At 37.1% G+C, this 106,730-nt stretch overlaps 1 protein-coding gene across 1 annotated transcript; it reads left to right on the forward strand.

The window, feature by feature from the left end:
• The first annotated feature begins 45,875 nt into the window (after positions 1-45,875).
• cfap46 (cilia and flagella associated protein 46) lies at positions 45,876-106,391 on the forward strand. Its single transcript, XM_086160507.1, has 63 exons — positions 45,876-45,924; positions 45,996-46,105; positions 48,443-48,574; positions 48,895-48,959; positions 50,440-50,604; positions 51,235-51,358; positions 52,239-52,301; positions 52,572-52,646; positions 52,847-52,915; positions 53,058-53,129; positions 53,385-53,456; positions 54,094-54,185; positions 54,854-54,997; positions 55,185-55,284; positions 55,502-55,600; positions 56,041-56,231; positions 58,270-58,495; positions 60,117-60,234; positions 61,467-61,596; positions 61,920-62,044; positions 62,197-62,303; positions 63,473-63,585; positions 63,949-64,161; positions 64,788-64,989; positions 66,479-66,628; positions 68,050-68,157; positions 70,241-70,422; positions 70,621-70,752; positions 70,843-71,008; positions 72,831-72,903; positions 73,062-73,197; positions 73,290-73,473; positions 74,113-74,266; positions 75,092-75,297; positions 75,413-75,520; positions 75,956-76,117; positions 77,161-77,309; positions 77,564-77,662; positions 77,965-78,016; positions 78,951-79,103; positions 79,314-79,514; positions 79,620-79,726; positions 80,383-80,565; positions 81,449-81,587; positions 84,154-84,351; positions 87,060-87,248; positions 88,388-88,495; positions 90,443-90,625; positions 90,843-91,010; positions 91,937-92,034; positions 93,220-93,278; positions 94,249-94,427; positions 95,198-95,301; positions 96,770-97,044; positions 99,534-99,616; positions 99,945-100,005; positions 100,930-100,962; positions 101,463-101,553; positions 101,685-101,797; positions 104,795-104,876; positions 104,959-105,095; positions 105,227-105,331; positions 105,599-106,391. The coding sequence occupies exons 1-63, from the start codon at positions 45,876-45,878 to the stop codon at positions 105,709-105,711; spliced, it is 8,079 nt and encodes a 2,692-aa protein (XP_086016633.1). The 3' UTR covers positions 105,712-106,391.
• The last annotated feature ends 339 nt before the right edge of the window (positions 106,392-106,730 follow it).

The raw sequence follows: 106,730 nt of genomic DNA on the forward strand, positions 1-106,730 counted from the left end.
TGGTTGTGACTCAAAATATATTTGCGAGGCGAGAACCGACGAGCATCTGACTCCCTTCGACCCACGGTCACGCCGGGAGAACGCATTTGAACGCAATTGTGCCACGTTTAAACGATAAAAGTGGATATGAGCACCGTGCGTTAACGACGCGGGCGTTGTGACATCGCTGTTTCTTTGCAGAAATACACCGAGGAGACAGTTATCGGTATTTGCGTCGGCGCGGATTTTAACGCCTGGATCTCGCAGTTCAAGCCGTTTAGAATTCCAATTGAACACCGGAGGGGGAAGAGAAGGGGTGGAAAAGTAGTTTACGTGTCAGGATGAAGGTGTTTGTGCCTCAGATGGATCGAGCTGGACAACCTTCCCTCTGGCCGCGCCGCTTTTTCGCCTCTGCGTGGGTGTATCGCGACCACTTCCCTCCCAATTGCCCAAAGGGGGAGTGAGCGGCGGCAGATGACCCAATCTTGGCTTTAACACATCGTCAGCCACCGCTCGGTAGGTCGGGGAACGGGAAACCATTTACAAGGAGGCCGACGGTCCCTTTTTTGTTGGTAAACCGCCACTCAGCTGGACGCTCGATTCCGGAGCTTCGCCCTCCGGGGGGGGGAAACGCTCCGTAGGCGACCCCCGGCGTTGACCGAACCTCCAGGCGGGGGAAGAAAAGGGGGGATCGTTAAAACGCAATCGAAATTGACATCTTACACGACGCGCTTCATCGTAGCTCAAAGAGGAACAGCCTTTTCTGCGGTTGTCAAGCAAAAGAAAGCACATCAAACTCACAAAAGGTCCTTAGTTGTAGATACGGTTTATACATGTAAATGTAAATATATGATTGTGTGAATTCATGAGATCCCATGCGGGGGGGCGGGGGGAGGGGGGGATTTACTCTAAAGGTCGAATTGGTGTCAAATGCGTTAATGTGACATTTCGCATTTAAATTAAGCGCAACATTTTACATGCCTGCGCTTTGTTTTGAAGAAAATTTCATATTTCCTATTATAAAAAATGAATCTGCCGCCATATAGAGGGGGTTGTAATTTTAACTCTTTTATCTCGTCAATATCTCGGGCTTATGATGACTTGTATGCTCGGTTGGATACTAAGGAGGGTGAGAATGATCTATGCGGGTTGGCAAAACAGAGATAAAGATGGAAAGGATGTACAACAGGTCCGGGTGATTAAGGACAGAGAGGGAAATGTATTGACAGATGCTAGAAGAGTGATGGGAAGATGGAGAGAGTACTTTGAAGAGCTGATGAATGTGGAAAATGAAAGAGAGGCAAGGGTAGAAGAGGTGACTATTGTAGACCGCAAAGTAGCACAAATTAGTAAAAGTGAAGTGAGGAAGGCATTGAAGAGGATGAAGAGTGGAAAAGCAGTTGGTCCTGATGATATACCTGTGGAGGTGTGGAAGTGTCTAGGAGAGGCAGCGGTAGATTTTCTGACTAGATTATTCAACAGGATCTTAGAGAGTGAGAAGATGCCTGAAGAATGGAGACAAAGTGTGATGGTGCCTATTTTTAAGAATAAAGGGGATGTGCAGAATTGTGGCAACTATAGAGGGATAAAGTTGATGAGCCATACAATGAAGTTATGGGAAAGAGTCGTGGAAACTAGACTGAGAGCAGAAGTTAGCATTTGTGAACAGCAGTATGGCTTCATGCCTAGGAAGAGTACTACAGCTGCAGTATTTGCATTGAGAATGCTAATAGAAAAGTATAGAGAAGGCCAGAGGGAGCTGCATTGTGTTTTTGTAGACCTAGAAAAGGCATATGACAGGGTGCCAAAAGAGGAGCTCTGGTATTGCATGAGGAAGTCTGGAGTGGCAGAGAAGTATGTTAGACTGGTGCAGGACATGTATGTTAGCTGTGAGACACTGGTACGGTGTGCTGTAGGGGTAACCGAGAAGTTCAAGGTGGAGGTGGGACTCCATCAGGGATCAGCTCTGAGCCCCTTCTTGTTCGCAATGGCGATGGACAGGCTGACAGATGAGGTTAGACGGGAATCCCCATGGACCATGATGTTTGCGGATGACATTGTGATCTGTAGTGAGAGCAGAAAACAGGTAGAGGAAAATCTAGAGAGGTGGAGGTATGCTCTGGAAAGGAGAGGAATGAAAGTTAGTCGCAGCAAGACAGAATATATGTGTGTGAACGAGAGGAACTCGGGTGGAGCGGTGAGGCTACAGGGAGTGGAGATCAAGAAGCTGGAGGATTTCAGGTACTTAGGGTCAACAGTCCAGAGCAACGGAGAGTGCGGAAAAGAGGTGAAGAGACGGGTCCAAGCAGGTTGGAGTGGGTGGAGAAAAGTGTCAAGGGTACTATGTGATAGAAGACTTTCAGCCAGAATAAAAAGGAAAGGTGTACAAGACAGTGGTGAGACCAGCGATGATGTTTGGACTAGAAACTGTTACAATGACCAAAAGACAGCAGGCAGAACTAGAGGTTGCAGAGATGAAGATGTTGAGGTTCTCTTTGGGAGTGACCAGGATGGATAGGATCAGGAATGAGTCTATCAGAGGAACGGCACATGTTAGATGTTTTGGAGAGAAGGTCAGAGAAGCCAGACAGAGATGGTTCGGTCATGTACAGAGGAGGGATAGTGAATATATTGGTAGACGGATGCTGGAATTGGAGCTGCCAGGCAAGAGGTCTGGAAGGCCAAAGAGAAGATTTATGGACGTAGTGAGAGAGGATATGAAGGTAGCTGGTGTGAGAGAGGAAGATACAGAGAATAGGGTTAGATTGAGTAAGTTGACTCACTGTGGCGACCCCTAACGGGAAAAGCCGAATGAAGAAGAAGAAGAAGAAGATCTCGTCAATAAAAGTCTTTTATTTCTTCCTCGTGTAACAATACATGAATTATGAATTGTTATCTCGCAAATATCACGCATTTAGAACTTACTGATAGAGAAGTCACCCCTCCTCGGTGGATACATTTAATCATTACGTATTAGCGCAAAAATGAGAGCAGCAGCAAATCGCTAAGCATTTGCACAAATCTCATATTTCTTTTCTTTTTAAGTGGCTTTTTTTATCGGGTAAAACATTTAATTAAAAGGATATTAATTAGAATCGATGCAGCCGTAAGCGCTGGAGGCGCATTTGTACATTGATAAAACCCACATAAATAACATTTAATGCATGTATCTTGTTAAATTTTATCAGGGGCTTGTTGTTCATTAAGTTTATCTATTTGCAAATGATAAATTACAATAAACTGGTGTTTTATTCAGATGCCACTTTACAATCAGGGTCGCGATATTACGCGTTTTATTTTTTATCTTTTTAAGATATACAAATTGAGTGTAAGTCTGGGAAACACACATCTTCACACTGAGAAGGAATAATATGCAGTTTGTTGTGCTGAAAATAAATTACAAGTGGAGGAACGCGTTATTATGCTTGATTTAACATGAATCAAAAAACAATGTTTCCTCTTTGAAATGATGTCGGCTGAAAAATATATTCAATATGTTCAAAAGTTCTTTAATCGTAATTAACCGCCATTAATCGTTTTAATCGCTATTTAATCGCATTAATCGAAACCTTATTTAATCGTTAATTCGATATCATTTTATTATCCTCACTGAGCTTGTTACACAAATTATTCTGTCTGACAGTTTTGAACTTTCTATGAGATTTCATTTGCGTTTTGGCTTTTTCGTTTTTTAGGTTTAAGAGCACGATCCCCCAAAGACACTGGGCAAACTCACAAGTTAAAAGAGTGTGTCATCAAGAACGCTGATTTATTCATGCACACTTACATTAGTAACTCTAAATTACACGATGTCATGAAACCCCTTTTTTTTTTTTTTTTTTTTTCCTACAAAAACCAAAGAGGTGAGCATCTGATAGCGGGTGAGAAAATACATCCTCACGCTCCATGTCAGAAGGAAAATCGGACGATCGGCATCTCTTGGCTTAAAAGCCGTCATAACATCACAAATGCATGATATGTATAAATTCACATCCGACCTGCAGGATGGGCGGATCCGCTCCATACTGCATTTATTCATTTTTCTCAGATATTATCTGCCAGCTCTTGCTGTCCTTGTTGTTTGTTACAAGCGTAATAACTACTGAATATCCTTGAGGTTCCAACAGGGACCCTCCTACTGTCCTATGAGTCCCATAACATGAAGGCCACCCAGCTCTCAAGCTCTTCCTCCCGCAACACCACACACACACACACACACACACATTTCCGATCCTGTCACATTTGGATTCAGCTCTGGCTTTTCACCGCATCCACTTGAGCCTTCATTCATCTGCCGCCGCTCTGTTTTCCCGAACAGTTTTTACCCCTCGATGACGGGCGCTTGTTTTATGCATGCCTCAGGTACGTTCTCTTGAGTCCCATCATCCGGGTTGCCGCGGTTACCAAAAAAAAAGCCCGATTAAAAACAAATCCTACAAGCCAAACTTTCAATCAATCTTTCAAAATATTTCTCGCACTCTCAGCGAATCGTCTGCGTTACGATATCCCGAGTTGCAAGCTGTCAGATCCGGTGAGGTGATTCATATATTTTTTTTTTTACAAGAGTGTCAGTGGCCTGATCTGCCAACGTTTTTCATGCAATCGCGAGGTTTGCCAGGATCTTATCCATTTTTTTTTTTGCAAACTATTAAGTACAACAATCGTTCTGTCGAAACAATTCCTCTAATATTAGAAACGGTACGATACGGCCGAAGGGTCACCTTGGCCTCCTCATCTGGGTGATGGATTTCCGCGGAAAGACTCTGGAAATCACTTATTCTGCATTTATTGTACGAGCACAAAGAGTGCCACTCCACAAAGCTAGTTTAATCTTCCTCCTGTGGCTTGGAAAAAAAAAAAAAAAAAAAAAAGCGGCGATCTATTTCTATACAATTTCTTTGCTGTGAATAACTTGGTTTTTCTAAAATGACTACTTTTTTTTTTCTTTCCCCACCCCCCGTTTATGTGGAATCACTTTGGAAAATAGATGCTTTTCTGCTCCGCCTTGAAGAAGGGGCGGCTACATCTTCCGTCCTGTTTGGAATAATACCATTTGATTAAAAAAAAAAAAAAATGCAATTCAGTCTCAATGTACGACACATCTCGTATTGAGGTGCAGTATTGATTCTTTTTAATGGACCGAGAAGACGATTTTTTTCTTGTTTACCTGTCATTCACACCTTTGTGGGGTTGAAGCATCGACGAGAGCGAGCGTAAAACACACACGCACGCCATTAAACTTTAACTACATGTCTGTTTCATTACACGCCCTTTACATGTACTGCGCTAAAGTAGAAATGGGTGTGAGGGTGGGGATACTATTCACTTAATACAGGGGTCGGGAACCTTTTTGACTGGGAGAGCCACAGAAGCCAAATATTTCTTGATATATTTCATTGAGAGCCACATAGTATTTTTAATGCACAAAAAATGAAATATGTCATACTTTTAATGCGACCTCTGGTGCTGCGTGGATTTGTGCCGCTTTATATTTGACCGTTTCATCGATGCAATTTTATCATTGCATATTAAACATACCGCAGATCCAAATGTAAATTCCTTTGTGGACGCAGCCTGGGATGCACGGTAATCATCGTCTTTTTTTTTTCTTTGTCGCCATTTTTTCCGTTACGAGGGTTGATGCGGATATAAACTAGTTGGCTATTTGATAAAATTAATTTCTTCACCTTTACAATGACCCGGTGACCCGGATGTGCTCGGAAGCCAACGTTTCCCGACCCGACCAACAGGTGACCCGTGAAATTTATCCACAAAACTAATTTCTGTTTACTTTAAAATGACACAGTATTATGAAGAGATCTTCTTCTTTTGGCTTTTCCCTTCAGGAGTCGCCACGGCGAATCAACTCCCTCCATTTAACCCTAAAATTGTGATGAAGAAATATCACAAGTATTTTTAAAATCAGTTCCAAACTGATTTTTTTTTCTTTTTCAACTCAAAATTGTCTGGGAGCCATCACCAGAAGAGCCATCGGTTCCTGACCCCTGAGTTAATACAACGAAAGAGAATTTTCTTTTTTTTTTTTTTTTTTAACCATGTTGTATATTTTTGAAGGTTTTCGGAAACGTCATGATATCAATACTGCATTATGTCTGGCTTCACGGGAGCTTGCTGTGCACTCTCATTAGACAGATGCTGTTGCTAGAGGGGCACCGTGGTATCTGGGGTAAACCGTTCACGGCATCCTCGCTCCCATTTTCATAGGAACAGATGTCAGAGGGAGCCAAACTATCTTGTCATTCCACCTGAGGTTTCTTCTTTTTCATTTTTCTGGTGTGTTCATATTAAATTGTTTTGTGTTGAGTGTTTCCTGACGCCGGTGCTCAGATGTCTGGATAACCCTAAGCAAATAGCGGGCGTATTGTTGCAACAGGGTGTCATCAGCTGAGGAAGTGATTATGGAGCTGAAAAAATTTTAAAAAGTCCAAAAGAGTTCGGCTTAATACCGTTCGCCGATGAATGACGTTCATTTTTTGGAACAAACAGTCGATCGGGGGACGTGAGGAGACGGATCGCTTCTGCACATTTTGTACAAATCATATTACGTCGGCAGCACAGGTAGAAGCACACTATGTACAGTTGGTCGCAATAACCGTCGCCCCCGCCCTCGATTCCTGTCACATCCTTCACTCTTCTAAGTAAATATTTTTCCAATCCCTTTTCTCATACAGCGCTGCTCTCTACCTGTTTTGCTGTTATTGTGTTTTTACTCACATGCCCACACATACCCAGTTAAAGCCTGGCATCCATTATTAGACGGAAGGAGCATTTGCAGACTGGCAGATGAAAATGAGGATTTTGATATGAATAGAATAATTTACATGTAGGACAGAAAAAAAAAAAAAAAAAAAGTTTTCCAAAAAAAAAAATAGCATACTTAATCAGGTTTCCTGTCAATGAAAGCTGGAGGTTACATGAGCTGTCAGAATCACCGCTCGCTCATTTGATAGACTGGATCTCATATGCAAACCAAAACGGGCACGGAAGAAATATCCATCAGGGAGCGAGCGGGGACCGGGGATAAACAGGTACTATAAAAAGACAAGAACATTACACCCACAATGAAATTTTCATAATGATATTTTATTAACATTTCCTTTTGTGAGTCATAGGAGGTGACTGTCCCGTATTGCCCGGACTGTAAACAAACCGATCGTGTGGGTGATGAGCTAAAGGTAAGCTAAAGACGAAAAAGCCACAAGAAGTCGAGGGCCGTGACTGGAAAGCGGTCTCCGTGTTAGAGATGTTGTCACTTTGGATAAATCAGAGTAGATGTAATTCCAATCCGCACAATTCCAGTCAAGTATAGAGGTGTTTTACCAGGCTCTCCTTCTCGTGCTTGGGTTACAAGTGACCTGAGAGCGGCCGATGCAGGCTTTTTTGCGAACCCGTATCTTATTTCGGTACGTTCAATAACATCTTCATACTCGAGACGAAAACTACTTTTGACCGCGAGCGTGTTTGTTTGCGCGCGATGAAATTAAAATGTAAATGATGATGATGATGACGGAGTGCAGTTGCATCCATTGAGAAAATGCTCGGGGTTCATGCAAGGAAAACAAGCTGTTTGATTTGTTTGGATAAAGATGGTAACCGGCGAAGGAGAATCTTTATAGCTTGTTATTAAAGTGGTAAATAATGCTGATGAGGTGTCAACTGTCATGAAATGATGGATGCCACAGAACCGTGTTTCATCCCTCTGTCCAGCTATGTCAATTGTATCACAAATCAACATTAAGATTTATCTTTAAATGACACGCATCGGAAGCCATTGAAAAAGGTTGGACCTGATATGTGTAGAGCAGGGGTCGGGAAGCTTTTTTAACAGGGAGAGCCATAAAAGCCAAATATTTCTAAATATATTTCATCGAGAGCCATGTAGTATTTTTTACTGTAGTATTTTTAATAATAAATTAAATATGTCTTATTTTTAATGCAACTTCTGGTGCTGCATGGGTTAGTTTGAAGTGACGCTTTACAGGACTGTCTCAGAAAATTAGAATATTGTGATAAAGTTCTTTATCTTCTGTAATGTAATTGCAAAAACAAATATGTCATACATTCTGGATTCATTACAATTCAACTGAAATATTGCAAGCCTTTTATTATTTTAATATTGCTGATTATGGCTTACATCTTAAGAAAACTCAAAAATCCTATCTCAAAATATTAGAATATCATGAAAAATTAATTTTTGTTTTTTTTTAACTGCATTACAGAAGATAAAGAACTTTATCACTATATTCAAATTTTCTGAGACAGTCCTGTACATTTGACTGTTTCATCGATGCAATATTATTGGCATATAGCATGTTAGCATATTAGCATATTAGCATATTAGCATATTAGCATATTAGCATATTAGATAGCATATTAGACATACCGCAGATCCAAATGCAAATTCCTCTGTCCACGCAGCCTGGCATGAACCGTAATCATCATCTTTTTTTCTTTTCGCCATCTTTTCCGTTACGAGGGTTGACGCAGATAAACTAGTCAACTATCTAATAAAATTAATTTCTTCACCTTTACAATGAGCCAACGGTTCCCGACCTGACCGACGGGTGACCCGTAAAATTTATCTTCAAAACTAATTTCTGTTTACTTTAAAATGACACAAGTATTTTAAAATCAGTTCCCAACTGATTTTTTCTTTTTCAACTCAAAATTGTCTGGGAGCCATATGCCGTCACCGGAAGAGCCATATATAGCTCGCGAGCTATAGGTTCCCAACTGCTGGTATAAAGACCTTCAAATTTTAGTGGTTTTGGATGTTTTCATGTCAGAAAGCAGGCAAGTTTAAAAAAAACAATACTATATTTATGCTCCTACAGGGCAGGAATCTGCATGAAATATCCATTTGTGAAGCGATACGGCTGTTAATCCGTTGTTTCAGACCTCGTGCTGAAAACAAATCGTAAGGCCAATCGACCCGCGAATCACCGGGAACCGACTGTGTAAATTGATGCAAATTTGAGCAGATTCTGCCGCTACGAAAGGGCCGCCCTGCTCAACATGGTTAGTCCGACGTGTTTCCGGTGCTGAATTAGCAAAGCAGTTTATTTTAAGAGCCTCACAAGCCGACAGAAAGGGACGGGTTGGTGAATTTGTTCGACCTGCAGCGTTAGCTCAGAGACGCTAGCGAATACTGAAGGACAGAATGACATTGTTATTTTGGATTTGAATTGTGGCTTGGTTATTATGTTTTTATTTCTCACTTTGAATACAGGGGCATTGATCTTACGCAGTGATGCGACCGAAACTTCCTAGTCGGTGTCTGAATCTCGGTGGGAATGAATGGGCGACAAGGTTAAAACAGATGCAACTTGATCTAATATATCATAAAGAAACAATGTGTAACAAAAGAGAATGACAGATCGTGGTATCCAGCGCAGAATTCAACGTTGGTACTAAAGTCAGCACTTTTATGATCACTTTTAGTGACAAAATTTAAGATTATCTTCTCGGAGCATGAAAGAAACTGTTGCGAATGAATTTGCGTTTGAACTTCCACATAGCATATTCTAACTTTCATGCAATGCTCCGAGGAATAAATGAAACAAACCAAACATTTGCATACAGACCACATTAATACTAAAATAAAACAAGGCAAATGTACATTTTAGTTTGGCCAGCTGCACGTTCGTGTTGAGAGTGTTTCGTTTCCATAGAAACGCTCTGAATATTTGTACACTGATGTCTGCGGGGATTGTGATTAATAGGATATGAGGACTCTTTATAAAGAGACAGCAGCTTGCATGGGAATGCTGTGAACATCTTCATCACTGAACAAAGCCTACTTGGACTGTTCTGGGGAAAGAAGATGAATTGCGGTCCTTTTTTTTTTTTCGCAAATTTTGGTGGCACTTTTGACGCAAAACACAGCAAAATCTTCCTTTTTTGTCATCAAGGATCAGCCGTCAATTCGGCATTAACTAACTGCAATAGCCCGACGTATCTGTGATGCAAATAAGATACCCGAGTGGGCCAAAATGTTTTGACCCCCTGCCCGGCAAATTGTCGTTATGGAGGAAAAAAAAAAAAAAAAAATACAGCTGCACAGTTGGACTTCTCTTGTGTGAGAAATAAGCTAAACACAGCAAGGCACGGCAATTGATAGCGACAGCGAGGGTTGGACAAAAGGATTAAATCACACATTTACCAGTTTAAGCATCTTAAACGGCGACTCCGATAATGGGAAAGGAATCAATTGCTCGTCTTTACCCACTGGATGTACGAAACCTGCATTGTATGCAAATGTTGGTGTAAAACAGGTATTAGATATGCATGCTCCACTCTATCCTCCCGAATGTCTTTTGAATATGAAACCTGTCGGTAAGTAAATAATAAGCTGCGAGCAACAAATAAAATATGGAAACCCAAGAAGGTAAATATTTCAAATCCCCAAAAGTAAATATCTCGGCACATACAATAAAAAGCCGAAGCATACCTCCGGGTCCTAAGTGGAAATAAGTCTATTCTTGGTGCCGGGAAACTGGAAGCACGGATTGAAAGCGCGAATATAACTTTTCTTTCGTGGCTAGTTTGCACCAAAAAGTTTGCTGTGTCAGTTATCTCTGGGGAAAGCGATAACTTTTTAATAGGTATGCGATGCAGGCTCTGTCACCGTGATGAATAATTGAAACTTTATTTGGTGAAATAAAGAGTAAATTGGTCGCAGTCTGTGTGGCACTATTTTGGCGAACTGACGTGATGCGGCACATTTGATGAAACATGTATTTATAATAGTGTGCGCAAAGTGCACGAGGCGTTTTTCACATCAAGATGTAAAAATAAAATGAAAAAAAAAAAAAAAAAATCTCTATCGGTTGTAATTTTTGCTTACGTCGCTGTTTTTTTCGATGTCCAACATCCAAATGTTTCAACCGCAATTTGACATCCAGAAGGCAACCTTCAGGCATCGCGCCTGTTCGGAAAACTCCGATTAATCTCCCCGTTTATCGGGATCGGAAATCATACCAGCTTTGGTAATCCATCATAACGCCGAACAGACGGAAAAGCCATCGGCCAACAGTGCACGACAGTACACGCCATAATTATATTTTGACATATACTGAATAAAATTTGAAGACGGTTAAAGAATGACATCGGTGATCCCTTGACATTACATTTCCAAAGGCTGACAAGCGTAAATTTTATACACTTTAATAATAGTAATAATAATAATAATACAAAGGATTTGTATAGCGCTTTTCATGGTACCCAAAGGCGCTTTACAAGTGAAAGACAGAAGACACAGGACATACACACAATTATTGGGAATAATTTATAATAACAGCTTATGTTACAAAGTGACATTTACATTCAGATCCGAATGTTTCGTAAGAAATGTCTTGACACTGAATGTCTTCCATGTTCTAAGCATACTGGGTGTTTTTTTATGGGAATGAAGCTTGATATAAAAAAATAAAGCTAAAAATTTGCATTTAGGTCTGATTACTTCTTTTAACCGATGATGTGATTATTTCTATTCGTAATTCTTTTCACTCGTACCTGTTCTCCTTTATTTATCGAACATTGATATGCACAGTCGTGACTAATTCATAACTCGTGCGATATTTGAATCCATGCTACGGTCCACATCTGAAACATAAACACCAGCTTTATTGTTTTTGTTACATCTTCAGCGTCGTCTTGACATCCGACAAGGCAAACTAAACGTCCTCTCCCTCGTGTTTTCGTCCGATCCGGGCCAGCCAGGCTTTCTGCATCCCCACCTTCATTACGGATGTCCTATTTAACAGCGAAACTTTGAGTACTTCTAAAGGGCCGTGAATGGGATGTTACATCACAGCAGCAGATTTTGAGAGGACTAATCCCAACAATAAAAAAAAAAAAAAAAAAACGCTGTAGGCAGGACCATTTATTTTCATGAGCCACATATATTCCTACATTCAATTCTCCATTCCTCATAGAACCAGAGGCAGGACAACCGCAATGATTCACTAAACAAGCGAGTATGGTTCAAGACACGAACCATCCATGATTACGGGAATGCATCTTTGCACGACTGTCGAATCCGATGAAAAACCAAACGACCTCCGCTGTTGTTGTTGTTGTTATTTGGATATGCACATGAGAGCATGCAGGAAGCAGCCAAAGGAGTAGAAAGAGACGGTCAAACAAAAAGGACAAACTAGTTCTCATCAGAAGCACAGATGGGCCGTGACGCCACGCGTCCAGCAGCCGCTGTCGCCGGGCCACAAAACACACCTGCTCCAAAACCCTCCGCATTCAATCCGTAAATAAAAGCGGGGTTAAAAACACACTGTTTTCAAGTTTTACACGACAAGGTCTTTTTTTTTTTTCTTCCGAGTTCTTTTTGTTTTGTGAACGTGATATCGCCGTGAAACGTGTATGATTGACGTGGTGAAGGGATGGTAAAGTATTGTTTTTGTGTTTGCCAACAAGCTGCTGGCAGAGATTTTGACAGAAATGATTCAATCAGGCAAAACAAAATTGCATTATGAAACTGTACAACAACCCCTACTTTGACATAAAATTATTACATGAAATCATTTACATGTACTTGTAAATACACTTTTATATGTTAGATGTGTATTTACAAGTTAAAAAACATATTAAAAAATATATGTATATATGTTACATATATTTTTAAACATTTTTTCAAGCTTGTATGTTATTTTTATTTATGCATTTGTGGGCTTGACGGTTCTTTTTATTCTTCTTTTTAATTATTCATTTTATTCTACTTTTTAAATAAAGTTCTATTTCGATTCTCCCCAGCTTGAAACTGTACAACACCCCTAACTTTGACCCAAAATTATTACATGTAATCACATACATGTACCTGTAAATACACATGTATATGTTACATGTGTACTTACAAGTAAAAAAATAATAAAAATATATGTTACATATATTTTTCTATTTATTTTTACATTCCTTTAATGTTATTTTTCTTTATTTATTTGTGAGCTTTACGGTTCTTTTTATCCTCTTTTTTTTAAGTATAAAAATATATCATATATAAAGTTCTAATCCAATCCTCCCCTTTTGAAACTGTACAACAGCCCCAACTTTCAAACAAAATTATTACATGTAATCACGTAACATACATGTGTATTTACAAGTAAAAAAATAATAAAAATATATTTTTATATATTTTCATATATATTTTTACATACCATTAATGTTATTTATTTATTTGTGAACTTTACGGTTCTTTTATTCCTTTTTTTTTTATTATTCGTTAATGTCAATTTACTTTTTTTTATAAAGTTCTACTCTAATTCTCCCCCTCTTGAAACTCTACAACAGCCCCAACTTTGAAACAAAATTATTACATGTAATCACATACATTTACTCGTGAGCTTTCCTGTACTTTTTATTCCTTTTTTTTTTTATTATTTGTTAATTTTATTCTACTTTTTATATTAAGGTCTATTCTGTTTCTTCCCCCTCTTGACTCTGTAGCAGGAGCCGATTTCAACAAAAAGTAATTTCTCCTTGGGGGATCAATAAAGTAGTCTGATTCTGATTTTGAAGAATTCAAGGGTAGGTGTTTTGGTCATGAAAGATAGATGATGGATGATAATTGCGGCTAAATTAGAATTATTTATAAATCTCAACAGTCAGATCTGTTCAAGTTGAAGGAAGATCAGTTAAACATGATTTTGTGGCCACTCATTTGGTCCCAATTTCTGTTGTGTTTCATTCATGCTGCTGCCGTCAGCGTTTTGTCAACACAATCGCGTCCAAAAAAACAACGAGAAACCAGAAGCGCATACATATACGCCATTCTATCGGGAAATATTGAAAATATAGCTATTAAAATGTATTTGTGTGTGTGTGTTTGCAGGGGTGGGGTGTGACAAAGTCAATTCCAGCATCTGACATGCCGTACGCTTCTTTGTTTTCGTGAAAAGCATTAAGGATATTCACATTTGTGAATAATGACTTGCCGGGTTTTTCGCTAATGCACTGCCGGAAAATAGCCGACGACCTCGAGTCTTCGCATGGTGAATTTCTCCCGGCGCGCGTACATTTGAAGTTTCACTTCAAAGTGACTAAAAATGTTCAAAGTTTCCGGAAATAGTTTCTGGGAAAAAAAAAGAAAAAAAAAAAAAAAAGAAATAATAATGATAATAATAATAATAATAATAATGCAACAAAGAAAATGAGAATAATCCGAGACTCATCACAGAGTCCGGCATTTATGATCTTAAAATATACGCCTTTATACGTGCGTGTCTTTTACTGCATGTTTTTTAATCTCAAGGAAAAGGATGATGAACATGCAGGAACACGTTTCTTGAAAATCCATTGTCCTTATGTCAGGGAAGTATGATTAATAATCCCCACATTTGTGGAATATGGTTGAGTCCTAAGGGTATCTGTGGCCCACTAGTTAATTACAGAGCATGTACTGCAAACATCAATACTTTCCAACAGCTACTCATGTACTGTAAAAGTGATTTTTTTTTTTCTTTTCTTTATTAGTAAATGAGAATGCCACACTTTAGCGACCAATTTTTAAAGGACCGAACTGACTGGAAACATTTGGGTGTATTCGGTCGCTTCTGGGCTTCTGGGGCTTATATCCGCAGATTTGGGTTATGTAAGCTTTATACGCGTGTTTAAGTAATTAAAAAAAAAAAAAAAAAAACTTGAACAATGCCACAAAAAGTGCTGGTGAAGATGAACGACCAGGGCGCAGTCTTATCTCGCAGCTTTCTCAATAAGTCCTCCACCTTCTGCCCCGAATGTGTGACAGAGCCAATTACTGAGATAATTAATTTAACTCTGTGATAATGTAAGTTTCTATAATATATGATGACACTTAATTAAGCTTTAATTTATGCATTAAATCCAAATTTTGGCCAAAATACAAAAACCTTTTCCACTGCAGCTTACTTAATGTTTTGATGTCACAGCATAAAAGAAGGAGAGGGTACTGGAAGTTAAGATTTGTGAGAAAAATTTAGCTTATCCAGCCGACGATAAATTTTGTATTATTATGATGTACCTTGTATTCACTCATATTGAACTTCTGGTTAAAGTAAGGAGCAACATAAAACACACACTTAACATCATGAAACAATCTCCAGATAGCGCTAAAACTTGCAGAGGTTGATCTGAAAATGGATGAATATATCGATTAATTAAATTAAAAAAAAATCATTTTTAATTTAATAAATAAAAATAAAATTTGATTATTGTAATATTAATTAAAATAATTAAAAACGCAGTGATAGTTTAAAATGTGTATTAAAGCTTGATGATATGAATGTAATTTACTAAATATAGAAACATTTTTGTCTGCCTTTTAGCAACATAACCATGCATGAGTATCATGGAATTAAAAATAGCTTGCTCAAAATATTTTAAATGTTCATTGGCTGTTTAGTTTATGTACTTAGTTAAACCAAGATCTTGGTGTGAAACTGATATTTGGCATTTTGTTATACAAGCGTCCTTTGATTTCAAATGTGAATTTAACTATATGACCTAGCACTTTATATGTATGTACTCTTTGAATTCATCAAGCAGTTGTCCAAGCATAAAACATTCATTATGAATTGGAGCAACCTCAAATATGTTTGAATTGGTTGCAACGTTTGCATGTGTCGGGCTAAAATGGATAAACAGCTCATCGGATAAATGACAGAAGGAAATATCTAAAACTCTGGTGATAGCCTGATATTGTTGTTTCATAAAACATGTTATTAAGCCTTGTTTCCAACTAATTCTTTTTAATTAAGTTAATTCAATCACCTTCAATTCAATCAAAAAGATCTCCAGTTATTTGTTATTGTCCTACTTAATCAATATTTTGGACCAGCCAGATAAAAAAAATAACATTTTTCAAGATATGTTTGTTAGTTATCCACGCGCAGGCCGCCATTGTTGTTTACATCCCAAAAACATGCAAAAAAACGCGACTTTCGGACTGCCGTGCTGACCGACACGGGGCGACTCGTGGTCGGCATCCTTCGCGATCGTGCTCGTACCCCGTCTTTCGTCGTCAGAAGCTAAATCTGCAGGAACGGGTTGTTGACGTTTTTTTTTTCAAGCGAGCTTCGGTCGTTTCCCGACGACCTTTTGCCTGCTTGTGAAAGAAAACTATTACTTTGGCACGGCATTCGTTTTTAGTTTCGGTTGAAAACTAGCAGCGGTTTAGGTCGACTTAAAGCATAACATGTTTTCCTTTGGGCTTTAAATTGCAACTAAAAGCAGCACGAGGTGCCAGTATTATCACATTCTACGTGGTGAAAAGCGAAAGTTAATATAATGCAACCAACTTGCGTCATCAACCCAGTATGCGTTCCCCCGGTAAAACAACGGCTGCGTCCGAACGGTAAAATATGCATTATAAATTGCAATGTTTGGTGATATAATTATACGTCATGCTTGATTTTTTTAACCAACACTTTTTAACATGAGACAAATAAAAGCACATTTATGCCACTTAGTTGTCCCGGGGGTCCCTTTAACACCGCAAATAGAGTATTTCCTGACATTTTAACTGATTACTGTGAAAACAGCAGTAATAACAATACTTTTGGGAATAACTGTCAGGGAAATATGACTATTTAATGTCTTGATAGACATACTATCAAAGGGTGGGATATTCGGCAGAGGTATCAGCCCTGACTGTGTTTTTTTGCCGGTTTGTGTTTGTGATCCCTGAGAGTGTCGCTAAAAGGACTGAATCAAAGCGGCAGAATCCTCTTTTGGGTGTTTGGGAGGATAAACACATTTTTCATTTCATTCCTCTTTGAGTTGTCAATTTTCACTGTTGACTTAGCATTTACCGAGCGTTTACATGCCTTTTTAGACATACAGGCTGCAACCTGCAGAGGAAACCAGCAACACCTTCACGCTATTTTAGCTTTTAATTCACAGAATTAGGGATGTATGAAATACTATTAGGTAAATTCTCACATTTAGCCTGCAAAATATTTTTGACTATAAATTCAGAAGGGGAATGAAGCCTTTGTCTGACCTTTTAAAAACACTTGCTCAAGTCATAACATCATTATCTGGGAATAAAAACAAAAGTACAAACATTCCCATAACCCTTAATTGTAGCAGCGTAATGTCCCGGTAAGGAACTCAATTTTTTTTTTTTTTGTCTTTTTCGTTGTTTTGTCATGAATAAGTCTTTCGTTTTCAAAGACTTGCTTTCGGTGTTTCAATAAGCAGGCTGAGAATAAGTGGGCGTTCTGGCAGTGATCGTGAAAGGCTTCGGCGGTACGTCTGTTTCCGTTGCTGTAATTACTGAGCACTGCGGTTGCTGGAATTATAGTTATGAAATGATCCACAGTTATTAAAGTCTACCTCCAGTCAAGGATATATACATATATATTTGTTTTTCTTACTAAGCTGACTGCTCCAGCTTCAAGCGTGACTTTCCCCTGAACCTTTATTTACAATAGAATTTGAACAACGGACTTATGAAGAAATACGTTTGCATATTCAAATATTCTAAATGTCTTAATTTCGGGGGGGAAGAATACAGAGTTTAGAGACAATTTATTCAGTAGTGATGGAATAATCACCAATAATGCTCCTAAGCAATACAAACATTCATCATTGTATCTTTTTTTTTTTTATTATTTCCTAATACAAGCATGGCAGAAATCCTGGTTTCTGCAACACAAAGTTGCTGTGTAATTGAGTCTCAGCAGACTATTTTCTTCCTTTTTTTTTTTTTTTTTTAGATTGTTCATTTTTGTAAAGAGGCCAATTGCCTGTCTCGCGCTCTGGTCGACTCTGGAGAGGATAATTTTGACAGCGAACATCCTGGATCAACTTAACGGCCTGTTCTTTACAGGTTTGGAGATCAGGAGGTTGTAGTGGGATGCAGTTATACTTGATCATTATTTTAGGAGTTATTTCCTGATTTCTGTCCGATGATGGCCCATTGTTTTCCCACACAAATATATTACATTTGATCGAAACACTACGATTATACCATTAAATTTATACAATATGATTATACCATATTTTTCAAATATCGTACACAAATGATATCCTGGAAAGCATATTTACATTCTTATTATGATGGATTAAGAGCAGATGAGGCACGTAGATACACAAAATTGTGAGATATATTGTGTGAGACCTACAATATTGCAAGAAAAAAATCAAATATATAGATATATTCTTATATGTTTTTATAGATCGTAAAATACAGACTGTAGTAGCAACATTTTTTTTTTTTTTCTACAGAGCAGACTTTCTTAAAACACTCTGTTGTGTCCATGAAAAATAGAATTTCACCTTTACTGTCCAGCATATTATATTATAGAAAGCGTGAGCAAAATTGATTGGAGTTTGTAACTGGAGTTAAACATATGGCTTATCACTTCAACACAATGGCCAACTTTTAAATCTGCTTAAACCAGAGCAGAGTGTAAAATTTATCACCGTGCATCGCTCATCTATCATGCACGCGCCATCTGTGCAGGGTTTCATTCCAGTTTTCTCTCTCTCTCCTCATACATTTTGTCTCTTTCACCGTCTGTTTTCTGTGACACTCGGATGCAGTCATTTCAAATACGGGGATCCTGCCAGCGATCGGGTGACAGGGATGTAAACCATGTCAAATTAACAAGTCTCACATCTTCCTCAGAAATACGGAAAGTGTACGTAAAAATACGTAAAGCGTCAGGCAGGGATGAGCACGAATGTCTAAACCCTGCTGCAGGACACCTGTTTTGGTTTTGTTGTTTTTTTTTTTTTTCATTGGGGGTTCTTTATTTGGAAAACAACACAATAAGGACATCAGAAAAAAAAAAAAGAGTAAATATCATTCTTCAATCTGGGATGAAGATGCTTTTTTTTTTTTTCAGGGCGATAGGAAAAGATCAGCAGATGTGATCAGAGGGATTGTTCATTCAAATGAAAAAGGGGACACTGTGAGGAGATGACTAATGAAACACACTCAAATGTCTTTCAGCCTCATCTAGTCGGTGCAGCTGATAGAAGATGAATCCCTCCTCTGGGAGAGGAAAACAGATCTGATTTAAATGGCTGCAGCGTGCTGTAATATTTTTTTTATAACTTCTATCAGTTAGACAGCTCTGCAAATTAGAGACAATAATAGGATACTCTGCACCAAAGGCTTTTTTTTTTTTTTTTCCCCACAGTCATTTTCTAAAAGAATGCATCTTTCTGGCTGGATGTCCACTTTAAAGAAGATATCTGCGAAGATATGTTTTCAGAACCGGCAAAACTCATGAGATAGCAATACATAAGAGAGATAAAAACAACAAGTCTCCTGTAAGTCATGTTGCAAATTTACCCTGCTTGCGGTATATGCAACATCGCTAACAACACTTTACCAGTAGACAAATCTTTGAGTGCAAGCCTGAGCTGAATATAAAGTATTATGTTGTGGCTTAATCAAAGTATAGCTGAAAACCAAAATAAAAATCATTGAAAAATGAATTTTTGGTGTAATGAGCAACAACTACTTTTTTCCCCAACAAGGCAGAATCAAAGCTTCTGCAGGCGCAGGAGAACATGGAGAAAGTTCACAATGAATAGAAGCTAGTTTTCATGGCGTCAAAACACCATAAATTGAGTCTTCAAAGCTCAGTGGGTGACCTACTTTTGTGCAGCCAATTATATCATGTCTCCCCTTTGCATCTTTTTAAAGTGGGTCAAGAAATATGAAAAAATGACTGGAGGCGTTTATACTGGGTTGTATACAGAAGGTGGCATTTTGTTATTTTCTGACTGATGATAAATGTTTGTGAAAATTGATTAAATATTGACTACCAGACAAACCCAGGGCTGCAAAACATAAGTGCGAAAGATATGAGTACCGAGATTATATTGTGTTTGAGAGTTTTATAGATTTTATTTAGTCTTAGTACTTGGTTGACTGCGTGACTTTTCTTTTTTTTTTGCTGTATTTGAGATTAGCATCACAAACACAGCAGAGATAATGACTATGACGGATTGCCTATCGGTGTACTTTGTAGGAGGAAAACCTGGCAAACCCTGAAACAAACAAACGTTACTTAACTGTTGCCTCGAAATGATGAATGACGCCGGTCGACAACAACTATCACACCGGCTTGGAATGAAAACAACACATCTAGTCATCTTCTGATAATGTGCAAAAGTGTTGTTGTCGTTGTCTTTTTTTTTTTTTTTTTTTTGACAATGCACAGAATTTTTGGATAAAGCGAATAAATCACCCGTTTCGTACTGGGTGTGATAATAAATCACTGTCACCATTGGAACGGCTGCTAATTCAACCTTGCAAAATGTACTTCTCCCCCGTCCGACAATTAAAACAGAGACAAAAATATTATCGATGTTGTAGACCTGCAGAAGAAGAAGATGATGCTCCAACCCCGACCCCTGTGTATGCATAGACACACACACACACACACACTCAAACACACATACAAACGTACACACAGGAGTGTGTTCTTCTAATCTTCCTTTGGAGGTGAGGGTAAGGTGACAAACAGTCACTGAATGGAGTCATCCAATGTGATAATGATCTATTTGTATCCGATTTTCTGTCAAAGTAAGGAACGTCTGCCCCGAATCCTTCAAATGAGGCAAAGCTTCGGCAATTATTTTCCCCGTTCGTGTTCGCTGTCAATCGTTTTCATGTTTTGACAGTAATCCTCCTGATGAATGCGGACATGCCTTTTCATCTAAAACAGTAATTCCAGAAATGTTTGTGGAACATTGTAGGTTTTACCATCGTACGTAGCAGCCACAGCTTACTCTCATCCTCAGTCGTGCGGCATATTTAGAAACATTGTGCCGTAAAATATAAAGATATCCATCTGGCTTAACAAGTTGTGTATGATTTCACATAGTACGAGTATTATTGTAGTTGACATCAATGTGTGTGAAAAAGGCACATACTTGTGATTAAATATAAACAGAACGACATATATAGACGACAATACATAGATATTGAAATTGAAAAACAGCCATTAAATTGTATGACTGAATTCAATCAATTTGAGAACTTGATTCAGTGGGTTGACAATGATATGATAATAATAATAAAAATAATAATAATAATCAGTGTTTATTATTATTATTATTATCGTCATTATTATTATATTTAATATAATAATATATTTCATGATATAACAGAACACAATATAACATATCTCAGCACCAAATTTCATAGGAAAAAAACAATAATAATAAAAATAACAATAATAATAATTATTATTATTATTATAATTTTAATAATGATAATACAGTTTATAATAATAATAAAACAGTACATAATCACAATAATAATGATAATAATACAGTATATAATAATTATAATAATAATGATAATAATAATAATGTAAATTATAATGAGTTATTATTATTGTTATCGTTATTGTTATTATTATTATATTTAATATAATGGCATATTTTCATGATATAACAGAACACAATATAACAAATCTCAGCACCAAATTTTATAGGAAAAAAAACAGTAATAATAATAATTATTGTTATTGGTGAGTCATTCATGACCCATATTGCTTATGCTGCACTCATGGTTGCAGGGGGTCTATCCCAGCTGTCATTGGGCGAGAGGCGGGGGGTCGCCAAGCAATCACAGGGCCGTGTTGAGGCACACCACCATTCCATCTTTTCATTCACACTTCTGAGCAATTTTAGTCTCCAATGAACCCAACCCATGTTTTCGGGCTGCCGTGGGAAACTGAAGACCCCAAAGGAAATACACGCACCCGGGAGAAAATGAAAACTCCCGACAGAAAAGTCCCCCGTCGCAAATAAACCGGAAACATTTTTGCCGCGAGGCAGAAGCGCTAACCACTTTGCCACCTCGCTGCCCCCTTTTATCATATTATTGTAACCTGACTTGGAGGAAGCTGTCCTTAACTCAACCTCTCAAAGTCAAAGTCAGCTTTACTGTCAATTTCTCCACAAGTACTCGACATACAAAGGAGTCAGCAAAACCTTTTTTGTCACTTTTCAAGCCCATTTGTCGTGAAATTAAAAACAACAAGTCCACAATAAACATCAGACAATAAACATTAACAGCATAAAGCCTTGAATTTATGTATATGTGTATGTAATATGCAATATATGTATATGTAATTTGAATATAGAGAGAAGTAGCATCATTTTCTGTACAGTTTAGTGCAAAAAACTGTTTGTATACACCAATATAGAGCAATAATTTAGAAGGCTGTGCTGAGATCTGTCCTAAGATGGATCAACACACACCTGCAAATCAGCTTGAACTTTGCAACTCATCCGGAGAGGTAAGCAAACCAACCAAGGACTGAAGTCCAGTATCCACAATAAGATTTTATAACGATTGACCATGACATTGGATAGTGGAGAGCCCTGAATGATAGATTGTGCTTTATATAACAAATCAATGTTTCATTATCTTGTATTAAAGATAATATTGATAATAAGAATGCTGACTTTCCTGGTTAATATCCTCCAACATCTCCTGAGCTATCATAGCTGGAAGCGGATGACAAAGTGACAGCCGGGCGGGTTAAAGAAGATGCACTGCTTCGTGAAAGTCCCACAACCTTTGTATTTGCTGACTGAATGATACTCGAAAGCTACAATTTAGTCAGTTGAGAATAATTTTTTATGGGTTCGTGAGAGATCGACTTGGAAACAAACAAGGTCTCAATTGTTGTGGTTAAAGAAAAAGATGCTAAAATGGTTCCCGGCAAAGGTGCACTTTGGATTAAGATTGAAAAAAAAGGTTTATTTTATTAGCTTTATTTGTACAATGTTTCTACTTTGTACAATCAATTGGATTAATAGCGGCCAGTAGATATATACACTTTCATTTCAGATTTCTGCACATATTTCCTTCCAGGGTTCAATACAGATGGTAATATCGTCCAGCTTTGTAACGCGGCAGTGAACAAAAATAACCTTTACAAAATTGAGCCTCTTTATAATGGCTTTTCTTTTTTCCTCACCTCCTTGCAGCACAGACCCAGTAAGTTTCTTGTAAACACAATGACAAAAGGGCTTCCAATCACCGGGCAAGTGATTTTTTTTTTTTTTACTTTACAGCTGTTGAGCTATTCAGCTATTAAGATTCTCTTAAAAACTGCTCCATGATGGTGTTCGTAAATGCCTCGCATTTAAGTAACTACACAACAGTGTGGAATGCTGTTGGGAAGTCATCCATTGAAAAAAGAAAACAAAAAGAAAATGACTTGGCTGCGCCAGAGCAAACTCCATTACTGTCCAAAGCCCTTTACAAGACTCGAAAAACAAGGACAGACGTCCAAGTGGAACTGTACATTCATAGGGGAGGTGCGGAGGGCATAAAGCCCTTTAACTCATACAAGTTTGTATTTTTAGAAAAAAATAGTATATATAAATTCATATCCATCCAGCAATCTTGTGGCGCTTATCCAAAGTCAGGTCAGCAGAGAGGCCCAGACTTCCCTTTTCCCGGCCACATGGTCCAACTCTTTTGGGGGGACCCCAAGGTGTTCCCAGGCCAGACTAGAGACATACCCTCTCCAGTGTGTCCTGGGTCTCCCTTGTGGTCTCCTCCCAGATGGACATGCCTGGAATACCTCCCCCGTGAGGCGTCCAGGAGGCATCCTGACCAGATGGCCGAGCCACCTCATCCGAGTCCAAAACTCATTTTGTATCCGTAGTCTCGTTCTTTCGGCTACTACCCACAGCTTGTGACTATAGGTGAGAGTAGGAACGTAGATCGATCGGTAGATTGAGAGCTTCGCCTTCTGGTTCTGCTTCTTCTTCGCCATGACAGAGTGGTACAGAGTCCGCATGGCTGAAGACGCTGCATCGATCCGCCTGTCGATCTCCCGCGCCATCCTTCCCTCACTCGTGAACAAGACCCCAAGATACTTGAAGTCCTCCACTTGGGGCAGGACCTCTTCCCCAACCCGGAGTGGGCACTCCAGCTGTTACCCGTTGAACGTCGTGGTCTGGGATTTGGAGGTGGTGATCCTCATCCCGGTCGCTTCGCACTCGGCTGCGAACCGTTTCAGTGGGAGCTGGATATCATGGACCGATGAAGCCAACAGAACCACATCATCTGCAAAAAGCAGAGACTGGATCCTGCAGCTACCAAAGCTGATCCTCTTGATGCACCGATTGTGCCTTGAGATTGCCTGCTGGATACAGTCAAATGCCTTCTCAAGAACTACAAAACACATGTAGACTAGTTGGGGAAACTCCCATGCCCCCTCGAGGACCCTGCCGAGGGTATAGAGCCGGTCCCTTGCCAACAGAATCCCATCATCTGCAAAAAGCAGACTTGATCCTGTGGCCACCAAACCGGATCCCTCAAGGCCCTGGCTGCGCCTACAAATTCTGACCATAAAAGTTATGAGTCCAACTCCCACCGGAAACAAGTCCGACTTACAATGCGGACCGAGCTCCGACAGCAGTCATACTGGGACAGAACAACCAGGGGTTCGATACCCCGTATTTCCGGACTCCCTCCACAGGATTGCCTGTGGGATACAGTCAAATGCCTTCTCAAGAACTACAAAACACATGTAGACTAGTTGGGGAAACTCCCATCCCCCCTCGAGGACCCTGCCGAGGGTATAGAGCCGGTCCACTGCCAACAGAATCCCATCATCTGCAAATAGCAAAGACTTGAACCGGATCCCCTTTACTCCCTAGCTATGCCTACACATTCTGACCATAAAAGTTGTGAACAGAATCGGTGGCAAAGGGCAGCCCTGGCGGAGTCCAACTCCCACCAGAAACGAGTCCGACTTACAATGCGAACCAAGCTCCGACAGCGGTCATACTGCCTCTTCCAGAACTACAAAACACATGTAGACTAGTTGGGGAAACTCCCATGCCCCCTAGAGGACCCTGCCTGGGGTATAGAGCCGGTCCACTGATCCACGGCCAGGACGAAAACCATACTGCTCCTCCTGGATCCGAGGTTCAACAACCCTTGCGGATCCTATTCTCCAGCACCGCCGAACAGACCTTACCAGGGAGGCTGGGGAGCGCGATCCCCTTGTTGTTGGAGCACAACGTCCGATCCCCCAGTTTCAAGAACTGATGATCTTAAAGCAATATTTGGATGAAACTATTTGAAGCTGTTGAATCAACAGTTTCAGGGCAACTTGTAAAACAATATCATATTTATTGTGTCATTTATTTTCTTATTTAAAGTAAAAATATGCATGTTTCACACGTAAACTGTGGGCTATGTAAGAGCAGTGTCACATAGCATTGCCTTTTCACACATCTAAGTTCCTGGGGGTAGAAAATACTGCTGAAGGTGATATAATAATAAGCAGTTAAGATGATGGGGTTTGGAACAGCAACAAGACCGGAGGTTAACAAATCTTACTCTGTCTCTTGTTAGATGTGATTTTCTTAACAATGTTTCTTCTTCGAGTTACACGTTGATTTAAATAAACCATTTTGTTGTGAATCTACCGGAGAAAATGTTGTGTTACAAAAGGGCTCGACCTGAAATAACCGCGTGCCCTTTGGAACAGCCGAAACAGCCTCTTATGGCGAAATCCGACTTATTCTGACTTTTATTGGACCCGAAAGAGCTCCCCTGGATAAAGCCTGAAAACGTGAGGATTACAAACCGTGCGCAAAAAAAAATCGTCTATGGACAATCAAACAAGGCATTTTTGTGCAAGATTTTCCCCAGCTCTACTCTATTGTCCGAGTATAGCCGTTTCAGTTTGAAATTTATATATCGAATAAGTAAATAATACAAACCTACTAGCAGTACCTTTTACTCGCTCTAAGCGATCTCAGGCAAAACTGCTCTCAGTTCTACTACCTCAGTGGTGGAACAAACTTCCGGAAGCAACAAGACTAGCATCATCTATTTCAACCTTCAAGAAACAGGTAAAAACTGTTCTCTTTCAGGACTTTTTACTGCGCTGATGCCCCAGATCAGGTTAGGCAGCAAGTTAGGCTATGCAGTGTGTGTGTACAATTGTGTATGTCTTTGTCAAAAAAAAAAAAAAAAAAACCTCACTAACCCAAGCTTACTGTTCTGTATATTTCCTATGCATCGTGTATTTGCAGTCCCTATGTCCTCTATTGTAAGTCGCTTTGGATAAAAGCGTCTGCCAAATGCAATGTAATGTAATGTAAAATAATAGCGATCGTAAACAGCATTTTCAATAAAAAAAAAAAAAAAAAAAAAAAAAAAAAAAAAAAAAACGGGAGCAATTACGCACCAGCAGCGGTCTTAAACTGTGACATATTCCAGAGCCACTGTAGTCGAGAATAATTGAGAGTGGGTGTGTGTTTCGCATAGGCGAGCCCAGGGGCTCGGTTTGCCTTCAGCATTACACGGGAGGTCCGGGGCATTTGGCAAGCAGGACTACGGTCTGTGTCACCGGGAGAATTGCACATTCAAACCTGAGGTGAGAAAGACATGGAGGAAGGCAAAATGCCAGAGGACACTCAAAAAATTATAACTCTCTCTCCATCACCCACACACTGAGTTCTGTCAGCACAAGCGCTGCCACCCACTCTCTGTGTCCTAGGTCTTAAAAACACTGCAGGGCCTCAGCAACACGGTTCATCGGGTTCTTGTGAAAAGAAAATAAAAAAATAAAAAAACGTGCCTTGTAACGAAATCTCGGATCGTACGGCGCTCAACCACACGAAATATGACAGCGAACGCCACTTACTTTTAAATCTTTAATGAGAACACCTGAGCTACAGCTCAGAGATATTGCCGCTTTTGTTGCCGTAGATGGTGTCATCCATCGGCTTATTTGTTCGATAATCCGACATGATTTTTTGGGGGGTGAACCAAAGGTCATTATTTGTCGGATACAAATTTTGTCAAAAAAAGACGTGACTTTTTAGGATGGAAGGGGGAAGTTAAAGCAGATAAATTAAAGCTACTCCCTTTTATTCCAAAAGCCGGATGATAAAAGATAAAGCAATATATTTGAGGCTTTTGAGTCTATCACAAAATCATAAGTGCTTTGATGCAACAAGATCAACCGAATGACGGGGGGGGAGTAAAAAAAAAATTTGCATCTCAAACCTACCTTGAAATTGAACCCCCCCCCCAACATAAGAGAGATGTTTCAATTAAAACGACGACAAGGTTATAAGTTTTCTTGTTTTTTTTTTTTTTCAAAGACTTGTTCCTTTCCATTTTTCCCTTTTGCAAGGGTGATAAAGCATAAAGTGCAAAAGCTTTGCAGATGTAAAACGAAAACACTCAACTGTGAGTTGTGAAATGACATTTTGCATAAATCAAATTAAAAGTAGATGCTCTTATTGCAGAAGCAAAGGCTAAAAATAGTTCAAGTGTTGAAGAAGAGTCAATTGCCGCAAATGTCATATAGTTAATATCTCGCAAATCTATGAGAGTATTGTTATCTTTTAATAATAATGAACATATTGATTTTTGAAGCAAAAAAAAAAAAAAGGAAAGCGCCGTTGCCTTGCAACTGCTCAATACCAGAATATATCACTTTCATCCAGCCCACGTTTTCTTTATTTGTGAAGGAGACCGTTATACACCAGTGGCCATTGTGTTTGAGAGAGGAAATGTGTGTGTGTGTGTGTGTGTGACCAAAGGTTAGAACTGGCACTGGCAGGAGCTGATATTCACTCATCATTTTAGAATGCTTATGGTAGGAGGACAGAGAGGGTGGGTGGAGAGGATGAAAGCGAAACATTGAAATTTGCACACGGCTGCATGGCAAATATTATGTTTCTGACAGATAGACAGGCTGGTGGTAGACTTGTTGCTCTTTCCAGAGTATTCTCTCCTGCACTCAAAATATAGATTGTGCCGTAATACTGTCCAATATCCCACGACTTTTCCATAACGCACATATATTTTCAACTGATGGCACATTTTCCCGCAGCTCAGAATCGGAAAGGAGGGTGAATTCCTTTCTCATCCGAGGCGGACGCTCGACAAAAATCTTGTGTTACACGTTCAATTCCGTCGTATGACAAATGACCCCATGAAGTGCAGCTCTTAAAGAACAATACATAGTAATGGTGCTATTAGGATTTTACGGCAGAGCCATAAAAGGATGTCCCGAGTACATTTCACCTGAAAGGCCATATCTTTTGCAATGTTACAGTGAATATAAAATAAATGCATACTTTGTTTGTTCTTGTGGGTGTTGTGGCTTATATGAATATGATGTCGTTGCTGTATGGTTACGAATAAGAATAAGAACAGCTTTATTTATCCCTAAGGAAATTGCTGTGCCAGAGTTGCAAGAAAAATATAACAATAATAAATAATAGTAGAAAATTGTATAAACAGTAAAAAAAAGAAATGAAATAAAATAAAAAAAGGGAGAATAAGATATACAAATAAACTATAAAGTGTCTTAAGTAACAAGTAAAAAATATTGTATATGTAGCTGTTATGAAATATTGCACAGTTATGAACATATATACAGATAAATTATTACAATTTACAGCAAGTGGATGAGATTTTTATTTTTTTTATATAAGGTACTGTACACAAAGGAACAATGGACAAAAGAGGGAAGTGGGGTGGCTTTTTTTTTTTTTTTTTTTTAATTCTTTAAAACTCAAGTGACCCAAAATTGAAATTGAAAGAGGGGATTGTTCTACCGCTCATCCAGTCATTCTTTCTCCCTCCGCTGTGTCTGCAGACAGCATAGCGACACCCAGATGCTCTTATCAGCTACACACTCCACCTCCTCCTGCGGGACCTCAAGGCATTCCCAGGCTTGATTAAATATATAATCCCTCCAGTGTATTCCGTGCAGAACCTGTTGTTTCTAGAAACCTCCGACGGGAGACACTCGAGAAGCATCCTGATCAGATTCTAGAACCACAACTAATTCCACTCGCTGGGAAGACATAACTATTCTGCGCCAAACTCCCAAACGTCTGAGCTTCTCAAACCACCTCTGCGCTAAAATCCATCCGCCCCGGCGGTGGGATTTCAGCGGATTCTACCTGCAAAAATTTCTGTTTTGGTCACAGGAAAAAGCCCTGTAAGCACGGATTTTATAAAATAAGAGATCTCGCTTTATTTTGGCCAGACTTTTCAACCGAAGGGTAGACGTCGTCGGAGGTTAATAAACTCACCCCAGTTAGTTACACTAGACAAACTAGTAATCATTTCGAATTGCAAACAGCCTGAGGACGGCAGTGCAACAAAGCAGATGTGCAAGTTTTGATAAACGTCAATGTTTGAAACCAGATGGTATGAAACAGGTCGCTTCCGTTCCAGCTCCTCCGCTGAATTCTCTACAGAGCAGATCGTATTTTTTTTTGTTGATAATTTTCAACATTGTTGTCATTTTTTTCTCTCTTCTTATACAGACGCTTGGAATTAAAGTATTTGTATCATGCACTAATCAGACCATGTTGATTTCCAATATGGCATCTAAGCATGGACTCCAATTACTGAAATAATGCTGATTTATCCGGCATCTAAATGTGACCTGCAGATCCTTTGAACCCTGGAATTTGTATCCGTCCATGTGGGTTATTTTGAGCGAGTCAATTTTTGTTTTGTGTTGGTCAAACTATTTCCCGAACCATGTTTTCAAATGAGCGGAAATGCAAAAAACAAGCCACCTTTCATTGCACCGGTCTGCTCCGTTATGTTAGCGGTAAAAATCGGCGGACAGGAAAATCTCACAGCAGCTGCAGCATCGGAGCTGTTTTGACCCAGTTGTCTACCCACCACTGTCTGGTCGACGTCGTTCACATCCGTGCACGTGCACGTTTATCCTACGCTCAAAACGTCACCTCTGAGGATAAAATGTTCATTCACTGTCTGAAATATCGGATGATCTGTTACTCACCTTACCTATAAGGTTACGACCAATGATTTGTTTTTAAACCAAATTAGGTTTATAGGGTCGTGCAATGCAAATATATATTTTATGTATGAAGGTTTTATTTTTTTTTTTACAGAAGCAGATATGTAGCGGTTGTCCAGCGTGCTAATACACTTCTCAAAAAAAATAAAGGGAAAACTTAAACTTCCACTTAGGACGCAACGCTGATTGATTTTGATTTGTTTAAAGGATATTATATCAATGTCGGAGTGTGTTTTTTACATTTTCATTTTGAGCGTGACTCCGAATCCAGACCTCCATGGGTCGATACATTTAATTTCCATTGATCATTTTTGCATGATTTTGTTGTCAGCACATTCAACTGCGTAAAGAACAAAATATTTAATAAGAATATTTCATTCATTCAGATCAAGCATGTGTTATTTTAGCGTTCCCCTTATTTTTTGGAGCGATGCATATATTTTATGTATAAAGATTTTAATTTTTGACAGAAGTCCAGCATGCTAATTTCATCATGAAGATAACCTGCACCATAAATTATAGAATTTAAGCAGAATTACCTGAAGTGTCACAGTCTGCTCTCCCTCTCCCCTGCTCTGTTGCTCAGCCACACCCTTCATCAGCTTCTCTGCTTTCACCTGCTGTTGTCACCTGCTCACCATCTCCAATCAAGCCTGCTTATATGCAACCTCACTCTTTGCCAGATTGTCTTCATGCCTGACTCTCCAGCGTTTATTTCCGGATTGCTTCCCTGGTATCGAGGGACCTGATCCACCACCACTCCTCTTCGACGGCACCCCTGTCCACTTTGTCGCTACCTTCAAGTACCTGGGTTCAACCCTGTCAAACACCGGAGATCTCAAAGTTGAGATTGACCGGCACCGTGCCCTGGCGGCGTCAGTCATGCTGTCCCTGTGGAGACCATTGTGGCGCCACCGGCACATATCCCAGGTGACAAAGCTCCGGGTCTACAATGCCTTAGTCATCTCTGTCCTACTCTATGGCTCCGAAACCTGGCCGCTGAACAACATGCTGGCAGCCAGGCTTGATGGATTTGACCCCAGGGCCCTGAGGACATTAGAAGGCATCAGCTGGACCCAGCATGTCACCAACAAGACCCTAAGTGATCGAACCCAGCAGCGTCTCGCCTCGCGGCAATGCGGCGAGTTCGATGGTATGGCCACATCATCCGCTTGCCTGCCGAACATCCCACAAGCTCCATCTTGGCCTTTAATCCCCAGCTAGCCGGATGGAGAAGACCCAGAGGTGCCCCCCGCACCCGCTGGCTTGATGTCGTGGCCCAAGACCTCAGGGCCTGCGGTGTGAGCCTGGCACAGGCACGGCAACTTACCAACGACAGACTCCGATGGAGAAACCTGGTAGCCAAGGTTGGCTCTACGCATCTTGTGCAAGAGGACTAACTAATTCCCTGGTATCGACCCGACTCGCCTCCAACCTCTGCATCTCATCCCCGACCTACTGCGTCAGCTTCACCCCGTCGGCTCCTCACCGCTGGTACCGTCGGCCGACCCGGTCCGACTGCGGTCTTGTGGTACCGTTCCTGCCTGCCACACGGGAGACCTGGGTTCAAATCCAGCCGTGCCCACTGACGCTTCTGTGTGCCCGCTGAAATAAAACTGCTTCACTGCAGACCTGATTCATTTGTGTTGCAATTGGGTCCATCCTACACCCGTTACATGAAGTAAAAATTCAATTTTAGACATTGGGGTTGCTCATGAATGATTTCATATTAAAGGTGTGATTTTTTTTTTTTTTTTGGATAAATTATGCAAAAAATGATGTCAACAACTACGCAGTGAATAATAGATGGATATAATGCGAAATTACTGAGCTGACTTCCCTGTAGGCAGCCGAGTGATGGAGATGGACACGGAGAGATAATGATTTAATGTCGGTTTCCCAGAATCCAGCCTTTTTTTAATGATGTTAAATAACAGTTTATGCAGAGAAAAATCTGGGTTACTTTTTAAATCACATCTTTTATCTTTGTCTTGTTGAGTTAAATGTAAAATATAGTTCAGAGGGGACTCACAGAATTATGAAAGAGAGATATTTTATTCAATATTTCAAGTTGTCACAGACTTCTTAGCAGGTAGGTCCTGCAATGAGACAAAGTGATTTTACACATTTCGCATTCTAGTTTCGACAACCTCGCTGCAGATAGAATTACTTCTCCTCTCTTTGATATCCGGACATTTCCTTCGAGAACCAGACCCAAGTGGAGGATCTGTGAGCTAAATTTTGTCTCTGGCATAAGAAAAGTGCAGCAAACAAGAACTAAAACATCCAAGGAACAGAAGTACAGATAATTTGACGGATCTGCTGTTAATTTAATAACTGGAGGAATGTAGTTAAACGTGTATCATACCAGTTCTTTTGGGGAAAAAAAGCTGTCACATCCAAATGTAATGTTATCTTTTGAAAAAGTTAGAATAGAAAAACACACACACACACAACCGCTGCCCAGTTAGGTTTAAAGTTTGACTTAATGTAGTTTTTAAAAAATCCACACGCCAAAAAAGAGAAGATGATTTATTGAACACATAACGCAAAACACGTATTCTTGCATGCATGACGTTTCGAGCAAAAAATAAGCTCTTCCTCAGATGCTTCCTCAACGCGCATCTCTGGTAAGCATGTGTTAACGTAAAATCTTTTCTTTTCGGATAATCTTTTTTTTTCGGTGTGCGTATTTTTTCAAAACTTTTGAAAAAGTCAAATCAGAATTGTTGCAAAAAACAACCTTTTTTTTTGTCCCTGTAGCAATTTAAAGCATCCATGAGGGCACGTAACAGAACCACAGCAAAACTACACAAAGGCTAATACGCTATAGCCAGAAGTGTATTTTTAGTTTGATATCTTTATTTTTTTAGTAAGCAGCAAAGACGCTGTCTGTCAATTGGATGCTTTTCCCTCAACTTATACATAAGTTATGTTGAGTTAAGTTAAGTTCCCATGCAAATCATTTTTGCATGGGAAATGGTATCATGGTGTAATTGTTTTTATTTTCCCTGGCATATTCGATCAAAACTCTTCCTTTCCTTTGGAAATATAAGCCACCTGATAAAATACATTGATACTGAAATATAAAATAGTTTAAATTTGCATTTAGGGAAATTGGATATGAAAGCATCCATCTTTCATTGACTGAATTGAATAATTTGGTTATATTTCTTCAAATAAAATGCCAATCTTAAGTGTGGATTTCATTTTTTGTATCATCCACGGACCACAAGTAGTAGTAAAAAAATGTTTGCAAAAATCTTATAAATCTGGTTATATTTTTTAAATGAAATGCCAATCTTAAGTGTGGATTTCATTTTTTGTATCATCCACAGACCACAAGTAGTAGTAAAAAAAATGTCTGCAAAAATCTTATGTAGCACCCAACCCAAGTAGCTAGGTATTAATCTCTTAGTTAATGCAGTGATAGTACAATGGGTGGGGCCCTGGGGACGTTACTTAGGTGAAATTTTTAGTGGTAAACAGGAGAAACAATAATACTTTTTTTTTTTTTTTTTTTTTTTTTTAACTTAAACTTATTTATGCTTTTTAATTACGGCAGTGCCTCCATCTCCTAAGGAGAAAATATGAATTAAGACAAAACACAGATCTCTTTAAGTACAAAGGTAAAGTTTAGTTTCACAAAATTAAAAGAAAGAAAAATGAAATAAAATTGGTAGTGCGTTCATTTGAGATTTTATGGCTTTGCAACTACATAAACATATTCAAAGACCATGTAAATCCCTTCAAGTTCAGTTCAGTTCAAAAACCATAACCTTAAAGTCCTTTTTGGTTTTCTCAGAAAGTTCAATGGTGGCCTGATTCGATGCTCGGGTTCGTTGGACCAGAAAAACAGAAAATGGCCGTTTCACTTGTTCACAAGCCCCAAAATAAAATGCATCTGCTTTAATGTACTCACAAAGCCTTTTAGTTTCGAAGCAATGGATAGTAAAACGTTGTCCATCACCATGCGATTCCCTCTCGGCAAACGGGTTGGCAATGACTTGGCATCATGGCATTATGAAGTATACTCGATGAAACTTGTTGTGTTTTGCGTAAAAAGGCGACCGGAGATATTAGAGTAGCACTTGGTTATTTTACTGAAGAGCAGAGCACAGGTGATGATAGCAATTCGTACCAACAGACATGAGCCCGCCAACAGAGAGTCTGCGCATGTGCAGATTGCAAGTAATCATATATGGTTAATTGTTCAATATTACGGTGTCCACAGTCAATATTCTACAAAACTCATCGGTTAAGCCTCAGCAGAAGCGTCCAGAGAATCCCTCTCGGTCCACTCAGCATTAAAAGTCTCCAATTCCAAGCTCATATACTTTATATACAGAGTATGAAATTAACTCGCGGTAAAATGCTAACAATGCTAACGCTCGATTAGCATCGCATATGTGCACTTGAACATATCGTCTAAGCATAAAAATCATATACATCGAGAACTCACTCATTACAGGGTTAAATAGTCGAAAACAGCAACGTAGACTCTGCATCCACAATGTTTTATGACCATTCTCCTTTCAGCTTAGCTTCGCAAACTTCCCACGGGCAAACGCAGCAGTCGAAAATGCCTCGCGCCTAGATGTACTATTGCACTTCCTCATTCCGATCCCGCCCTCACGCACGGGATTGGACACTAAGTTTACATCAACCAATACAATTAAAGAAAATCCCATATTGACACTTAACAAGTTCGGATGTAAACAAAAGCACATGTTGAGCTGTACGTGTCACACAAGCTTGCAGCGATTAAAAGCACGATTCTGTTTTTAACCATTTATGAACACATTTTAAACATGAAATATGAAATGTTTTACTGCCATTTCAGTCTTATTTAATTTTACTTAAATGTTAAAACATATTTACATTTTAGCCTATATGGTCTGTAATGAAATTTTTGACCGGGCTACATCTATAATTTGGTTATATTTTTTAAATAAAATGCCAATCTCAAGTGTGGATTTCATTTTTTGTATCATCCACAGCCAACAAGAAGTAGCCAAAAAAAAAAAAAATGTTTGCAAAAATCAACTAAAACCCACAGTTTGTAAGACAACATCTGGAAAATACCTGCAAACATTTATCAAATGAGACAGCTTTACTGCGAGTCCCTAAAATCTGCCAAAACCTAGATGTCGTGTCTGTGTACAACCAGAAAACAGATTGCCGGACGCCCGCACAGTGACTGGCTATCTCGTACGATTCGACAGGATTCTGTCAACTCGGTCAGCGTGAGAGTCTGAATGAAGACCGATGGATGGAACCGGCAATAAAACACATGGTTACCGAGGTCGGTGTGTCTTTAGAAGGGAGAGCATGAATGAGAACATATTCATCCAAAGGGCTCTTCATAGAGCCAATTGAGCAGATTTTGGAGAATGTACACATGAGTAAGACAGATAAAGCAAAAAAGGGGGAGGATGGTGAAAGGGCGCGGGGAAAGTCTGGGTTGAACTTGATGTCTTAGCTCACAGGGGATAGACTTTCAGAAGCATCACGGGCCATCTGTGCCCTTACATAAAGTGTTTCCCTCAAGTGGGATTGTGAATTGAGTGGGAAATGCCCTAATCTGTAGCATTCAGCCTTGTGAAAGTAAAGCCCTGTGAACTGTAAAAAAGCTCCAACCGTCCTTCAGGGTATGTGACGACGGAAAGGTATCGCACCCCTCCTCCCTCGCGCCGCTCCGTGATAGCGAATAGATTATTTTCTTTTTTAAAAAAAATCAGAACACTTCCACGTGACTGCGTTATCCTCCCTATTAGAAATACCGTGTTAAATATCCATTCATACATACTGCTAAGTCATGTGTTTTCATTTATCAATGAGTGTCAGTGGGATCATTTTTAATGTGTAAAAATACACCGCCAACTTCTTTCAGGACACACTTGAAATGTTTCCTACGATCCGATAACGACGAGATGGGGCATCATTATTTTTTCAAATATGTTACTTTTTAATGTAGCTTCTCCCATAAGATGAACTCTGTTTGTCGGCGTAGCTTGTCGAGAGCCCTATTATTCATCCTTATACAGAAAAATTATCAGCGAAACACAGACCGGTAACCAGTTATTTGGTATAACAAGTGTGTCAGGAGCACAGTCTGTCTTGATGTTGAAAAGGGAAAAAAAAAAAAAGAGATAAAATGAGTGTGTCAGAAGCACGACGGGAGGTAGGAGGGAGGTTCTGCTTGGTTACCATGGCACCTGAGCTCAGCGATGTTGCAGAAGTATTAAATATCACCGAGGGTCCTTTTGCTTTTGATCCAACTCTTCCAGACGCAGGCTGCTCCTCCTCCACATCCTGGCAGGACCGGCGCCCCGGCTGGAGAGATGAGACGCAGATTCTCTCGTGCACAGCGGTTGACAATCTGTATGTTTTTCTTTATATCTCTAAGACATTTGATTTTCGAGAGGTAGGTCGATGACTTTGGACCTCATCTGTTGTTTGGATGCAAGTCGTGTTTATTTCATATGTAAGAAATAGAGGATAATTGTAACATCTCATGGGATCCTCAATTTTACCTGTGCAATATCACAATGTAATTTTATTCGTTTATCGTTACGCTTTATGCGGTTGTTTTTTTTTTGTTTTTTTTTTAAGCCACGCTGTGCATTCTGTCAATATTTTTAATGCTATTTTTGTATTTGCGTGACCACCCTCCAAAAGTCTTAACCTTCAAAGTCCGAGTCCGAGGCCAAATCGAATATGTTAATGTTTATGCAAAGGTTAGTGTAGTTAATCTCCAAAGCACAATGCGATATGCGCATTATTGTGCTTTTTTGTTGACAGTATGCCGGACACTTTTCTGCAGCTCGAGCTCCAGTTGCATTAAATTCAAGCTCAGAATCATCAGCATGTCTCTCACAGGGAGGGGAGATTTACTCACTCCGCAGCACTTAAGCCACCGGTTACCATTACACTCAACAAACCCGCCAAATCTTGCTCCAAATCCAGGTCACGGCACCAACGTGACCTGCATTATGTAATAAGCATAGTACTGTTTGCAATACAAAGTCATGTAGAGCTCAGTAACCACTAGCAACAGTGGTACATCTTTGGCAAAAAACCTGCGAAAGATATGGTACAACTTTGCCCAGATGATACGGTTCAGTTTCGTTTAGGGGAACGGGAATGTCAAAACCCTAATGCTACAAAATTTAGCCAACAGTTGAACGATTTCCCCTGTTGCGTCATGCCCGGGTGAAAATCGGCAACAGTCCGGCCTCACAGCCGGTGTAACATGATTGGACACGGCTGATAGATTTAACCGATGTGCAGAAAGATCACCTCGATAGCTGCCCGTCAGTCGCAAAACCACCACGTTTTGAACGTCCTCCGATTTTTCACCTTCTTTACTCAGATTGAGATCATCGCTTTCACCATTTTGAGGAAGGTTTTACGGAAATGGCATGGATAGAGAAATGTTGACAACCTGAAGCAGATTGATCACAGTGTTTGACTTCAGTTGATCCAAAGGTGATTATTTTGGACGCTCTCGGCAAGACGCGTGAATTAAGCACCCGATTTAAGCATATTAATGAGGAACGCATTAAGCTTTCTCAAATGCACTTTTCAATGCATTTGAGAAAGATAAACTTCAATTTGAGGGAAGTATCATCAAGCAGCTACATTTTTATGTTTATGTATATATCGTCTAGCTTATGTTCTTTCATATCTGAATAGAAATTAAAAGATGTCAGTTTTTCTCAAATGTGTCAAACTCAAGACACGCGAGAACGTCTTAAAAGGTTTGATCGTGAAGTCAAACGCGTGCATTGACTATAAACTACATTTCCCACAATAAAAAGTATTAGATTGCAATGTATCCAAATTAATGCTATTTTCAACGTGTGGAATTGAGAAATAAAAAATGATCCCTAAATAGCTGTTTCAAGAAAGATGGGCATGCATATGTGACATTTTGGATTTGAATGAGTAATGAATTCAGTTATTTAACATGAGGTAGTAGTTACATTTATTTACATTTATACTGTTACATGTGGCCCTTTGGGTTAGGATACGATTTTGACACCCCTGCACTAATGAATACAAATATTTCGGCTGCTTCTATTTGTATTTGATATCCGTGTGATCTGGATTCTGCATGTATGCATGGGTTCCCTCCAGTTTCCCCTATAAAAACATGCAGTAGGTTCATCAGGGACCCAAAATTGCTCATATGCATGGATGAAAGAGTGAATGGGCGTATTTCACCATTTTATTTGCCTCTGGGATTGACTGTGGTGAAGCTAGCCTCTTCTTCGATGACAGCTGGGAGAAGCTGCAGCCGCTCTGCAACCCTGACTGTAGGATAAGCAGGATGGATTATGAATGAATGAATGAATGAATTAATCAATGAATGAATACCTTTAAACTGTATTCTTCCTCAGTTTGATGGGATTGGATTCTACGAGGACGGCCCCCCGTGTAATCCCTTCCCTGAATGTTGTTGTGATTAACTTTTATCTATTTTTATTTTGATAAAAACTACCATCTCCGGCTACTAAAATGACAGCTGCCATGCCGTATGCAGAGGAATTCGATTAATCGAATTAATCAACCGATTAATCGGTGCCATCAACCTTACGGTCCTTAACATTTTTTTTTTTATTATTTTTTTTATTCAGGCGCAATGAATTAGCTTTTCGTTCTTGACATTTCATCTGTAAAAGCTTCATGTACTTTGAGTTTTTACACCAGTTGGTTTTGTTTAACATCATGCAGCGTGTAGGATTAGCTTTGCACCAGGAATGTATCCAAACACACCTTGTTTCAAGACAAATACACCAAAACACTAGAGTGAGGCGCAGCTGGCGTTTTGTATTTTCGCTCAGGGCTGAAAGATGACGACTTGCATTCCACCAGCGCACATTTGAACTTGACAAATATTGCTAATTTTCTCATAAAGACCTGCATTTTATGAATGATGACCTACTCTTTTGTACACTCTTTGTACCCTCTGGACTGTACTTTTGCAAATTGACGAATTTCATTGTCACCGCTGGACAGGTAGACAGTGATCTAAACCACCCACTTTAAAAAAAATATGAAATTATGATGAGGAGCAATTTGTTTCTATCACCAGTAAACACCGTGTGCATTCATATTAGCGTGCACGACTTATAATTCCCAGGAGGACACGACTCGAGGTACGCTCACGTCTATGAATAGCAGATACAGTTTATGCAGGTCAGACTGTTATGAATCATAGTAAGGGTGTGGAAGAGGGCGGTTAAAAGTGCAACCACCAGAGTGTGTGTGTCTTTAAGTGGCTTATTGACGGCTGTCAAAAGGGAACCGGAGAGCGGCTAATCACATCTGACACCCGGCATCCGCGCCGTCGGCACGACTTGGAGGTGGAGTGGAAGGAATCTCTAAATGTGGTCAATCAGACCGGCTTGTCGTCCCCGAGATCTGAATGAAAACATGCCTTCGAGTCCTTCGGCACGCGTGTTCGTCAGAAAATCTGGTTGGCTGAAAAACGATGAGAGAGGCAGAGAATATTGCTATTTTAAGACTGTAATCGTGGGGCAGATATTTACAGTGTAAAAGGCTTATTTTGCATCCCTTGAGATATAACTTCAAATGTAAACCCGGCCCACATTGAAGGCTCGTAAAAGCATAACAGCTTTTATCGTATTAGCACTTCTGCATTGTCAAATCTCATACTGCTTTAGAAAAAAAAAAAAAGTGCACAGAAAAGCATGGTGCAACTTTGACTGAGGCTTTTGCCACATTCTATATCCATTAACTAATCCGTGAGATAAAAAAAACAATATTGTTGTTTCCGGGCAGCCTCTGTCATGTGATTGGCCAAGGGGTGGGGTATGCAAATGAGGCAAGGATTGTTAGATGTGGATAGAGGCAAAGGGAGCTTGGGTTATGTTGTATTTTTCTTTTTTTTTTTTTTCTAAATATGAGAGTGTCAGAGCCATAAAAGAAGCACACAGACAGTAAAATGGGCTTCAGCCGATGTGTTCAGTCTTCAAAATACAAGGATGACTAAGGAATACTCCTGCCTTGTCGTATCTAAGGAGCAGAAACCCAGAGTTATTTGAATAAATACTCAAAATGTTCTGTTTTTTAATGAAACTGTAATGGAATATTACATTTATGTATTATTTTATGGGTGTGATTTTTTTTTTTCAGTTGTGATTATCATGAAATCATGTCATTTCAGAAAATATACATGAACTGAAATGTGTTAAGAATAGAATTGTCATTTTTCACTGTTCTTAAATAACATGCAAATATAATATATTTTCTGATATAATTTTTCTGATGCATCAAACCCTTGTTTGGCATCGACTTCACACCTGATGTTGTTCTGAAGCGTCTGTATAAACGGAAAAACAAGTTAAAATCCGAATGTAAAATTACTCAAATGATACCCTTAAATGTAATCATATATTATACAATGGTTTTTCCAACCTGAAAGTGAAAATATTCCAAATACATGTACAAAATGTTGCATTCTGGGTGCTAATGTATGTTTACATATAAATACATTATATCCATAGGTGTTATTTGTTAGTTTGTTTAATATATATTAAAGACTTGAAGATTGCATGTTGACCCTGGCTTGGAACCCCTTTCCAATCATACAAATCGAATATATAGAAATGTTTAGGCTCGATCAAGTTTGACGACAAGGCCACCACAACAATGTTCTTCTCCGGCCAAGTCGGTTTTACACAAGCCAAGCTTGCCAACTGCGTGTTGGAAGGTAAAAGAAGGTAAAAATGAGTTTAAGAATGCTCTTGTCCACCGTCGTTCTCTGGAGTCCTAAAACGAACTAGAAACTGCATCAATATTTTTTTTCCTTTTTTTTTTTCTTTTTTTTTTTTTAATACCCGAAACCAAAACCAGCCCAACATTTTTCTTAACAAGTCCACCTAAAAGACCATGGCAGCAGCCCAATTACTCCCTATTAAATCTTACCACGGTGAAAGCGGAAGCTATTTAGCAAAGGCATGAGTCTATTTTCTTTTTCTTTCTTTATGAAAACAGCTTGAAAAATATAAATGGATAAAAGAATATTACCAAAATAGAAAAATGAAACAATTCCAACATTTCAGAGTGAAGAGTTTCTGTCAATCAAACAGCGGTGTACTCCAAAGTAAAAATGTCGAGGCTATAAATACAGTATAAGGGGTGTCTGCTGTTGCCTGTGACAGATCTAACATTTGCTTTGAACATGCTATGAACGAAAAAAAAAAAAAAAATCAACACATAAATAATAAATTAATTAATACAGCCTCAACTCCTAATGATATTGTGAAACATGTAAGAATAAATACATATTAAAAAGTCAACTGGACCATCATGCCTAACTTTAAATTGCACAGCTTGTGCGGGTATTCACACAAAGCACGTACTGAGAATCCTGCAGAAATTGTGTTTTCATTCCCGTCTTTGAGGCTTCGGTTGGACGGGCCTTCAGGAGATATTTTGCATTTTTTTCCTCTCTTTTTGTTCCATGATTTATTATATCCACATTTTATGTTTTTTTTTTTTTTTTTTTTTTTTTTTTTAAAGACCCATAAAATACTTCAACCTACAGGGTTTATATTTTCAACTTCCATCTGGCTCTACAGTTTGTAGAATCACCAAAGTTGGTTTAGTTAATGGCAAGCCATGCATTATTTTGATAACCCAAGATGCACGATGTGGCCAAAAGTACTCGCTCGCCGATCCAAATCATCACAATCAGGTGTTCCGATCACTTCCATGGCCACGGGTGTATAAAATCAAGCACCTGGGCATGCAGACTGTTGGCTACAGACCTCCCAAACTCCACGTGGCCTTCAGATGAGCTCAAGAACAGTGCGCGGAGAGCTTCACGGGACGGGCTTCCGTGTCTGAGCAGCTACATCCAAGCTACGCATCAACAAGTGCAATGCAAAGCGTGGGATGCAGTGGTGGAAAGCACGGCTAGTGGACGCCTTCTCTGGAGGGACGAATCGCGCTTCTCTGATGGACAAGTCTGGGTTGCCCGTTGCCAAGAGAACCGTACTTGTATGACTGCGTTGTGCCAAGTGTGATGTTTGGTGGAGGGGGGGGATTATCGGTGGTTTTCAGGAGCTGGGCTTGGACCCTTAGTTCCAGTGAAAGGAACTCTGAAAGCTTTAGCGTACCAAAACATTCTGGACAATTCCAATTGCCCAACTTTGTGGGAAGAGTTTGTAGCTGGCCCCTTCCTTTTCCAACATGACTGTGCGCAAGGTAAGGGGTTGAGTCTGGAGTGGATAAAACCGCAGAGTCCTGACCCCAACACCTTACGGATGAATCCGAGCGGCGACTAAGAGCCAGGCTTTCTCGTCCAATGTCGGTATGACCTCAAAAATCCCCATGAACACACTCCTGAACCTTGTGGACAGCCTTCCCGAGAAGAGCTGAAGGTGCTCTAGCTGCAAAGGGTGGACTAACATCATATTAAACCCATGGTTTAGGATTAAGATGTCCCTTAAGTTCATATGCGACTCAGGGCAGGTGAGCGAATACTTTTGGCCGCATAGTGTACGTGTCGGTCTGGAGGAATAAAATGACATTACCAATGGGCAGAATGTTTTACTTCCACGCATTGTAAGCCTGGAAGTAAAGGATTGAGTACTCCCTTGAGAGTGCTGCAGAAATAGCAAATACGCACTATGTAGGATTGAGCACCGTGTCAATTATTGCTAAGTAGAGATCCAGGGTGCCATCAAAACCAATCCCCATGCTTATGATTTTCAAACAAATCACTGGCATCCATCATCTCCAATGGTAGTGAGAGCAATGAGTCACTCCCCTCATTAGCTATTTGAACACATGCTTGCAAAGATAAGAAACTGTACGGTCCAGATTATTTCTAAATGTCACATAGTTGAAGATAACGGATTAAAAAGCTAAATAATCCTTAAAGTGTGTATTGTGCATTTGAGATGGACACTTGAGGATTACATTTCACCTAGCCTGATCTGCAGGATTATCAAAGATTAGACATTTCTACCCGAACGCTGCCTTCATTCCAAGCAATAAGTAAGAGGGATTTTGTTTTTAAACCATGAACATACCTGACTGAATCCAATATTTTTAAAGCGCAGCATTCGCGGGACACGCCCGATGTTTAGGGTCTTATAGGTGCAGTGCAAAGGAGTGTAAAATTAGGGAAAAATAGCACAAAACACCACTTATGTCCTGCTCCTGCTGTCATTTAGCAAACTGGTTAAATGATTAAATAAACCGTGCATGGCATTTACCGGATCTTTTTTTTTTTTTCTTTTTTCTGTTGCAAAAACAACATTCAACTCCAATGCCGGATCGATCCGTCGAAACGTGGTAGATTTGCAGGTCTGTACCGAGGCGGCGCACATTAATTTCGGGGTATAAATATATAAAATGCGATATAAACACGCACGAGTTTTGAAAATGATGTCCAGGCAAACCGTGCAATTGATTTTCTTGTATTTTTGGGAACGCGTGCATATCTACATGTGTGCGTGAATAGAAATAAAATGAGTTTTAAATGTGTAAAAATCCTCGCCTGCGTGATTCACACCACTATTTACCCCCATTTAATTGAAAATATCGCTCCGCTGATGTATAAATGAAAAGAGACGCTTTCATGTTAATAACAAATTGATTTATTGCCTGAAAGGATTTGATTTGGCCACTTAGGAAGGAAAGGGTTTAGAATTCTGCCTGAGGAGAATTATTCAATCAATCGCTGTTTTTTCGTGTAAGTCCTTTTCTTTCTTTCCTTGCTTTTATGAAAGAGGGATTTGGTTGATGAGGAAATTATCAACTCATCCAGTTTAATGTGGGCTTTCTCAGCAAATACGATGTGGTTATTGGAACTGCATTAATTAATTGAACACCTACATATTTCTAAATTTAGACCATGATTCAGTTGCATTGGAAATATAGGTCGTGCTGCAGATGTCGGGCAAAAGAAGTGAGTTTGCAATGTTTACTTTTAGGTTTTTAGCGAAGATGCCGGTTCATAGTTTTGAGATATTTAGATGTCTTGGCAAGATGTTGGAGTTTCTTAATGCAGCCGTCTCAAAAGACTCAACACTTTGCACCATCATAAATATTTAACTACCACTTTGATGAGCTTCATTAGGATCTGCTAATAAACTAAAACACTTTATGATTGACATACAATCCTCTCAACTGCATTTTTCCGTTCATCATAAAATATTGCGTTTCTGAATCGCATCAATCCAAAAGCTCCAAGAGCAAAACATATCGCACCTCCCTTAAATTAGTAAAAGTGAACAGAGCTCATATGCAGAAAGACCACTTGTACCATATGTTCAAAAATTAATGACAGTTTGTGAGTTGATTAATAATGTATTTGATCACACTCGATTAACATCTCAAGGTTGTGCGTCATATGTTTAGTTAAAAACTCATCAGGGCCTTGATAATGAAGAAAGTACTTTGCAGAATGACAATGATCCGCGATGAATGAAGGGTGAATTGTGCATACGTATTTTGACAAATTTTAAAAACTAAATGAGTCAAACCCTTGATTATTTAATTTTTTTTACAAATGCCATTCAAATGAATTGAGCAATTAAAGCTGACTGTTGCAAATGTCATCTTGCTTATATTCTATATTTCACGTAACTATCTTAAGTCCCCTTTCAGTGGACAAAGCTTTAACACTACAAGTTGATGACAAAGGCCATGTTCATAGATTTCTGATCAAGGCTGTGCAACCAATGAGAGTATATTATGAGAGTGTATATCACAGAAGGAGCAGTGTATTCCTGCAACATTTATTGTCTTAATCGCCTATTTATCATATAGCTGCACCTGTGTTGCAGATTGCTAGGCTAATTCGCTTAAGATGGAATAAACAACTCCCGTTTATTCTGTTTTCTATCCTTGTTGTCGTTTTGCTTGTCAATTCCCACCCTTTTATATATATATATATATATATATATATATATATATATGTATATACTTACACGTTTTTTTTTCTTTAATTATTTTATTCTGTTATCTATCCTTGTTGTCATTTTGGTTGTCCTTTCCCAACCTTTTTTTTAATATATATTTTTTTTAATTTTAGTCTGTTGTCTATCCTTGTTTTTGTTGTTCTCCTGTCTTTCTATTTATGGATGACTTTTGGTATCTTTTCATTGTCTCTCTATTTAAACTCATATTTATTGATACTGAAATAACACTAAAATAACACATCCTAGATTTGAATGTATAAAATATGCTTATTAATTGCTTAATTCTTTACAAAGTTGAATCTGCTGGCAACAAATTCACGCAAAATGATCAATGGAAATAAAATGTATGAACCCATGGAGGTATGGATCGGGGCTCATATTCAAAACAAAAGTGGAAAAACACACGACAGGATGATACAATTTTGATTTAGTATCATTAAACAGTTCGATTTGACAAAATTGATTTGGAGATACATTGTGTTTCAGTGTTCCTTTTATTTCTTTTTTAGCAGTATAAATAAATCGTTAAAAAAATAAATGAATAAAAACAATAAAATAAAAAATAAACTGGAAGGTAGCGTATGATTTTTCAATTTAAATTAAATTTTTTTGGGTGTGACTAGATAAATAAATCGCTCAGAGAGATGCCTTGAATTTGAAGTTGACACTTTGCGTGTTGGTGAGAGAAAGCGAAATGCGGCGTTAAATCTTTATGAGCCTTTTCGATTGCCGTACATCGATCGCCGTTGCCTAGCAACACTGTCACAACTGAACGCAGGACATCAAGCGGCTGCAGCAACTTTCACGATTTTCCTCGAACACAAACCTTAATTGTAGTTTATTTTGACCGGTTTGCAAGAGAGAAGACACCCTCCCCTGTTGTTGTTTTTTTTTTTTAATTTTTGTCATGATATTGCGACCCATGTTATTTTTTATGAAGTTAATTTATTTGTGACATCACCGCTTCCCCTTTGTGACACCAAAACGTCCCCTTCACAGCGCAAGGTTAAGTCTAAACTGCAACACAAACCTGAAATTAAGAGATAATTTTTATTTTTCCAATGCTTGCATAGCGAGGGGGGGGGGGGATTTGGTGCGATTGGAAATGGACCGGGACGTTCGAAAGTATCTAAAGAAGGCCCAAGAGCAGCAAGGTTTGTTGGTAAACAGTCAGTTACATCAGGAAATGTCAAGATTAGTTGAAATTTTACTTAATTTTGTGCAGATTCTGGAGCGTTGCAGTCAGCGTACAATATAATCAATGAGACAACAGCTGGAAGCAGCGGTCGATTGGACCCGGAGTTGTATGTTCTTTGTGCGGAAACAGCTCTGCAGGTAATTTCACCGATTATTTCAAAAGCGGGTAACAGTTATAGTAGAATTTTAGGATTTGCAGCCTTTTTTGGGCTATTTAAAGTGTCATGTCCTTCCCTTCATCAGTATTAAGATAAAATAAACTTTATTAATCCCCATTGGGGCAATTCCCTAGTCACAGCAGTGTAACAGTTATAATGTCAAGAAATAAAATAGAATAAGAAATAAGATGAATATAAGTAGATAGAAGATAGCGAGGTCTCCGTGAATAAATTACAACAGCAACAACATCAGAAATAATGAGTGGACAACAGAATGGAACAGTAGAAAAAAAAATAATACAATACACAAAAATACACCAAAAAAAAAAAAAACCACAGCAGAAATAAACAAAATAAATATTGACAATTGCAATGACAAGAATAAAATAAATAGAAATAGTTATTGACAATACCTCCGCTCATTTGTTTTCCCTCGATTTGAATCCGAATCAGAAAAAAACAATTTTTCCGCGAAGGGCAATTGGGGGACACATGGGGTAGCAGCATTATTATGAAAATGAAGAATACAATTTTAAATAAAATTTAAAAAAAAAGAGAGGTCAAAAAAAAAGAAAAGGGCCAAACCAACGAACGGCAAAGTTGCGGCTCATGTTGTTATGACACAATTATAAGTGTCAGTCAATTGTGACAAAGAATATTAGATAAAATTCACATTCACAATTTACATGAAAAACAATGTAAATTCCACGCAAAAAAAGACCCCCAGTTAGAATCAAACTTCTGATTGCTGGATGATCGATTTCCTTATCAGAATTTTTCCATGATTTCAAAAACCAAAGGGAAGTGAAGAGAGAGCGCACCGATAAAAAAAAAAGCAAAAACAAAGCTTACAACTCTTTTCCATAATTTTCAAAAAGAAAAATCCTATCAGAAAATAACCAGTGCCTGGAGGAAGACAGTTAGATTATGTATAACAACATTTTGTGCTGAAAAGAATTCACAATACAGTTTAAATATTTATATAGCCAAGCTGTTTCTGGTTTCATTGAAAAATGAAATACTCACTATTTATTCTTTGCATAATGCCAAAGTGGGGCAAAGTTGCATAGGTAGCAAAGTTGCATTCCTCTTAGAACTAAAAGCCCCCAGTTGAAAACATATTATAATTAAAAAAGACAAAAAAAAAAGTCACAAAGTACATTTTGGAAATCCACATTATATATGGTCGAGTTTGATGATTAGTCATTATTGAACCTGCTTTCGGTGCTGAGAGGAGTGTATTTAGATTTTGCAGAATTGATTTTCTGACTGCTGAGATGATGTATAAAACATGCAGCTTCGGGCAGACACTAAAATCAAATAGTTCAGTCTGATTGAGGTAAATTTACATTTCACTCTCTGAAGATATGAAAACATTATATTCCATGGAGGAGAGAAAAGCTGACCTTACTTACATGTATACTAGCAGCAGAAAGAAAGCCTTTACATCCTTTTTTTTTAATTATTTTTTTTTTATATATAGCAACTTAAGTTGGCTTAATCTAACTTTTCTGCTTGGGAATAAATATTCACTAATTCAGACCTTGTTGTCCAAGAGTGAGGGAAATATGTTTGAATAATAAAACACAGTCCTGCCCCGTGTGGTTTGTTCTTTCCTCTCTATATTATAGTGTTTTTGAATAAGTGAGATTTTAGGGAAGGCTCTAACTTCCCTTAAGTCTCATGCCGAATGCTTTTATTAGAACTCTTGCGCTATATTCTTCATTTTCTTGCGATACATGAATATTCCCATTGCATAAAATATTATGCAAAAATATAAAATATCATAATTTCTATTTTTTTTTCTTCAGCCGCAGGGAATCTCCAAATTTTTGCACTTAAGACCTTAAAACACTTTATAGCCTTGACTTTGACACTTTATAGTTTTATTTGTATTTCTTGTCCCCCCCCCCCACCCCCTTTTTTTTTTACTGTTTATACAATTTCCTACTATTATATATTATTGTTATGTTTTACTTCAAACTCTGGCACAACAATTTCCTTCGGGATAAACAAAGTTGTTCTTATTCTTATTCTTCATAACAGACTAATTCACATTTGGTTACAATAACACTTTTTTTTTTTTTGTATATCTCTGTATTGCATCACAATGAAAAATAGTTTGTACAAATTAAAATGTTTGTATATTAGCAGTATATAACACAGTATTTGTTAAGTCTTTAGTGTTACAACACTTTTGTCATTTATAAAATGACTGACTTTCATTCCTATCTGTTTGTCCATTAATACACCAAAACATGGGAAAATAACTAATCGGACGATGTATTTATTATCCGTCTCCGTCTCTGTGTTGCAGCTGGGTTGCTCGGATATAGGCACATTATGTCTGAAGATGTTCTTCGAGCATATTCCGCCAGCTAATCAATTCTTGTGCCGAGCGTTCGTCTGCCAAGGACAGTTGAAGTCTCCCCCAGTCACAGGGAAAGCTGTGAGTGCAGTAAATTGGACAAAAAAATCCTCAAGGGATTGTTTTCCTTTTGTGCCAGTTTAGTAAACACAATGATTGCAGAATATCCAGTGCTTATTTGCACCAAAAAAATGTAGCATTGGCTCATCTTTGTAAACAAGCACGTGTGTTTTACCATTTCAGATTTAGTTTTTAAGGTACATATTTATCCTCTTTTTCACAGAAGTGTAGAATTTCAATATTATTCAGCCAATTTTGGGGGGATTTTTAAATATGATCTTTGTATGTGTGCGCGACGTGACGACATCTTGCGACTCCTTTTGCTTTATTTTCTATTTCAGGAAGACTTTGAAGATGCTGTGCTGTGTTTTCTCAGAGCAATTGACATTTCAAAGCAGGAACCAAGGTATTTTAGCTTCTAGAACTCAGTTAATTGAGTTTTTGCCACTTACTTCATCATCTCTGATATTGTTTGGCAGGAAACACTACAATTGTGACATGTGACCGTATAAGGGGAATGTCATTTAACCGTAATTGGGTTGGAGGTTTCAGTCATCCTCATTTAAATGATTGTGTTGAAAAAACAATGAACTATTTTAAGTATTATTTTACAATATCTGTCCCTCTAGATCAGACCTGGGCATTTTCTGGCTTGTGCGCCACATCTGGTCCGTTTTACCGTTTTATCCGGTCCATCAAACTTTTTTCATTGAATATTTTAATAAGTGTTTTCAATCAATATCAAATTTAGAGACTTCTTATTTTGTCCTTTTGTTTAATTTTGCATGGATGATTACATACAAAATAATGTCGGTACATTTATATGATCATGAACGATTTTAAAATTGAAATAAAATGTCAAAAAATCTGATTGTTAATTTGCAATTTTCATTTTGTTCAATTTGCATATCTAGTTTTGTTTAATTTTTTATGGATGATTACATACATAATAATGTCGGTACATTCATATGATCATGAACGATTTTAAAATTGAAATAAAATGCCAAAAAATGTAAATAGTTATATTGCAATTTTCATTTTCTTCTATTTAAATATTTAGTTTTGTTTAATTTTGTACAGATGATTGCATAAAAAATAATGCGGGTACATTTACATGATCATGAATGATTTTAAAATTGAAATAAAATGCCAAAAAATGTAAATAGTTAATTTGCAATTTTCATTGTGTTCAATTTACATATCTAGTTGTTCTGCGCATAAAAATGTAATAATAAATATGGCCCACCAGCTAGAATAATTGCCCATCCCTGCTCTAGATGTTAATATCCGTTTATATAGACAAATGAAATAGGTATGAATGTGTGGGACATAGGTCAAATACAATTGTGTGTGTGTGTGTGTGTGTGTGTATCCCATTGTTTCTTCAGTTGAAAAGAACAGCTGTTTTTTTATGCATATGCCAAGTCCTTGCAAGCAATCAGTACTAAATCAATTTGCTAATGAATACATAACCTGCCAATAAAAGGGCTGGATGCATAATCTCAATGTACAAGAAAGGGAGTAAATTATGCATTTCTAGCCTTGACTTGCCCACAATATGCTCTCTGGTGAATAAATTAGCAGCACTCACTGCGGCCTTTTCATACGATTTCTCCCGTAAAAAGTCGATTGAGATAATGAATATGTTATTTAGTTATACCACAGTGAAAGGTCTATGCAGGGGTCTCTCCAGTGGCCCGTTGGATACTAGCTTAACCGTTCTATATAATTCCCAAGAATTGTTATTTATTTTATTTTTTTTCGCATGTTGAGAGTTGACGTTCGGTCTGAATTGAGTCGTACTAAGAGATGAAATAGCTTGAATCTGCATAGCATGAATAATGCAATGTTTACATTCTACATGTGGGATTTTTTTTTCCTTATAGGAACCACTTCATGGTGTTCAATGCATCAGTGCTGTATTTCCAGACGGTTCGTCCCCTCATGCAGCCGGGGCGGCGCCGCCATCTGATCTCCTCACTCAAGCAGGTGGTCCAAAGTCTGGAAGAGGTGGCGGACCAGGACCACATCTGGAGGGCTGAACTTATGATGTAAGTGACCCCGTTGTGACTTCTTCAGGATCATATTATATTCATGGGGCTGCCAGGGAGAGCCAATCGAGCAGCAGTTCACGAGTTCAAAAACAATTCATTGACGTACGGCGCTAACTTTCGTAAGAGGGAAGGGGAATCCGTGATGTAAGCTGTGATTGTATTCCACAAAAAAAAAGAAAAAGTTAAGTTTAACCCTCATATTATGTTAAGGGTCAATTTTGATCCATTTCACCCATTGACCCAATGGGTCAAATTGACCCTTAACATAATATGAGGGTTAAAAAGGTTGCAAGGATGTGGATCGAATGCTGGCATGTTCCACTATAATGGTATTTTTTTATAATAACCAGACAGGCATACAACATTTAAAGTACCTTGTCAAATTTAGTCTGCTGATCTAACAGGTGGGAGGCGAATTTGTGCATGTTTCAGATTGAATGTAATAATACTTTCAAATTTCAGTCGTGTTTTTTGATTTTTCTTTTGATTCCAACGCTCAATATCTTTAAAATTGCTGCAGGAAAAAGATGAATTCACAATGGAATAATGATTCGAGTCAGATGAACTCTTGTCCAAGATATTTTAGTAAAATGTTTTTAATCATATTTGCTGTCTATCTATGCTCAGGCACCTGATTGAGTGTCTGGTGGACTCGGGGGAAATGGAGGAAGCGCGAAGTTTTGCAAAACGTACCGAGGAATTCGTCAAGACTCATGTTCCACACCTTTATCCCAAAGTCTTTGCTTTAATGGTAAATACAATGGCAATTCTTATTTGTGTATTAATATTAACGTTAGAGATTAAATAAAAATGTGTTTTGAGAAAATAGAAACGTACGCAATATGAAGGGAATGAGTTTATCATACTGCGGGGAAAAAAAGATAATAGAGGCGTGTCATTTTCAACATAGAGACAGAATGCGAAAAAAAATAAAATAAAAAAAAAAAAAAATCCAGAAAATCACATGATTTTTAAAGAATTTATTTGCAAATTATGGTGGAAAAGAATGATTTGGTCAAGAACAAAAGTAAATTTCAATACTTTGTTATGTACCCTTTGTTGCCAATGACAGATCAGTTCAAACAAGTGTCATTAACAGGTAACAGGTATTTTCCACCAGAATTTGCAAATAAATTCTTTAAAAATCAGATAATGTGATTTTCGGGATTTTTTTTTTTATTTTTTTACCCGCATTCTGTCTCATAGTTTAAGTTTACCTATGATGAAAATAACAGACCTCTATCATCTTTTTAAGTGGGAGAATTTGCACAATTGTTAGCCGACTAAATCCTTTTTTGCCCAACTGTATAGATACTTGAGAAACGTCCCAACCTGTGCTTTGTTTGAAAAAAAAAAAAATCACAATTTACGTCTGCTATCTAGAACAGCCTTCACTGAGATTTATTGGGTATATTATAAATGAATTATGTATGCTGTGTTTGGACGTACTATATTTTGAGCGAACAAACAACAGCTGTGTTTTGACACAGGATAATAATCGCTATATGAGGATGCGAGCGGGTTAAAAAAAAAAAGCTGCTCAATTAAACCTCAGCACGTTCCCCGCACTGAAAAGTACATATTTTTTCTTATGCATGTAAACATGCGTTGTTTTTTTTTTTATATTGTAGATGTCGTGCTGCAAGATGCCACCTAAAGGAAGAGGAAACAGGAGCTCTTTCAGAACCCTCCGAGTAAGTATTCAAATTCTAATTTGCCAGTAATAATGTTGTTTTAATATGAACACTTGCTGGCTGACTAATATTAATATGGAATTTTAAGTTTGTTAGTAAAACAGCATGGGAATGGGGAGTAGTACCAGCGTAGAACCCCTGGATTTTATGAACTTTAATCCACCTGTCAGGTTGCTTGCAGGTTTTAACCTAAAATGTGCGGATAAATCAAAATCCGGTTCGGTTGTAATTCCCGTACGCGATTATTGAGCTTTTAGTCTGTATTTTCAGGTGCAGGAAACGCAGCAGCAGCAGGCTGCAGAAGGTAATCAGGCGGACGAAGCACGCGCATCTTCGGAAATTCAAGTAAGGCATTATTTATGAATTATGTGCTGGAAATATCAAAAGATATCAGCGTGTGATTTTATCTTCTGCTGTTCAGCAAATGTAACATTTAAAAGTGAAACTATAGGCTCGGGCTTTTATATTGAAGGGGGAAAAAAAAAAAAAGTTAAAGGAGCTCTGTTAGGAGCTGCATCAACTTTTAAACTATTTATTCTTTGGAGGAAACGCCACAGCAGGCCAGAGAAGAAGAGGAAACTGGCGAGGAGACGTTTGAATCCTCAAACAATCAGGTAAAAGAAATTTATATTGATGTATTTTAGTTTGAAATGATGGGACACGCATGCATGTCGAGGACACTATTGGTCAGTCGGCTTGTATAGTGGATATTCTGGTCTATCTTATTTATTTGTGCAAAAATTGTATAATTTACAGGAAGTCTCTGAACCAGAAGAAGCCGTATCACAGCCTGAGGGAGAAGAAAATGAGCTTTTGAAGCTTCAGGTGGTAATCCAATTACGAACTGATATTTGTAATCATGGGGAGGAATCGGGACTGAAGTTAATCTAAAAATGCAGAATAAATTTATCATTTAAATATCAGCAATTTTTTTTTTATTTTTATTTTTTTTTTTATTTAGCATTTTAAAAATCACAGGTTTATTGACCCTTCGAATTGCTTCTTAAAAATGAATGGGACCTCATGTTTTATCGCATTATCGGTTATATCTTATTCATTAATACGTGATTTTATTGCAAACAGGAAGTTCAGGAATCTCAACAAGATGGTCAAGGGCATGTTGAGGGAGAAGATGCTGAACCTTCAGAGTTTCAGGTTAGAGCCTTATCATGAAATATTTGATGCAGTAAGGAGAGACAGTGTTCCTCAGTATAGTCCCCCAAATAATTGCACAGATTTTTTTAATATTTAGATTTTTCTTAAACATGCCTGGGGAGAAATTATTGTCAAAATCTTCTTCTCATAGCAACTGGACTTGATTTTCTTCAGACAGCGTTTCTTAAATCTCTTCAATCTGTACCACTTTTGTTATAAATAACACTGCTGGTTTCCAAAAATGCAAAATTTTGTTGTTAAGTATGGAGCGTACCCCATTTATTAAGTTCATTACAAGAAGAATTCCATTTGAATATGTGAGTGAATCTTGGGAATTCAAAGTCATGATGAAAATATTAATTTTGATGACAAGTAGGACTTGAAACCTCAATCATTTGGAGATATAGTTGAATATTTTGATTTTGGATGATCGCTTGCAACACTTACTTTGCACGCCTTTAGTAAATGATAACATACGCACAACAAAGAAGACCACACAAGGATAAGCTAATAGATAATAACAGTTTTTGTTTGTTTTTTTTCAGTACAATGTTTTGAAATATTAATTGAAAACGAATGCAGAAAAACTGTTTACATTTCAGGCAAAAAATGTTGAACTTTTCCCTCATCTTAATAGGAACAAGTGCGGTCAGAAAGTGACATCCTCCTTGAACAGAGTAGGCAGAGCACAACATTAATGGTCATCTACAAGATACAGTTATTTAAGAGGTAAGAACATTTTTGTTGCGTTTTTTTGGGCCACAGGTTCTATTAAACCAATATTTCGATCAATCGGAAGATGCGCTTCTTTCCTCGGTGCGCGTGATGTTGAAAAATTAAAAACAAGTTGTTTCGATCTTGTGATTTTCAGTATATTTGCGGTTAAGTCAACACAATTCAATCATTTATATGATTTAGAAAAAAACAAAAAAAAACTCACTTTGAAATACAGTTCTGCTTTCTGCTAAAAATACACAAGTTGGGCCATTTTTAGTGATATCCACTTCAAGATTGGTAATTCTGAATGCACATGTATGGAATTGCAAACTCGCTATTTTGCATGTTTTTAATATTAAGTCAACTTGAAATGACTGCAAATATGATTCTTTTCTCACATGGCGACTGATCCGCCGCTACCAAGTGCGCCACAATCTAAGTTGTGCATGTATATTGCGCTTACCAGGTGTTAAAGTATCTACCATAGCCGCTCTTTTAGCACTCAAAATAAATCATTTTCTGCCTGCTTGTAGTCTCAACATGTCACGGCTCAATATATCACTTCAACGTTCCTATACGGCACCACAAAACTAGACTGTTTGGTGTGATTACATCTAAAGGGAGCATATAGATAATATATCCGTGTGTAACATATATATGCATTTTTTCCACTGTTTTAGAAGGTTGAGAAAATCAAATCCGGAGGCCCCGGTAAAAGAAGATTTAAGTGAGCTGGAAGAGATTTTCCATCTGCTGGCGGACGGTACCGAAGCGTCCACCACGACCTCTCCTCAGATTACGACGCCCCTCCAACCAGCTAACAGGTGACCGTAAATATCCCGATATTTATGTTAACGTCAATTTCCTATCCAACAAGCTTACCTTTGTTGCTCCTTGTTTTTTTTTCCCATATTGATATCCCTGGGGCAGTTCATGGATCGCACGTGGCACAGATTTCTACCCTCCACTGTTTGTGAATTGTATGATTTATATTTTATCTCGGATTTGCAGAATTGCCTTCCTTCTGGAGCTGGCTTTGTTGGCCTTGCAAGTGAAGCATCAGAAAGTAGCTGTCAACTGTTTAAAAGCGCTGAAGTCGGTGGAAGAGGCTGTGAGTGTCCGATACTCTTCTAAAACCTCAGGCGGTGTCAAAACTCCAGACTAACTTTACATATTCTTATGAATTACCTTTTTAAAAAGGCACTCGAGACGAAGTGAGATTATCTCCCGTTTTGTGACGTCCCATTTAGACAGTCTTTGTTTGAAATTTATCCTCTCTTTGTAACGATGACTTTTGAAAATGACATTTTTCCCATCTGTTTGTGCAGAGTATTGGTCAACGCATATTAATGGAGTGCATCAACTGTGAAATCAATGTCCTGAAGAAAGAGAAGAAGATGAATGACTATTCTAAAGCCAGTGTCGAGGTGCTCCATCAAATGCTGGATGTGTCAACCATGTGTCAAAACATATTACAGTACACAAAAAACAAAAAAAAAAATTCTTTTATCGACTATTTTTTTTTTTTTTTTTTGTAAGGCTTCAGTTTCACTTAATTTCTCCTGCTTTAAGCAACTATTAAACACCCTTTTTTTTATCAGTCGGTAATCATTCCATTTAATTTGTGAATTTTGATTATCATAAACTTATAATTTCACCCAAGAATAAAATTCCTGGGGGAAACAACTTTCAAGATCATATAATCTCATTTCATACCGCATTATTTTTGCTATGAAAACTATCAAATTTCATGTCTGGCATCCATATTCACCCTATTTCAGTCGAAAGATGCCTGCCAAGTGATAGAACGGCCGCCTCTTGTAATTGGTACTGTAGAGAATCTCCATCAGTAACCGCTATCCCGCAGGCCTGGCTGACGGAGATAGGAAAGCTGGATCGCTGGCTGCAGACGGCGGTGAAAGAAGGAGATCCGGCGGCGGTGCAGGCGGTTTGCGCTGCCCAGTGGAGCCTCTGCCTTCCCTTCTTGCAGCGCAACCTCAGGAGACGCATCAAAAGTCCTCTCTTCAGGGTGGCCCAAGCACTAGAAGACATGCAAAGGTGTTTACTTAGAATCATCAGTAGCAAGGGCTTTGCAAGCATCTGTGAGTGTTTTTACTTTTGGACACATATTGCCTTTTTTTTTACCTGATTTAACATTTTTGGCTTCATAACGTTTTTTTGTTTTTTTTTTTCCTCTAATTTTCTAACAACACTTTGCTGTTTAACACTCAAAAATATGCAATGGAAAAAAATATATAACTTTTCAAGATGTGGTCCAAACATTAGTATGAGATAAGGGAGTAAGAGGAAGAGAACTATGCAAAATGTAAACTAAAAATTTTAATATATCCTTTACTTCTATATATTTAGAATAAGATCAGAGATACATTTTACTGAATTCTCAAACAATATTTAAGAGCTCATTGACAAGCATTTAATGCAAACTTGAATTAGAGTACAACCTTTTTTAGGGTTTTGTTATTCAGAATTTTACAAACCTGTTATGTCAATTCAGTTTTTACATGATTGCATCACTTTCTTTTTTTTCCCCTCTAATGTTCTAACTCTTTGATGTTTAACACTCAGTAATATGCAATGGAAAAAAATATATAACTTTTCAAGATGTTGTCCAAACATTAGTAGGAGATAAGGGAGTAAGAGGAAGAGAACTATGCAAAATGTAAACAAAAAATCTAAATATGTCCTTTAGTTCTATATTTTTAGAATAAGTTCTCAAACAATATTTAAGAGATCATTGACAAGCATTTAATGCAAAGTTGAATTAGACCATAACTTTTTTGGGGTTTTGTTATTCAGAATTTTACAAGGCTGTTATGTCAATTCACGATTTTTATATGATTGCAACACTTTCTTTTTTTTTTTTTGTTTTTTTTTTCCCCTAATTTTCAACAACACTTTGCTGTTTAACACTCAAAAATATGCAATGGAAAAAAATACATAACTTTTCAAGATGTGGTCCAAAAATTAGTTAGAGATAAGGGAGTAAGAGGAAGAGAACTATGCAAAATGTAAACTAAAAATTTTAATATATCCTTTACTTCTATATATTTAGAATAAGATCAGAGATACATTTTACTGAATTCTCAAACAATATTTAAGAGCTCATTGACAAGCATTCAATGCAAAGTTGAATTAGACCATAACCTTTTTCAGGGTTTTGTTATTCAGAATTTTACAAGGCTGTTATGTCAATTCACAATTTTTACATGATTGCATCACTTTCTTTTTTTTTTTTTTCCTCTAATTTTCAACAACACTTTGCTGTTTAACACTCAATAATATGCAATGGAAAAAATATATAACTTTTCAAGATGTGGTCCAAAAATTAATAAGAGATAAGGGAGTAAGAGGAAGAGAACTGTGCAAAATGTAAACAAAAAATCTAAATATATCATTTAGTTCTATATTTTTAGAATAAGTTCAGAGATACACTTTACTGAATTCTCAAACAATATTTAAGAGCTCATTGACAAGCATTTAATGCAAAGTTGAATGGGACCATAACCTTTTTTGGGGTTTTGTTATTCAGAATTTACAAGGCTGTTATGTCAATTCACAATTTTTATATGACTGCATCACTTTCTTTTTTTTCCCTCTAATTTTCTAACTCTTTGTTGTTTAACACTCAATAATATGTGATGGAAAAAAAAAATATTACTTTTCAAGATGTGGTCCAAAAATTAGTAAGAGATAAGGGAGTAAGAGGAAGAGAACTATGCAAAATGTAAACTAAAATTTTTAATATATCCTTTAGTTCTATATATTTAGAATAAGTTCAGAGGTACATTTTACTGAATTCTCAATCAATATTTAAGAGCTCATTGACAACCATTTAATGCAAATTTGAATTAGACCATAACCTTTTTTGGGGTTTTGTTATTCAGAATTTTACAAGGCTGTTATGTCAATTCACAGTTTTTACAGGATTTTTTTTTTTTTTTTTTTCACAGCTTTGCACACAACAACAGCAGCTCACAACTGCTCAAGCTTGTGCGTTTCAAGGTTGTCGAAAAACACAAATTACACTTTAAATTGTTTCCGCTAAGACCATTTTGTTTCTGTGTTCTTGGCACAGCCCGTTGCTGGAGATGCGCTGTCAGGTCCACTCGGAGCTGGCAGTGACCGAAGAGGAAGATGGGCATATTGAAACCTCTCTGACTCACCTTCAGAAAGCCATGCTGCTGGATAATGGGACTCTAAGAGAAAGTCTATCATCGGCTTTCCATCTGCTGCAACTGAGAGGGACACTCCACCATATTCCCACCCAGGCAGAGGATAGAGCGGCGATGCTGATGCAGCAGGTTTTTAAACCTTTTTGTATCTCAGAGCAGTGACGTGCGGCTAGTGAGGCACCGAATTCATCACAAGACATCACAGACGCAAGAAGAATCTCTTGAATCACCAGCGCCCCCTATCATGAGGCAGGAGAACTGCGTGCCTCACCTAGTGGCCCTTTGCAGCCGTTTTATGAACACTCAGCACATAAAAGCTGGTAACACACACACACAGCTGTTAACAAAAAAAATATCGTACATTGGAAATGCAGTTAATATAGCAAAATATCTTTGAATCCTCAAATCTTTGTAGTTAACAGTTAACAGTTAAGACAATTTATATTTCATTGTATTTCTTATTCTTCCTCCTTCCTACTATTATCTATTACTGTTATGTTTTTGCTTGAAACTCTGGCACAACAATTTCCTTCAGGATAAATAAAGTTGTTCTCTCATTCTCAAAAGGGTTTAAAGATTTTAATAGCAACATATAGAGAGACAGTTGTCATTGCACAATCTACAGGACTTTCTCAGAAAATTAGAATATTGTGATAAAGTTCTTTATCTTCTGTAATGCAATTAAAAAAACAAAAATGACTTTTTCAGGATATTCTAATATTTTGAGATAGGATTTTTGAGTTTTCTTAAGATGTAAGCCATAATATGCAATATTAAAATAATAAAAGGCTTGCAATATTTCAGCTGATTTGTAATGAATCCAGAATGTATGACCATTTTGTTTTTGTAATTGCATTATAGAAGATAAAGAACTTTATCACTATATTCTAATTTTCTGGGACCGTCCTGTATGTTGTAGCTCAACAGTTCGCAGCCTCACTGCAGGTCTCTTCTTAGTATTAAACAGTAAATGTGAAAATAAAGCGATTTTGAATAAAAAGCAATCTAAAACTAGTAAAGTTAAATGAAATATACCTTTATAGCCCCAATCACTGATAAATACAACCATTTCATTTTTTCTATCATTTTACATTTATTTAATTATTTTATCTTATTTACATATTTTATTTTACTTACTTATTTTTATTCCCAAGATTGGCAAGTGAGGCACGGCCTCTCCTGCCTCCCCTGACTGCACATCACTGTCTCAGAGCCTAACACTTCAAATCAGTCTGCAGTTGATACTTGAAGCAAGATATTTATATTTATATTTATATTTATATTTATATTTATATTTATATTTATATTTATATTTATATTTATATTTACTAATCCGCCGCAAGGAGTAGTGAATATTGATTTCTGGGTGTTAAAACTTAATACTGGAATGAGTTCAACCATTGCTCTCAAATAGCATTTTTTTTTTTTTTTTTTAAGGATAATGATTTTTTTTTTGTTGTTTTCTTTTTCCTTCTAATTTTCTCAAGTAAATGCACTTTGCTGTTTAACAAAAAAAAATATCAACCATGTGTGCAAGATATTTTATAAGCGCAAGAGAAACCACCGCAACGAGTTGTGAATTTTTCTGGGTATTAAAACTTAATACAGCAATGAGTGCAACCATTGTCCTCAAATATCTTTTTTTTTTTTTTCTGATAATGATAGCTATAATTTTATTTCTATAAATGCATGCAATTCAGCCTTTTAATTTATAACGCTGTGGCTTGAAATCCTAAATTCTGTCCGTCAGGCTAGGGACATGCCACATCAACAGAACCGGGATATTCGTCCTGCGCTGGTGGCTGTGGGCTTGCTTTTGGCCCCGAGTGATTTCCAGATTGTGCTGGATGCAGACAACACCTCCAAAAGTACAGTTTATTCTCCCTTATATTCAGTTTACATTTTACACATAATGAACCCACTTGTAAGTAGATGTTCTTTGTCTTACCTATGGAAAGACATGCATGTTGAGCAATTCAATTACTTACGCTATTATCTAATATTTCAAAGCGGAAGACCGTTAAGGGTGGAAGTAAGTAAATATTTGGAAATCGCAAACAGAATTGCATGTTAGAAAACTGAAGATTTGGTAAACTTATAAAACAGGACTATATTATGAACAAAATCTAGTTTTTGCACAAAAGGGATGAGCCACAACCCATCATCATCACTAAATGTCTTTATCAAATGCTTGTAGGCTCTCGGCCGTTAAAATCTGAATTGTGCAAATGATTTCCCCATTTATCTGATACAAATAATCTTTCATATTCGACCATTCTAAAGAGTTATCAATGTTGAAAATATAATCTTTTTTTTTTCTTACAATGGCATCCCTATTAATGAAATGAATGCATGTTCAATCCTTTATGTAAGTAATGGGAAATCACATCAAATAGGATTTGCAACTATATTATAATGCTGTTTTCCTTGCAAAATAAGAAGGATGTGTAATTTATCAGAATCGGTTATTTGTTACTGAGGGGGAATTAGAAGGCACAAAACATTGCATTGCATTGCAACCTAAAAAAGCAGATCTATAAATATATAAAATAAAAATAAATATATAGAATGAAGATAAAATAAAGATGAAAAAGGATTAACTGTATAAAATTAGAATAAATATATAGAATGAAGGTAAAATAAAATAAAAACAGATAACTTGTATTAGATAGAAATAAATGTATGGAATGAAGGTAAAATGAAATTAAAAAGATAAACTGTATAAAATAAAAATAAGTATATAGAATGAAGGTAAAATAAAATAAAAAAGATAAACTGTACAAAATAAAAATAAGTATATAGAATGAAGGTAAAATAAAGACGGATTATTGGTATAAAATGAAAATGAATATATAGAATGAAGGTAAACTAAAATAAAAAACGATAAACTGTATAAAATCAAAATAAACGGATAGAATGAAGGTAAAATTTAAAAAAAAAGATAATCGCTATAAAAAAATATAGAATGAAGGTAAAATAAAATAACAAAAAAATGCTAAAAATGAAAAATGAAGTGACGAAATTTCCAAGAATGCACAGGAAAAAAAAAAAAAAAACCCCGTGTAACAGTTGTGTTAAAGTTGATTTTTTGTTTGTCCAGTGTCTGTAGACACTGATGGATGTGGACCAATGAGTCAGCTCTGTGCTGAGGCTCAGCATCACTCTGCATCTGTGCAGAGACTGGACGGACACTTGGCTCAACAAGGACAAAACACAGATAACACAGAGAGGTCTGTGTTTACATATATAAACCTAAAGTCCCCGTGCTTTCTAAAACATCAGTAGAAGAATTGTGCCTTAAATGTCTACCTGCTCTGCACCTTTTATCAAACGTTAGTTACTAATAAAGATATATTTGATCTAGTTGTCCTCCATTACATCTCATACTTGTTGAAGAGCTTCTCAGACATTTCCCGAAGGTTTTATTATTCATAGCCTTGCAAATAAACAACCCCTAGATCCTATACAGTGTGTTTTTTAAGCCTTCGCTGTGCTCGACACCCTATTAAAAGCAATCATTTGACGGTTTTCCTTTTATTTATGGTTTATGCAGGATGAAGTTGTGGGCAACTCTAGTAAAGACAGCCAGGAAACAGGAGATCTGGGATGTTTGCCGAGCTGCTTGCCGATTCTGTTTGCTCTATGATGACGGGAGATGGAAGATTTCAAAGTCTGGCAGTAAGTTACTGATTAACCCGGAAAATATTAATTTGAAACAATTCAATTATGGGTATAACAGAATGTCTTTTAACACAATGCTGAATACAAGAAAGAGAGAACCGGTTTCAGTAATTATAACTAAAATGTCAAATGTTGTCACATGTATCCAGAATGTAGATGCGCGGAGGACGAGAGTTGTGTTGCATGTCTTCAGGAAAAACAAGTTACTGTGAAAAATCTGCGCCTTTTAGCAGAAGTTCATTTTATCACTGCGGAGGTATGTAACTTTTCAAATATTCCTAGAATAGTACTTTCATAACAAGCATTATGATGTAGATAAAATTATAAAAGAGATTATCCTAGATAACTTGATTTTTTTACACTTGCATAGTTTGGATGTTAAGGTTGGGATTTAAATAAATATGTCAAGAAAACAATAAAGAAATTAAAACGTTTTACTTTTATTTTTTTTCACTGTCATGTGAAATATGCATAGTCTGAGGATATTTACAATCATTTAAATATAATTTAAGTAGTCTGTTTTCAAAATACTAGAATGTATTATTATTATCTATTAATAGTTCATACATATTTTCTTTCTTTTTAGTAAAGTATGTTGTAGATGATTTATGAATATTTCTGTGAAAATGTAGGCTGATGTTTGGTATAGTACATAACTGAAGATGAATGTGGCTATAACAAATTTTTACCATTTTTTTACCAAAAAAATTACTACCTTCTAAATGCACGAATGTAAGTTTTTTTTCCTAATTTTTTATTTTTTATTTCAAGCTTCCTTAGATGACGAAGTTTTCTTGGCCCTTGTTACATTTACTAATATCTTTGACCCACTCTTGTCGCCTTATTTTCAAATAATGTGAGAATAACATTTATATGGCTGGGGTTGTCAGCTGGGACTCTGCATCCAGGTGTTATTTGCATAATATAAGTTTGTGTCATGGTAATTTTAGTTCATGTTTTATTATATTTTTGATATTGAAATACATGCCTTAATTGTTTGGGGTTTTTGTGCAATGTTTGTTATTTGTGTTTTTTCTTCAACAAAATATGAAGCTAACTTATACCAAAGACACTCATGTTTTTGGAGTCACACATCATCATAGGTTTTTATTGGAAAACATAAACTGCAACTGCCATTTTTTTTCAATTTCTTTTCTTCAACAATGATGTCAGGTGAATTTTGAAAGGTCAAAATAAAAAGTTTGATTAACTCTGTAAAATATCCTTATCCCTTAAAGTTCAGCTCCAACTCTTCAGTAAGCCCTATTAAGAAATATTAAATTGAAACTTCTGTCTTTAGACAAGCTGCCAATCCCGTAGAGGACGATCTCGTCTTCACTCTTTATCACGGAGTTGTCAATATTTAAATTTTCTCTTCCAATAATCTTCTGCTATTGATGTTTACTTGCTCCATTTCTTGCCTAGGCTTATATCCAAAAGTTGCACACGCGTGGACTTCAGTTCAATAAACCTGTTGCTCCCATAAAAAATCGAGGAGTTTACGTGTCCGACGACGATCCGCAGTGGGTCATATACAGGTAAAATATTTACATACGTGTGTCCTTTCTTTTTACATTTGTTTTTTTAAATTGAATTACCGAATAAAAAAAGTTGTGTTCGGAACCGAACATTCCCGGTTTGATTCCCGGCTCCCCGACGATGGATTGATCGCAGAGCACGAATTTCCCCACGGGGGATTAATAAAGAATAAATTATTTTTAAATCATCATCGAGTCGGGGTACAAAGTCTTCCTGCAAATACGATACTATCATTATAGTTGTAACCAATTTTTCACTATATCAGGATAAAGTACCATTCGTCTCAAACGTATGTGTTTTTCTTTCCATCTTACTTTCCATCCCATGCATCCTTGCGCTCCCCCTCTAACGCTTTACTCCAGAGACTGGATCCAGGGTCTGTCTGCTTCTGCAACGTCCAATTTTTTACGTGCAGCAGAGCTTGGAACAGAGATAAAGGAGCCATGGTTGATTGCAAATGCAGCCATTTACCTGTGGAACTACAGTAGGCACTTGCTGGTTGTCGAGGAGTACCAACACCTCCTTCCAACTTTCCTGTTCCTGGTAGGGTTAATAAGAAAGACGGACTACACAAGGTTGGTACAATATAAATTACAGCTGAATTGCACAGTCAGTAGTAGTTGTTTTCACAGTTGCTAAAGCGGACGGTTTGGCCTGAAGGCTTTTTTTTTTTTTCCCCTGTAAGTCTACTGCGAAACAAACATTGCTTAAATAGGGTAGCATTTGAATTTACTGTGAAGAGCTGCATCGTCATTTGTTGGCGCGAAGAGGTGAATCTGTAAAGAATATGTCTATGGATCCTTCAATTTCAGTTAATATTAAACTTCTTTCAAATGCAAGATTTAAGTATTTGCAACTGAGCCACAAGAGAATATTCCACTCTGCCATATTTAATGTCAAGAAACTGTTAACCAACTCAACATATACAGCACAGAATCTCTCTCGCTCTCAGTAAAAGATGTCCCCAGTGTGAAAGTCTTATTTTGGAAGCCCGTGTCCTTGGGCAAAGCAATAATTATACAAATTTTCAGATTCGGGGGGAGAAGATGTCCAAAACTGCAGTCAGGGCTTATACTTTCAGAGAAAAAATATATCAAACCTCGAAGCCCAACTTTTCGTCCTTTTTTTTTTTTTTTTTTTTTTTCCAGATCATGTCAGTTTGTAACATTTTCTGTTTTTTTTCTCTCTTCATATTTATTAGCAATCATACTCTGTTAGTGCTGCTGTGTGACGTTGTGGCTCGAGGCTTGATACAACCTCTGTGTAGACAAGACTGCAGTGAACAAGCGCCGCCAGGAAACAAAGTCAAAAACAAGGCAGAAAGAGGGACGGAGAAATCTACCAGTGTCCAAGGGTGTCCCATTGACCCTGCAGCCGTGCAGGATGTTCGCAAAGCATTAGAGGTACATCAATCTGTGCACGAGGGACGAAAAAAAAAATGAGAAAGCGGTAATCCCGTGTAAATCCTGTTTGAAAAAGTGTGTGTGTGTGTGTTCAGGGAAATAGTATGCTAACTTGACAGGTGTTCAGTCATGTCACCCAACTGTGGAAATCATTTCACTCCAATAATATTGACTTTGCTTAATGCTTTCTGTTGAATTATTGTGTTATAAAAATAAAAAATTGGATGATGTAATATGACATTATTTGCATGAGGATTATAATATATAGCAGGGGTCTCTGTGACCCCTTGCCTGAAATCAAATGTTAGTGCGGCCCGCGCGTTTTTTTCTCACGTGCATCCGGGGGTTTTATGCATTGGGTTTAAAAAAAAAAAAAAAAAAAAAAGAAACGGCAATGGAAGTATAAAAAATAACTTTGCAATGTATTTTTTGCTTCAAAATTTGAAAACAAAATAATTTTTTGACGGAAAAAAAACTCGAGTTACGCTGTTAAAACAATCTTTTCTTATTTCTGTAAAAAACACAAAAACGATAGCAGAAAAAAAAAACAGGCAAAATTAAAAAGATTAGATTAAGAGATTTAATAACCAGAATAGCCACCTTTGGCCTTCTAAACTTTATACCTCCTCTTATACATGCTAATACATGCTACCAATCCATTTTCTAATAAATTCTAGTGGCTAATTTTCCCACAGTCACAAGATTTTCTCTTTTAACTTAACAATATTTTTAGGGTGTAATTTCATTAATTCTTTTTTAATATTCATTTTTTTATATGAATTTGTCATGAACTTTTTAGAGGAACAGTTTATTACATATAAAGATTTTTCTAATTTACCTGTTTATCTCCTTTACACTAAAACAAAGGAAAAATTTGGACTTAGTCTTACTAAGAGAAAGCAAACTAAAAATTCACGCTCATCAATCCTGCCCAAAGCTATTCCAGAATGTGAAAGAATCCTGCATAAAGGTTGATGGGGTTAAAGATAAAAAGTGTTGTCACATTTAATTATAGATGTGAACAGTATAAGTATTGCAATTGCTTATTGTGATGAGTTTATGCGGAATTTTAGCACACTCATCTCAATACATCTGTTGCGTCATCATTTTATACATCATAATGCTTGTGTGGAAAAAAACTCAAGCTGGCACGTTCATATCTGTCCACTTGGTGTAAAATCGTGACATTTAAAAGACCGGGAACGGTAAAAGAAGCCCAATTTTGTTGACGGTTTAAGGCTAAGGTGTGTATTTTTATCCTTGAATGGACCTGGACAGGTTATATGAATTTTTTTTTTTTTTTCATTCAACGTGCGACCTGAATAATCTCACTAGTGCAATGCTCAAGATCTGCAGGGTCACAGATGATTTTACATACGCAGCCATTTACTGACATTTTTATCCTTAAGCTTGATGTATAGGGTTAAAACTACCTCACAATCCTTACTTACCTTTGTTTTTTTTTTTGTTTTTTTTCTATTCGTCTTAGCTGTGTGACTTAGCCCTTCGCATATCTAACGGCAACCAGTCAGGTGAGACGGTACCGATAGCCGCAAGAAAGCAAGTTGTGGCCACGTGGGTCCAGATCAAGAGGCTCCTTCAGCAGCAGATTGGACCAAAGATGGACATGGACTATGAGGTAAATGAGATTTCACATTGTTTCATTACAAATAATGAAACCGATGTGCTATACAGCGAGTTTATAGCCATCGCTTATGTTAAACTCTTGTCCCTATTTGGACATTTATGCAATTTGACATTTGGTATTCATGGCTTTTTTGCCTTGATCTGCTCTATAAAGGTTTGAAGGTTTTTCTTGGTGTAACTGCAATATATGAAATAATGCAAAAAAAAAAAAAAATAGCTGCCCCCAGAATGTTTCCTGTTGTTAAATCCGCACACAGTGTAATTACAGTTACCTAAAAAAAATAGTGCAATCACAGCAGTGTAAGAGCTCACAAAGATAGAAAGAAAATCAGCGTTGCCTTCAAAAATAGGGCTTAAGAAATGCGGTTCTCAACCATAAAATGGTAAGTTGAATGTCTACCACAACGCATCTTGGTTTTTATTTTCATCCAGCCCAAAGGCAATTATAATAGTAGTTCTCACTCTGGAAACAGTTGATTTTTCACATAAACAGTAGAAATGCTGCAACCTCTGTTGTTGAAACAAACATGTATCTACATCCTGCATGATCATGTCATAAAAAAATAACAAACAAACAAAATCAGGTGGTGCATATTTGATCATTTTAGGATTATAGATTGTATTTACTTTTTGAAATCTTGGAACTATTTTATGTATTTGTGGCACATAAAAAAAAAAAAAAAAAAAAAAATTCAGACTTCTTACTAACTATAGTGCAAAATCTGTATCAAAGCAGAAGCAAGTCATATTTATAATGTTTCCTTCAATACATTCACCCTCTTGTACTCCTTAATGCGCTTATAATATTGTTGCTTTCAGTGGCTGACACTCTTCATAATCCGTCTAATGTTGTTGGGTTTACTTCCGCACTCTCCATATTTTAACAGCATATCCGCCTGTATGTAATTATGTCCAGATATCATATTTTACTAAAAGACCCATTTACGTTGGACCAAAAATGTGAAGCAAGTACTTGGACAACTTGTCAGTTAAATGTACTGTTTGATTAGTTGCCATAATCCTAGCCCTATTTGTCAGCCAACAATTCCCCGCTCTTCATTACGCCCTTCAGCCTTATGGGCTTTGACTCACAGCATTATGAGGTTTGTTTTTTGACATACAAATTAGGAAATATAGGGTTAATATATATCGGGTTTATCACTAATTGCAATCAATAAATCATTCATCAACTCCCTTTTTCTCTACAATGGCAAGTCATACATTATCAATGATGCCATCTGCAGTATTTGGGACACGTACAATATGATAATCATGCTGCAGGCCCATGAATAATTTATAAGAAAACAGTAAAACATGTAAGTGTCTTTTCTATAATTAAAGCGACTGGTGTATATTAAGCCTGCTTTGAGAACTACATTGTACTTAAGGGTTTTTCTCTGTCGCTACTTGCAGTGCCATAATAAGTTGTCGGCGGTGACGCGTGTGTTGGTTGGAGTGGAGATGCTCCAGTGCAACAGGAATCCCAAGCACATGGAGTTCTCAGTTCCCAATCTTTCCACAGTATGTATTCCTCACTTCTTGGTGATTATTTGGATCAGGGGTGTCAAATTTGATGTCAAGGGGGCCAGACCGGTAAAATAATTACCTAGAAGTAACATTAAGTCCAAATGTTTCATTTGTTTTAGTGTAAAGGAGGTAAATTAGAAAAATATTTATATGTGCTGAACTGTTCCTCTAAAAAAAAGAAAAAAACATGACGAATTAATGTTAAAAATTAATTTTTTAAAAAGAATTACATCCTAAAAATATTGTTGAGTTAAAAGAGAAAATCTTGTCACTGTAGGAAAATTTATTAGATGACTGATTGGTAGCATGTATAAGAGGAGGTATAATGTTTACAAGGCTATTCTGGTTATTAAATCTTTTTAAATTTGCAGTTGTTTTTTTCTGCTACCGTTTTTGTGGTTTTTATAGAAATAAGAAAAAGAAAAGGATTGATTGAAAAATGCCACTAGACGTTTTTTCATCAAAAAATCATTTTCTTTTCAAATTTTGAAGCAAAAAAATACATTGCAAAGTTACTTTTTCATCTATTCCTTGCTTGTTTTTTGTAGCCCACCGTATAAAACCCCCTGATGCATATGAGAAAAAACGCGTGGGCCGCACCAACACAAAGATTTGATTTCAGAAAGGGGGCCACAAAATATTGTTCTGTAGTCTGGTAACAATAAATGCTAAATGCAATAAATGCTTAGATACACAGTGTCGCTTCAGATGATGCTATCTGCTTAGCTTATCAGGGTTTTATCTATTAGATCTGAAAGGAGCGACGTTCTGCATGCCGTCTGTTACAAGTTGCTCCCTCAAAAATATGGACACTTGAGGCTTCGTTCTCTTGCCCCCATTTCTTTCATCCAAAGGAAATACACAGCTAGCTTTAAAAATTTAGGTTGTGTCACCGCACGATAAACAGTATTCTGGTTATCATCTATTTGAACACTTTTCTGCACTGTAACTTACATTTGCTTTTTCCTCTTTTTCTTTTTCCATGTTATGTGGTTTTAAGGCTAATAGGAAATATCCCACTTCAGTCGTCAAGATATTTAACAACAGGTTAAAATACAAAATGTTGACATTGCAATACCAACAAGGATAAGGAGAGACAACTAAACTAGTACTAAACATGTATGTCTGTAGCAGGCACTCACTGGACAAATAGCAAATAATGCTGTTAAATTCCAAACCTAGCGTATCTTTTCCATATTTTGATTATATTCTTCAATCCCTTGAGTCCATTCCTGCACAAACCAATTGTGCTTCTATGCTCGTCTCAGAAAAGTTATTTCTTTTCTTTTAAAAGTAATTTCCTTTCTCTTCATTTTGTCTCCTTCATCTGCATTTCCATCGTTATTTATCAGTCATTGATATCTTAACCTCCACTTTTTTTTTCTCTTTATGCCACGTATAATTTATTGAATTTTTTTTTTTTTTTTTTTTACAAAATAAAACCGTGAAGAGGAAAAAAAATATAAAGCTGATCAAAGTGATTACAAATACCCAAATGGTTTATTTAATTCATTTAATTATTTTGTTTATTTTATTGTTTCTTGTCTTGAGAATATCTCAAACACAACATTAGTTAAGATTTTGTTTTCACACTTTAACGAAACAACATCAATCTGTTTAGAATGCAACCTTAAACTAGCTGATGAATTTAAATATATGCAATAACTTCACCCCAATTTAAAATTGAAAAACATAAGTCATTATCTGTTTTATATTGTTTAGTTTTGAAAACTACGATTGAAAAAGTAAGTCCTTTTGAATAACAACAGAATGAATTAATAGCCCACATTCACCTAGCAGCTCTCTCCTTATTTTTCTTGTTTTTGCCCTTTTTAACAACACTATTTGCACATATGCACTTGTATATACAAACATATATATATATATGTTGATTTCCCATTCTGTTCAACATGTCCCTGCTTTGCATTCTATACTCCCACGCTCTTATATACTGTATTTCACTCCTTCCGACCTCCATTTCCTTCCTTCCTTTCTTTTCTTAATTACATTACCTTCTCAATTTCCCACCCTTCCCCTCTGTCTTATTTTGTTCTTTGTCTTCCTGTTTGATATGAAGCTGGTGAGCACGGCTTTTGAATGCATCTGGACCGATGCCGTGGTGGAGCTGCAGGTGTGGTGCCAGCTGGCTTCTTCCTGTCACCATGTAGAAGACCACAGCTTAGTGCTCAGCTGCACCAAGAGAGCTTTGCAGTTGGAAGAAGCGGCTACAAAGTGCCTCAACACCACACCTTGTGTTTTGTAAGTATTGTTTTCAATCCCGGGGCAAAGACATTCAGGAATGTGTTGCCATTTAACCGCTGAACTCGGAGGGACAGACGATAAACATGAAATGAACTTTTAGCGCAGGAAATTACAAAACAATTTTTTTTTTTTTTTTGTGGATTGTTATTTAAACTGAACTGAATTCATAGCTGATGCTATCTTTCCTATCCGTAGGTATGGTTTGCCTGCAATAAATGAGATGCTGAGCAGCGCCGCCTGTTTGAGAGGTTTGAGTTTAGCCAATGAGGCTTTTGGAAATCTACAACATTACATGGAAGCGATGGGCATGCTTCTCTCTGCTGTCAGGTTCTGACTACTGCATTGGACTGCAATAAATTAATATTCTTCATTTTTAGAAAGTCTGTCTGTCTACTTACTATTTTCTCTCAATCATAGCTATGCAAAGGAAGCTGAAAACCCAGTGTTGTGTCTAACAGCTGCCAGACATTACTGGAACGCTTGTCTACATCTAACACACACTCCCGAAGAAAGACGCCGACTCAAAGAACCTTTGGAAATTATTATGAAGGCCCTCGTCCACTTTGACATCAAACATACAAATGTATGGCTTTTTCTTCATCCAACTTTTCGTCGTATATAATGTTCAAAACGGACATGTCATAGCATTTTATGTGTCGATATCGTTTTAACAGGGACACTTTATGAAGACACACAGTAACCGAGGTGTGTTATTTAAACACATCGGGTGGGCAAGCTTTTTGGCGCAGGGGCCAAATTGACTTTTAAGATTTGACAGACGGGCCAGGTCAGCACAGGATACGATACATATAATGCATACATAAAATAAAATTAAAATTGTAATTTTACATATCAGACTCATCTGACGTTTGCTTTGAGAATAAAACCAGGAAAAAACTTTTTTTTTTCCTTGTACCTTCACATCCAGCACATTCATGTGAGACAGTGTGTTCACAGTAAAGGCTATTTTCAACCTTTTTTTTAGCAGGGACACATTTTTTACATTTACAAACCACCCACCAAAATGACACTAACACAGTACACATAATACATATAGTTAATAATATAGTTTTCAATATATTAATACTCACTTAGTGTGATACCTGGGGCTATTTAGCTACCCTTAGCTGCGAGTTCAACAATAAGGTAGCTAGCTTCTCGTTTAACTTTATGGTTTTTCTTGTGGTTTTTCTCCGAAAATTTCTCTTTTTTTTTTTGTACGTAAGCGTACAAAATAGTCCATCGGCTTGCTTTGATCAGAGGGTTGTTTCGTTTGGAATTGCCGTTTAAGCTCGCTTGGCACCGTGGCGCTATTGGATAGCTTCTCAACACACGCCAAGCGCATCCCCGGCACTGTTCCCTCTAAGACACACACAGCAAATCTATGCTGCGCACAAAATAAAATTAGAGCGGGATTGTAAATAAGATGAAATGTAGTTTAATTTATTTACAGTTCAGCTTTGTTGTGCGCGGAGAACGCTACAGCAGTGCGCGATTCCGCAAACGCGAGGTTTAGAGGGAACAGTGATCCCCGCTAAAAGTGAATCCAAATCAAAGATAGCTTTCGCCGTTTTCCCTCGAGCTCACAGCTTTTCTTTTTTCTTTCCTCCATCTCCATCACCGTCACTCACTCGTCTTGCCATGATCCCAAACTGCCACTCTCGCGCAGAGCTAACGCTAACATTGACCTCTACGTCATCGCGTTACAGACGTGACACTCGACGACCTCTCGCGGCACACCGGTTGAAAATCACCAATCATCATTCCCATCAAGTATGAATTCTGTACCGATCTTTGGCGGGCCGGATCAAAAAAAAAAACAGCGGGCCGGATGTGGCCCGCGGGCCGTAGTTTTTCCCGCCCCTGGCGTAGACAAAACGTACCGTCATCCGAGCAGTTATATCCAGTTGCCATCAAAAACGTTATTAAAATTGACATTTCATTGCAAAACCAGCTGCTTACAGTGTCGGGCTGTAAAGTGAAAGGATTCAAGCCAGTATGGCAATAAGAATTTGAGTTTTTCAGCATTAATATGAATTTTCATTGATTTATTGTTGTGCTAAAGTTACACTGATGTTTTTGCTTGAAAACAGCAGCATTGTTCAACACTTTGTTGTGTTGCATTTAATTATTGATCCATTGATGAAAGGGCGTCTTAACATCAAAAACGGGTTTGAGAAGTTGGAAAAAAAAAAAAAAAATCTCTCCCTACAAACACCGATCCGGCCGAGAGCGTAATGCAACTTGTTTTTCTTTTGGACCCTAAAACCCATTCTTCAGAAACTGAGGCAAAGCTCTCACAGTTTGATGAAAGGTGTTTTCAGTATATATTCAGTATGTGAGTTATGGTGAACAAATCATTCGCGATGTGACAAAAATACGGAATCGTATCTTCTCTTTTCTAGATACAGGGCAAAATGAAAAATGTGCTGCCCGTAGCGCCACAGCCTCTCGAGAACTCAAGACCTGAAGTGTCAAGTGAGTGCTAAGAATTACTCAGAAAATATGTTTTTTTTCTCAAAACTCTCAAATGCATTGTCTCACTTGGACAATACTCGCCGTGTATTTCAATATATAACTGAGCTCTTCTTTCTCAAATGGCTTGACGGACACGTACTTTTTGTACCTCTGCATAGATGAAGAGGTCCAGTCCCTCAGAACAGCCATTTACACTTTACTTATTCAGATCTACTCTGATACAAAAGACTGGAAAGGTGCTCGGCGCCTTCTGGAAAACGCCATTCGAGATATGCCCCGAAGCAGACACAGACTGTGAGTAAAAATAAACCGTACCGAAGGGAACGTACGAGGTAGATCTTCGGAAAGATTAAAAGATACCCTCTCCGTCTCGGATGCTTTACCAGAACTTTGCTCAGATATTATATTCAGATGAAAGCAAGGCTCGGGGAAAGCATAGCGATGGACATGAAGAAGTTGGAAGACGAAGGAGAGCATCACTGTTCCTTCATGTGGCACCAAGCGGCAACGTGTTCTTGCAGTATAACACAACAACTCACCTACTACCAGAAATCTATCACATCATTTTTGGTAATTACCTATTCAATTCAAACGGACGTATGATTGGTCTGAGTGAGTGTTTTAGAGAACGTCGTCATAGAAATGTTGTATATTGCCTTTTGGTTCGAGCTGAATGCCAAAGATTTGGGTTGTAGCACCATCTTATGGAGGTATAATCTCATTACAAATAACATTATACTGTCAATATAAGAGAATAAGAATGAGAACAACTTCATTAATCCTGAAGGAAATTGCTGTGCCAGAGTTACAGAAAATATAACAGTAATAAATAATAAAAGAAAAGGCAGAATTAAAAATAAAAATAAACTATAAACTATAAAGTGTCCCAGTGAAACTATAAAGTGTCTTAGTAAACAGTGATAAAAACTATAAGTGTCTTAGTAACAAGTGAGGTAAGGAGTGCACAATAGTATGATAGAAGGGAAAATTGTCGTGTAGCTGTTATGAGATGAAATATTGCACAGTTCTGAATATTGCACAGTGAAATGAAATATTGCACAGTTTTTTTTGTTTTTTTTTTAGGTTAAAGATAGTCATGAACCCACGATACGCCACCTCAAAACAAGACCAAAGCGTTTTCTTCCGTAGTTCCAACTGAGTAATTCTTTTTTTTTTAAAGCTGCTACATTTTGGTTTGGTTTTTGACAGAACGGAGAGAATACGGAGCAAAAAGTCAGCCTCCTACTTGAATTTGGAGAGTGGCTGTACTGTCACAATTTTCCCAAAGATGATGCACAGCTGCAAGTTCAGTGTGCGATAGACGTCCTTCTGCACCTGGAAACACAAGAGGACGACGGATCAGGTAGAAGTCATTTCTCATTTTGGGCCTAAATGAATGGACTTACAGATACATGCATTTGTTTATTTGCATTTGTTTATTTGCGGGGGGACGCACCAAAGAGACCAGAAATTCAACCGTGTCGATGCAGACGCGATAAATTTTGAATTGGAGCTTGAATGATCTCAGAATAGAAAAAAAAAAAGCCTATAGATATCAGGCACATTTGATCAAATATCCATCTAAGAGAATAACATCCAGCTAACAGATATAGTATGATGTAAAAAGTTGTAAAAAAGTACAGCAGCTAAACAATTACAAACTGAGATTTTTTTTCTTTTTGTTTGTTTTTATTTGGAGGAGAACAAACAACAATTTGATGCACATTTTGCATTTCTTTTCATCTCCCTATGTTTGTTGTGGGATATTTAGTCATATAAGTGGTTAAAAGGATTAAGACACAGACAAATTTGGTGACAACAACAACAACTAATCTGAAATATGTCAAAATGTTTTGAAATAGAGGATAAAATATCACCTCATTCTATTGCACTTTCTTTCTTTGTGCTGCTCCCAGAGAATCATCTTCTTGCATCAAACTCTATTTTCTGTATCCTCTTTTCACACACCAACTAACTCCATCTCCTCTTTCACCGCATCCATAAATCTAAGCATCTTTCACTATCTATCTTTTGCACATATCCAAATCATCTGACTGAAACTAAAAGTTTACATTATATGTTAAATCACGTTTAGCTTCCACTGTGTTGTGTTGTGTTGTTATTTAATTACCGCTGTCATTTTTTTTTCATCAATGTAAATTGGAAAACTGTGCATTTCCCCCCGTAGAGGATGCAAACTCGGTTAAATGCGAGCCATTGGCTGGAATGCGGGGATCATCATTTATTCAAAGTTTATCTGCTCTGAGGGACGTGCAGCGCCTCGACAACTTGGTCAGAGCACACACTCTTCTTGCTGTCATGGCTGGCAGGACGTCACCTGAGCACCAGCAGAATCTGCTAAGAGCATACACCTTTGTGCTCCAAATATGGCAGGTATTTGACCTGAAATTTTTTTTGGTGATATTCGGTTTTTGGGGGGTTAAAACTTCTGCTTGTTTTTTTTTTTTTTTTTTTTCATAAACACGCATTAATGTGTTTCGCTCTGCAGGTGTCAATGGCAGTGGTTGTCGAGTGTTTTAAGGAAATGACAGGAAGTCAACCACCGCAGGTTTCTGTTTCTGCAGACCCGAAAAAAGATAAGGGCAAAAACAAGAAGGTGAAAAATGGGTTTAATTAAATTTACACAGGGGCAATTAAAATGGTTGTTAAAAAGTACAGTTAAAGGTCTGTTCTTTTAAAGATACATGGGAAAAATATTTTCAACTGAAAGATTTTGTGACTACAAAGTAAAATTAATATCCAGCTGTAATAAAAAAAAAAAAAAAAAAATTGAATCCAGAAAAATAGATTTACTCACTAAAAACATATTTACCTGAGTCACTACTTAAATAATATCAGTGATTTGCGAGCGATTAGTGAATATACAACATTTAAAAAAGTTGCATTGCTGCATAAGTGACATCACTGAAAACCGACTTACAAATTTATTCGGGAATAATATAAAGTTGTGCCATTTAATAATCTTTCTATTTTGACCGTTCATTACTTTCAACTAGAAAACATTAATATCCTGTCTTATATATTCTTACAGCCTCCCCCTGCTGAAGAGAAACCTAAGCCAAATACCTCGGATCTGGTTTTTCCTTCCACCCTGGAGGATTGGACTCGATATTCCCTTCCTGATCAGATCAGGGAGATAATTAGAACCAACAGTGACTCACAATGCATCAACATACACAGCATTGCAAAGCAGGCAAGTGCCTTTGTAAGACCGACTGATTTTATTTATCCCAGATGGAAATTAATTAGATTTGTTTTCTTAAGTCCAGTTGCACTCAGCAGTTACTTAGTTGACGTTATATACCGTAGATACTTCAAAATCTGTCATCTCAATGTTTCTTTTTTTGTGTGTGTGCTGGTTTGTTTATGTTAGCTGTTTTACAGAATATGAGCGTCAAGGCATATAATCCCATTTATCTAGATATAAAAAAAAACAAAAACATTGACGTACATATTAAGTTGACTGTCACTCACGCTCCTTTTAAGTTTTATACTGTGTCGGTCTCATGTATTTGTTGTTAAAGTATCGTTTGATGCGTCTTCAGATTCCAAAGCTCAACCTAATTTTCATTTTCAGTATAACTTCTCAAAATATACTGCTCAAAAAAATAAAGGGAACACTTGAACAAGACAATGTAACTCCAAGTCAATCACACTTGTGTGAAATCATAGTGTCCACTCAGGAAGCAACACACATTCATTTTGACTTGTTTTAAGGACATTACATCAAAGTTGGATCAGCCTGGAGTTTGTTTTTACACTTTAATTTTGAGTGTGATTCCTAATCCAGACCTCCATGGGTTGATACAATTGATTTCCATTGATCATTTCTGTGTGATTTTGTTGTCAGCACATTCAACTGTGTAAAGAGCAAAGTATTTCATAAGAATATTTCATTCATTTAGATTTAGGATGTGTTTTTTAAGTGTTCCCTTTATTTTTTTGAGCAGTGTATATCTACATAGCTGCTCTATTGTTGAAATCATACCCTCCCATTTAACATATTTTCATATATCAGTGGATCAAACATTCCTCTGCTATGATTATTTACCCCACATCAATATTAAATGTATCATTAAATTAAATCAAAATGCCACATTGTCAGTGTTTCTGACAATGTTTTCACTGTATACACTTGGCTGACATACTGACCCTGTCTCTATGGTTGTGGGGTTGAATTTGTTTTTAATTTGGTATTTCTAATGTTATTAATTATTCCACTCTTCTTTTCCGTAGACTCAGAGCTTGTTTTATCTAAATCTTCTGGAAGCTGAGCTCCACTCGCTCTCTCTTAGCCATCTGACGTTGCCCGTGTTGCATCTTGCTGAGACCATCGCTCATGACCTTTTGGATGGAGGGACCCTCTCTGACCTCTACAGACTCAGGTGAAAAAAAAATAAAAAATTCAGTGTATTAGATTTTGCAATTTTGTAAAAGATATATCCAAATCTAAGCTCATGAGACTGAAATGTCATTTGAGGTTTTTTTTTTTTTCTTTAATATTTGTAGGACCAGAATAACAAAAAACAACATGGTTTTGATAGCTGCTTATATTCTAGGAATTCTTGTAATACTCAATAATTCAAAGGTATTTAACGCATGATGGCTGTATGTCTGACTGCTCTTCTTGCCCCATTAGAATAGTGAGAACATGTTGTCATCTGGGAATGGAGGCTCATTCACCATATCACGAGATGCTCTTGAGTCTGAGTGCAAAGCAAGAAAAAGAACAACTGGCGTAAGCATCTGCTGCTGTTAATTCAAAGTAATATTTATAATAACAAAAAAAAAAAAACAATATTAATATTATCATTATGGTCCCATTTCTATCTGCTTAGGCCATAGTAATATTTATAATAACAATAAAAATAACAATATTAATATTATCATCATGGTCCCATTTCCATTTGCTTTGGCCGGGTCTGTGGTATGGAATGGGTGTGATAATTAATACAATGTGACAAATAATGAAAAATATGTATTTTGAAGTTGCATCATTACTGACTTAAAGAAACTAACAAAATAAATTCTTACCTGCAGGTTCTACAAAGCCATCACTCTATCACGAGAGAGGAGAAACCTTCACATTCAGGTCTTTAATTCGATGTTTAAGATAAATGTGTATATCATATTTGGCAAAACGACACTTTAAATGTTGACAAATTGGAACACCGGCCATAAAAAGAAAAAAATGCTGATTGATATATTCATTTCTTTCTAGTTAAAATTCAGGGTAAATGTTGCCCGGCAAATGAATATGGAGAGAAATTTAATTCTAATGTGTAATTCTGGTTGGCCTCAATAAGGCTCCCGCTAGGATTCTGACCTTTGACCTTTCTTAGCGTGTGCTCCCTGTACCCGTGTGGGTTGCTCACACAATCCAAACACATGCAAGATGTTGAAGACTTAATTGTGCAATGGTTTGTTGGATATACACACCTTTGATAACCTGGTTCATTATCCCTATTTCATCAAAGTATGTTTGTACAGACCCGTTATATTTACTTTAGTTCATTTGGTATGTTTTCTTTTTTTTTTTGAATATATTGAGCGGATACTACTATACACATTACATCAAAACTTGGATCAGCCGATAGTATGTTTTCTTACTTTCACTTTGAGTGTGACTCAAAATGAATTTGATTGCCATTGATCACTTTTGTGTGATTTTGTTGTCAGCACATTCATTCATACAGATCTAGGATGTCTTATTTTAGTGTTCCCTTTATTTTTTACGGCATATATATATATATATATTTATATTTATGAATAAAATAAAATAAAATGTAAATAAATAATATATACATTTAATATACAATTATAAATAATTATACATATATATATATTATCTCAATTTACCTCAATTTACCTCAATTTCCCAGAGAGTCTTGGTAGTGGAGGTGGCAGACTATATGTAGTTGTCTGTAGCTACATTCTTTCTTTGTGGTCACAAAAGCGGAATCCTACAACCCTAATTTTTTTTAAATTTCACATGTTTTGTTTTTTTTTGTTTTGTTTTTTTTCAGAAACGTAAAAGCCATACGGAGGCACAGTCATGGCAATGGGGTATGGATTTGTGTAGTCCAGACATTTGGATAGACAAAGCTGAAGTTTGCCTTAGCCTAGGTTTATATATACCAGCCAGGCAGCTGCTGACAGAGGCCCACCAAATGGCATCGGTGAGTTGAAAGAGACCGATTCAAACAGCAGTCGGAAAAATAACCAAAGAAATTGATTGTTAGTATCTTTTACAAAGACTTCACCTTACCCTTAACAATAATAAGGCTTAATGAATCCTTCAAGTATGACATATTTTTCACATAAACTCCAATGGCTTTCCAGATTCAGATAATCTACACATTTTGTTAAAATCAAATTTGTTTACTTAGGAGCTTGGAAATGAGGCTACCATCACAAGAAGTTTGCTCAGTTTGGCTATTTTGGCTTGCAAAGAGCAAAACCATGCCCAGGCTCTGTGCCTTTTGGATGAGGCTCAAGCCCTGGAGGGAGACGAGGACTTTTGGTATAAGTTTACACTCACGAAGGTCAGGGCAACATCCAAACCAAAAGAGCTCGTTACACAAACCAAGGTAATTAGTTGATGGATAGTTGTGTATCTTCTTCAATGAGTTAAACTCGAGTAAAACTGGTTTGTGCTTCCTAACACGTTTTTTTTTTTTTTTTTTTTTTTCCAGATTAATCAAATTGTAAATCAAGGCTGTGCAGCTCTGAAGCTGCTTTTGGAGCAGCATGTAAACAAAGTTCCAAAGATCACATACTTGATGACATCATTAGAGATGAGGTAATGTTTTCATGTTTCAAGAGCAATATTGTCCTAAAGGACAGCCCATTCTCTGTGTTTCCAGTTCTAAATACACCATGAAAATAGTTTTACATGGCTCAGAGTTTGAAATAATCTGCACGCTCTGCGACTTCTCTGACTTTTGGGACAATTTTTGGGTGCCATTTATATGTAACACAGTAAAGCCTTTGCAATACAGTAGAAAAAACACATTTGCATTCATTGCAATCTGTCTCCTCATTTTTTTAGCCCTTATACAGCTGCAAGAAAGAAAATAATAGGAAGAAGAGAAGGATAGAAAACAGCATGTTTAACATGTGAATCTTATCATCATGTCTGAATATGCCCAGATTTCACGTGTCCTGGAAAAAACACTGCAAACCTACAAATCTCATTAAATCACTTGAAATAGAAAAAATGTCATCAAAAATCATCTCTATTCTTCCAACAATTAACTTTGTCTTTAGTTCTTGATTATTAAGCAAAAACATTCGCTCGCATAAATCAGGGTGTTAATGTAGAACTGCAATTGGTGATGAATAAGGTCTTGTTATTAGATCTGATTTCCAATAACTGGCAACTATGATGAGATGTGTATGATTGTGATTCCTCATCGCCTCCACATGTTTAAGTTCATAATTTGCTGTGTGTTACAGGGGTGCTATTGAGTGTATACATGAGTTTAATGAACGTGACCCCACAGACACACTCTGCCCCGAGGACGTACAGATGCTAATAGCAGCCTGTGAGACGCTCAAACTCTGTGCAAATGTTTTCACTAAACTCAACTACAGGGAAGAGGCTGCAAAGAGTTTTGAACAGTGTACACATGCTCTGAGGTCAGTCAGAAAAAAAGTTAGCTATGATTTAGCTATGATTATGTCAACAAAGCAGTGTACAAATGTTTAGAAACTGTAATACTTCCTTTAGCTGGGTGCTTATACTGTTAACAACATATAGTAATATGTCATTCAAATGAAACCACTGAACAGTTTGGAGATCCAATTTTTAAAACGTGTAACTTGTCCCCAAAAAGTAGAAGCAATAATTTTTTCCCCTTTTGCAAAGTAAAAGTTTGGCACAGTTATTTATGTATTTTCTGACGACACACATCACACCCAGTTCTTTTAAGTTGATTGCAGATTGTAAAACCAAAATCAAATCACTCTGTTATAATCACATTAAGTGTCAAACGTTGGGATTTAAACTTTTTTTTTTTTTTTTTTTTTTAGCATTCACACAACCAAGCATTATTGGTAATTATACAATTCAAAAAGAAAAATACATACCTTTCCATCCATTCTCTCATGTATTTCAGTTTCATTCATGAAAATCATGCTAAAGTTTTATGAGGAGTGTAAAACAAATATGCAATTATTCTACTTAATATTCTTCGCAAGGGTCAGGTTTACTGCTTAAAAATGATGCAGTAATAAAGATTTCTGCTTAATGCTAGATTACAAACTGTATATTGAAGTAGAATATTGCATGTAAATTGTATTTGATGTTATGGATTTTACAGTTTATATATTCCTATTGAAATGATAATTGTCAGTTGGTAGCGCACAATCTAAAAAAAATGTTTATACTACGTTGTCATTAATTACTGACCTGCGGTATTTTCATATTGGATACGTGTTAATCGTTGGTCTTGTCACTGACATGACTCCTCTTTGTATGATTTGTCCTGGTCAACTGTTATCCCATTTAATCCTGCTGAAGAATCCTCGCCAACTGTACAACTGATGCTCTAGAAAAGCAGCGTTTTCTGCTCAAGAGGTTCTCCGACATGCAGTCAGCAATCATGGAGCAAGAACACGTGGTGCTGAACGCTCAGAACCTGCTTCCTCCTCAAGAAGAGGTAAATAGAATGCAGAAAAATATCCCTCTGATGTGTTTTATTGAGATATTGCATAGTTTGGGCCGGTCAGAGCAATGCTGTGTACCCTGCTTTTATTATTCACTATATTTAGCTTAATGTGGACATATCATTTCCTCGGTTGTTACTCCTTAACTCTGAAGCTGAGTTCTGGATGAAATTGTTTGCTCATTAAGGAAATGAGCAGGGGATGCCAAAAGTCTTATCCTGTTTAGTGGAGAAGATGTGTGCCCAGAATTCAGATTTTGGAGAGAAGGGAGCTTTTTTTGTGTTGAAAAATCATATCTGATTACTTTTGGTTTCCACATGTAATGTCCAAAAGTAATACCTAAAAGACTCGTGTATATATTTTTGCTCAGGTAATAGAGGCAAGGTAGAGAGTTGGTTGACATGATGCTGAGAAGGAGGGTGGATACTTAATAGCCTTAACCATGACAATTTATATTTTGTTGTATTTCTTATTCTCCCTCCTTCCTACTATTATCTATTATTGTTATGTTTTTGCTTGAAACTGTGGCATACCAATTTCCTTCGGGATAAATAAAGTTGTTCTTATCTTATCTTATCTTATCTTGTGTACTGTGGAAAGAGTAGTGGAAATTAGACTGAGAGCAGAAGTCAGCATTTGTAAACAGCAGTATGGCCTCATGCCTAGAAAGAGTTCTGCAGATGCAGTAATTGCTTTGAGAATGCTAATAGAGAAGTAGGCCAGAGGGAGCTTCATTGCATTTTTGTAGACCTAGAAAAAACAAATGACAGGGTGCCAAGAGAGGAGTAATATACGAGGAAGTGTGGAATAGCAGAGAAGTATGTTAGACTGGTGCAGGACATGTATGCTAGCTGTGAGACACTGGTACGGTGTGCTGTAGGTGTAGCAGAGAAGTTCAAGATGGAGCTGGGACTCCATCAGGGATCAGCTCTGGACAGGCTGACAGATGGGGTTAGACAGGAATCTCCATGGACCATGATGTTTGTGGATGACATTGTGATCTGTAGTGAGAGCAGACAACAGGTAGAGGAAAATCTAGAGAGGTGAAGGTATGCTCTGGAAAGGAGAGGAATGAAAGTTAGTCGCAGCAAGACAGAATATATGTGTGTGAACGAGAGGAACTCGGGTGGAGCGGTGAGGCTACAGGGAGTGGAGATCAAGAAGTTGGAGGATTTCAGGTACTTGGGGTCCACAGTCCAGAGCAGTGGAGAGTGGGGAAAGGAGACGGGTCCAAGCGGGTTGGAATGGGTGGAGAAAAGTTTCAGGGGTACGAAGAGATAGAAGACTATCACCCAGAAGGGAAGAAAGGTGTACAAGACAGTGGTGAGACCAGCGATGCTGTATGGCCTAGAAACTGTTCCAATAACCAAGACAGGAGGCAGAGCTAGAGGTTGCAGAGATGAAGATGCTAAGGTTCTCTTTAGGAGTGACCAGGATGGATAAGATCGGGAATGAGTCTTATCAGAGGGACGGCTCATGTTAGATGTCATGTTAGAAGGTCAGAGAAGCCAGACTGAGATGTTTGGGTCATGGACAGAGGAGGATTGCCAAGCAGGAAGCCTCGAGGAAGACCAAAGAGAGGATTTATGGATGTAGTGAGAGGATATGAAGGTAGTTGATCTGAGAGAGGAGGATGCAGAGAATAGGGTTAAATGGAGAAGGTTGATTCGCTGTGGCGACCCCTGAAGGGAAAAGCCAAAAAGAATAGAGACAACAGTTCTTTAACAATATTCTGCCACAAAACAGACAAAATCATCATGATTTTACTTGTAAACCCAAGAGAGGCGTCGAAATGGCATTTTATCCAAACGCTTCTCAAGCTGTACGAGTTTATCGGAGCGCTTCAGAGTCAGAGATGGCGTGGCGTCACACTGGCAGGGTCCTTAATTTACATGTTGAATCATGTGGAATCATGAAAGACAGATTAAATGAACAAATGTTACACCAGCTGCCGATCCCCGTCTCTTTTTTTTTTTTTTTTTTTATTAAATCTTCTACTAATTTTGAGTCAGGCGTCAGAGACAGTGTGTGGTGGCGGTGTGTGTTCAGCAGATGGTGCTGCTGCCCTGTTAAGCCTTGACATCTATCTTCAGGGGAAACTGCGGACGTAACGTTTACGTCAAACTCAAATATTAAATCAACGATATACAGCGTAGTTTCTAACCGGGTATTATTTGGATTCGCATCCCATGCTGTCGTCATCTGATGGGATCCGTTTTAAATCTCACCGTTTTTGCTTAAAAACTGAGCGCATACAAATATTGCTTGTGTTGCAATTTTTCTGCAAACTTTAACTGAACCTTTTCATAGTTACACAATACAACACATAGTAAACACAGTACAAAATGCAAAAAATGCAAATCTGGTTACTTCATACTATCTTAGATCGCTGTTTGAACCGTAACCAGCCCCAAACAGGAAAACAGATTATTTCAACCTATTTCTGGTCCAACTCATATAATCAGCTGATCATTAAACTTGTCTCATGTCTCGCAAAGGCTGCCTTGTATTTAGTTTATGGTTTCATTTATGATTTTGTGCAAATGTTATTACTTCTAGAGCAGCGGAATGATACTTTCAGCCACGCATAAGTTGATTCACCTGAGAGTGGCTTTGGCAGAATTTTGCCTAACATTGCTGGAAGAACGTTGTGAAGAGGAGAAATGCCAAGCTCTGGCTCGAGAGTCCAAGAACCCGGCCAAGATCGCACTGGAGGAGTTTACACGTGCCACACCTGAGCTCGACTCTACAGAAGAGGTAGGACAATGCAACCGCATGTCGTAAATTAAAAAATAGTAAATAATTTTTTGATCTGAGTTCTCACGAAAAACACATTATTTTTGTTGAACTTTCAAGCTAGCAATAATATGTAGATATACAGAACACGAGCCCGACGCTACAGAAGGGGTAAGACAATGGAACCGCATGTTGTAAATTAAAACATAGTAAATCATTTTTTGATCTGAGTTCTCACGAAAAACACATTATTTTTGGTGAACTTTCAAGCTCAATTTGAATATTAAAAGTAATATGTAGATATTCATAATATGAGCCCGACTCTACAGAAGAGGCAAGACAATGCAACGACACGTCGTAAATTAAAAAATTGTAAATCATTTTTTGGATCGGGTTCTCATGAAATTTTGATTTTGGTGAACTGTCAAGCTCAATTTGAATATTAAAAATAATATCTAGATATACAAAATATGAGCCCGACTCTACAGAAGAGGCAAGACAATGCAACAACACATCGTAAATTAAAAAATTGTAAATAATTTTTTTGATCGGGTTCTCATGAAATACACATTATTTTTGGTGAACTGTCAAGCTCGATTTGAATATTAAAAAAATATCTAGATATACAGAATATGAGCCCGACTCTACAGAAGAGGTAAGACAATGCAACGGCATGTCGTAAATTAAAAAATTGTAAATTATTTTTTGATTTGAGTTCTCATGAAATACACATTATTTTTTGGTGAACTTTCAAGCTCGATTTGAATATTAAAAATAATATCTAGATATACAGAATATGAGCCCGACTATACAGAAGAGGTAAGACAATGCAACGGCATGTCGTAAATTAAAAAATATTAAATCAGTTTGTTGTTATCTGAGTTCTCGTGAAATACACATTATTTTTTGGTGAACTTTCAAGCTTAATTTGAATATTAAAAATAATATCTAGATATACAGAATATGATTTTTAAAGTGACGTACAACCATTTTACCCTTTTTCTTAAAATATCTTCCTGGACCTCAATTATATGTTTATTTGACTTTTGCAAAAACACTTCCTGTTAAACACTTCCTGCTCTCTGTTTCAAATGATACATTAGTGAAACTTTTAAAAAACACAGAATTTGATCGTAATACTTTTCCCCACCACGTTTTAGTTTTTTTAGAAACTATCTTCACTGACAGACAGACACACACAAACCGAATGTGTGTGTTATGGTGACGCTCCCATGTTAGATATGTGATAATTGGTGGTGTTAACAGATACAGTCTAAAACCTTTGCCCAGCGTCTGTAAATTCAAAAGTCTTATATTCATGAGATAAAATTATCTTTCCTTTTGGCGATTGCAATAGGCCATGATAGAGAGAAAGAATAGTTTGTGGCTGACATTAGTAAATGAGCATCCCAGACCAGACGGCATTAACTTTCATTCTGCCGACAGTTATCAAAACTGACAGTTCGAATCTCATTTCAACTTTGTGCTGAAGATAAGTCCTCCTGCGATGGTGGCATCTCCCAGACTATCTCTTCATACGCTCGTTCAGCTTTTTTTCCTTTCTTTTTTTCTTCTCGCTGCAAGAAAGCGCACAGTGTGGACTCTATTTCTGTTTTTTTTTTTTAAATCACCCTTTTTTTTTTTAATCTCCCTGTGTGCACTTTGAGAGTGGGGAAAGAATTTTTTGTTAATTTTTTGGAATATTTTCTAAATGTGTGGGCTGCCACCCAATGTTGAAAATAGGTTTTGAATAGAATATCATCAGGATATTAGATTACATTTTAAGCTAACCAACAAATAGGCCAATCTCTCAGATCCTGTGATTAGTAAAAACTTATGTTTTTGTGTTATATTTTCCTGGTGGCAACCAAATGTCAATATAAAAGTGTTTTTGTCTTTTTTCTGTCAAGTAGTTGAACATGATAACAAATCAAAAGCGACTCTAGCATCACCTAAACATCTGCGATTTTAATATCAAGCAAATTATTTGTTTGAAAAATTTCAGTTTCGACCGACGATTCCTTTGTCCATGAACAGCTTAAGCTTTCATCGCAGCCTAAATGAAAATTACCCAAAAATATTTTTTAACATTTTGATTTTATAAATTACATTGTCATGTAAGTTGATAATGAAAATCAGCTTTTTAAATATTGTGATTTTTCTTTTTTTTTTTTTTTCCCCTCGCATCACTCAGCCTAATCTGCTCTGATGTATGTAAACTATCAGCTCCAAGACCCTCTCGGATATATATATATATGTTTACCTCAATTTCCAATTGTATATATATGTTACATATATAATTATATATATTTTTATAATAAATTTCATAGATTATGTATTTATTTATAATATACATATATATACATATATATGCCATAGAAAATAAAGGGAACACTAAAATAACACATCCTAGATCTGTATGAATGAAACATTCTTATTAAGTACTTTGTTCTTTACATAGCTGAATGTGCTGACAACAAAATTGCACAAAAATTATCAATGGGAATCAATTTTTTTTTTGTTTTGTCTCGCATCACTCAGCCTGATCTTCTCCGATGAATTTAATGAAAATTATTTATTGTTGAGTGCTGGTTTCTCACTGTCACCAATATCTTTTTCATCCAAAAATAAGTGCCTCTCTTGTTATATTCTTTGTAAGCTGATTACAAACATAAAGAAATGCTTATGATCCTTAACCTTATTTAACCTACTTTGATTTTCCTCTGCAGAAGTGGATACTTTTGGGCGGTATCTTGGGTCAGGTGGCTCTAGCCCAGCTGGTCGCCGTCAGCTCCCTCTCCTCCGACAACGTGGAGACCAGAGCACGTTGCCTGTCATTGATGGGGAAGGGTTTTCGATTGGAGGCGGCTCAAACAGATCCGCTTTATCTGTCTTCTCTCTGGAATAGAAACCTCCAGGTAAAAAAAAAAAGAAAAAAACTCAATGACATACAAACAAAAAAAAGTTATCCTAAAAAAAAAAAAAAAATGCTATTTGAGAAAAATGGTTGAACTCATTCCAGCATTAAGTTTTAACACCCAGAAATAAATATTCACTACTTGTTGCGCTGGTTTGGTAAATATAAATATAAACATCTTGCTTCAAGTATCAACTGCAGACTGATTCGAAGTGTTAGGCTCTGAGACAGTGATGTGCTGTCAGGGGAGGCAGGAGAGGTCGTGCCTCACTTGCCAATCTTGGGAAGAAAAATAAATAAGAAAAAATAAAATAGATAAAATAATCAAATAAATGTAAAATGAAAGAAAAGATTAATTTGTTTTATTTATCTGTGATTGGCACCATAAAGGTATTTTTCATTTAACTTTACCAATTTAAGATTTCTTTTTATTCAAAATCGCTTTATTTTCACATTTATTGTTTAAATACTAAGAAGAGACCTGCAGTGAGGCTGCGGACTGTTGAGCCTCAACATACAGGACTGTCTCAGAAAATTAGAATATTGTGATAAAGTTCTTTATCTTCTGTAATGCAATGACAAAAACAAAAATATCATGTGTTCTGGATTCATTACAAATCAATCAATATTATTTTAATATTGCTGATTATGGCTTAAATCTTAAGAAAACTCAAAAATCCTATCTCAAAATATTAGAATATCTTGAAAAAGTAATTTTTGTTTTTGGAATCCCATGACAGAAGATAAAGGACTTAATCACAATATTCTAATTTTACTGAGACAGTCCTGTATACATCACAAATTGCAAAGTAAACAAATTGAAGAAATTTGTTTCAATTCTTGTGTCTGTTGGTTTGTGTTGGTTTACAATTTGTGTTCCCAAGTGTATTTCACTACAGCGATGGTTCCAAGAAAGGCTTATTTGTATATCACTGAAAATAACCTGATTAAGTGTGATTCTAAAATTTCTTAATAGACGAAAAATCGCAAGCTTGGTTACGTTCGCTTGTGCTGGGAGAAGCTACTGATGTTTGCCTTCATCATTTCAGATGAAAAACCTTTGGTCTTCATGCTACAATACTATGTAGAATTTTATTTTTTTTTTTACATTTTAGTGATCTTGAAATACCTTTCTTCCAGAGCGGGGCCGGGTCTGACTCAGACACTGTGGAAGAGAGTTCACAAAAAGACAAAGATTCGGTCAGAAAAGAGCCAATGATGATATCTAGCAAAATTGCTGAACAGCAGGTACATGCCCTCTGACAACTGACCCACATGAACGATAACATAATTTCATCATCACATTTTAAACCATTAGAAATGACTAATTTGTTTAATAATTTAATGTTGAAATTTACAGACTCCTCTGGTTTCCATATCGGATCTCAGGTCGATTAATTTCGTGTCACGAGGCGCTGGGGCGGACTCGAGCAGGGAACCACACTTCAGAGCAGGGATGGGTTGAAAGCGCTTTTATTGCGTTGAAATGGCGGGACGGGTTGCAGACGGGACCGCGGAGGCTGGGTCTCACCAGGGCGGGTTGCAGACGGGACGGGATGCAGGCAGGACGGGTTGCAGACGGGGTCAGAGGTTACGCCTGGGGTCCGGTCATGGCAGGGATGGGGTCCGGTCGTGGCAGGGCTCTGCAGTGATCTGAGAGCCACAATCCCCCGGCGCCAGGCAGAGGGTGCCGCTGCCCTTTATAGGGATCTTGATTAGCGCCATCTGCTGCAGCTGGCACCGATTACAATTGGGATCAGGTGTGAACCCTGACAGTACCCCCCCCCCCCCCAATGGGCACCTCCTGGCACCCCACGGAGCCAGCCTGGGTGGGTGTGGTTCTGAGTCCATGTTGGCCGGGGGGATTCTGTCACGAGGCGCTGGCTCGAGCAGGGAACCACACTTCAGAGCAGGGATGGGTTGAAAGCGCTTTTATTGCGTTGAAATGGCGGGACGGGATGCAGGCGGGGTCAGAGGTTACACCAGCCGACTGGGTCCGGTCGTAACGAGGGAGGGGACAGAGGTTACACCCGGGGTCCGGTCGTGACAGGGCTCTGCAGTGATCTGAGAGCCACAATCCCCCGGCGCCAGGCAGAGCGGGCCGCTGCCCTTTATAGGGATCTTGATTAGCGGCATCTGCTGCAGCTGGCGCCGATTACAATTGGGATCAGGTGTGAATCCTGACGTTTCGGAACAATTTAAAATTTATATCCAATTATTTGGGAGTAATGGATACAATTATTTTGGTGATCCTTTCAGATTTACCTTGAGATTTAAGTTTTTAAATTCATTGCACAATAACAAATAACAATAAGGGTCACAATTGCACTTCCTTTCGGAATGATTTTAAATAAACCGGAAAGATTAAACAGGGCTGTTAGTGCGAAACATACCATCCGGATTGAATAAATACATTTTTATTAGCTATGCAGAATTAAACAGACATGATCATCGCAGTGCAAGCCTTGAAGCCAACGTTTGTGTCAAACCAAATCAATGAATGCATCGAGAAGACAAGTTTTGGTGTTGATTTTTCTGGACGTAATGTTGAAATCTGAACGGATTTTTAACGCTCCAAGCAAACATTGTTGTAATAGATCCAGTTTAGTTTAATTTTAGTTTAAAAATCTTATTAGGACAGTGTACAATTACATTAAACACAGAGGCGGAGATGTTTGTACCAGATGGTAGCTCATAGCTAATTTCCATCTGTAGTCCTGGGAAGACGATACAAATATAAAATATACAAATAGACAATAAATATAAAATATAAAAATAAGCAATAAAATATATATAAAATATGTATAAAATATACAAATAGGCAATAAAATATATATAAAATATATATAAAATATACAAATAGGCAATAAAATATATATAAAATATACAAATAGGCAATAAATTATATATAAAATATACAAATAGGCAATAAAATATATATAAAATATGTATAAAATATACAAATAGGCAATAAAATATATATAAAATATATATGAAATATACAAATAGGCAGTAAAATAACTATACAATTGTTGTGATATTGTTGTGATATTATTAGTTTGTGAGTATAATTACGGTCCAGCAGAACAAACTACGCCACCTATTCAAACTGAAACTCTTAAGTTTTGTTTATTCTCCACAGTTTGGTCTTTCTTATTGTTCATATTTAAATGTTTATGTCTCTCAACCACGCAGCAAAAGAGGCTAAAAGCCGAGCAGCTTCTGTCCAAGGCTAAGAAAGTACTGGCCGAGTCCGTCCGTCTGTGTCTGCAACATAAGCTGCCTTCTCCCATCACAACTGAAGCCGCTCTTAATTTGCTGGAGTGTCTTGGCCAGTCGGAACCCGACCTGGCCGGACAATATCTCGCTTTGTTTCAGGTAACCTGCTTTGTTTACAGAAAAAAAAATAAACATAAAATAAAATACGTAAAAATCTCTGCATGTACCGTAGGAAGCACCACCATAAAAACACTAAATTTTTCTTTACGTCATTAGCTGCACGCCACCATCCAATCTGTCTTCATGTATATTTTACAGATTTATTAACTACTTTAATTCCTACTATAGCCTTCCTCCTCTTTTCTTTTCTCTCCAGAGTGGCTGTGCTGCAGCTATGATGGCCGAGCTCCTTAGTTCTGCATGTTCTGACGTCGGCGCGTCCCAGCTTTCGGCTCTGCTCTCCCTCCAGAGGAATCTCTCTCAGGACGAGCGGCCCTGCAGCATGCTGAAGAAAGTTGAGGACTCCCTCATCAGGATCTCTAAGGTACCGGGTCTCCGGGCACCTGACCCCCGACCTCCTGTGATTAATGGTTACTGTCGTAGACTGCTCGATAAATTCCCTTGATGGGGATGTAATATTAGGACTGTTCTGACCTTTACCTTGACTTCCCGATAGGATATTAAAGTTTAGCTTGCAGTTTTGTGAATAAGTTTTTATATCACACATGAAATCATAGTGGATGGTACGTGGAACACTGGGCTTTCCCCTAATTGTAAAGTAGAAAAAAAAAAAAAAACAAACACAAAAAAAATTTGGGATGAGATAAGATAAGATAAGATAAGATAAGATAAGATAAGATAAGATAAGATAAGAATAAGAATAACTTTATTTATCCCGAAGGAAATTGTTGTGCCGGTTACAAGAAAAATATAACACTAATAAATAATAGTAGAAAAATTGTATAAACAGTAAAAAATAAGAGAAAAAGGGAGAATAAGAGATACGAATAAACTGTAAAGTGTCTTAAGTAACAACTGAAAACTATAAAGTTTCTTAAGTGTGAAAGATAAGGAGTGCACAAGAGTATGAAAAAATATTGTACACGTAGCTGTTGTGAAATATTGCACAGTTATGAACATATATACAGATAAATTATTAAGATAAGATAAAAAAATGTTTATTGATCCCCATAGGGGAAATTCCTTGGTCACAGTAGTGTACCAGTTATAATGTCAAAAAAAAGGATGTAAATATGAATATAGATATATTTAGAAAGGCAGAAGACAGAAGATAGCGAGACAAAAAAAAAAATCCACAATTTCTTAGATTTGAAATGAATCATATTGATATATTTTAGTTTACAGAACCCCAACTTTCAATAGTAACTTCTAAGATATTATATTTTCTTTTCCTTTCTTTCCTAAGAATTACTGTAATCCTGACCCTTGAAATGACTCCCTGTTCTGTAGGCCTTCAGCCATCTGTCCATCAGTCCCAAACATCTAAATATCCTGGCAGAACTTCCACTCAACATGAAGATCCTGCTACTACAGCACTCTAAAGATGGGTAAATTCTCTTTATCACTGTTTTAAGTAATTGTTCCCTATTTTTCGGTTAACCAGATTTTTATTTGCCAGTTTTTTTTTTTCAGTTTTTTGTACACTGTGTGCACAATTATTTGGCAAGTGATTATTTTGACCATATCATCATCAAGTTGTATAACCTTGAATGCTAATTGGATTTATTGCATATCAGGTGATGTGTATCAGAGTAATGAGGGAGGGTGTGGCCTAAGGAGATTAACACCCTATATCAAGGTGTGCATAATTACCAAGCAGATTTTTCTCAGGAAACATTGACCAAAATAAAGGGATTTAACTGACTCTGAACAGTCAAAAATTGTAAAAAGTCTTTCAGAGGGATGGAGCACTCTTGAAATATCTACGATATTGGTGCGTGATCACAGAACCATCAAATGTTTTGGTGCAAATAGTCAACAGGGTTGCAAGAAATGTGTCGAAAATTAACCGTCAAAGATTTGCGAGGAATCAAACATGAAGCAACCAGGAAGCCATTATATGCCTGTGCTGCCATTTTCCACAACTGGAAAGTGTTTTATTTTATTTTTTTTCATAATTCTGCACACTAATTGTTGCCTAATAATGGTGTGCATCTAGATATTCTCTTAAGAAAGCCAAAACTTCACTTTTACTACTTAAATGTTAAGGTTCGAGGGTTTGTTGACATTTTGGATTTGACCAAGAGCTCTGTAGTTGTAAAACAACAAAATGAATCCTTAAAACTACTTTCCTAATAATTGTGCACGCAATGTATGACTTCCTCACATTAGTAAGATTGAAACACACAAAAAACCGCCTGAATGTTAAGATGTGATTAGGGACCTTTGCCCTCATCCATGGACTATTAAAATAACTACAACTGGTTATTAACTAGTTTTCTGCCTGGTTTTGTACAGATAAAGGGAGTTTGTGCTCCGTGCAAAGTCTACTTTGTATCAGTGGCTGATTAGCAATATTGCAGCTACCTGCGTTTTATATGGAATTCCATGATAATGCACTTTTTCAATAATAATAGCGTTTTTCATTGCTTAAGTTTGTCTTTAAATCAATATCATAACTGTAAATGGTAAAATATCTGCGGGATAAATACACCTTTTGAATATAACATGTCATTTGCCGATTAATATTTTGAAATCTATTCAAAAAGTATGTCTTTTTTTGGTGTTTATAGGTCAGAACTGTATGGGGCTCTCTATAAGCTGACCAGTTCAAAAGGAAAGATGTTACAAGGTAAGAGTGAACAGCCTTTAGAGTTTCCTTTTTTTTTTTTTATTCGTTTTTACAGTACAAATTCACTCAGTGCGTGTGTCGGGTTCACATATTTAATAATTTTTTTATAATTCTTTTAAAAACATAGCTGATTTTATATATTCTCATTTGCTCAAGTAGGAAATCTACATTCCAGTGTTTGAAACATTAATTCAATATGCACAAAACAACTTGACCAAACCTATATTTAAGTATAGATTTGGTCAAGTTGTTTTAGACTTCAAATATGGTGTGTGTTTATGAAGAGTCACAGTTTTATCCGTCTTTCTGACTTATGTAACCTTTTGCATTCCTTTATTTTGTGTCACTTCTAAGGGTTTGTATGATTCACGCAAGTCCTTTTTATACGTTTATTGAGGCATTTGCTTCCGCTAATCTCACATTTCCTGGAAAGATCATTCACTTTAAGATCAAACATTCATCGGCAGGTGGAACTGGTTTAACGGTTACGGAAAAGTCCATAAATACTCCATGTTTTCTTATATATTTTAACTTCTATGATCAGGAACTAATATAAAGGGAAAGCAATGAGCGACTCATGAACTGATATCATTATCACAATTAGAAATTGCACATTATTTTATAAAGAAAGATGAAATAACAAATTCGATTGTTTTAATATTTGCTTGGAAAAACTAATTCACAAGTCATCACAGGGTATAAACAATACTGTATTACCTATTGGGGAAACTAGTCTGACATTAGATCTTCTAACAATAGCAGGGTCGGGAGGAAAGGCTCGTATTTTGAATTTCTTCTTTGAGTCCGTGTGAAACGTAAGGAACCGAAACCATGGTGAGGAAAAACACGAGATGAAGGCAAAAAAAAATCTTAGATGAGGAGTTTGCGGGAGTCCTCGCAGGGACCAATTACAAGGCCTGTATGTGTCTGTGTATGCATTTCTGATTGGGTGTCAATTCTGTGGCTGCAGGTAGCGTGATGTGCACGAGGGTGGCCAAGGCTTCGGTCTGCCCGAGGGCTCTGCTGGCACTCCGGGAGCGAACCCGGGCCTTTGGGCGGGAAAAAAGACGAGCCCTCCTCAAGGAATCTCGTTGGCAACACAGCGAGGGCAGAGTGGAAACCCCTCAAGAGAATCGAGTTTCACGCCTTGTATGTCTTTTTTTTTTTTTTTTTTTTTAAGGCCTTTTGTTTTTTTTCTCCACAAGTAGTATCAGCTATGAGTCTAAATTACCGTAAATTCTGGACTAAAAGCAGCCAAAACGTTTAGTCATCTCTTCGGACCAATGACATTACCCTAAAAATCCGAGGCTGTTCAATTCCAGCATTGAAGAAAACTATACTGCTCAAAAAAATAAAGGGAACACTTGAACAACACAATGTAACTCCAAGTCAATCATTCTTGTGTGAAATCATAGTGTCCACTCAGGAAGCAACACAGATTCATTTTGACTTGTTTTAAGGACATTACATCAAAGTTGGATCAGCCTGGAGTTTGTTTTTACACTTTAATTTTGAGTGGGATTCCTAATCCAGACCTCCATGGGTTGATACAATTGATTTCCATTGATCATTTTTGTGTGATTTTGTTGTCAGCACATTCAACTGTGTAAAGAGCAAACTATTTCAGAAGAATATTTCATTCATTTAGATCTAGGATGTGTTTTTAAGTGTTCCCTTTATTTTTTTGAGCAGTGTACTTTAATGGTTTTAGTGCGCAGGAGGAAGACTAAGATAGCGATCCGCTAGGTGATGCGGCTTGTTTTCGTCCAGAAATTACAGTAATTTATTCCTCCGTAATAATTTGTAAGGGCAGTTCATATACATTTGTGTAGCTGAAATGAAGTGAGATTAAAAAAGATCTAACATATCCTGGACCTGCCCTTTCTTTCGTTTTCTCTTCTACTTTGTCCACGATACAGGCGTCTCCAGGTGAAATTAAATTAAACTGCTTCAAAGAAATAGTGCAACACATGGAACAATACTTGAATCCTCTCCTGAAACAGTTTGACTTTTCACTCTTGAGGTAACGTATATGTCACTTTTTTTTTAAATTTTTTTTTTTATAGCTGTTAAATGTTGTTCCCTGCAGGAAATAAAGACTTTTGAAGTCGTAAAAGATACAATTTTATATAAAAAGCACTGGGATGCCTGGACTTTGATACTTAAGATGTTTAATATATATATATATATATATATATATATAATTTTTTTTTTTTTCAAGAAGCATTTACAACTGTCTAATGGTATCAATGTTTGTGAATTTGAGTTTGTAAATTTCACTTTTATTCAAATGAGTGTTTATAAGGTCTGACACAAATACTCGTAATCTCCATTCAATTTCATACCAAAGGTATTGATATGGTTGAGGTCATGACCCCGTCCTGGCCGGTTAAATTCTTCCATATCAAACTCATCTGACCTTATCTTGCATCAAACGATAACAAAAATTAGTTTAGAAACTCCCATCGCTTGAGCAAAGGTGGCTTGTCCCGATTATCGTGTAAAAATAAAAGAATCCCTCCCATTCAATACAGTAGGATAATGTCGTCTTGGCATCTGCCGAAAATGACTCATCCGTCGGACTGTCAGGGCGAGAAGTTACGTTCAGATCATGTTTCCGCTTCTCCGGATTCCGATGGCACTTTGCTTTACGACGCTGAATTTATTGCTATGATTGATCATTTGTGATGTAATACTTTTATGCAGCTACTTAGACTTATTCTATGAATAGCTCTGCATGGTTTGAACACTGATGTTGAAGTCAGAGGACATCACCTCAACAGTTAATGTCTTAAATTTGCGCAGACAACTGTCCTCCAAGCTTAAAGCGACCGGTTTATTCTGCCACTTTGTGGTTAAGTTTGTTTGATTTTTTTCGTAAATCTTGTTCTGATGCAAACCCAATCATCATTATTCAATATTTTCCGCGGCAGGCTGGCTCACTTCGGGCGACGTCGCTAGCAATGGCAAAATATGTCATGCTTGAAATCTTATGGAGGCTTAAATAACAAAGAAGTCAAAATAAAATAGGATTTTGTTTTTAATGGTCATCTCCTTATGCAGAAGTGCCGTCTATTTGTGAACATATAATGATGTCCAAAGAAAAATTACACAAAAATCCAGCGCCAGGATGTCATCAAATATCAGTGGTTTGGTTTTCCGACGCATAAAAAAATGACACTGGATTCACCTGCGATTGATTTAGAAGCACAAAGATTGACCAGGATTGCTGCATCTTAGGATGGACCTTTGCAACTTCAACAAAAGTTGGAAAAATATAGGACACGCTGATAGGTTCTTCCCACAGAAAAGTAAATCACTTTATACGTAAAGGTACATGGTAATTAGAAAATGCAGCCTTATTCTACGCCGTGTCCTTGCAGGCAACAAATTGACAAAAAGCAAAGGCTACCTTTTTACATTTTCGACAGCTTATCTTGTCTTACGCTATTAACTTGATCTCTTGCTGCCTGCATTTTCTTTCTCTCCAGACCTCATAAAGCACCAGCTCCGCACTCTAGCATGACCAAACTCAAAGATAAGGAAGACAAACAGCACAACGGTAAAGGAACAGCGAGTTCCGTGTGTTCCGATAAATCCCCGCTGGATGTAGGGGAATTTGTGGTGTTGTTGGCGGACAGGAAGTTGCTGGAGTTGCCGTTGGAAGCCCTGTCTGTGCTGCAGGACGAAAGTTTGCGTTCTGTGTCACGAGACTTCTCACTTCAGCTTCTCCACAGCCGCCTGCCAGAAAAAGAATGTAGAAAAGGTATTTGAAGTCCAAAGATGCTCAGTATTTTTTTTTTTTTTTTTTTTTTAAATGTCAATTTATTCTGTCTAAGAAATTCAGTGAAAAGTGATGGATGGCTACTGCGGTACATATGGGCATAGTTGTAAGATTAAATATATTCTCTATATTATTTAAGACAAAATCTAATTTGGATTTAAGGAAAATTATTTGCACAGAAAATAAACCTACTGGAATGATTCTTTAGTTTACTAAACTTGATGTTTTTTTTCAGACATATTGTGGTGTACTTTGACGAAACATGCTGTCTTTCAAAAATATATGCTCATACCTGTTAAAAATAAAAAATGGTGGCGGTACATAGGGGTATAGTCATAAAATTAAATATATTCTCTATTATTTAAGAGGGAATCTAATTTCTAATTTGGATTTTTTTTTATTTGCACAGAAAATAAACCTACTGGAATGATTCTTTAGTTTGCCAAACTTGACGTTTTTTTCAGACTTATTGTGTCATACTTTGATGTCTTTCAAAAATATATGCTGATACCTGTTAAAAAATGAGATCCAGTAAATTGTAGACTTATTTTAAGAGAAATTATCGCCAACTATCGCCACCCTCTGAGCCTGAGCTTGTGTGTAATTGACCAAGTTTTACTGTGCACGTGTTGACTAAATAGAAAATGTTCTTTTCCAGTACAATCAAACTTTAAGGGGAAAGTTAATATCCATTTAAAGTTGTCATGGAAATGTATTTAACACCTTTTTATTGAATGACTTGAATTGTGGTCATTCTTAGCGTCGCATCACGAAAAAGATAGGATTTAGTCGAAGGCATCGTCATCATTGGCGGTCATTGTTCTCTTTTACAAAACGCGTTTGAAACAGAATTAGATACAGTTTGAATTCAGTAAACACAATTTTGCCAGCATTGCAACTCTGCCAGCCTGTTCTGATTCCCAGAATAAACTTTTCAGTAATGCCCCTTCGCAGACGTGCAATTTGCACAACGATGTGCATTAACAAATTCCAAATATCACAAATTCTGGCTTTTTAGCTTTGCACAGCTAACAACTTGCATGTTTTTTCCTTCTAATACAAAGTGTGTGACAACCTTTTTTTTTCCTAAAAAGAATCGTCCGTTAATCTCCGGCGAGGGGGATTGTTTCTGTCCTTTAAAAGCGTCTTTTAAAAATAAAGCTTAATACAGGAGTTGAAGATTTTCAAAATACGGAGGAGTATGTGTGTTGAAACATTTTCTATGAGCACTTTGCTTGATGAAATCGTGTCTCAACAAAAAAAAAAAAAGGGTTCTGTGGAAGTAAAATAAATGAAAACATACAATGTTAGTCCTTGGGGGAGTTGTTCACATTCATATTTTGGAATGGAAAGGAAGGGGGTAAAGAGCAACACTGAATCTGAAGCTGCAGACGGTCCACTTTTTAAAGGTTGAATTATTTGCATAATGCGGGGAATGAAAGTGACTATTATTCTGATAACTATATATATCATTATATTCCATCTGCAGGAAAACCACATGAATACACCTCAGATCTTCCATTCTCTGAATAAGCGATTTCACCGGGAAAATAAATGTTTTGCTTGCTTTGCTTCTTCAACAGTAATTACTATATTCATTTTGCATCTATATCATACTTTTGTATAAAAGTGAAAGTGTGCCTGAAACCTCCTTGGAAAGGTCTTGTTGTTCTGAAAAGGCACTGGGAATATTAGCACAAATTATCCCCAAAAATTGCCCTCAGGTTGAACATGCTTGCGTGTCTAATCTCACCAGCTCAGATTTTAACCTGCGAGACATGTTTAGCAACAAAATGTTGTGTAAACATTTCTTTTTTTTCTGTGACTTTTTTTTTTATGGTTTACAAGATGTTTTTTTTTTTCTTCAATTCACCACCTTTAAAAACATGACATTTTTGTTTGCTTTTCGCTGAAAATGTCTGACTACCAGAATGCTCTTTTCATCACTTGAAGTAGTTGAATTGAGGTCAAGCTTTTTTTTTTTTTTTTCTTCTTTTTCAAATGATACACCACTGTAGCTAAGCTAGCTTGATCATTCTCACTGAAAAGCTTTTTATTTTACCTTTTTTGTTTTTTGGTTTAAAAAAAGAAAAAAAAAAAACACTGGAATTAGAACATGCATTTTATAATGTGGATATTTCCGGCCGGTGATATTTTTCATAGCAGTTTATTGACGCTTCGCAAGTGGCTCTCAGTTAAAATTGAAGTAATCACAGATGCCATTGAGATGGAGTCTTTTGACGTCTTGGTTTTCAATAAATTCCTACCCTAATTGTATCGACTACTCACGCATCAGTGCAGAAGACGTGTTGATAAAACCCATTTAAAATAAATACCAAATTCAACTGCCATTCAGTGAAATGATACCACGTCGCGGTGGTAAGGAAACTTCTTCCTTCTGCCGATTTAAATGCTGTGTAATCTATCCGACCGGTGGCGTAGTGTGCATTAATTCCGCTTCCTGTTTGTAGCTGATGAAAGTGAGAATAAAAAGGAGTCCAAAGGTGGCAAAAAAGCGAAGGGGAAGCCCGATCAAAGTCAAGCCATCAAAAGGGTGAGTTCAGTAAATTAATCTGGGCTGACCAGATACAGACGGCAATATTACTTTTACCTGCTGTCAGCAGTGGCAATTATATAAGTTTCCCCCTCCTCTCTTTTATGTGTGCATTTTCAATCAATTACATAATGTGATTTCATAAAGATCCCGGTTGCCTCTGAACATGTCCTTTTATTTTGATCCCGTTTCCTGATATATCCATCTAAAGCCCGCTCTCGTATTCTCTTCTGATGTGCCATAGACATCATTTTCTTATACTTTGTATATAATGTGTCTGTAATTGTTGTCTAAACTAAAAAAAAATATGCATTTAATATTTTCCCAGGTATCCCCCTGCAGTGCCTTGTCTTCCCACACCTCCTCAGTGAGCACAAAGAACTTCACATGTATCCTTCTTCTTTTTGATTACCTTTTTTTTTTTTTGTATTTAGGTTTTTATTTATTTTTAAGCGTTGTTTTGTTACATTTTGAGCCGTTTCGCTTCGCAAAACACCCCATTCTTTTAACACTTTTAGTCTGGTTTTTGCATGTTTTGCGCTGCTAGTTTCAGGTTGCAAGATGCATGAAACAAAATTTCAGTCATTTTTTTTTTCCAAACTGAGAAATCACATGTAAAAAAAAATCTGTATTATTCAGAATATTCAGTAATGTAATACATAATATTCAAATTTTAATTTATATACAGGCCATATAAGTCATGTTTTTAATTTATTTTCAAGCATTATTTTGTTACACTTTGAACCATTTCGCCTTGCAAAACACCCTTTTAACACTTTGTCTGGTTTTAAGTGTTTTTGCGCTGCTAGTTTCAGGTTGCAAGATGCATGACAAATAATTTCGGTCTTTTTTTTTTTTTTTTTTTTTTTTACCTACAATTTTAAATGGAGATTGGACAATAAAAAACACCATTAATCGCTAGTGATTGTTTTCCTGTGTGCCATGTCGTTTTCATCAACAGGATGTCATTTGGATATCTAGATATTTGTGTTTTATCAGAAACCTTTTTATCATAGATTTCTTATTATTATGAAAAGTTAATACTTGTGCCAACATTAACTCTGGGTAACAAACTTTGAATTCCTTATCTTTGCCTGTTGACAAGCAAAATTTTTAGTGGTATCCACCTTTAATGAGTTCCAAAACGAGTCGGTTTCAAAGCAAAAAAATAAAATTTGAAAGCCACATAAAAAGTCTCAGTTTCAGACAACTTTAGGGATACGAGTGTTTTTATTGTATAAATCCAGCATTAGAATGTAGTGGTTTAACACATAACTGAGATGTTTTGTTTTTTTTTTCCTGAAATTTAACAGATATTGTTAATCCTTACAACGACAGCAACGTTGGTCAGTAGATCAATTATTTTGCAATGGGGGGGGAAGGGTGTGTGTGTGTGTGTGTGTGTGTGTGTGTGTGTGTGTGTGTGTGTGTGTGTGTGTGTGTGTGTGTGTGTGTGTGTGTGTGTGTGTGTGTGTGTGTGTGTGTGTGTGTGTGTGTGTGTGTGTGTGTGTGAAATGCCTGGAAGTAGTGACACAAATGTCAAAAAGAGGGCTGTTTAGATGTTAAAATGAGTTGCATACTTTGAAAAACAAATGTATCAAACAATGTACACGTGGTATATAAGGTGATTAACACAATTATAGCATTATTCCTACATCCTGAATGCAGTCATTGATGAATATTTTTATGTGGTTTATTAAAAAAAAATTAAAGGTTGTGTACTTGCCATAAGGTGATCCACAGCAAAAATGTTTGATAGCTCTGTAGAAAAAAACAACTTTGAAATCTGTGCAGTGTTTCTGCTTTTACAAGGTTAATGTCAGCTTGCGTGTTGTTGTCCGTCTAGACGGTCCCAGCCTGGGCAAAAGGATGAAGAAAATTTTAGAACCCTACATCCATCTTTTGGAGGGCTTCATGGGCTGCCCGCAAACACCCAGGTTAGATCCTCATGGACTTTTGCCCTAAACAGAGCAAATCAGTTGTTTAGTCCTTTTTTTTTTTTTTTTAGGAAAACCAGGAAAAAAGTCACATTACCATTTACTTAATCACCGCTTCTCTACTCCTTAAGTGTTTGTGAGGTGCAGCAGCTGCTTTACAAATCGAGTGGCTTTATTTACCTGGGGACGGAGAACTTTCTGGCGAACATCCCACCGGCGAAACTTGCAGCACTCAATCTTTCTGGTACTACAATTCATGCACACTACATCTTTTTCTAATATTATATAGCCTGAAATCACATATATAACATTTTTTGTCATTGACGAATTAAATATTTTTCTGAATATTCACTAATGTAATACATAATATTCAAATTTTAATTGATATACAGTATTGCTATACAGGCCACAATATTTTGTGGCCCCCTGCCTTAAATCAAATCTTTGTGTTCGTGCGCACTTTTTCTCACATGCATCTGGGGGGTTTATACAGTGGGTTTAAAAAAAATGAAAAAATAAATAAAAAAAAAAAAAAAAAACCAGGCAAGGAAGCAATAAAGTAATTTTGCAATGTTTTTTTTTTTTTGCTTCAAAATTTGAAAACAAAATGATTCTCTGATGGGGAAAAAAAACATCTAGTGACATTGTGTGAACCATCTTATTTCTATAAAAAGAACACAAAAATTATAGCAAAAAAATGGCCAAAATTAAAAAAAAAAGCCATGGAAACATAAAACCTCCTCTTATACATGCTACAAATCAATTTTCTAATAAATTTGTGTGGCAAAATTTCCCACAGTGACATGATTTTCTCTCTGAAACTCAACAATATTTTTTGTGTGCTATTTCATCAATTCTTATTTCATATTCATTTTTAGTATTAATTCCTTGTGTATTTTTTAGAGTAACTTTTCATTAATTATAAAGATTTATAATTTACATGTTTACCTCTTTTACATTTAAAAAAAAGGAAAAATTTGGACTTAGTGTCACTTCTAGGTAATGATTTTTACTGGTCCGGCACCCTTGATATCAAATTGGACCGTACGTGGCACCCGGACCTAAATGATATTTAGATAAACCCCTGATTTGGATAAATTACATCACAATATTCAGATAATTGACTATATTGGGGTGTATTTGGATTATTTAGGATAACATATCTGGTGGGATTGGCTAAAGATGGCTAGGCACATTAAAGTATTTTGAAGAGTTTGTATCAATATTTGCTCTGACTTAATTATAAGGAAGAAAATAAAGATTTAATCCTTGATTTTCATTAAGTTTTTTTTTTTTTTTTTTTTTTTTTTTTTAAACCCTCTGGAGCTAATCTTAAAACGCCTCTTCATCTAGTGTCTGTGATTTACAGACCGAAATTTTTTTTTTTTTTTCTTAAGAGGCTGAAAAATGTGATATCCCACTGGAAAATTTACCGCTCAGCTCATAAAAAAAAAAAACGTTCAAAGTAATTTCAAAAACCAGCTCAGGCCTCATGGACGTGGCTTCCTCCCTCGCTCCCGTTCATCAGCAAATAAAGGTATTCTGAGGATGTGATTGACAGAGTGTCAGAATGGCCTGAACCACGGCCGCAGGACAGACAAGTGGAACAGCCGTCACTGCTGCGAACTACAGTTTGACTGACACATGGGCTGAATTCCTGCTGTTATTCTTCCCCCTTAATTGGGCATTGGATGTGATTAGGCAATGGCGCATTTTAATAATTGTTTTTTTATTTATTTTTTTGCTCTTTGCGACGCAGACAAGGAGTTTTGCGCAGTATTTATTCGTTCTTACAACATGCTGCATAAAAACTTTGCACATCTGCACTCTGATTCAGTCAAGGAAGTGTGTTATTTCCCTGTATTCTTTTTTCTATTGCACAATTATTGACAAGTTAGTGCAGGACTGTCTTAGAAAATTAGAATATTGTGATAAAGTTCTTTGTCTTCTGTAATGCAATTACAAAAACAAAAATGTCATACATTCTGGATTCATTCCAAATCAACTGAAGTATTGCAAGCCTTTTTACTATTTTGATATTGCTGATTATCGCTTACATCTTAAGAAAACTCAAAAATCCGATCTCAAAATATTAGAATATCATGAAAAAGTAATTTTTGTTTTTTAAATATCATTACAGAAGATAAAGAACTTTATCACAATATTCAAATTTTCTGAGAGTCCTGTATATCAGTGTTTCGTGTGTGTGTGTGTGTATTTATATATATATATATACTAGCGAGATTGTGATATCAAATATTATCATGAGCAAAAATCTTCATATGTTTTTTTTTTTTCTTTTTTTTTTTTGCTAGCTCAGTATGTTTATTGTCATGAAATGACCAAATTTCAAGACTCAAAGTGCTGTCATACGTACAGTGTGGAAAGGTGTTTCCCTGTACGATGATATTCTTACTTTGCTGTCCACAGTTCTTTTGGATTTGTATTGATAATAAACATTATTATAAATACTGTATCAACGGTGTTTGGCAGTGCACGTAAAACACTGAGCGCGGCTGGTGTGCAACTCTTAAAGGTGCAAGGCAAAAGTGCAGAAAAACAAGTATCGGCCGTTTAGGTATCTGATGCCTTTTGGGCAGAACGAGTTCTTCAGCAGGTCGTTCTACATTTCGTACTCCTGTACCTGCAGCCGGAGGGTCGTTTTTTTTGGTTTTTTTTTTGGTCAAATTCCATCCAAAATTGTGATTTATAAACATACAGTGATCTATTTTTTCCCCCGTCGCTGGTAGTGGGGTCAGAGGCAGCGCTGGCATGGAGAAGGTGCTAACAAAGTGAAGATTGTAGAATGCGTCACTCACACACACACACACACACATCCCTGATGCCAGATGATAAATTTGTCACGCCCAACAATATATTTAAAGTTATCATGCTCAGGTCATGTCTTGATTTGTCAGCATTGAAGTAACAGTGTGTCTCTGCTTTAGCAACATGCTAAAAGCCTTTTTGGCTGCATTACCTTTTTTTTTTTTTTTTTTATGTAATAGCTTTTTAAAATCCATTGCTATTTTTACTCCAACTATCAAACATGATAACTTTGATTTTTAACCCCGATTTAACCAAATGCGCATGTACGCAAATCAGCTCCTCTATTGTAACCTGGTGCAGCAGTTCCAAATAACATTCAAAATAGTTTTCTTAAAGCACATTAAAACACTATAAGGTAATGAACAACACGTTCATTTGACAATATCAAGATGCTATGTTTGTTTCTCCGTAGGATGTCATCTGGCACTGCTCTTTGACAGGGTCCAGAAAAACGCCAGTGCTGTTCAACAATGGAACCCTGATATGCAGAAAAGGTATAATTTTTTTTATTTGTTCATGTGTCAAGTAGTTTTCTAGTTCGTTTTCGAGCTTATATACACGTCTCTCCTCCTCCAGCGCTGGAAAATGTGCGCTGAATAAGCCTCTGGAGACTGCTTTGCTGTTGTCTCTCGGAGGTGTCGGCTGTATCATCCTCAGTCAGTGGCACAGCAGCATTCAACAAACCACGCGTAGCATGACCAGTATCCTGGACAGTAGGTTTTACACGCATAAAGAAACACTCAATTTCCAGCCGTGCAACATGTGATGAGTTAATAAGCATTCTGCTTTTCTGGGTAGTTGCTTGCAAAAGTCAAGGATGCGCAATGTGTCTTTGTCGTTGCAGATCTTCTGAGGGTCAGACAGACCTCCGGTCAGACGATCCATCTTCTGAGGAGAGGTCATGCTGAGAAAGCCGAGACGCCGCATCACAAGGTCACGGGAACACACGGTACGTACGGCGCGTTTCGTTTCGAACTTCTTATATCACGAGGATTTGCATTTCTGTGTTCTTAAAATACATTCAATCAATTCAGTTTGTTTACGCTCACCTCGCAGTCATTCACACAATCTCTTTTCTGCATAATTTTTTCCTGCAAAAGGCTGAATCCCAATTATGAATGGCAATAAGCCAGACAGAATATTAGCTGTAAATAAAGATGACAGTTTAATTGATCTATACTTAGAAGTTTCTTTTTTTTTTTTTTTTTCCCCGCAGATGAAGTGTCTCACTGCGCCTCAAAAAAGGATGATCTTCACCATGAAACAACTCTCACACATTCATCCTTCAATTGTGTTCTTTATGGATTGCCAAATGTATTTGCAACATAAACTGCAAGACAGACATCTATAGATCCAGATGATTGTTGGCGAACAAATTATTACAATTAAAGTCATCATTTAACTATAACAATATCTTTTTTCCTTAGTCGTCCTTTTGTGCATTTGGAATTAAATTGTTTTAATTTAAAACAAAAAAAAACTGATATTGATTCCCCAAAACTATAATTTTCAGTGTGTTCACCGAAATGTTTTAATATCATGAAATATTTGAATCATTTTGAAGAGACCATGAAAAAGATATTCTTCAGAGCTGAGCAGAAACATTGAAATAAGAGCTTTATCTTTGAATTGTATAAAACCTTTTGGCAAAATTCCGACTAATACACTCATACAAAAGATTAAATTACTGGCTGAAAAAAAAAAATCCCCCTTGATAATCCCTGTTTACTTTTAGAATCTCCTGCAAAGGATTAATGAATCTTCATTGACAATTAAATGGAAATAGTCTTTCTCTCATTACTGAACGAAAAAGGTATTGATTATTCTACAATTTAAATATAAAGCATTATGGCTGCATTTTCAGGAGATTCTGAAAAAATATTAAGATAATGGTGAGAATACATTAATTATGGCTTATCACTATATTCATTATGTTTGATAACAAAGAAAAATGCTTAATAATGTCCGCTTTTTTTTTTAATTTAATGGATCTGCCTGCATGCAGAATATTTGACATTTTTGTGATTAACCAGCAAAAACTTTGTAGATTATTGACAGACCTATTCATTGTGAATCAGCAGTGTGAGAAAGTCAGTAAATCTTGTCTGTCCTTTTTTGTCCGTTTAAGTTTTGCTTGACCTCAACAGACTTTATTAAAAGATACTTGAAAAGTAAATTGAATCTGCAAATTAAATTAAAGAAATTGAAACAAAAACAAATTTTCAGGATAAGTTTGAAATACTAAGAGTGGTAAGCCGTTACAGCAAAATAACCAGGATGTGGATTTAAAATTTTTTTGTGTTTATTCTTTTTTTTTTTTCCTGTCAAAGATTTTTAATGTTCAATAA

The sequence above is a fragment of the Fistularia commersonii genome, chromosome 2 (genome assembly GCF_037954325.1).
Source record: "Fistularia commersonii isolate RoL2024-O1a breed Wild chromosome 2, RoL_Fcom_v1.0, whole genome shotgun sequence".
Classification (NCBI taxonomy): domain Eukaryota; kingdom Metazoa; phylum Chordata; class Actinopteri; order Syngnathiformes; family Fistulariidae; genus Fistularia; species Fistularia commersonii.

Coding starts and splice junctions, on each gene's coding strand:
- cfap46 (XM_086160507.1), top strand. CDS start 45,876: ATGGACCGGGACGTTCGAAAGTATCTAAAGAAGGCCCAAGAGCAGCAA. Junction 68,158..70,240: donor CAGTTCCCAATCTTTCCACA/GTATGTATTCCT, acceptor TTTGATATGAAG/CTGGTGAGCACGGCTTTTGA. Junction 101,798..104,794: donor TGCAGCACTCAATCTTTCTG/GTACTACAATTC, acceptor GTTTCTCCGTAG/GATGTCATCTGGCACTGCTC.